The 144,179-nt window shown below is 39.4% G+C and overlaps 2 protein-coding genes, 1 long non-coding RNA gene and 1 pseudogene across 5 annotated transcripts; 1 reads left to right on the top strand and 3 right to left on the bottom strand.

Moving 5' to 3' along the window:
• Positions 1–50,226: 50,226 nt before the first annotated feature.
• Positions 50,227–62,265, bottom strand: LOC114270487 (plastid developmental protein DAG). The gene is made up of 4 exons (XM_028212022.2): positions 61,212–62,265; positions 57,879–57,976; positions 57,725–57,790; positions 50,227–50,639 (listed from the first exon to the last, which is right to left on the bottom strand). Exons 1-4 carry the CDS (start codon positions 61,472–61,474, stop codon positions 50,497–50,499), a joined length of 570 nt encoding a protein of 189 aa, XP_028067823.2. The 5' UTR covers positions 61,475–62,265; the 3' UTR covers positions 50,227–50,496.
• On the bottom strand, positions 53,148–53,737 carry LOC145790367 (nucleoid-associated protein At2g24020, chloroplastic pseudogene; annotated as a pseudogene). The gene has a single exon (XR_014329048.1). The product of XR_014329048.1 is annotated as a nucleoid-associated protein At2g24020, chloroplastic pseudogene (transcript).
• Positions 62,266–74,627: 12,362 nt separating the features above from the next.
• On the top strand, positions 74,628–75,694 carry LOC114270488 (uncharacterized). The gene is made up of 2 exons (XR_014329864.1): positions 74,628–74,765; positions 75,460–75,694. It is a non-coding gene; the product is annotated as an uncharacterized LOC114270488 (long non-coding RNA).
• A 581-nt stretch (positions 75,695–76,275) lies between these two features.
• Positions 76,276–88,749, bottom strand: LOC114270486 (FACT complex subunit SSRP1). 2 transcript variants are annotated; one of them, XM_028212021.2, is made up of 16 exons: positions 88,520–88,749; positions 86,547–86,732; positions 85,125–85,230; positions 83,759–83,895; positions 83,551–83,634; positions 83,368–83,462; positions 83,169–83,277; positions 82,874–82,960; positions 82,680–82,772; positions 82,254–82,451; positions 81,979–82,124; positions 81,752–81,899; positions 80,404–80,502; positions 80,150–80,332; positions 76,701–76,779; positions 76,276–76,620 (listed from the first exon to the last, which is right to left on the bottom strand). In XM_028212021.2, exons 1-16 carry the CDS (start codon positions 88,571–88,573, stop codon positions 76,493–76,495), a joined length of 1,932 nt encoding a protein of 643 aa, XP_028067822.2. In that variant the 5' UTR covers positions 88,574–88,749; the 3' UTR covers positions 76,276–76,492. The 2 variants fall into 2 exon arrangements, with proteins under 2 accessions (XP_028067822.2, XP_082725508.1); XM_082869382.1 differs by having other exon boundaries at positions 86,547–87,061; positions 88,520–88,609.
• Positions 88,750–144,179: the final 55,430 nt, after the last annotated feature.

Below are 144,179 nucleotides of genomic sequence, written 5' to 3'. Positions count from 1 at the left end.
TTTGGGTGGTCGGCCGACCACTAAAAGTAGCAGGCCGACCACCTTTTCTGGTCAGCAGCTTTCCTTCTGTTTTGTCAGACTGAATGGATGCCAGCTGTGCCAGCTGGAGGGCACAGACTGTATCCTCCATACACGTGTATGGAGGGATTGCATCCAAGTTTTAGCTTCTTGAGGAAGCTTTAATTTTGTTCCTCTACAAGAGAGGCTCTCCCCCTCCATGGCAGAGGTTCTGAATTTTGCCTAAGGCACAAGTGTATATCTCCCTCTATATCTCTATATTTGGTGCCTAAAGTGTGTGTTGTTCTTCACCTTTACACCACAACTCTTAACCATAGACCCCACCATTGAACTGAGGTTCTTGGAGGACCTTTTTGGAGGTTGAAAAGTTGGTTTTTGGCTGAGAAACTTGCTGGTATTGCAGTGCTTCAAGGGTAACCTCTTTTCTCCATTTTAAGCTTTGTTTTGGTCACTCTCTTAGCCATACTTGCATGCTTATTTGAGCTTTGTTTTCAACTAAAAAAAGCTTCATTTTTTAGCACTTAACATGTTTGTTTAAGGCCTCTTGGGTGCTGAGGGTCTCCTACCCTCTTGCATGCCTTATTTGGCCTTGTTTTGTACCATGCCTTAGGGCCTTTGAGCTGATCCTTGCTTGGCCTTTTAGCCACTGAAATCCAATGGATTTTCAGTGGTTGGCATGTGATTTTGAGGTCCTAAATCAGAGAGGGGTGACCCTCTCTCTTTTTGTCTTGTTTAGGGCCTACCTAGACTCTGTCCATGGTTGATTTGGTCACCCTTGGCATGCTTCTCATATGTGTAGTGTATTTTCATTTATGGCTCATCAAGGTAGCATGTCAATCTAGCATGTTTTAGCTCCATTTTAGTGGGTTTTTAGTCATCATTTGACATATCATGGCTCTGCTTTTGGCTGGTTTGGTAACCTCTCACATGCTCCATATGCTTGTAGTGTAAATCTTGTTTACTAGCTTGGTTCACATGATCTTTTGGCTCTTTATTCTAGCACATTTTGGCTTTGCTCCAACATGGTATTGTTCATATTTTGGGCTGCCTTAGCTCTATTTTAAGGCCTCTTGGTTGAATGATGCTTGCCATGCATGCATGTTGTGTAATAGCCTTGACTAGCTTTGAGTTTTGAGGTCTCTTGCATACTTAACTCGAGATATTTGCATGTTTTGGCATCATTGGGAATGTTATTTCAGAGCATGTAGGGCTGCTATCCTTCCATATTTTTCCACTCTTTAAGTGCTCTTTAGAGTTATGCTTTTATGCCCTATTTGTGAGCCATTGCATGAGCCCCATTTTTGTGCCTTTCAAAGCCATCATCCCAACTCATTTTGCTACTATTTTGGCTTGCATATGGTCTGTTTGGGGTTGGTTTGGTCATTTGAGCATCGCCTTGCATGTCTCTAGTGTAATATGCTTCACTAGCTTTCGATACTTGAGCCTTTCAACATGCATTGCGTGAGTTGTTTGCATGATTCGAAGTCATTTTGTATGCCATTTCAGTGTTAGAACACATGCCATTGTACTCCATGTTTCATCTTTTCAATGCTCTTGGAGAGTTGTATTTTGTGCCTTAGGCTTGGGCCATTGCATTATACATGTTTGTGTGTGTTTTGGTGCCTTGATTTCATCATCAATGGCCGCTGATTTGAACATGGCTGAGGCCTATTCATTTTGGTTTAAGTCCATTGCGCATTGAGTATGTCATGTAGTTCGTAGCATTGAGCATGCCATGTTGTTACATAATTGATCATTGCACTTGTGCATGCCATTTTCATTGCATTATGTATGTTGGTTACCATGTGCATTGTGTATGTTAGTGTCATGAGCATTGTGTATGCCCTATAGTTCATAGCATCGTGTATGCTAGTTTACATGCTTGCATGGTCATCCCTGGCATGCTTGCATGTTCAAGTTGTGTTGCATTAAGTTGCATGATTGAGTCGCATTGTGCATGCCATGTTTGTTGCATTGCGTTTGGAATAGGCATTAGTCCAAACACGGGAAACGAGGGACGTTTCATACTCGAAGTGATGAAACATGCCTCGATTCCCGGTCACCGACACTCTTGACTATACATGATGGAGTTTCGGGCTTTACGTGTTCGTGCGTGCATTCATATCACATTGAGTCGTGCAATTTGGCTCCTCAGCCATCATGCATCGAGATGCGTGATTGGTGGCCCAAGGGTCGAGAACTATACTCCCTTGAGCTTATGTAATGATAGGGAGGATGGTTGTGCATACATGTTTTGCAAATACTTTGCCACACCTCTTTCTTGCTCTCTGTTGCAGCAAACCAAAAACCAGCAATAAAAACTGGTCGGCCGACCAGATAAAGTGGCAGGCTGACCACTTTTTCTGGTTTTCACCACAAAAAGTGGTCGGCAGGTGGTCTCCAAAGACAACAACTGGTCGGCAGCATTCCCACAGGTTCCCTTGGTGGAGTTTCAGCCTCCTGGAGCTTTGTGCAGTGTTCTGAGATCAATTGCAAACAGAGGCAAGTCGGGGCGTCGCGATGGATTTTCGAGCAAGGCAATTCGGGCATGCATGCATCCTTCATCATCCAAGGCAGAGCTGAGGCAGCCCATTTCACATAGTTTGCATGCTTATTCAATTGCTAACTTAGTTAATTTGTTAATTAGTTAGAGTTGTGTAATAATTAGCTGTAGCTTGTTATTCATTCTGTTGTGTAATAACTAGTTTAATTAGATTAGCTTAGATTAGCTAGTTAGTTCTGTATTATTCATTCGGACCCTCCGTCGAGAGGGCACAACTGTTGTAAATAAGTGTGCGTGTGTGTGATGCGTGTCTTCCAACCCCTATTTCTTTCTCCCTTTTATTTACCAGCTTACGATGGTTAGTTTTAGGGCATGTTTCAATTAGCATCCTTATGCTCTCATGTTTGCATCCATTCATTTTTCTTGCATGCACCGGGCTCAGCGCATCATACTAACTTCATTGTATTTCAATTCCTGTTTGAATACATATATCAAATTGCATTTCACATGACATTTTAGAATAGCCGAGCCTATCTTAGTTGCATTTTGTATGTGTTGCATTAGGCATTCTTGACATAGCTAGGATCATGCATTGATTTCTAACATAGCTTTTGTTTTGGCTCGGAGTACTCAATAAGTGTTTATGCTTTAGCATCCTTGCATGTGTGTGAGTGACTGCCATGATAGCATGCTTGCTATGAGGCTAACTGCTTATGTGGTATAACTGCTTAAATTTCTGTGGGTGAAGGTTGGGTTACTTGAATTGGAACAATTCATTGATTGCGAGTTTTAAGCCCACTTGAGAGTGGCAAATCACCGTGTTTTCTAAAGCCCGCTTGAGGGTGGCAAAATCAGCATTTTAGCCTACTTGCGAGTAGCAAACCGCTTTTAAAAACAAACATGAGATGTTTTGTTCCAACTTAGGCGATCCAGTCTATACTTGTATGCTGTGCGCATCACATAGTAATTCTAGGTTAATAATCGGAATAAGAGCATATGTGTTTTCAAAAACAAGATATCATGTTAGTAAAGGCCGATCTTTGATCGGGCGAGCGGGGGTGCTCATTGCATTACCTTCCCCTCTCGTACCCAAGTTCCCGAATCGAGGCAACTTTGGTGATGACGGACACGTGGCCTTAGGCACGAGTCAGGGTTTCCTAAATCCCCCCAAAATAAAATATTTAGGTGGCGACTCTGTATCTGGCGAAGCAGTCCATGTTTGGCACTTCTTTCTAAAAATCAGTTTTTCAAAATAATTTGCCGGATTTGGACTCTTTGGTGATTTATCAATCTCGCATTGTACTTTGCAAGATCAGATTAAGAACCGTGACATTGAGTCCGAACTGTAGTGAGCCCAATGAACAAAACGGGATTTTCCTGGGATGTTCAGGCGCGTCTACAGTTTCTAGCGACTCCGCTGGGGATTTAGAGAACTTGACTCAAACTCATGATGTGTTGTTTTGATTACACTTATGTGTTTCTTTGCATTGCATGTGCATTGGTGTGCCTAGGACACCTTGTTTGCCATCTACTATTCCTGAACGGTCTGCCGGAGGCTCGCTTTGAGAAGCATGCCATAAGGCTGACCGGTTACGGGCTCTACCACGATGGGAACACAAACCCCGATTTTTACCGGGGCACCCTTTTTGACTATTCGACCTAGTGCATATTCAGAATCCATAGTGACCATCCCAAACTAGGACAGGTTACTTACCCGATTATAGGTTATTTGAAACCGCTGTGTGCGTAGTGAAACCCTAGCTCTTGACAAAATAGGACAGGGAAACCCTACCCCTCCATAGGGGTGTTTTGGCTCTCATTTGCTTGTTATGTGCTTTTTAGAGTGCGTCTCTACAGGAATGCATGTATCAGTCTACAAATCTGGGTATCAGGCCTGCGAGCATCAGTGTTTTAAGAATCAGTTATATCTGCGGGTATCAGATTCAGATTTGGGGCAGTGATTCGGAAATAGTGATCAGTGGTTGAGAACGGTTCATTCAGCATATGTTTGCCAGTTGTGTGTTGTTTTTACTTTAGTTATTATGCTGTTCGTTTTTTTGTTCGTTATTTCCTTATTATGCTTTATTTATATTTTTGCTAGGTAGTTTAGCACAATTGCTTCCGACCAAGCAGATATTCCCCAAGCACTCTGGACTAAAGGTCGTAGACTCCATCGATCTAAGGATCTAATAGACGGACAACCAGTGTTCCATTCTTTACCCCCGGTTACTAGACGAAGGTCAGCAAGGCGCAGTGTATCGATACCGCGGTTGCCAGATCAGTGGTCCTTGAGTAGTCAGGTTGAGATTTTCGAGTCTACTACAGAGACAGATATACCGGTGGTTCAGTTAGATCAGGGCAGTATGGCAGGAATTAAAGAGATGATGCGTCAGCTCCAGGAAAGTATGAAAACCATGCAGCAGGACGCTGCTTGTCAAGCAGAATTTGCCAGACAACAGGCCGAAGTCATGGCCCAATAGGCAGAGTTAATTACCAAGCTACAGCAGCAAGCCGGAGCATCTGCTTCACACCAGGTTCCTCCCCCACCAAGAGTTCCCATACCTGGAAGCTAACAGGGCCGGCTCTGCCCCCGATCCTACCCCAACCACTCAAAGCACAGACCAACCTGCCGGATTCTCCCTTTGAGTTCGAGGTGGACCCCACGGCACTAAAAGTGAACAAGCTTGAAAAGCTGTTCAAGAAATCTCAGGGTGTGAAGTCCATTCCGGACATTGAGGATGGGTACACCGACTCGGCCGTGACTCTGCCGGAATGGTTTAAAATTCTGCACATAGACCATTTCGATGGGTCTGGGGATCCCATGGTGCACCTACGGCTATTTTCAGATATCTTAAGGCCGATGGGCCTCTCTAGATTACAGAAGTTTTCCCTATTTGGCCGGACCCTATCAGGTGTAGCGGCTATTTGGTATGCAAAACTGGAAGACTCCGTTAAGAGGAACTGGGAAGAGATGGATAAGGCCTTCGTGGCTCAATACTCTTACAATACACAGATCGAGATCACAACTCGTGATCTCGAGACGACTAGACAGGAGCCGAATGAGAGCTTTTCCGACTTCGTAACCCGCTGGAGGGCTAAAGCCTCAATGATGACCATTAGGCTGACTGACAAAGATCAAATATGGATGGTTGTAAGCAACCTCCAGCCCAAGCTCATGCAGAAGATGATCGTCCTCCCTCTCCCCACTTTTTCAGATCTACATGAGATTGGGGTGCAGATCGAGGATGCCTTAAAGCAGGGTCTGATTGACAATGATAGAGAGCAGCCCAGGAGGACTTTCAACCGCAGTACGAATGCAAGCACAAGCAGTGCTGCAGCTGCCAGAGCTTCAGATGTGAGCATGGTCACCGCCACTGCCGCAAGAACCCCTGTGGCTACGCCATTCACTGGCGCATCTGGAAGTAACTCACAAACAACCAAGTACCTACCTCGAGGCCAAAGAACCTTCACTCCACTATACATGCCTCTGTCCAAAGCTCTAAGGGTTTTAATCAAGAAAGGGCACTTGAAGCCCCTAGAGCCGCGGCCATTGCCAGAAACCCTTCCCCCCTCCCATAACCCAGCTAAATACTGCGCCTTTCACCAACAGCATGGTCACGACACCGACCATTGCTTTAGATTGCGTCATGAGATTCAAGATCTCGTTGATAACAGGGTGATTATGCCTCCGGAGAAACCCAATGTCACAACCAACCCTCTCCCACCACATAACCAAGCTCCACCTCCCAAACGCATCAACTCAATCCAAACTGGGGTTGTGTCATACGATCCTAGCATAAATATCACCCCTTCTCACCTACCCAAGCCGAAGGTGTTTATTCCTGACAGCACTGACTTGTGCATGTTGGACATCTCCCAAACCCAACCTGAACCAATGGTGGTGATTATCAAAGATAGGACAGGGATGATTTCGGAGGAAAGTGGGACTGTGGATTCAGGGTCTGAGGAGTTTGGGAGCTTTGTTGAGGAGGCATACAATCCGAGTGGCTACATTACGTCAGCGGGCCAGGTTAGACAGAATGTGGAATTGCCAGTGGGGGCAGAGATTTGTGTAGTACGGGAGGATGGACTTGATCAGAGGCTAGATGACTTAGCGGATCTGGAATAGGACATTGCTAACCTTCAATTTTTCATTGAACAAGATCCAGGAGACATGACAGTCAACTGGTTTGATTTTGATGGGTCAGCAGAGGCTACAGGGTGGCTTGATGACCAACCAGATATTGGTGGAAAATCTCAACCAGAACAGGGTCCGTCAGGGACAGGGACATCAACTGTGGCCGGAAGGGCCGGGAATCAGAATACATCACCGGAGAGCGTCGGTGCCAAGAATTTCGCTCGGGATCTGGGCATTTTGAATACAAAAGATGTTGAACAGCAGGCTGCACTAAAGCAGTTTGAACGAGAGGGGATCGAGATTCTAAGAGAGCCAGAAAGGCCAAAGCCCCTGTGGGGACTGAACGTGTTGTGTGCACAAGGACAGAGCATGCTACAAGCACATGGACGAAAGGTGTTGTAGGTACAAGGATAGTTGTAACGGAGCCGGACAAGTGTCTGTCGGCTGCCGATGGCATGTGGTGGGAAGACGATGACCTATGTCTTGCCCACACTGATGAGGATTAGAGCAATCAACTGGATGATACCTGGTATATTGGTGAAGTTGACCATATGACTAGGAGTGGACGGTATTTCAAGCCCCCGCACCTAGATCAACCAGAGGCTTCCAGGAAGGACAAGGAGTCGGAGAAGCAAAAAGAGAAGCTACTTGAAGAAGAGGCCGTGCTGAAGCAGTTGAAAAAGATACAAGCAGACATCTCCATCTGGGGACTGCTTATAGCTTCACGTGTTCATAGACAAGCTGTCCTATCGGCAATGGACAAGGCCAAACTCTCAATAGACACCATGCCTGAACAGCTGGTGGGATTGGTTTTTCCGAGAGGGGCTTCCCCGATGTTGACCTTTTCTGACAAGGAACTGCCACCTGAGGGCGCGAATCATAACAAACTGCTCTACATCTCTGTGGAGTGTAGAAACAAATGGATACCGGTGGTTCTTGTCGACAGGGGATCTGCTATTAACGTGTGCCCGTCAAGGACGGCATACGCAATCGGGTTGAAGCCTGCGGACTTTGTGCCAACAGCCCAGGTGATAAGGGCATATGATAACATAAGAATAGAGGTGATGGGGACTGTGAAAATTCAGACTCAGGTTGGTCCAGGACAACACGAGATTGACTTTCATGTCTTGGACATTCCCGCAACCTTCAATCTACTCCTGGGGCGGCCGTGGCTACACTAGGTGAAGGCAGCCTCTTCCACCCTGCATCAGATGTTGAAATACCCTCACGAGAATGAGGTGGCTATAGTTTTTGGAATTCGTCAATCCATCCGCCGCCAGAAGTGTCTACATCGATTTTGGAAATCGAGCATGGCACGGAGGATGTGTTCCTGTCGGGTTTTACCATAGCCGAGGCCCGGGTCATACAGAACATCTTAGCTGTTGATGAAGGGTTGTATGTTAGCGCTCAGTCAGTATACCTCATGAACAAACTCCAGCATATCCCTGGGATGGGACTAGGAAGAAGTGGCCAGAAGAGCATTGCAGTATCGGCTGAAGTGCCGCACAACTCACATACCTTTGGCTTAGGTTATCTACCTACCAAAGAGGACTGGGTAAGGAAAGGCAAGGAGATGGCCGGGAGAGCCAGAGCAAAGTAGGCGGGGAAGCCTTATGAGTTAATGCACCGACCCATCCAGGGTACCCTAAACAGACGCTTTGTTCGGGAATGAGAGGATTTTCCATTCTGTGGCTTCCTAGAGCCATGGTTGAATGCAGAAAAGCATCGCTTGCCAGGGTTTGAGTTCTTCTTTGACCTGCAGTTATCCGGGGATGATGTTGCCGAGGACCAGACAGACCCACCAGCTGAAGTTGAGTAGTGTGGGAAAGTGGATTCTGAGAACACCGAGATTGAAATGGGGGTAGCACTGGCTTGTCTACTTTCAGATCCTCCGATCGTACAAAAGTGCTTGGGGGATAACTTCTTGGTGTCCATGATCGGGAATGAAACGGCTACGAGCCCACCTTCAAACATTTTGGATGCATCCATCGCACCCTCCCTCATCTGGTAGTACGATGAGGGATTTTTATCAAGCAGCACCAGGTCAGGTAGTGAGCCGAAATCTGATTCCACTGAGTCTGTGGAGTCGGAATCAGGTTCCAGCTCGTCTGAGTCTGAGTCTGGTATTCTTGGAGATGACAACCCGAATGCCACAATCCTGTCTAGGTCGTCTTTTTCTTTCTCTTTTGAGTCTGTTGTAACAGAGGAATCAGACGATTTGGAAGTGATTAATGAGAATAGAATGGCTGTCGTTTCTGAGTACTTTTCTGTGCCTTTGATTTATTGTATTGATCAGAACTTTCAAAATTTTGATGAAAACGGCGTGGAAAAAATTCCTCCAGTTTTGCAACGTTTAATTGATCAAGAGCAGGAGAGATTTGTTGAACCCCTGGTTGTTGAAATCACTACAGTTAATAGTGGTACTGAGAAGAACCCGCAGCTAGTCCAGATCGGGTCCACGTTGTCTTCGGAGGAGCGCGAGCGCTTAGTCGCTTTATTAAAAGATTTCAAAGATGTTTTCGCATGGTCCTACAAAGACATGCCTAGAATCGATCCTAAGATTGTACAGCACCGGATCCCTCTTGACCCAGAGGCCCGACCCATTAAGCAGAAACTTAGAAGGATCCGCCCGGACTGGGCTCTCAAGATTAAAGAAGAGTTCACCAAGCAAATTGACGCAGGGTTCCTGCTGTTATTTGAGTATTCGACCTGGCTGGCCAGCATAGTTCCAATGCCGAAGAAGGATGGCAAGATTCGGGTATGTGTGGATTTCAGGGATTTGAACAAAGCCAGTCCGAAGGACGACTTTCCTTTGTCGTATATCGATGAGTTAGTGGACTTCACTGCTGGGCATGCACTGCTCTCATTCATGGATGGATTCTCAGGCTACAATCAAATTCTGATGGCACCCAAAGACCGGGAGAAGACGGCTTTCACCACCCCGTGGGGGACATATTGTTACAGGGTGATGCCATTTGGGTTAAAGAATGCTTGGGCTACTTATCAACGGGCTGCAACCACGATATTGCACGACATGATCCACAAAGAGGTTGAGGTGTACGTGGATGACATGATTGTCAAATCCAAGGAAATAGGGGGGCCACTACACTGCCTTGCAAAAGTTCTTCCAAAGGATCAGAGAATTTCGATTGCGGTTGAATCCTTAGAAATGTACGTTCGGTGTTACAGCAGGGAAAATGCTAGGGTTATTGATCACACAGAGAGGTATCGAGGTCGACCCTTCCAAAATCAAGGCCATCTTAGAAATGCCACTGCCAAGGACTGAAAAGGAGGTGTGAGGCTTTCTAGGTAAAGTGTAATTCATAAGACGGTTCATCGCAAAATTAACCTTGACTTGTGAACCACTTTTTAGTCTCCTGAAGAAAGGAACGAAGTTCCAATGGGACGGCCGATGCCAAGCTGCTTTTGAACAGATCAAGTAATACTTACAGAACCCACCTGTGTTGTCACCACCTAAGCCGGGGAAACCGTTGATTTTGTACCTTTCAATGACTGAAACTACAATGGGCTGCATGCTCGCACAGGAGTCCGAGGACAAAGTGGAAAAAGCTATCTACTACCTGAGTAAGAAGATGTTGGATTACGAGACCCGCTACACTCCACTCGAGAAGGCTTGTTTGGCCTTGGTATGGGCTACCAGGAAGCTGCGGCACTACCTATTAGCTCACTCTGTAATGTTGGTTTCAAGATTAGATATCTCTTCGAGAAACCAGCACTTATGGGTAGACTAGCCTGTTGGTTGCTTCTGCTTTCCGAATTCGATTTGAAGTATGTAACTCACAAGTCAGTAAAGAGGAGAGTGGTAGCGGAGTTCCTAGCCGATCACCCAGTTGAGGGGGATGAAGCAGTTGAGTACTTATTCCCAGACGAGGCTATTTTGCATATCGAAGACAAAACTTGGACGATGTACTTTAACGAAGCGTCAAACCAATACGGGTATGGGATAGGGGTGTTGCTGATAGCACCCGACAATTCTCGTATCCCTCTAGCATTTAAACTCCGGTCCAAAGTCTCGAACAACGAAGTAGAGTATGAAGCATGCATTGCTGGTTTAGAAGCCGCTTTAGAACTAGGGGCAAAACGGTTAGACGTCATCGGGGACTCGAACCTTGTTGTATCTCAAGCTAAAGGAGATTGGAAAGTCAAAGAAGAAAAGATGAGAATATATCACCAGACCTTGGATTTGTTGATTCCTCGGTTTGAGAAGCTGAACTTCGCTCATCTGTTAAGAGAGAACAACAGGTTTGTAGATTCACTAGCAACTCTATCTTCCATGATAGACATCCCTTTTGGAGTCCGGATGCGTCCGATCATCATTGACCAGAAATTTGTGCCGGCTTACGAGCTGATTGCTACCATAAATGAGGTTCAAGATGCGAACCCCTGGTATTACGATGTCTGGAACTTCTTGGAGAAAAAGGCATACCCACCAGGGGAAAATGCCAAGGATAAAAGGGCAATTCGAAGAATGGCTGCTCAGTTCATCATCTGCGGGGGAAAACTGTACAAGAGAGGTCATCTGGGGATGCATAAGCTGTGTGTTGAGACTGAAGAGTCAAAGCGCCTAATGGAGGCCATCCATGGAAGAGAGTGCGGAGCGCACATGAACGGGGTGATGCTAGCCCGGAAGATCCTTAGGCAAGGTTACTACTGGTCCACCATGGAGGAGGATTGTATCGGCTTTGTTCGGCGATGCCACAAATATCAGATCCATACAAACCGCATGAACATTCCGCCGTCAAAGCTGTACAATATGACTTTGCCATGGCCATTTTCAGTTTGGGAAATCGATGTGATCGGGGCTGTCACTCTGAAAGGGTCTAATGGGCATGAGTTCATTCTGGCCGCGATAGACTATTTCACAAAGTGGGTTGAGGCCCAATCTTATGCGGTGTCAAAGGCTTCACATGTTGCGAAGTTCATCAGGAACAACATCATCTGCCGCTACGGGGTCCCGAACGAGATTATTTAAGATAACGGTTCCCACTTCAAGAAGGAAGTGATTGACTTGTTGGAAAAATACAACGTGGCTTTTCATAAGTCATCCACATATCGGCCGTAGACCAACGGAGCAGTTGAGGCCGCCAACAAGAACATCAAACACATTTTGCAGAAGATGGTGGAAACCTACCGGGACTGGCCAGATGAGTTTCCATTTGCTCTGTAGGGCTACCGGACTTCAATTAAAACTTCTACTGGGGCGACTCCGTATTCATTGGTTTATGGGATGGAGGCCGTTCTACCTATCAAAATTGAGGTTCCGTCATTACGAGTACTGGCTGAGTGCTAGATAGCTGAGGCAGATTGGCAGCAGAGCAAGTTTGAAGAACTCATGCTCTTTGACGAGCGAAGGCTAAAAGCACTATACCATGTTCAAGGTTATCAACGAAGAATTGCCAGGGCTTTCAACAAGAAAGTTAAGTCCAAAAATTTGAAGGAAGGAGATTTGGTGCTCATAGACAACCGAGCTCCCATCCATGACCCTAGGGGCAAGTTCAGACCCAATTGGACTGGTCCCTACATCATTAAGTCTATTTGGTCAGGTAGAACTGTCGTTCTGATGGACCTGGATGGCCTAGAGTTCTCACAACCGATCAAAATGGACAAACTGAAGAAATATTATCCCTGATAGGCTCGCTAGGCTGAAAACCCGAAAGGGCGACCTAGGCAAAAGTTAGAGCATAGAAAATTTGAAATTATAAAAACTGAGCTCGCAAGGTTGAAAACCCGCGAAGGGCGGCCTTGGCAAAAGTTAGAGCATAAAAGGTGAGGGTTAATACACGAGTGAACCTGAGCCGAACTACGTAAGGCTTGATTCTCATGTTTAGGATACGTAGGCAACATCGCCCTGAAGTCCAGCCATAAACACTTCCCCCATCAACTTTGTCCATGTGATCATGTTTGGTCATCTTTGTCTACTCCATGTTCAGGCTCGGTTGTAATCTCCGGTGCAGTGCTATTCAGACTAGGGGCAACTTTCCAGTTGCTGGGATCCGGGATTGTGCGTCTCAGTGACAGATCTCAGGCGTGTCCAGTTCTGATCCATATCGAAAATGGTTTTGAAAAGTTTTAATTAAAGTTGATTTTGCTCAAATTAATCTTTTACAACTTAGACCATTTTTGGACCAAACAGGAAATTTTCAGTACCCACAACTTTTAATTTTATTGATTTCAATACAGAGTTCTCCTGCTCTTGTATACAAATTGAAGTTGCTTTTTATTATGCTCATAAAGAAAGCTTGAAAGTTCTGATTAAAGCAAATAAATCAGGGACATAGTCAAGTGTTCCCGCGTCCCCTCCCAGAGCTGGTCAAAGCCTCTGATGCCAAGCTGGGCCAATTCTGTGCCTCTTCATTGAGCCAATCTATGCACTCATCAGAAAGGATGTAACCGAAAGTGGGAGTGGGGGCCAGAAGCTCTCTCGTCCTCCACGCCGTGGCATACTGAGCTAGCTGTGCGCCTCGGACCAGAAATGCAGCTGGGTACTCTATCCCCTTTGCCGGGCAAATCTAATCATGGCCGAATTGGCACTAGAACCAGAAAGGAAAGTAGAACACGCAGTCTGTCAGGCCAATCAACTGAATCCCTTTCTGCCGGGATATGCTGTAGCTCATTGCCGGTAGATTGAGCCAAGGACAATGCCAAGCAATATGGTTTGCGGACAAACTGCACATCCAGTCGAACCACCATCCCTCATCAAGGGCATCGACTAGATGTCACCGGAAAAAGTAGCCGCGAGTTGAATATGCTGGGCAAGAGTCCACAACCTGCAACTTGTCCATCAACCACACCTGGGGAGGGATGGAAAATGAGAGAATAAAGAATAGAGAGGTGTACATTGAGAGAAAAGTGAGAAAAGGGTTTTGTGAGAAAAATCGAGCCTGAGGGCCGAGTGATGTGAGTAATATATGTGAGGAAGGGTGGGAACATTACCTACAGCAGTAGTGGACTCCCTGCAAATCTGGTCGTTTTCCGGCGATGGAAAGCATCCAAGCCCATCAATGTCTCGGCCAATGTCATGGCAATGCAGCTCTTGCCCTCTTCCAAGCCTTGGGCAACTTCGATCAAACGAACGCTAGGCCCACTGAAGCCTGGGGCAAGCAAAAAGTGAGATAACATGCACAAGCAAAGGGCATGTCACCGAAAACCTTGCCAATGGTGATCACCGCGGTCACCGGCATTGGAAAAACGAATCAAGCTGAGGACGTCCAATTCTCCATCGCGGATCAAAGACCAAACGTTGTGCATAGTGAGCCCACACATTCGTCCTAAGGCTTGGGCGTGGCCGAAGTGAAGCTGGGGCAAGATTTCTTCATTGCGCTCGGATTCCATCAAAGCTTGGAAGTCTTCAAAGGTAGGACACATCTCTTGCCCGCCAAAACTAAAGACATGTGTTACCGGGTTTCAAAACCTTACCACGGCATGGAGAAACGGAAGGTGCAACGGAGTGCGACTCAGCGTGAATAGTGCATTTATGTCGAAGCCTCGGAAGTTTAACTTGTTCGAGCCGTCTAAGGTAGCAATCCAAGTTGTGAGATTTTGGATGAGAAATGCCTCCATTTTGATGTAAAACTAAGATGGAATGAGAGAACCATGAAGCTGGAACTTTTATGGAGGATAAGGCACTGTTTGGAGGACAAGTGTCAAAAATCTGGAGGTCACCATGCCAACTGGTCGGCCGACCACTTTTTCTAGTCGGCCAGCCACTTTTGGTGGTCAGCCATGGAGAAAAACTGGTTTTTGGCCTTTTTCTAGTCTCTAGAAGAGAGCTCCTAGCCTTTCTATGTGTTGGGGGTGTTGAAGGTCCGAGTTTATCTCTGTTTCGAATGCGTTCCATCGCCCCGTTTGTCCGAAATGCATTTGCTTATCGAGTTGCTAAGTTTTGCTTATCGAGTTGTTAAGTTTTGATTATCGAGTTGTTAAGTTTTGCTTATCAAGTTGTTAAGTTTTATCGAGTTGTTGAGTTTTGTTCATTGAATTGTTGCTCTTTGTTTATCAACATTGTCGAAATTTGCTTATCGAGTTGTAAACTTGTTGAGGTTTTGTTGTTTCTTAGACACCAAACTGGGAGAGGGTCGACCCTCTTCTGTCTCTATGTTGGTTGCTGGAAGATAAAGTAGACACCAGTCTGGGGTAGAGTCGACACCTGCTGTGTTTTTTCCTCTTTAGTGTCGACACCACTGTTGCAGGGGTCGACACCGGCGACTTTTTCCCAGATTTTTCTACCGGTTTGGGTCTACTTTTTGGGGATATTTTGACTAGATAATTTGGGTTGACTTCGAGGCTTATTTCTATTTTGACCTAGTACTATAAATAGATTCCCACTTAACCCTTTTCTTTATTTCTTCTTCTCTTTTCTCCCTCTAAACCGTATTACTCTCTCTCCCTCTCCAAAATCACTTTTTGCTCAAAGATCTCTAGATCTACTCACCTAGAGTGATCTTTTCACAATGGTCCTTTGAGATGGATTGTAGATCTCGTCGAGGGCTTCCTTTTGGTCCAAGTGGTTCGTGGTTTCGGCGCCGGTGATTTTTTGGTGGTTTTCTCTCCTAAGCTTGAGGTAGGGATTTCTTTGATCTTTTTCAATACTACTTTTATAGATAGACATGTGGTAGTTTTATTGCATAAAAACCATATTCACTATGGGTTTTTCTTGAAAGACATGAAAGGGGATCTAGGGTTTGATACTCATGATTGGTATTGTTAAGCTGTTTGTTGTTGAGTTATTTTGGAAATGATTTACTATGTTTATGAAGAAATTGGGGAAAGCCCTAGTTTGTTATTATTGATATAATGGATTTAAAAAGGGGAGGGAGTTGAATAATCTTTATATCTTGCTAATATGGGTTGGTTAATTGTGTTCATATCAAAAGAAAACAAAAGAGAAATAACCACGGTGTTGGTATTATTTCAGACTAATCACGTGATGTTGAGTTGAGTTATGGTTTTGGTACTACGGAATTGATTTTGTAAAATAAAGGTGATGGAGTTGGTTTTGGTTTTGTAAAATGACGAGAATGAATTTTTAGAAAATGGTTGAGGTTGTGTGGTTTAGAAAATAACGAAAAGTGGTCTTTTGAAGGAAAATGAAATCATCACCCTTTGTAAATCGATAATGAACTTGAGGTTGGATTTTGGAATTCCTTCGCATATTATTTTTTTACTATTGGGCTGAAAGTCTAGTGAGAATTGGGTTTGTTTTCCTTTCGTGTGAAATGTAGATATGGATGGATATGAATTTAAATGGTGGGGTTGGATATTTGAAATCTCTCACTTATGAAAGTATGGATAGTTTATCTATTTGGAAATTATATATCTATGTTTAGAAATATATATTTTGGGCTATCGGTGGAGAATAGTCATGATTGTTGTAGAAACTGCATGATGATTAAGTGAATTGAAACTAATCATTTGGAATATGTCATTGAATATGATAGTGGGAAGAACACATTGAATATGTGCCTTTATTGATCATAGTACAAGATAAAGAGTTTAATACATTGTATATGTATATTGTTTGGGAGGAGATAGGGGATGTACTCCATACGTATATGATTATATGCTTTAATACATTGTATATGTATATTGTTTGGTTCATTTCCGATGTACCCAAAAAATATATATATATATATATATATTGTTTGGGAGGAGATAGGGGATGTACTCCATATGTGCATATTTGCCTTAATACATTGTATATATATTGTTTGGGAGGAGATAGGGGATGTACTACATACGTGTGATTATATGCTTTAATACATTATATATGTATCTTTGTTTGGGAGGAGATAGGGGATGCACTCCATTGTTTGGGAGAAGATAGGGGATGCACTCCATAGATAATTAAGTTGGCCGGAATGTCCAGGGTGTAAGTCCCGAAACCTTATAAATTGAAGTGCATGAATGAAGTTGATAATTGAAGTATTAATTACATAAGTTGTAGTCTCATTTTGAATTGTGGATGACAGAAGTGTTAATAAGTTGAGTTGCAGTCTCATTTAAATCGTTTGGTTAGATAATGAACCATATTTAGGAATTGGATTGGATATGTAAAGGGAAGTGGATTGAAACATGGATAAAATTGTTGATGGGCTAAGGGAAGGGTGTGAGTTGGTTTACAAGTGTTAACCTTTTGTCGAATGTTAATGTTTTAGTTATTTCTCATAACGAGTAACACGAAGAAAGAAAAGTAAATTGCTATTGTCGTTGAATGAAAAGAATGTTTTTGAGAAAAGTTCATATATAAGTATATTTCTGTATAAACCGTCACATTATGTATATGATATGATTTGATGCATTCATGATCATAGCTATCTGTATGTTGCTATTGTTTAGGATCATGTTGAGATCCCTACTGGACTTTATGTTTATCCCACGTTGCTAATCCTTTTTCAGGTGAATGTAGAAATGTGTTTCAAGATTGAGGATCTTCTTTATGTGTTGGCCACGGGCCTTTTATTTGTAGGTGGAATGCCATTGATGTAAAAAGGTTAAACCCTTTCTTTTAGTGTTAAAGATGTAAGCCTGGGGGCAGTTTATTTAGTTATGTACATGTTGCATTTTCGGATGAGAGAATCTTTATTTATTCTTACAATTGATGTAAAGAGTTTCGGCACATTATCTTTGTAATTGAATAAACTAAATGAATTTGGTAATGAATTCCGAGTAATAAAAATGTGGGGCGTGACAATATTGATCATAGGGCTTCCCACTAAAAATCCCCTTTGCTTATATAACTAGGAGCATAAGATTCACTTTATATAAGTGAAACAATTCACTTTTTCTTTCTTTTTCCGATGTGAGATTGTAAAATAAAAGGCAAATGGAAACTAGCCAACGGGAATTAAAGAGGCATAATTTAGGTTGGTGAATTTATCATACTCGATCATTTTGTAAACTCATATTCATATTAAAAAAAACAAAAATCAAATTCATTCCAAAGTCATGTTCATATGATTTCAATATATTTATCTTTAATAAAAATATGTGATCTATTTATAAAATTATATATATTGTTTATTTTAAAAAATTAAATATAATAAAATTACGTGATTATAAATGATAGTCTCGCTCAAAGTAAATCAAACTTTAATAAAAATCGAAAATAAATCAAAGTCAATCAACTGACCTCTTCTCCTCTCCGATATGTGCTTTGTTACATTGCCATCCACGTAGTCATAATCGTGGAATTAACTTCCATCATTGCATCATTGTATTTGGAGCAAAATATTGTTTTAAAAATATAATTAATTGTAGTCATGTAAGTAAGATGGACCCAATGGGAGGAGATAGGTGACGGCTTCCAAATTTCGAAACTCTTTTATTATAATAATAATAACATTAATTATTAAAAAAAAACCTTTAAATTATATAAGTTGGCCTCCTATTAGAGAGACATATTTTCACCATACAATTTGGTGAACCATCAACCTAAACTATCCCAAGCTAAACAATTTACTTTTTCTTTCTTTTCTTGATGTGGGTATATCAAATAAAATTTAACCAATGGAGATTTTCTTAATTGTTGAAAATCAAGAAAATTAGTATGAGATATTAAAACTCTCATAAGGCTCTTCACTAAATGGGATGAGAGTATAAGATTCTCTTTATATGAGTAAATAACTCTTTTTTTTTCCCTTCTTTTCTCAATGTAGGATTATCAAATAAAAGTAATTATTTAAAATTAAAAAAATTAGAATGAAAATTTGGAACTCTTAAAAAACTTTTCACTAAAAAAATCTCTTTCCCTTATATATATAGATATAGATATAGATATATAATATGATATGATATAGATATAGATATAGATATGACATAACCTTAAGTTTCCTACATAGGAAAGGCTTACACGTTAGAGAATTTCTCTAAGGTACTCTTGTTGCTATCAACCTCATTTAGCAATTTAAAGTTGGCCCCTTTGACTTTAAAAATAAATAAAATAACAAACAAATTTAGTCTAAAAAAGCTAAGTTGTTCGGCATGATGACTTTTACTTTTGCAATGACATTTTTAGGCGAATATTTGGCAATCTCATTATTTTTGGACCCATGGTCTTGCAGCCTAGTAGCATTGAAGTAGCAGTTAGTTCATGTTTGTTTGGCTTTTTAATGAGGGAAATTGAATTAATAATTTGTAAGATTCACTTAAAAAATATTTAGTTGGGAACATAGGGGAGGAGATTAACTATCTTATTGGACTAGTAATCTCCTCCATTAATAGGACTAACAGAGCCGTTGGGTTGAAATTAAAAATTGAGGGAATTAATGATTGAAAGACCATTATAGCACTTGTCCTAAATCAAATAAAAGGGTATTAGAATGGTATTATTAGAATTTCATATCGTTGTCTCTTTCAAAAGTTGCATTAGTTAGTTTATTAAATAAGATGGATTAAAATATTTTTGATATTATTTTTTTTTCTAAACAATTTACTCGTGAAAGAAGTATTTTAAAATATATATATATAATAGATACTAAAAATATATGATATATTTTTTTATATTCAGTGAATTTTTAAATGATTTTTACTCAAAATTTATATTTTTTAAGTGTCTCTAAATTAAGTGGATTTAAAAAGTACAAAAAATAATAATAATATTAAAAAAATATATTTTTTTTAATACTATCTATAATATTATTAATCTGGTAGCATACAAACAAACACTTTTTATCCTACATCTCCAACATAATATCACCACATCAATAATCCTCTCACTCAATTTTAACGTATTCTTAATTCCCTCCCTCCTATGGAGCGAAACAAACATAGTCTTAGGTGCTTGTAATGAAGAGTTAGCGCGATTCAACTCTCTTGAGGAGTTAATATAATAACTAATGACTTTAGTAGTTCCAGAAGCCAACCAATTTTTTTGTGTGTTACTTTTGGAAAATTTTCACAAATAGTGCATATGATTTTACCCGAGTTTTAATTTAATTTTTATTATTTTAATTGTGATGCATTTGATATTAATTTTTAGGTCGAATTAGACTAACAGTCCCTATAGTTGGAACTCATGTTACTTTGGTTCCTGACTTTTCAGTTGTGACACATTTGACCATTTTGAATCTTGTTCCAAATAAGGACAATTGAAGATATCATTGCTCAATTTCAAGGGTAAAGTCATCAATTTGATAAAATATAAACTAATTTGACAAAAATAAATGTCAAAAAAATATTTTTGAATTTTAAAAAATTATTTCTATCCACCAAAGATAAAATTATGTAAAATTGATAAATCTTTTACACATTTATTTATTTTTTTTATCAAATTAATTTTTATTATGTGTTTGAATAATGATCATGTAATGGGTGGATGTTTTTATTTTCATTAAATTAATTTCTATTTTTTCAAAAGTCAAATATGGCGACAATTTTGATATCATTATTAAACTAATCCATTAAATTAAAAAAATTGAAACTAAAAGCATTTCAAATATTAAATATATCAATTACATATTAAAAGTCTAACAACCACCCATTACGAAACGGCATTTCTCACTCCAAGAGCAACCTATTGTCACAAAGTCATATCTTTTGGACTGAAAAATATCGGCGCAACATATCAAAGATTGGTTACTATCATGTTCAAAGATCAAATTGGTAGGACCATAGAAGTCTATATCGATGATATGGTGGTGAAGTCTAAAGAAAAGAATGCACACTTAGCTGATCTTGCCATAACTTTTGATATTTTCCAAAAATATAAAATGAAGCTCAACGCCTCAAAATGTGCATTTGGCATTAGATCAGGCAAATTCCTTGGCTATATTGTCAATCGTCATGAGATCGAAGCTAATCCAAAACAAATCAAGTCCATTATGGAACTCGGCTCACCAAGTTCGGCCAAAGAAGTTCAAAAGTTAATGGGAATGGCTGCAACCTTTAATAGATTTATCAGCTAGTCCTCAGATCAATGTAGGTCATTCTTTTAAACGCTTCGGCAAGGCAAGCTCTTCAAATGAACTCCAAAATGACAAACCGCTCTAGAAGGGTTGAAAGCCTATCACAGCTTCGTTCCACTTTTAGCTTCCCCCTCTCTAGGCGACATGCTTATCTTATATTTTGTGGTGTCCGATCGGGCAGTGAGCGACATCTTGCTTAAGGACAAACTCAGCAAGGAGAAGCCCATTTTCTATGTTAGTAAGGCAATGTTGGATGCCGAATCCTGATATTTACCCCTGGAGAAGTTAATTCTAGGTCTTGTCGTGACTACCAAAAAATTGATGCATTACTTCCAAGCCTATACCATTAAGGTTTTGATGGATCACCCCCTTTGTTTAGTCCTTCGCAAAGCAGAATCATTGGGATGAGTTTCGAAATGGGTGTTGGAACTCGGATAATACAACCTCCAGTTTTCACCAAGGACGACTATTAAAGGGCATGCCCTAGCTGACTTTGTCGCCGAATTTACTATACCTCCACAAGTCGAGTTAGATATTCAGGACCAATAGGCTCCTCAGTCACAGCAGGAATGGAGAATGTATGTCGGGAATATCTGGTAGTAATATTATGATGGGTCATCCAACTAGCACGGCAGTAGGGCAAGGGTAGTTATCATGACCCCCAAAGGAGCAATGGTGGAACGGTCGATCAAACTCAGCTTCAACACCTCAAATAACGAGGCCAAATACGAAGCTCTATTGGTCGGCCTTAGGAACTCACTTCAAATGGGAGCAAAACGGCTGCTCATCTTTTCTGACTCAAAATTAGTCATAAACAGTTTAAGGGTGAGTACGCAGCTAAAAATGACCGCATGGCAGCCTATGTGAGGATAGCCAATTCCCTGGTCATGAAATTTGATAGCCACGAACTGTATCAGATTACTCGTGATCAAAATACACACACTGATGCTCTCGCCTACTTAGCTTCGGCTGTGAACTCAGAAGTTAAGGGCACCATCGAAATGGGTTTCATTCTGGAGCCAAGTATTAGTGTCTCTCAATATCCTATTGTAAACACCATCCAAAGGAGGCTGAGTTGGAAGGACCCCATTGTTGCATTCCTTGCTTCGAAACAACTACTAGAGGACAAGAAGGAAGCTCACAAGTTGCAGAATAAGGCTTTAAGATATTATTTAGACCCACAAGGAAAGCTGTATAAAAAATCTCTTTATCAACCTTACTTCGAATGTGTCCATCCAGACATGATTGAGGATTTTTTGGCTGAGATTCAAGAAGGCAGTTGCGGCGCTCACTTAAGAGGAAGATCATTGGCTTATCGAGCCGTTACATAAGGGTATTGGTGGCCGACTATGCATACTGACACTAAGGACTATGTTACGAAATACGAACAGTGACAAAAATTTTATGCACTAATACATCTGCCTGCCAAAGAGCTGAACTTTGTGACCAGTCCTTGGCATTCATTCAATGGGGCTTGGACATAGTTGGACCATTGCCAAAAGCTCCAAGTAATAAGCCATTCCTTATTGTTGCTACTGATTATTTCACAAAGTGCGTTGAAGAAGAACCATTGGCATAAATATGGGATACAGATATCAAGCGCTTTGCTTGGAAGAATATCATCACTCGATTTGGCATACCTAGGGCACTTATTTCCAATAATGACACTCAATTTGATTGCGATGTCTATAGGGAATTGTGCGACATGTATGGCATTCAGCCCTATTTTTCTTCATCAGCTTACTCGTCGAGTAACAGACAGGCGAAAGCTTCCAACAAAGTAGTCCTGGACGACATCAAAAAACATTTGGAAAGAGCCAAGGGCAGGTGGGTTGAGGAATTGCCAAGCGTACTGTAGGCCCATCGCACTACGCCAAGACGTTCTACAGGGGAGACATCATTTGCCTGGTGTTTTGGCAATGAAGCTGTCATCCCCCTAGAGATTGGCCTACAGACCTTTCAATCGAGGGCTTTTGACACAGGTCAAAATGATATAATGTTAGACTTAGATATGGATTTACTTGAAGAACGTGGAGATCGGGCCCTTGTGACCTTGGCACATTATCAACAGCTATTTGCCAAGTCATATAATCAATGAGTGCATCTGTGCCGATATACTCTTGGAGAATTGGTCCTCAAAAAAGTACTACCTGCTGCTAAGAATCTTGTGGATGGTAAACTCAACCCAAATTGGGATGATCGTTACCAGATCGATTTCATCGACGGGACAGGGGCATATCGACTCTCAGACATGAACGGCAAAAAGTTACTTTAGCCCTGGAATTCTACTCATCTTTTAAAATTTTATCATTAGTATTTATAGTTAATTTCTTTAGCCCTCATAGTAATGTTTGTCATGTTTGTATGTACATTGCTACCTTGTATACGTACAGTCCATCAATGATAAAGATGTTATTTTACTTATTTAACCATAATTGCCTTTTATTCAGCTTTTGAATTCGCAAGGAGCTCTTCGTACTTGGCATTTTCGACACAAAGAGCCATTAAGCCTCCGAATTCGGGGAGCCCTTCGTACTCATCACGAAGTGCCATTAAGCGTCCAAATCTGGAGCGCCCTTCGTGGTTGTCATGAAACGCCATTATAAAAGCCTCCAAATTCGAAGCGCCCTTCGTACTCTACACGAAGCGCCATTAAGCCTCTGAATTCGGAGTGCTCTTCATGCTCGGCACAAAGCACCATCATAAAATGCTTCGAATTCAGAGTGCCCTTTGTGCTTGGCATAAAGCGCTATCATAAAAGCCTCTGAATTCGAAGCGCCCTTCGTGCTTGGCACGAAGCGCCATCCTAAAAACCTCCGAATTCGGAATGCCCTTCGTGCTTGGCACAAAGCGCCATCATAAAAGCCTTTGAATTCATAACGCTCTTTGTACTCAGTATGAAGCGCATTAAGCCTTCGAATTCGGGGCGCCCTTCGTGCTTGGCACGAAGCGCCGTCAGAAAGGCCTCCAAATTCGGAGCACCCTTCATACTCGACACGAAGCACCATTAAGCCTTCGAATTTAGAGTGCCCTTTGTGTTTGGAACGAAGCGCCATCATAAAAGCCTCCGAATTCATAACACCTTTTGTGCTCGGCATGAAGCACCATTAAGCCTCCAAATTTAGAGTGCTCTTCGTGCTCGACACGAAGCGTTATCATGAAAGCCTTCGAATTCGGAGCGCCCTTTATGCTTGGCACGAAGCGCCATTAAGCCTCTAAATTCAGAGCATCATGTAAAGCATCATTTTCTAGCAAGAATTGGAGACATAACTAGCCTGGTAAAGGCAAACAAATGAAATTAAAATTTTTATAAATAAAACATCATGACAAATTCGTGTTACATTACAGGAACATTTTATCCTAAGGCCAATTGGCATCCTAGTTACATGGATAAAACCCAAAAATTAAACTATTTATTATGCCGGTTAGCTCTGCTCAAGGTTCGCGATCTCTTCATCCTTGTCAATTTTTTTGGCGTCATAGGCTTCAAACGGCATTGCAAAACTCTAATATATCAACGAAGAAGAATCCACACCCGCTGCTTGAAGAGCCTTTGTCCATCCATGTTTGAACCCCCAATTTTCACATCGACAGACGTCATCGGCCAATTGCTTGCTTGTTTTCTCACCGCCAACCTTCCTCCCCTAAAAAAAGCCCTTTTTGTAGGCTCAGCTCTATATCGCTTCCCTGACATAGATACTAGTAGTATCTCAATCGGCTATTGCCCTGTTTATAAGGCGTTGAGCCACTTTGTCTCTTGACATTGAATTTGCTGCCCTCGCTGCCTTGAGCTCTACCACCTTGGCCTTCCGAGCCTCGTTTTTGGCCCGTTCTTGAGCTTCTTCTAGTCGGCACTCTAAATTTCAAATCCTATCTTTATGGTAAATTTCCTTCTGAGCGGCGCAGAGGCGCATATCGACTTCATATGCGCTGTACAGTCCTTTGATAGTCCTATGGACTCCTTCCCTGAAGACCTCATGGTCGTCTTTGTTAGTCATCGATTTATGCACTTCGGGAGGGAAGATCTGTCGTGTAAATTTAACCACCACATTTGGATCTTGGACGATTAAGTCGGCTTCGGTCATGGGTTTGTTTCTAATAAAAATGAAGAAGCTCAACAGACGTGGTGGTCTACTCTACTCATTTCTCGCTGAGGCCTAGGCACCAGTCATTCTACTATCTACTTTCCTTTGGATCCCACTTCTAGGAGATCTACGTCGTTCATCCCTTCTAGGAAATTTTCTTGGTCGCCTAGGCGATCAACACCTGTTTTGCCACTCTAGTTCAATGGTGTTATTGTGCATAGAATCACTTGGCCCTTGATGGCTCATTTCTGTATTCAACTCCTCCAATATCTTTCCCTCCCCTTTGTTGTTGAAAAACAATCTACTTGACATACACGCACTTTTGAGTTTTGCCGGAGGTGAGTCTCTCTGCTACATCCTACGCTTCACCAACGACGGAATTTGAGGTGAATCCTCCTACAGCACGCACACTAATTGGAGTTTCCCCGTTGGCAACACAACCGTCTTTTCGCAGTAACAATCCTCCCACAGCAAGTATACTAATTATAGGAGGATACGCTTTCAATTAACAACTTTAAATTACCCACGAAGGCGCCACTTTCCATACCACCTAACGATTCCACATGTCAGCTATTCCATTAATAGTCAACGAACGTGTTGTCGATCGTATCCCACTTAATCGGCCAGTGCTTTCCTTCGCTTCCAACCAAGGCAGGGGCAGATATATGAATCTATTCGGCGTACACATTACCCTGCTTGTAACTCAGTAGGACGCATTGTGCTAATCTTAACTACATTCATTCCTAACTAGGGCAAAGACAAATATATGAATCCGTTCGACACGAGATATACCCCGCTTGAGGAACGGAAGTACGTTTAATCGGTTTACTGTTTGTCTTCGCCCCAAGTCGGGATAAAGGAAGATATATGAATCCGTTCGGCATGAGATATAACCCGCTTGAGGAACGAAAGTAGGTTTAATCGACTTACTATTTTCCTTCGCTCCCAGCCGGGGTAGGGACAAATATATGAATCTATTCGACATACACATTGTCCCGCCTGTAAATCGGTAGGACACATTGTGCCGACCTCAACTGTATTTGTTCCCAACCGGGGCAGGGGCAGATATATGAATCTATTCAGCACGAGACATACCCTGCCTAAGAAATGGAACTACGTTTGGCTGTACGACGGTGGCGCACATATTTGTCTGATATGTCCAAATGCATTAATATATATATGTTTAATTGGCTTACAGTTGTATTAACAACGGTGATGCACATATTCGGCTGATTAAAAGTACATGAATATATATTGTGCCGATTAACCCAGCATCAATTTAGAAAAGATTTTAAAGTACAATTACACAGAAAACAATTTTGATACACCAGAGAATATTTTCATTTATAAACTGACTTGTTACATGAGTTGATCACTTTACATTTGAAAACATCCCTAACACATCTATTATAAACAAAAACAAAACAAAACCAAAAATGAAGCATTACACAAAAAGAGTTTAAACTAATCTATTCGGCCTCTGAGCTCTTAGGGTCCGACTCCAACAGCTCAACATCCTTTACTTCAAAAGGAATCGACACGTCGAGCAAAACTTGAGCGACAGCAAAGGCCTTGTGTCAGCTATGTTTGAAGCCTTTATTTCTGAAGGCCAAAACTTGGTTGGCATATTTTTTAGATGCAATCATTTTTCCTTGCTTAAAGGCCTTCTCGTTGCCAATTGAGCTTCTGATAACAGTTTTCCCAACTCTTCTTTGGCTATTTTCAGGGTCTCCTCAGAAAACTTTGCCTTCTTTTTGGAAGATCGGCGAAGCAAATCGGCATGTGTAGACACCCCATTTTTTACCATCCTTAAGACTTGGACGTCATCGTTTGAACACTCGATGATTACCCTTGTTTGTGTTCGTCTTGAGTTCTCGGAGGTTTCGGCTACGCGCCTTACCTCAAGACCTCTTGACTTGTTTGTTTTGTGTTTGGTTTTGCATCAAACACTTGTTATTTTGCTTCTGAGGGTGGGAAATAGCTTGTAGGCCATCCCCACACCTCACCGGCCATGGCTTGAGGCCACCGGCCTTGTTTCCTTGCCACCGGCCATTGGTGATGGCCGATTGGCACTATTGATGGTCGGTCGGCATTGTGTTTGGTCGACCAACCACTGATTTTGGTCAATCGGCCACTTTTTCTGGCCGAGACCTTTTCTTGAGGGGGTTTGAACCTTTTGAACCCTTGGTTTTAGCTTCTTGAGAAAGCTTGAACCTTTTGACCCTTTTGTCTAGCTTCTCCAAGAAGCTTGAACCCTTTGTTTAGCTTCTCCAAGAAGCTTGGCCCTTTTGCCTAGCTTCTCCAAAAAGCTTGGCCTTCTTGGCCCTTTTGTTCCAAGTTTCTAAGAGAAGCTTGGACCCTTCTTCCTCTATAAAAGAAGAGCTCCTCTTCCATTGCAAGGGTTTCAAGAAATTTGTCTAAGGCAAAAACCATACACTTCCCTCCATATCTCTACATTCCAAGCTCCAAAGTCCATAGTTCTTAGCCCCTTTGCACCACAACTCCTAAGCACACACCTCCACCACTTATCTAAGGTTCTTGGAGGGTCTTGTGGGGACTCAAGACTTGGTTTTGACTCAGAAAAACCTGCTGGAGTGCTTATTTTGAAGAAGGTCTTCAAGCGTGAGTTTCTCCCTCTTTTATTCCCCATTTTTGCACAAGTTTTTAGCCTATCTTGCACACTGTTTTGAGCTTAGTGTATAACTGATAAAAGCTCTATTTTTGCATGATTTTGAAGTTTTTTTAAGACCACTTTTGTGTTTGGGGTTGTTTACCCCCTCTTAGGCCTTGTTTGGCCCCCATTTTGTGCTATTTTGGTGAGCTCCGAGACCACTTTGTTTGGGCCTCCTCACCACTGAAATCTTGAGGGATTTTAGTGGTGAGGATGGTGGTTTAAGGTCCTAAGAAGGAGACCCCTCTCCTTGTTGCCTTCAATATTGGCCATTTTTGCCTCATGTGTGAGCATCATTCTTAAGTTCATGTTGACCATGTCTTAGTAGGTATTTGGTAGTATTTTGCCATGTTTTACCTCTATTTTAAGTTGGTTTAGACACACCATGCTTGCTTTCCATACTTGTCATGTAATGCCATTAAATTGCCTTAACATGTATCTGGTATTTAGACCACTATGCTTACTTGTTTTGGCTTTACTTGTTTTGGCTTGGCTTTGTGAAGCTTTTATGCATGTTTTGGTGTGCTTGAGGACTGTTTTTGGTTGTTTGGGTCATCCATGCTTTGCTTTGTATAGCTACCATGTAATCTCCCTTGTAGGCCTTGAGTGTTTGACTCTCTAGCATGCTCTATTTGCATTATTTTAGTGGTTTAGAACCACTTGCCATGTCATTTAAGTCCTTATGGCATGCTTGTATGCTTGCATTTGATGCTCCTTTAATACTTTAAGAGGTTGGTGTCTTATGCTCCATGTTTGCCCCTTTTGCATGCCTTTAGAATTATGCCATTTAGATGCCATCTAGGTGTGTCTTTGACCTTGTTTTGGCATGATTTGGGGCTTTTTTGTTTCACTTTGGTCATTTGCTTCATGTGTCACATGACCATAGTTTAAGTCCTTGGGCTTGGTTTCGTGCCTTACATGCTTGTTAGCTTAGGTTGTGTGCCTAGTATACATTGCTTGCGCCCATGCTCATGTTGCATACTTAGCTCACATGTTTAGGTTACATTTGGCATGCATGCCTTGCCTTTTGATTAACCATGATTGAGGTTGGGCCCCTTGTTTGTTTGTATGCATTTCATTCTAATATTGAATTGCATGCTTTGGCTTCTTGGGCCATCACGCATTGAAATGCGCGATTGGTGGTCCGAGGGTCGAGGACCATCCTCTTTTGAGTCACGAACATGATAAGGAGGGTGCTGGTGCAAACATTGCTTTGAAAATACTTTGCCATGCCTTGTCTGTCCTCTGCTGGTGTCAAAATAGGTTTCTGCAAGAATCTTTGGCCGGCCGACCATCTATACTGCCGACCGACCAAATATTTGTGGCCGAGAGCTCCATAATTGGTCGATGACCAACTCCCTCTGGCCGGTTGTGATTCCCCTTGGTCGGTGGTGTTCCACAGTGTCCATGGAGTGTACCTTGGGACTTGTGCAATTTTCAGAGGAGCAGAGCAGGGAAAACAGAGGCAGCTTGTGCATGGCGACGGATTTCTAAGCAAACCTGAGCACGCATGCATCGGACCCTCTTCCCAAGGCTGTTTATTGCTTTCTACTAGTTAGGTGGTCTATAATAATTAATTAGTTTGTAGGTTAATTAATTTGTATATTCTTTTGGTTCCTCCGAGCGAGGGCGAATTTGTAATAAGTGTGGGTGCATGTGTGCATGTCTTCCAACCCCCACTTCTTTCTCCCTTTTACTTACCTGCTTTCAATGGTTAGTATTAGGGAATGTTTCAATTAGCATACTTATGCTCGCATGTTTGCATCATTCATTTGTCTTGCATGCACCGGGCTCGGCGCATCATACTAACTGCATTATACTTCAATTCCAAATTGAATACATGTTATCTGTGCATCTCATATGCCATCTTAGAATAGTCGAGCCTATATCTTAGTTGCATTTTGCACGTGTTGCATTAGCCATCTTAACATGAACTAGGATCATGCATTGATTACTAACTAGTTTCTATTTTGGCTTGGAGTACTCAGTAAGTGTTTATGCTTTAGCATCCTTGCATGCGTGAGAGTGACTGCCATGATAGCATGCTTACCATCTTAACATGAACTAGGATCATGCATTGATTACTAACTAGTTTCTATTTTGGCTTGGAGTATTCAGTAAGTGTTTATGCTTTAGCATCCTTGCATGCGTGAGAGTGACTGCCATAATAGCATGTTTACCATGAGGCTATATGCTTATGTGTTATAACTGCCTGAATGCTTGTGGGTGAAGGTTGGGTTGCTTGAATTGGAATAATTCGTCGAAACCCGTGTTCTAGCCTACTTGCAAGTAGCAAATTTCAATCCATTTTCAAAACAAACGAATATGCGATGTTTTGTTCCAATTTAGGGAATTCAATCTATACTTGTATGCTGTGCCCATCACATAGTAATTCTAGGCTAATAAACCGGAATAAGAGCACATAATGTTTTCAAAAATTGATATCATGGTTAGTAGAGGCCGATCTTTGATCAGGCGAACGGGGGTGCTCATAGATGACCTTCCCCCATCGTACCCAAGTTCCCGAGCCGAGGCAACTTTGGTGATGACAGACACGTGGCCTTAGGCAAACGAGTCAGGGTTTCCTAAATTCCCCCATAAAAAAATATTTAGGTGGCAACTCTGTATCTGGCAAAGCAGTCTATGTTTGGCACTTCTTTACAAAAAATATGTTTTCAAAAACGATTTGCCAGATTTGGATTCTTTGGTTCAGATTTAGAACCATGACAATTTGAGTCCTGAACTATAGTGAGCCCAAATGAACAGAACGGGATTCCCCTCCCGGGACGTTCGGGGATGTCTACAGCATGCTTCACTTTCTCTTCCTTGGTTGAAGCTTTCTACTACTTTTTTGTAGCCATTTGATGAGCAGCCTCTACTTTTAGGGTCGACACTACCAGCTCAGCTACTGTCGATTCCGCCCTATGTCTCTCATCCGCCACTTTTGTCTGAAGATGATTGCTTAACTCCACTACATCATCAAGACAATGACTAATGTTGGCAATTCATTTGGTAGCCTACAAAACAAGATTTTGTAAGATGCCAGATATTTAGGATGATAGGTAACTAGGGAAAATAATGAAACTTACCAAAATAGCCAATTACGTGATCATCGCAACAGACAAAGCATCAGGTTTAGCGCAAAACATCACCTTGTCCAACGATAGCGTAATAGAGGTCGCCATGTCGAGAGCAACCCCAGGCTTCTTTACGGCTGAAGCGCTTGTCGAAATTGGAGCACCTTTGATTTTGGGCAATATCTAGAACGGCATCACCAAATCAAGGCCAGATGCAACTCCAACTCTTTTTTCAACAGGTTGCTCCGTCAACTGCAAAGATTCGGTAGGACGTTTAAAGCCAGCCGCGTCGGCGGCTTCTACCAGCACCGACAAGACCTCAGTCGATGCCAACTGTGGTGGTTATCTTGATATTTCGATTACGGCTTATTCAATGGCCCCTTCCATCTGAATAGCCAGTGCATCGACTGCTCAGCTAGTGCCAGTGGATGCTTTTTTTGACATCACTCTTTTAGCGTTCCTTTTTCCTGCAAATTGGGAAAGGGAAAAGAATTCACCCGCTCTCTTCTGATCTGGAACTAGATAAATCTCCCAAATAAATGAAGATATCTTCCTCTTTAGGACCCTCGAGATCTATTGGGATAGGGAAAGTCGCAAGCTTTGGTACGCTAATTCTTTTCCTAGAACCGATTTGGTCAAAAGCTGTCTCAAGCTCCTTTGTCTAAATCTTGCTCTTCTGCTTGACGAGCATCCTGGTTGGCGGCAGCGTTCAACTCTGCTTGTTCAGCTTGCTTAGTTAAACTAGCAACTTACTTGGCATCCTCTCCTACTTGTTCGACATCCTGACCATTCCCATTGCCTTGGCTAATGATTCCCCAACCCCAATGTCTCCCAAGTTAACAAAACTGGGGAATACAAGAGCCAAGAGTTGTTTCTCACCTCTAGGAATTGGGATGTAGTCGGCTGCTAAGAAAGATGAATAGAACAGATCGTATCTTAGAAGGATGTGGGCGGGGCGTCCCTGTCCTTGAAGATTTAGGCGCCCAACGTAATCAAGAACGCCCTTAACTTGAGCAAGAATGACTTTGTCTCTTAAAGTAAGGAACTTCTTAAGATCGTTCCTACAAGAGAACCATGGTTAGCCTATGGATGAGCCGATTACTAAAAACTAAAAAAATAATATAAAATCTAACAAAAGAGCTACTCTATAGCGATTCCGATTTTGACCCGATCCTTGTTGTAATTTGGATACGGGTTTTTTGATTTCGTACCATTGAATATGTCTTGCTTAACTTCTTTTCCCTTAAACTTGGCTTTGGGATTATTATGGTTGTGTTTGGAACAGGTTGGTTGCCTAGTTTCAAAACTTTTGTTGCCCAAATTTTTGGTTTTTCGCTCAAGCGGCACTTCTTGCTTTTGAGCAGACTTTTCAAACTTTAAGTACTTTTGTAGGTCTGCCAAAATATTGGGAGAGTGTACTCTACGCTAGAGCGGTGTTTCTTACACTCGAGTAGGTGTGCGCTCGAGCGGCCATTCATGCGCTCGAACGATGTTCCTCTGTCTGTAAAACTACTAAATGTGTGTATTCTGCGCTCGAGCAGAACAACTTATTGTGTCTGATGCTCGAGCGTCAACTCTTGCGCTCGAGCAGATTGTGCGTATATCAGTCTGTAATAGCCTTATTTTACATCACTTTTTCATCCCTCTTTCACTAAAACTCTCTAAAACCCTAGATCTTGAGTTTCTCTCTCTGAAACTCATCTTCTCTCCACTATTTCACCTAGATCCATTGGGTTCTTTACCCTAGTGCCTTTGAGAAAAAAGTAGAGTGTCTCAAGAGCTCCGTTTTGATCTGAGTAGAAGTTGGTTCCGGCGTCTTTAAAGTTCCTCCATTGTTGTTTTGGTCTTCTAAGCTTGAAGTAGAGATTTTCTACACTTTCATAGGATTTTTAACTTAGTTATGAGTTGTTGTGTAAAAATGGTGGAATTTGGGGTTACTATGAACAAGCCTAGGGTTTGAGTATTAAATCAAAAGAGGGATTTCTAAGGGAATGAGTTATACTTGGTTATGGGGTTAAATATGATGATGTATTGTGGCAAAGTAGTTGATTTTGGCCTTTGGGTTGATATTTGGGGAAATGAGGGTTTGCCCCAAAATGATTCGAATATTTATTTTGTATAAATAAATGAAGCTGATGTTGTAAATATGAAGTTGGACGAATATTGAAATAAATGGTGGAGTTGGATATGTATTATCACTCACTTATGAAAATTTGAATAAATTATATGTCTTGAGATTGAATATCTGTTTAGAAATATCTGTATTAGGTTATCGGTGGAAGATAGCTACGATTATTGTAGAAATTGCATGAGGATTAGGTGAATTGAAACTAATCTCTTGTTGATTGTCATTGAATATAACTATGTCTTAAATACATTGTATATGTATGATTATTTGGGAGGAGAAATATAATATACTCCATTGTTTGGGAGGAGATAGGGGATGGACTCCAATGAAATTAAGTTGGCCTATGTGTCCATGGTGAAAGTCCCAAAAACGCGCGTATACATGGGTGCCGATCCCGCGGATGAAATTTTCGTAAAATGGCAAATTGAAGTGTTTGTATGATGGTTATGTTATTTTGAGAACCACTGAGTTGTAGTCTCAGATGGGTTGTCTAAAAGATAATGAAATTGGCTCATGAATTGAGATGAAATGAATTAACTTGAATTGACGAGAAAGAAAAAGGATTGAGATATGAACGTTGGCACTTTATGACTATGCAGAATATGAATGTTTTATTACTGACATTGTAAATGCACATTATGCTTATATCTTCGTTAAATCTCATACATTGTGTTAGATTGTTCCTACTGGGCTTCGGCTCATCCTATTTCGAAAAAATCATTTATGGTGTTGACGATATGCCTCCGCCAAGGCAATAACTTAGGAGGAACCAGAGCTAAAGACTTCTCTTTTTGTATTGTGCTAATTGTTTTAATTTCAAGCCAAGGGATTTATATATTTGTACTGGATTTGTATCCATTTTGTTGTAACCAAGCCATGACTTGGAAAGATGTAAGGCTATAGGGCATTTACTTATGCTAAACTCTTTTATATTATTAACTTTATGAAATGAAAGGACATTATATTTTGATTCATGCTGTTATTCATATATGTTCTTGGTTGGATTTATGGTTTTATTTCGGGGCGTGACAACTTGGTATCAGAGCATATCGGGTTTGAATACTTTGGGTATGTGGGAAGTGGTTATTACCAAAATGGGTTTGTCTCACTTAGCTAAGACGTTAGTATGTATTGTATGCTTATGTGATAACATGCTTATATGATTATATGGATATGGGATTTAGTTCCTAAGATATTGATTGGGTCTACGGGTTTTTAGAAGTCCTGTTAGAAATGCACTTGATCACTGCTGTTTCTAATTGGAACTCTAGTAACGCCGCAGGACGGTCATTATCTATGAAGGAAATTCGTATGTGTTTACGTGGTTACGTGCTTATGTGGAGTGAATTACCGTTGTCCATCGCATTAGGACACGAGTGAGTTAGTTTTGGCACATTTGTAAACATGCTAATTCACCTTGTTACCTTCATTAGGATGCCAAGACATGGACGTGGTGGTGGTAGGCGTGGTAGGCCTAGAAGGCATGAGATGCCTCTACCGGATGATATTCTGGAACAGGAAGAAAGGGTTGGTCAAGGCAATGTGGCCAAACCAGTGGGTCAGCAGGCCATGGTTGCCTTAGCCCGTGAAATGGCCGAAGCCTTGCGAGAATCCATAGACATTCTCAGAGCTAATAATCAAGTCCAGGCTCAAGTAGTTGAGGCAGGGCCATCATTTCTGAAGCAAGAGTTTTTTTGGTCGAATTCGGATAAATTTTTAGGTGATCCCAGGGAGCCACTTAAGGTAGATGAGTGGGTAAAGCAAATAGTGAAGAGTTTCTAGATGCTTGGCATCGAGGACGACCAGTTGAGGGTGACCTTGGCATCTTTCCAGCTAAAAGGGAATGCGGGTCAGTGGTGGAAGTATGAGCGTGGGCGTATTGGGGTGACTTGGGAGGCATTCGTTAACGCCTTTCAGAACAAGTTTTTGCCTCTCATAGTTAGGAAAAAGTTGAGAGACCAGTTTTCCAAGCTGGTGCAATTGAACACACCAGTAGCTAAGTTTAAGGCCACATTCACTAGCCTCTCTAGGTTTTCTCTTGAGCTTGTGGCAACTGAGGAACGCCGTTGTCTGGAGTATGAGAAGTGCTTAAGGACCAGACTCATGTTTCAAGTGGCCTGGTCCATGATTAGAGATTATGGGCGCCTTATGGAGGCGGCAGCCCATCTTGAGACCATTATGCAGGCAGAGGAAGAGAGGATAAGGGGCTCTAGGAGGAGCCAGGATAATTAGGGGGACAGCAAGAGGCAGAGGGGTTCTAACCCCCAGTTGTCCCAGAGAGCTCAATCGAGATCCACTTTTCTAGTACCGAGTTCGGGTTCTAGGAGAGGTAGTCAAGGAGATTTTACTTGTTTCAACTGTGGTCAGTTGGGCCACAAGTCTCCAGCTTGCCCACAGAGAAGAGGAGGGCAACGGTCTGTTTTGTCTTCGACTCGTTCACAGGGCCAGAGTCAAGGGAGAGGGCAGCCGCTCACTTGTTATCAGTGTGGGCAGACAGGGCATATGAAGAGATTTTACCCACATTTGGGTGGCACATTTGGTGTGTCTGGTTCGAGACAAACACAAAGCCACCAGCCTGCACAATCAGCACAGGCCTCGAGAGCCAATTAAGAAGCCTCTTCGACTCAGTCAGTGCATCAGGCTTATGCTTCGAGGGGTGAGTAGGTTGAGCAAAGACCTACGGGGCGTGTGTATGCTGTTACAGCACCAGATCTTGTACCTTCCCCTTTTGTAGTGAAAGATACCTTCTTGTTTTGAAATTCAGTTGCTAATATATTGATTGATACGGGTGTATCCCATTCTTTTATCTCGTCTGCATTTGCATCGGTTTTGGGATTAAAGTTGGCTCAATTAGAATCTCCTATTTGTGTAGAGTCACCTTTTGGTGGTGAGGTTGTTTTAAAACAGAGGTGTCAGGGTTATGACATAGAGATTGCCGGTCGCCGACTTCCTTTTGCATTTGTGTTGATTGACATGTCTAGCTTCGATATTATTTTGGGTATGGACTAGTTGTCGTCATACCGGACTGTTATAGATTGCTACCGTCAGAGGGTCACTGTATATACGTTAAGCAGTGATTGCTTTTATTTCTTAGGGGACCGAGTGGATAGAGTCTTATCACCAGTATATGATCCGCGTGGACAGAGTGAACTTAGTTGCCTCATTGCTAGCTTCTTGAGTAGTGAGTGTGATGAAGTCCAAGTTGAGTTACCAAGGGTGGTTTGTGATTGATGTCTTTCCAGAGGATCTTACTAGTTTGCCACCTCATCGAGAGATCAAGTTCTCTATCGATTTAGTGCTCGGTACGGCGTCGATTTCTATGGCACCGTATCGATTTACTCCTGCTGAATTGAGTGAGTTAAAGATTCAACTCCAGGAATTGTTAGATAAGGGTTTCATTCTCCCTAATACTTCACCTTGGGGAGCACTGGGTCTATTTGCTAAAAAGAAAAATGGAGCATTGCGACTCTGTATAGATTACCGAAAATTGAACCAGGTAACTGTCAAGAACAAGTGACCAATGCCTCGTATAGATGATATGTTTGATCAGTTGAAGGGGTCTTATTGCTTCTCTAAGATAGATCTAAGATCGGGTTATCATCAGTTGAAGGCAAGGGGGGAAGATATTTCAAAGACAGCATTCCGTATGCGGTATGGCCATTACGAGTTTCTAGTGATACCTTTTGGGCTAACCAATGCTTCGGCTATGTTTATGGATTTGATGAACCGGATCTTCCGTGAATTCTTAGACTATTTTGTGGTCGTCTTTATGGACGACATCCTGATTTACTCACCCTTTGAGGAGGAGTACGAGGAACACTTGCGAGTGGTGCTTGAGTTGCTTAGAGCTTATAAACTGTATGCTAAGTTTGGGAAGTGTGAGTTCTGACTGAGGGAAGTTAAGTTAGGCCATGTGGTATCCGGGGAAGGGGTGGCCATAGATTCATCCAAAATAGAGGCAGTGCAAGATTGGGCACAACCTAAGAATGCTTTTGAAATTCGTAGTTTCTTGGGGTTGACTAGGTATTACCGTTGGTTTGTGAAGGATTTCTCTAGATTAGCCTCACCAGTGACTAGACTGACAAAGAAGGGAATCAAGTTTGTGTGGAGTGAGTCTTGTGAGAAGTCATTCCAAGAGCTTAAGGTTAAACTCACTACTGCTCCAGTATTGATTATTCCAGAGAGGGGATAAGGCTATTCGGTATATTGTGATGCCTCACGGGAAAGTCTGGGTTGTGTTTTGATGCAAGAGGGAAAAGTAGTAGCCTGTGGCTCACGGCAGTTGAAAACACACGAGAGGCACTACCCTACTCATGACCTAGTGTTAGTGGCGGTAATCTTTGCCTTGGAGATTTGGAGACACTACCTGTATGGAGAGAAGTTTAAAGTGTTTTCTGACCATAAAAGTCTGAAGTATCTCTAACACAGAAAGATTTGAATTTGAGGTAGAAGAGGTGGATGGAGTTCATAGAGGATTATGATTTTGAGTTGCATTACCATCCGGGGAAGGCCAACGTTGTGACCTACGCTTTGAGTAGGAAATCAATTAGCATTGTAGCTTGTATCACCATCCGAGAATGGGAGATGTTGGGTACTCTTGGGAAGTTTGACTTGCATCTGGGCGAGTCTATTGAGTCTGCAGCCTCATTTTCAATAGTTGCACAACCATACTTATGAACCAAATGTTAGAAGCGCAGAGGGGTGACCTTGAGGTAGAATCCCTCCGAGAGAAGATTTCCAATGGGAAGGTAGAAAGAGGCTTGACTATGTATCCCTACTAGAGTATGAGATACCGTGACCATCTCTTCGTACCGAAGTCTTACCGAGAGGAAGTACACCGAAAGTTTCACCATTCATGCCTTGCGGTGCATTTAAGAGACACAAAGATGTATCACGGCCTTAGTCGCCAGTTTTGGTGGACGGGTATGAAGAAGGATGTGGCTTTGTTTGTATCGAAGTGCCTTACTTGTCAGTAAGTGAAGGCTGAGCATTAGAGGCCAGCGGGTTTGTTGCAACCTTTGCCTATAGTTGAGTGGCAGTAGGAGCATGTCACGATGAATTTTGTTGTGTGCCTTCCGAGAACTCAACGGGGTAGTGATGCCATTTGGGTGGTAGTCAACTGGCTGACTAAGTCGGCGCATTTTATTCCTATGCGCGTAAGTGACTTGGTAGATTATCTTACCGACTTTTATATCAGGGACATAGTGAGATTGCACAGGATCCGTGTGATGATTGTTTCAAATAGAGATCTGTGTTTTACAGCTCGGTTGTAACAAAGCTTGCAGAGTGCCATAGGCACTAGACTAACTTTTAGCACAACGTATCACCCTCAGATTAATGGGCAGTCTGAATGTACTATCCAGATCGTTGAGGATATGCTTCAAGGTTGTGTCCTTGACTTCAAGGGTTCATGGGAGAGACACTTACCCTTAGTGGAGTTTGCCTATAATAATAGCTTCCAATCGAGTATTGGCATGGCACCGTTCGAGGCCTTGTATGAACGACCGTATAGATCCCCTGTGTGTTGAGCCGAGGTGGGTGATGCACCTTTGTTGGGTCCAGAGTTGGTCTGGGAAAGGACAAGGAAAGTTACACTTATCTGTAAGAGGTTGGTTACGGCTCAGATTCGTCAAAAAAGTTATATCGGCCGTAGGAGAAGACCTTTGTCTTTTGAGGTGGGAGACCATGTGTTCTTGAAGATATCACCTAGGAGGGGTTTCATGAGGTTTGGAAAGAGTGAGAAGTTGTCCCCTCAATTCATTGGGCCTTTTGAGATCCTTGAGTGGATTGGAGAGGTAGCTTACCATTTGGCCTTGCCGCCACAGCTTTTCGGGGTTCATGATGTGTTTCATATTAGCATGATTCGGAAGTATGAGTCGGATCCATCGCATGTGTTGAATTGGACCGACTTAGAGGTAGATGAGGATGCCTCGTATGAGGAGAGACCGGTGAGAGTCTTGGATACTCAAGAACGAGTCTTGCGAGGCAAGATGATTCCCTTGGTGAAAGTGTTGTAGAAACACCACGGAGTTAAGGAAACAACGTGGGAGCATGAATTGGAAGTCCAAGAGAAATATCCGGACTTATTTGTTGGTGTTTGAATATATATTGAGATTTTAATTATGCCAATGAAATGTAAAAGCATTGTATATGTTTTAGAACACGAGAACATTGTATATGTTATGGGGGTGTTTTGGAAACATGGATTCAATATAAGCGTTGCATATGTTTTGAGAATATGGAATATCGTGTATGCTGTATCACTTTTGGAAGCATTGTATATGTTGTGTAAATTTTGAAAACTTGGATTTTAATGTAAACATTGTAAATGTTTTGGAAAAATGCGAAGGTTACTTCAATATTTGGACTTGTGTATCAAGTTGATGAAAATGGATAACCGGGGGATGGTCATGGTATTGGAATTAGTTATCTATCATTATTGTGTTTGGTTTAAACATAACTATAAAACCTGATTTGAAATTTCGGGAATGAAATTCTTTAAAGGGGGGAGGCTGTAACGATTCCGGTTTTGACCCAATCCTTGTTGTAATCTAGATACGGGTTTCTTGATTTCGTACTATTGAATATGTCTTGCTTAACTTCTTTTCCCTTAAACTTGGCTTTGGGATTATTATGTTTGTGTTTGGAACAAGTTGGTTGCCTAGTTTCCGAACTCTTATTGCCTAGATTTTTGGTTTTCAGCTCGAACGACACTTTTTACGCTCGAGCGAGCTTTGCAAACTCTCAGTACTTTTGCAGGTCTGCAAAAATACTGGGAGAGTGTACTCTACGCTCGAGCAGGTGTTCGCTCAAGCGGCCATTCTTGTGCTCAAGCGATATTCTTCTATCTGCAAAACTACTGAATGTGTGTATTCTACACTCGAACGGACATTTCTTGCGCTCAAGCGGAACAATTTATTGTGTCTGACGCTCGAGTGTCAACTCTTGCGCTAGAGTGAATTGTGCATATATCAGTCCGTAACAACTTCATTTTACATCACTTTTTTACCCCTTTCTCTCACTAAAACTCTCAAAAACCCTAGATCTTGAGTTTCTCCCTCTAAAACTCAACTTCTCTCCACTATTTCACCTAGATCCATTGGGTTCTTTACCCTAGTGCCTTTGAGAAAAATGTAGAACGTCTTAAGAGCTCCATTTTGATCCGAGTAGAAGTTGGTTTCGGCGTCTTTGAAGTTCCTCCATTGTTGCTTTGGTCTTCTAAGCTTGAGATAAGGATTTTCTACACTTTCATATGATTTTTAACTTAGTTATGAGTTGTTGTATAAAAATGGTGGAATTTAGGGTTACTATGAACAAGCCTAGGGTTTGGGTATTAAATCAAAAGAGAGGTTTCTAAGGAAATGAGTTATACTTGGTTATGGGGTTAAATATGATGATGTATTGTGGCAAAGTAGTTGATTTTGGCCTTTGGGTTGATATTTGGAAAATGAGGGTTTGCCCCAAAATAATTCAAATATTTATTTTTTATAAATAAATGAAATTGATGTTGTAAATATGAAGTTGGACGAATATTGAAATAAATGGTGGAGTTAGATATGTATTATCACTCACTTATGAAATTTTGAATAAATTATCTGTCTTGAGATTAAATATCTATTTAGAAATATCTGTATTGGGCTATCGATGGAGGATAGCTATGATTGTTATAGAAATTGCATGAAAATTAGGTGAATTAAAATATCTGTATTGAGCTTTCGATGGAGGATAGCTATGATTGTTATAGAAATTGCATGAAAATTAGGTGAATTAAAACTAATCTCTTGTTGATTGTCAATGAATATGACTATGTCTTAAATACATTATATATGTATGATTATTTGGGAGGAGGTAGGAGATGGACTCCAATGAAATTAAGTTAGCCTATATGTCCATGGTAAAAGTCCCGAAAATACACATATACATGGGTGCCGATCCCGTGAACGAAATTTTCAGAAAATAGCAAATTGAAGTGTTTGTATGATGGTTATGTTATTTTGGGAACCACTGAGCTGTAGTCTCAGATGGGTTGTCTAAAAGATAATGAAATTGGCTCATGAATTAAGATGAAATGAATTAACTTGAATTGACGAGAAAGAAAAAGGATTGAGATATGAACGTTGGCATTTTATGACTATACAGAATATGAATATTTTATTACTGACATTGTAAATGCACATTATGCTTATATCTTCGTTAAATCTCATATATTGTGTTAGATTGTTCCTACTGAGCTTTGGCTCACCCTAGTTGGGGAAAACCATTTTCAGGTGTTGACAATATGCCTCCGCCAAGGCAATAGCTTGGGACGAATCGGAGCTTAAGGCTTCTCTTTTTGTATTGTGCTAATTGTTTTAATTTCAAGCCAATGGCTTTATATATCTATACTGGATTTGTATCCATTTTGTTGTAACCAAGCCATGACTTGGAAAGATGTAAGGCTATAGGGCATTTACTCATGCTAAACTCTTTTATATTATTAAATCTATAAAATGAAAGGACAATATATTTTGATTCATGCTGTTATTCATATGTGTTCTTGGTTGGATTTATGGTTTTATTTCGGGGCGTGACATACTCAACCACCTAGTTCGCCCTTCTGCCTAGGCACAAGGTTCAAGTGATTTTCTCTTTTACCAAATTCCCAGTTGCCTCGAACAACAACCATCACGCCGTCCATCCTTTTGCTAAACCTAGCAAGCATGGTTACTAGGTGGTGGTCGGTGTCCTTGGCTCTTAAGAAAAAACGTCATTGCCGACCAGACGATTTGGCAAAGGCGTAGCAATGTCAAATTCCAGAAATTCCTAAGTTAAGATGAAGTCTACGGTTTAACTCTACTATGCCCATTATTATTCAATAAAAATTTACGTTGGGTTGTGAAGGAATAAGGCCCCAATAACAGAGAACAGTCCTGAGTAAAGGGTGGAGGAGTAAGCGAACTCCACCCTCAGAAATTGCCAGATTATGGTATTGACGTCAGCCCTCTCTATACCAACCTTTGCGTCCCCAACGAGGGTCAATTGAACATTGTTAGGGATGAAGAAGTGATGACAAAAGGCGATGACTCTATCCTCGAATATGAGGCTTTCAAGTAATTAGCCATAAGAGCAAAGTAAAACACACACACACACACACACACAAAAACAAAAACAAAAACAAAACAAAATGGAGAATTAACAGAAGAATGACGAACCAAAATTTTGAGAAAAAAAACAAAATAAAGAGTTAGGCTAAGAGGACTTACAGGTTGAAGCAAAGAACTCGCGAACAATAGAGAGAGTAGAGAGAGCAGAACAGTCACACATGAGAAGTTGAAGATAGAAGGTTGTGAGGATGAAAGCATAAAATCCTTTTAGAAACAGAAAGGCGAAAGGTTTTCAAATCACATTAAATGAATGGAAATCAGAGGCGGAAAACTGCAATCATTTTACATAGCGTCCCATCTGACGTGTCAGCAATGGAATGGGTGTCCATCACGCGCTCAAATTTCTAGGTGCAAAGTACAATTAATTTTGAAGTTTATGAATATGGCCTAGAAGGAGCCGAGCACGCAACCCACTCAAAATGTGAGTTAACCGGATGCTTGGGGCCAATTGTGAGAACCAATACCTGAAACGGTAAACAAAGCATCCAAACCCATCTAAGATGGACCGAATAAAGCCAAAGCCCACCGGACTACGTCATTGCTGAATAGACGTGAAAAAATCATGGAGCGCCAAATTACGAGTACTTGTGCCAAACAATAGAACCGAGTGTGTCGAGCCAATCGACATGACCCCATTAGATGGGACCAGACTGTCCCTTTTAAGGAAGTATAGTTGAGGGATGGGCCCTATGAAGGGCTAAGCTGCATAGAGTAAATATCGAGGAGAGTGACTCTATAAAAGGAGGAGAGAGGTTGGAGAAACAGGTATGTGCTAAGAACCTTAAACCTCAAGAAACCAAAAAAACACCAATCTTTCTACAGAGACTAACTTGTCCATCGGAGTGCTAATTCCGGCACCACCGTCCGAAGTTTTATTTCCATTTCAGGTGACAGTTAGGAAGATCCTATAAGGGCTTGTTTTTGGATCGAAGGAGTATTCCATAATCATTTCCTCGCAATCATAACAAATCATTTCTCTTTCCTTCTTTTTTTTTTAAATTTTGTGGCAACTACCCCTCCATGGCCAACCATCCTAACCAACAAACATCCCTTCTTCCTCCATCCAAACCACTACCACCATCTGACAAAACCCCTATTACCAACTAATCACCGCCACCTTATCTCCTTTCCTTGTCTCAACTTCCCTAACTCCACTACCACTGCAACATTGAACCAGTGCCATCTTTGATATGTCTCATTTTTTATCTACAATAGTGATGGTGTTTTGGGTTTCTTGTTCTGTCATCAAGCCTTATTGATTATGTCATGGGAAGTTGCAGTGGACTTATTGTTAGGGTGTTCAATCTACCTAGAATAGACGTAGAGAGGCTGATTGGGATGGATTTCAGAAGAAGTGGCATGGGATTGGTGTGGCGTGTGTAGGTCGTTTGGTGGTTGTATGATGAAAGGATGTGGCATGGTAGTGAAAGGAAGGTTGAGAGTGATTTTGTAGTGATGAGTATAAGGGGAAGAGAGTAAAAGAGGTGGCTTGGTAGCAACAAAAAAAGGTAAAAATTGAGGTGCTTTGGTCATAGAAAGGTTGGTAGAAGGACGTAGTGGTAAGGGATAGTAGGGAGTGGTGGAGTAGGCATCGGCCCGTTTGTCCGTCCTGTCTAGTCTTATTTTTTTAGGATTTGAGAAGGTTATTTTAGTCTATAAGACTGGGTTGAACTAACATTTTTAGCCTGAAATATTAATGGACTGGGTTTGGGATTTATACCTTTAACTCAACCCGGCTCGACCCAACCTGCTATTAAATTAGTTAATTAATTAATTAATTCTAATACATTAAAATATATTAAAAAAAAAAATTTGTTGGGATTTAGACTTTATTTTTATTGATTTATTGAAACTTAAATTTGTGGTGAAGTGTGATTGAATTTATTTAAGAAATTTTTTAATTTATCCACAAATTTTTTTAATTTATAATGATATCAATATATTTATTTAAGAAATATAATGTATGATTGAATTTAATTATAAATTATAATGATATCAATATATTTATATGAGAAAAATAATATGTGATTGAATTTAATTATGGAATATTTTAATTATTTTTTTTTTATTTTTTTTTTGAAATATAACTCGATGAGTGGGTTTTCGATTTATAATTATTTTTTGAGCCAAGCTTGGGTAGATGTAGAGGCCCAATGTTAGGGTTGGCTCAGATTTGAATAGACACAAAACCACTTATTAAGTAGTGTTGGCCCGGCCCGACGTATGCCTAACCCCTGAGTGGTTGTGGGTTGTTTGGTGGATTGGATATGAGCTAAATCAACCTAATAATCGACTCTCAGTGTGAGTGAATTCAGTGTCATGGATTAGTGTAAAATTTCTGTTTTGCTAAACATAGTTAGGTGCAATGCACTTAAGATAGCCCACCCTCTATATCTTCATATTTTAAGATTTTTAACCTTCATTTCATCCTTTAAAACCATCTTCATTTAGAAGGATGATAGATTGATGGCTGAATTACACTAGCAGTCTCTATCATTTGGGACTTGTGTTATTTTAGTCCCTGACTTTTCAGTTGTGACATATTTGACCCTGAATTTTGAATCTTGTTCCAATTAAGAACAATTGAATATATCATTGCTTAATTTCAAGAGCAAAATTGTCAATTTGATAAAATATAAACTAATTTGATAAAAATAAATGTCAAAAAAATATTTTTGAATTTTTAAAAATTATTTCTACCCATCAAAGATAAAATTGTGAATAATTGATAAATCTTTTAGACATTTATTCATTTATTCATTTATTTATTTATTTATTTATTTACCAAATTAATTTTTATTATGTATTTGCATGATGATCATGTAATAGGTGGTTGTTTTTATTTTCATTAAATTACTTTCTATTTTTCCAAAAGTCAAATATAGCGACAACTTTGATATCATTATTAAACCAATCCATTAAATTAAAAAAACCAAAACTAAAAACATTTCATATATTAAATATATCGATTACATATTAAAATCTTAACAACCACCTATTATATAATCATCATCCAAACACATAATAAAAATTAATTTGGTAAAAAAATAAGTAAATATATGTCTAAAAAATTTATTAATTTTACATAATTTTATCTTTGGTGGATAGAAACAATTTTTAAAAATTTAAAAATCTTTTTTTGATATTTATTTTGTCAAATATTTTATCAAATTGATGTTTTTGCCCTTGAAGTTAAGTAATAGTATCTTCAATTATCCTTATTTGGAACAAGATTCAAAATTCAGGGTCGAATGTATCCCAATTGAAAAGTCAAAGACCAAAGTGACACGAATCTCAAATTATAGGGACTGTTAGTATAATTCACCCTAAATTGATCTTCTATATTTAGAGGGAGCATGAAAAATGAATTAAGAACTCTATAACATTATTATTTTTTTAAATACCAACTTTGTTCCCAAGATTCTTTCCTTTCAAATTTATATGCCAAACACATCCTTTTGTGTTTTTTATAATATATTATAAAACACAGTAACTTTTAATATATATACATTTTATTTTTATAAATTTAATATTATTAAAAGATTAAAATCATTCTTTTAAAATGAGTCTAATTCTAAATATATTTAACAAAAAATATATAATTTATTAAGAAATAAAAAATTACAAAATTTATTAAATCCAAATTTATCACCACCATTTATGCTTCACACTCTTTGCTGGGGTTTGCTGGGATTTTTTAAAAAAATAAATAAATAAATAAATTGATGTAGGGAAACTGAGTTGGATAATTTTAAAGAGAATTATTTAGAGGAAAAAAAAAACTTAGGATTGGAATTTGAATGAATAATAAAAAAAAAAACTCTATATTCACTTTTTTAATAAAAATAAAAATATACTTTCGGCTCCGTTTGGCAAGAGCTAAACGGGACTTTTTTGGCTATTTTAGTCACAAAAGACAAAATAGGTTATTTTAGCCACAAAAAACAAAATATCACATCCAACCCATAATCATTACATTCTTCTTTCACAAAAAAAGTTAAAAAAGCCAAAAAGTCAAAAAGCCAAAAAGCCCTTTCCAAACCAAACTTTTTAGCCCAAGCTAAAATAACCAAAAAAATTAAAAAGCCAAAAAGTCAACCCAATTCCCAAACGGAGGCTTCATCATCCCAATTAGAGTAATGGGTTGGAAATCCACTAAGGACTTTTTGTCCAAAACAGAGATCCTCGTTATTGTTAGTAAAAATTTGGTTAATGCCTAATCGATAGGATTAATCAACAGAGAAAAACATTCTCACAAAACAAAAATAGATTAGGCTTGTGGTTGAGTTTTATGATATAAACAGATTAAGAATTTCTTTGAAGGTAATTAAATAAAGAAAAATATGAAAGAAACATAACGAAATTTGTATTAATCAAGAAAAATGTCTATTGCTACAAGTTACATGAATTTAAATAAGAACAAAGAATTGACTACTCTAACTAGAAGCTACGCCTAATATCACGATGTGTAAGTTGCGTTGGATGTTCTTTTCTTTGTATCTCTCTTGACCTATTTATAGAGTCAGCCACATAAGAGATAGAAGTAATCTAAGTCACGATTTACTTATCAAGTTCGTGATTTTCTCAGCATCATTCATATTCCAAGTTTGACCACCCACTTGATTCCTTCAAATTCTTCACAAAACTAACAACCATAATAATAATAATAATGATGATAATGATAGGACCTCGTTTGGGAACATGTTTTTTTAGTAATTTTTTGACTTTTTGGTTAAAATGTGATATAAAAAAAAATAATATGTTTGGGATGAATTTTTAGCTTTTTACGAAAGGATGTGCTTTAATAGAGAGAAAAGGGAATCTTTGACTTTTTGGTATGAGTTGTTGGCTTTTTGATTTTTTTAATGATTTTTTGACTTTTTGACTAAAAAAGCCACTTGCCAAAGTTTGGAAACAGCCTTTTTTATTAACTTTTTGACTATTTTGCTAAAATATGATGTAAAAAAAACTAATATGTTTGAGATAACTTTTTGATTTTTTACGAAAAGATGTGCAAAAAGTAAAGAGAAAATGAAATCTTTAACTTTTTTGTATAAATTGTTGACTTTTTGGCTAAAAAAGCCACTTGCCAAACGAGACCTAATAATAATAGTAAAAATGTGGCCAAGTTCATTATTTAAAGATGGTTTATGGTCTGAATTAACAAATTATAATTGACAAGTTACAATCAATTAAATTAGATTTGGCCATAATTGACAGAAAAATTAAATTACGGTGTCAACAGTTATCAATTGTTTTTTATTGATCAAAATGAAAAATTCATATTAAATGTGTTACAATTGAAACGGTAGAAACCAAATCGAAATTTAAGCAAAAATTATACACTATTGATCAAATTTACCCTTGGTTTTTTGGCTTTTAATGAAAAATGACCAATGTGCCCTTTATACTAACGTATTATAATGCAGCATCTTTTGTTTTTCAAATGGCTTGTTGATTTTTGATGAGATTTTGAACTCAGATTTTTATTTTTTAGTTTTTTTGACCTGAAAATACTCAAAAATCAGACTTTAAGCTGGTTGCCAAAAGAGGGGTTGTAGTTAAATACCTCTTTAGATCAATCATCGAGTATGGTCTTTGATTTCATGGATAGGAAGTTAAATTCCTCCTTTGAACAATCTTAGCCTTGGCTACTAAGGCCAACAACTGCTAAAAACAAAAAACAAAAAAAAGTAAGTATACATATAATCAAGTACAACTTTAACTCACAAGAGCAAATTTACACATCCTCAAAAAAGTAAAGAAAAGTTCTATCAACGTCATGGAATATCACTTTCAACCAAAACTGATGGAGAGAACAAGTCAAACTTTTAAAACAACTTTTTTTTGGGATCACTTTTTGGTTTCCACAATACCAAAGTGTGAAGTTTGGAAATGAGATGAATCTGAGACCTTAGATGTACACAGTTTGAAGCATCAATTGATCAAGCATTGTGGAGCAACAACTTAGCTTTTGAAGAAATAGCAACCACTAGAATTTTAAAAGGGTCGGGTGTTTTTCAAGTTTATATCTAATCTTGAGGGAATTTAAGAAACTCATTTTCATGATCTAAATTATTTATTTTGTAAAATTTTTTACATATAATTAGGTTGATCTGATAATCGTATTCTTTTCAATTTATCATATTTGTCTCCAAAAAATAGACATTCTATTTTTAAAAATATACTTGTCATCTATTTTTTTTAGAGATATGCAATAAAATGAAAAACTAATATAATTTTTTTATGCAGAATATACAACGAAATAAACGGGTCATATTATTGAAACAGGATCTTTTGTAGCCCCATGAACTCCTCAAGTTTATATTTCGGCAGTGGCTTGAATCCAGTCCACCATTTAGATTGGAGAGTCTAGTTCGGCCCATTGGGCCCACATTTATACCCATTTTCAATAATCTAAACCGTTCACTTTTTAAGATTTTTTTTAGTACATTATCCCTGTAAAAAATCACATCGATCAGATAACGGATACTATGTATTTGGATCATTTTTTTATGAATCGTTAATTTTTTGACTGTCCATTTTTTTCCTGACAAAAGTGATTTGAATACATAGTATCTGTTATCCAATCGATGTGATTTTTTACAGAGATAATGTACTCAAGAAACTCTAAAATGTGAACGGTTTAGATTATCAAAAAGGGGTCCAAAATTAGGCCGAATAGGCCGAACTGGACCAGACTATCCCAGAACTGAACTCGAGACAGTCCAGGCCCTATATTTAAACTTAAGATAAGTCCAACCCTTTGAGATAAACCTTGTAATAACTTCCATCACCACCTTAATATGTTTATTTGGACAAACATACTCTTAAAATTAGATTAACAATTTAACAAAATAAGTAATTGTACATTTGGCTAAAACATGTTTGGACTAATTGATTAAATTATAAAATTGATACGATTTTATCAATCTCATAATCCAAAGCCAATCTAAATATGAAATAAAATGTACAATCCAATAGGTTTGATACAATATTTTAAAACCTGAACCGGTGAGCGAATCAAAAAAAGAACCAGATAGACAGATCACTAGTTTAACCATTGAGTCAAACCAGATCGAACAGTAACATCATAATTACGTCACAAATAATTTTAAAAATATATAAAATTTTAAATTTATATTTATATATTTAATTTATTTTAAATATCTATGCATTTGAAAATGAAAAAAAAAAAAAAATCAGAAACTATATAAATATTAAACTAGCTTGGTGGTTGTGCCGTACTTACATACCAATAAAATAATGGCTTTGGTTTGACTCCAGCACAAGCATTTTAATGCTTCATTTTACATTTTGAAGCAAAGATGCTTCATGCATGGACCCGGCAGGTCTGCTCAAACTGGTACCGGGTTAGCCTATTCGACCGCGATTTAGAATGATTTTCGAACATAAGCCGGTGCTTAAAAAAGACCGGATTAAGGGGTGAATTGAACCAGAACCTAGACAGGCCGACGATTAAACACAAAATAAATTAAACTAAAATATCATTGAGAGAAAAAAAAATCAATCGCATAAAGATCCCACAATTTGATGTCAAAATTTTGGGGGTAGAAAGAGAGGGAAAAAAAAAAAAAAAACCAATCACCTTCAATAGCAATTGTGTTCTCAAATATTATATACTATAAGCAGTTATTTAAGTCATAGCTATTTCGAAAGTTCATAGATCTGTAATTGAGCCAACGCATGATCTGGCTAGAAATGTAAACAATTTTATTACTTTTTCGGAGTTCTCAAAAAACAAAAACAAAAACAAAAACAAAAAAACAAAAAGAAATTCTCACAATGATTTGTCAAATGATTTTATGCATTAAGATCTGAGATCAAGCATGGGTAGGCTTCAGCTTCAACAAGAAAAGTACATGACATTTGTGTAACTCAAGGCATGAATCAATCTATCAAAACACATAAGAAATTAATAGTAGTCACACATAGAATGCTAATCTCAGACTTATATATATAGTTAAAATAAAGGGAAAAAACTGTTGTTTAAATCAGGGTTTTGACTATACTGTTTTAAATTCATTCCCAGAGTCGTAACATCATAGGCTCATCTTGAAATTGAAAAACAAAAAGCAGCTCGGTTACCAAACATGGTCAGTGCAACCTCATTAACATTTTTAAGTTACTAAATACTTGGCCCTGGCTGTGACTGTGTCATGTTCTCCATGCACTAATGATAAATTATATACCAGAAAAGTATGCAGAAAACTGCATCAATGTACCACATTCCTTTTTAAGTGTGACCCACATCACACTAACTTCAAATTTACAATGTACACCTCACTGTTAGGGTACGAATTCAGGGTACATTCCATTTTTCAACAATAAAAATTCTTAATGGGATCAGCATCCCAATGCCACACTCCAGCAGCAACTGGATCTTGCAGTTTCAATATTTCCCATAAGCTATTTCCCATATAAGTTCAGAAATCACACCAACACGCTCTTTTTCTAGTCACATTAACTCCAATGGAGAATTATCCACATAGAATTTTCACTCAGAAAATCCATCCAGAATGATGATGCAGTGATGTTTTTTAATTTATGAGCCACAATATTGTGTATTGTAGTTTGAAATGAAAGGATCACAGAACAACAGATCATTTTGTACGAGTCTTCTATACAAAAATCTTGTTTGTAAAGCATTAACCTACAATTATATTGAATACAGTAAATACCTTAATGGATCCAACCAAATATACCCACAATAACATCATATCCCATGTTCAACTGGAGTGGTTGTCGTATGCAGAAAGGAAAGAGAAAAGAGAAGAAGAGAGAAGATATTTACTTTTTTTCCCTTTCTTTTTTTCTTCTCGCTTTCCTTGATCGAGTTCTGTTCTGACATTTACAATCATTTTTATCTCGTAACCAGTCTGCATGGTACCTCTCATCATATGAAACTACCTCACCTTCAAGAAATGGTTCTCCTGAGAAATATAAAGCCGTTTTCGTGTAAGTAGTGAAATGAAAAACTTAATCAACAGTTCAAAGTCATGACAAAATCCAAATGCTTGTGAGAGTACAGTGCAGTCACACTCAGTCCATATGTCACAAACTCAACCTATTTATGTGTAATGTAGTGACAAGCACAAGAGACCTTGGCTTCTGATGGAGGCTCAAATTCCTATCATCATCATATCATAGCAATGCCAAAAATTTGGAAGAAAACAAGATGGATGATCAAGTTCACTGAATGCTTGATCTCAATAAACAAATTAGCTGGATAAAAGTTAGCAACTTGGCATATAAAGACAGAAGTGACCGTGTTACACATGTTCTTTCAGGTTTAGATGCATCCTTTGTTTTCTCCAAGAGATAGAAACAGCCTCTCCACATGCAGGGGTAAGGCTATGTACAACTAATCCTTCTCAAACTCTGCAGTAGTGGGAAGCTTGTGGCTGCCCTTTATAATGTTTTTGATTTTTATTTGAGGAATATACTGAAGATAATACCAATGTCTGTGCCAAAGCCATGCAAAAAACTATGGATTTGAAATAGCAATAGTATAAACAAAAAACGAGAGAACACAGTTAGGAACCAAGAAGCATGGACACGGACATGAGTATGGACGCAGCACACAGCAATTTTGAAAAAATTAGGATACGGACACGGCATGGATACGGCAAAAAAATGCTACCTAAGTCCCAAATTGTGTCCGGCACGGAAAAAGCAAGAACTTAAAAAACAAAGTATTTTGGTGCAAAAATTTTCATTTATGAGAAAACATTTGAAATTTTTGGCACGAAAATGCATATTTTTAAGTTTTCGTTTTTCATGTCAGGCAAACAATTTGGGACAGAGGGATCGTAATGGCCTTGTTTGGTTTGTATTTGAGAAACATGTTTTGAGATAAAAAGTACGAAAATTTGTTTGGTTTGGTTTTTTTTCAAAAGATGTTTTGAAAAATTATTTTGAGAGAGAGTTTTGAAAAAAGTGATTGATTTGATGTGTATGAGAGAGAGATTTGTTTGGAAAACTTGTAAACCAAACAAGTTTTGGAAAAAAAATTTGGAAAAATTTGTTTGGTTTGATTACTTTTGAAAACTTATTTGTAGAGAATTTTTCCCAAAATTTTTTGAGAAACACAAACCAAACAAGACAGTATATTTTTATTTGCTATGCATATGAATATAAGTTTAGGGTACAAAACTATAAGAAGTATCAATGTATGTGTGAGGGGGTTTTTATATTTTTTCATGTTCCTCCCTCTTGGTTTTCATGTACGTTACTTTGCTTCACATAGGTGCCTTGAGGTGTGCCTAAACACAGGATACATGTTCCTGATGTGTCAGTGTCCCGTACATGTCTAACACGGACACGGCACACATTCTGAAATGGGTGCTTCAGAGGCTAGGAATCAAGAAGTTCATTCCCATTAGAAAGTACAGTTTCCCCTACCTCTGTTCATGGAAAGAAAGAGGCTTGATAGAGAGCTAAAACATATAAGGGGGTTGAGACCTAGAATAACAAGTTTCAAGAGATTTTAGTAGGAGCGCGGGAGCTTCAATTGGGCTCATTTTTCATTTTGTCCAGTGAAATAATTGATGGCAATTGCCTTGTGAGGCGTAGGCCACAAAGCTATGTGTCTGTTCCACCATTTTTTTTCTCTCTGTCAGTGAATTTATTATATACAAATGAACAAATGTACAAGAATTACAGAGCAAACAGAGACACTTTATAACATGTATGTAGGCATAACCGCACAAGCCCACACACTCCACAAGCAAATACTAAGTTACCAACCTGAGAATTTCAACAAAATAAGTCTAGTTTTGAAGTAGCAAAGGAGGCATTTCTTAATATAATTATACTCTGTTCCTATGTTTTATTTATTTCATTTTATTCCTTTTTTGTTGATAAAGTTCATTTAGTGTTCGTGAAGTTCTTCGAAATATTGCCATTGCCGGAGAAGTATATGTAGTCAAATGGTTGCCACTGCTACCGTCAGAATATTTCCGCCAAAGGGTTTTCAAGGTTTTGAGAGTAGGTAGGTTTTGAATGTGAGATTTGGGGAAGATGGATGGGTGGTGATGGAGGTAAGTACTCTCATAAATCCTAATTCGTGATGTAGTGTGTGTAAGTTTAATTGTGAGATGGGGTGTCCCAAAATTAATGATGTCCTTTTTAGTGATTTTATTTGAGGTTATGATTGTAATAAAAAATGTAAGTGTGGTAGGTAGAGTTGAGTGTGTTAGGTGAGAGTTGAGTGTGGTAGGTAGATGTAAGTGTGTTAGGTGAGAGTTGAGTGTGATTGGTAAATATGTTTTTCTCTTCTATATATAGGAGAGTCATTGTATACAAACAGATATCAATCAATAATACATCAATTTTAACATGGTATCAGAGCAAGGTTAAGCACTTAGTATTTTTCGCTTCACCGGCGGGCGGCAACCTCACCTTGGCCGCCCGCCGGACCTCAACCTAGTCCGTTAAAATTATCTACACATACCCTGACTCCGTTAATGGGTCAGCGTCACTTCAATCCCTCACCAAGTCCCTGCGGCATTCCCAGGCTCTGGGCAAGATTACTCATCCTTTCTTTCATGGCCTCAACACTCTTCTGGTGCGCATCCTTGTATGCTTCAGTGACCAAAAGGGAGAGTTTTTCAGCTCCCAACTCCATTGCAGCCTCAGTTATCTCAGTGCGCACAGGCTGCTGGTTACCAGAAAGTGTTACCTTTATTAGCTCACCTTCACAATAGCCATCAAACTCTGCTGCAGCAAGTTCTTTCTGCACACGTACTGCCTCAACTTGGACTACCATCTGGGCTTTTTTTTTTACAGTCTCATATAAATTGTGCATGTTACCGAATATTCCAGTCTTTGAGGGCGCGTCATCACCATTGTCATTATTTTCCTTTTTGCCTCCAAATAAACCATGTATACGAAGAGATCTTCGGGTCTTGCCAATCGTACTACCAGGCCATGATGCAATAGGAGGACCAACTGAATTGGAATATGGATTCAATTTACAGAATGAAAACGAAGAGGAAGGTTGAGGTAAGTCCTGAGGAATTCGATCCCATCATTTGTGAGGTACCAGTAATAGTGCATCCAAGCGAAGGTCTCGCGCACGTACTCCTTCGACTTGAAGCTCTGCATCAGCTTAATCACCTGCCGGATTCGAACCAGCGACCTAAGGATATGCTGTTTACAACTACAGTCCACCCACAAAACATTATCATCGCAATTCCCTAACCCACATGGGCTTGTTCCCATCTTTTCATACAACCCATCATTCATCCCACTAGAATATATACAATATATATATATATTTTTTTTTATATATAAATAAAAATAAAAAAAAAATAAAAAAAAAAAAACAAAAAAAAAAAAAAACCTCACACCGATCCTTCTCAAATCACCCTTCCAAAAATATTGTCTTTTATCTATTTTTATTTTATTTTATTTTTATTCTACAACACAACAACACCAAAATCACACCACAAACATTCCACACACTTGTCATTTCTTCATGCCGGGGATCAACCCCGATCACAATTTTACATTAAAAAAAAAAAAAAAAAAAAAAAAACAACAACAACAACAACAACAAACCAAAACACAACACCAAAAGATTTGTTTTCTTTTCTGCAGACGGCCACCCACCGACCTCACTTCTTCGCCTATTCCGCCGGTCTCTTCTTCTTGCCTCCGTCCTAGACGGCCCTTGCCGGTGTTGCCTCCGTGTTTTCCACTCCACTGGGCACGATCACTACTCCCTGCTCCTCCACTGCAGCATATGGCGGACCTCCAAATCGGAACATAACGGTGGCCTTCCGCTTCAGCTCCTTATTTTCCGCCTTTAGCACACTTATCTCTGCTCGCGCATCCTTATACATGCGTTGGAGCAGAGCTAGCTGGGCGTTTAACTGCTGCACCTCATTTGTCCTACTCTGCAGCCGGTGCGACAGGTTTGTGACCGCCGTCATGGTCTCCACACATGACTTCAAAGTATACTGATTGGCCTCAATATCAGTTTGCACCGCCATTTTTTGCTCCACAGACCGCATCGGAAAGTTCAACGGAGCAAAACCAGAGGTGTTTGGTTGAGGTTCACTGGCCACCGCACCAGTTATTTCTCTTGTGGACTCGTTCAGGTCTGGAAAGAGAGTGAGCAGACCACGGGACGAAGAGGCCATATTCTGGGTAGCTGAACGGGAAGACGAGGCCATGTTATGGGTTGCTGAGTGTTTCAGAGAAGGGTTGGTTACAGAATGGCAACAGAGTGTTCCAGAATCTCTTTCTCAGAAACGGAAGAGTTTTTTCAAAGGATTTTCGGCGGTTTCAGACTGGTTTGCACAGCCTCCGCCTCAACCTTGATTAAATAGCCAAGGCAGACATGCGCCTCTCGGCGCTCGCCGACAACATGGGCGCTCCTTTTGATAGGCACGCCTTTTGATGGCACGTCTTTTTATAGATTGGGCACGCCTTTTGATGGCACGCCTTTTGACAGATTGGGCACACCTTTTGAGGGTGCGACTTTTTAAGGGTCCGACAAGACTCTGTAAACTGTCCCGACATTGATTCCAGTTAGCTCCTTCAAGGGTCCGACAAGACTCTGTAAACTGTCCCGACATTGATTCCGGTTAGTTTCTACAAGGGTCCAGCAAGACTCCGTAAACTGTCACAACAACTGTCACAACACCTTTTGAGGGTGCGACTTTTTTAGGGGTCCGACAAGACTCTGTAAACTGTCCCGACATTGATTCCGGTTAGTTTCTACAAGGGTCCAGCAAGACTCCGTAAACTGTCACAACAACTGTCACAACACCTTTTGAGGGTGCGACTTTTTTAGGGGTCAGACAAGACTCTGTAAACTGTCCCGACATTGATTCCGGTTAGCTCCTTCATGGGTCCGACAAGACTCTGTAAACTGTCCCGACATTGATTCCGGTTAGTTTCTACAAGAGTCCAGCAAGACTCCGTAAACTGTCACAACATAGTCTGCTACAACGGTCCGACATGACCCCATAAACTGTCGTCTACATCGGTCTGCCATAACCATACAGTCTTCTACAACGGTCTGACACGACCATACAGTGTCTCCTATCCTGTTTTATTTTATTTATCAGTTTACTTTCCTGTTTTGTTACTCTCTCCAAACTCAAGTTGGTTAGTATCTATCCTCCTTGAGTTTGAGGGGGGCTGTAAGTGTGGTAGGTAGAGTTGAGTGTGTTAGGTGAGAGTTGAGTGTGGTAGGTAGATGTAAGTGTGTTAGGTGAGAGTTGAGTGTGGTTGGTAAATATATTTTTCTCTTCTATATATAGGAGAGTCATTGTATACAAACAGATATCAATCAATAATACATCAATTTTAACAAAAAAAAAGATAGAAATTGAGGGGTCCAAAATAATTTATGGGTTGCTAATAGCAGCACTTGTTATTAATGGACTTAATGATACACTTTAGTTTACATATCGCAAATAAGGTTATGTATTTTTTTTCCTTCTCCCGAATGACAAGCATGCGAAATTGCAAGGGTTTTTTTGGTGAGAATCCTCTCCTATTGGCCTTTTTTTTGTGTAAAGGACATGGAATAAGTTAATGCAGTCAAAATCCCTCAGAATTAAAAAAGTAAGATGAAAAGACAGGAATGCCCTTGCATATATATGGGCAATAGTAAGCAGTTGAGTCGTTTGTCTCTCTTGTTCTTTTTCTTCGTTTGAAAACTGTCAAAGTTTAAAATCCCTTGATTTGAAAACCCTCCTTCAAAACCTGTCAATTGAAGCAAAAATTGAAGCATAATAAGAGATTTTCAAGTGCCATTGTCGAATGTTTTGAAATTATTGAACGATTTCATCATCTTCTACTAGTCGTTATTTCCGAATCAACCACCACAAGTCAGAGAAACTCTATTTCATCACAACTCTCTCTTTCTCCACCAACTCTACCATCGATGGTTGTTCATCGCCTCCACCATCTCCATCATTGGCTGGCATCGCTCATCCTCACCATTGGCCAAGGACTACTATTTTTACCGTCAACCATCACCATCTCAGATTTGATGCCATTGAACTCATGTTTGAGATCAATAACTTCAAATCTGAGATAAAATGACCTCATATATGTCAAAAAAATTATAAATTGAGATATTACAATGAAAAATCAAGAGTTTTTTTGTTTATTTGTTCATAAATCTAAACTAAAATTCGACTATAATTCATTTATCTAGTATGTACTCTGTTTTCGTAACAGTAAAATTTTATTCTGGTTAATGAAAATAAAGTTTGATTGCTGATTTGCTTAACGATAGTAAAATTTTACTTTGAATCATAGTAAAATTTACTCTAATTTAGAATTAAATTTTACTCTGAATGACGCTACGATTTCGCCTTACTTTGATAATGGCAATAAAATTTTACTGTCTACGTCAATTTCGACAGTATTTTGTTCTATTTTTTTAATAAATTTCATAGTAACCTAGATCTTGTTTGATAAATCTTGATGAGATGATACCAAAAATACTAATTTTATTAAAAAATGACATCTAGATTAAAAATTATATCATTTTAAACTTTAAAAATAAAAAGGGCACATATGTTGGTACAGGTTGGATATGTTTTACAGTAGAACTCATACTAAACCTGTATTGTTTCTGACAATAACATTTTATTGTCTTTCATAGTAAAATTTTACTCAAAACCTTCACTTCTATTGAACAAGCTCCATTACAAATTCTTTTACATGAAACTAATCAAGAACATTAAAAAAATATATTAAAGTGTCAAATTGAATTACAAAGCAACTCAGTGAATTGGATAGACAACCATTCAACAACAAAGTAAAAATGGACTATTATTGCAAAAGTACTACATTGTGCTTTATTGCCTAATAATGCATGCTTAAAAGTAACACTTAATTTAACTAACTGAGCTATCTCAAAAGAGAAAATTGGAACACATGCATCACATTAAGTAGTTCAAGAAAAAGTAATATTCTCATATGTGTGACGCCATGACATGAAGTCATGAATCGATCATTCAAGATGAAAACAAAGCAGAAACAATACCTCCATAGTCATTTTCACTGTGACATAAATAAGAATCTGGTAGAACCCATCTCACATTGGGCAAAGCTGCAAACAAAAACAGGTGTATTGCTCAACGAAGATATGCTAAAAGCAAAATAAGTATTTAAATGAAATGGGACTAATGGAAGATTACATTTGATTTTGTGAGTCAAATTTTCCGGGATTTTGCAACCAAATGCGTAGTAATACTTAGTAGAGACTGAGTATATTGACTTCTTTGCTTCCTCTTCACTGCACAGGTGGGGAAAAAAAAAACAAAACTCCGCATATAAGGAAATCATAAATTTGTTACATTTGCCAAAATATGAATTACTTATGAGTCTTCATGACAGTTTTAGATTGAAATGCCCAATCTTGATTTACATGTTACAAAATTGAGGTTAGGTTGGTAATTTCCATGAGATAAAACATGGGAGTCAAAGTAATGTAAGGGTAACTAGGCTAAGTTAGGTAGCTGAAGAGTTGCAGTTTGAAGATTGACACATTCTATACAATCTTTGAACCATTACTAGCACATTTATATTTGCATGAGCACTTGCATTAGTTTTAGGACACGTGTTTTCAAAATTGCACAAAATTGACCTAGTTTCACCCTAGTTCATTCCTGTATTTTTCTTAATCTTGAAAATCAGTTTTTGATACAAGAAAAATAACCAAAGTTGGTGGAGCCAGCCCAAGCTGACTGTCTGAGATTAACCGGAGATAGGGTTGTAAATCTTTTACTCTCAAGTCCTGTAAACTTGTAGATAGTAGGATTTATTTTGGCCAATTGTATTTTTTCCCTGATGAAAGTTAACTTTGATCTTTTCCCCGTTAAATCGCTTTGTCCATTATCATGATGTGATTTATGTGCAGGTGCTACTGATATTAAATACTTATTTCAATCTAAATTAAGCTGAATTAAGCAAGAAGCTGATTTGATTTATTACTGATCATCAAATTAATTTTTAACTAGCAAAAAATTTCACAAGGTTTGGCTATTCCGCCCTAGGCATAAACATGTTTCTCTCAATCTCACTATTGTTTTTTGGGATACTAGAAAACTTGAAAGCTGTACTAACTAATCCTTGTCAATTATACACCTGAGTTGAGCTGACATACCCTAAGAAGCAGAGACACTTCTCAGGACACACATGTCTATTGCTTAAACACACGTGTCCACCGATTAGACACATATGAAACAAATTATAAGTTTAAACTAAATAACTTATAATACAATAATAAAATAAAAAAACCTTATGTTAATTTATAAAATAAGTGTTATATAACATTTTTTTATTATCTTTAAATGATATATTCATATATATAATATATAATAAATATATAAAATTATATATTTCGTGCGTATTCCCCATATGTAGTGTCTTACATTTTTTGAAAATTGACGTGTCAGCGTGTCCATGTAGTATCCGTGTCGTGTCACGTGTTCATGTCCGTACTTCTTAAGAAATATCTATTTGTGGAAACCAAAACATATAAAATATAAAGCATTGGCCAAGTTTTGCAAGTTGCCTGGTTTGCTTTCTTTGAAACCCAAAAAAATAAATAAATCAGAAAAAGTCAGGAAAATAGGTTAATTTTGCTTGTATCCCCAAATTGTTGCCATTATTTATTTATTTATTTATTTCATACCTAAACTTTGATCTATTTAATCTCAAAAGCTTTTGATTTTAGTTCATATGATTCAATTAGTAAAAAAGTAAATTTACAATTTGGACAACATGCATCAGCTAAAAACACTATTTTTTTTTGTTGTTTTTTTTTTTTTTTTGGCTAAATAAATCAACAATCAAAAGTTTATTCCGGAAGAGCTATAAAAAACTAAAAAAGCCAAAGCATTTCTCAAACACTGTCATTTTTAAAATTCTATGAGAATAAAAATAAATACACTAAAAAAGCCAATGCCAAAAGTCCCCTAAATTATACAACCAAATACCTATTTTCATACTCATACTATATTAGACGGCTTCACACTACAACCAAACACCTATCTTCTTCTCCACCCTACATTTCAAAATTGTGAACAACATTTAGATTTTTTTGGTTTAAGTTGTTAAAATTTTGAAATAAATTTTTTCCTACTTTAATGATTATTGGTTTGGAAAACCGTCTCTAATTAGGCAGAAGTAGCTTTGTGACATTTTAGCTAAAATATAAGATAAAAATTTCAATATGTTTGGGAAGGAATTTTTTACTTTTTACGAGAAAATGTGTAAAACAAATATGGTGAATGGGAAGCAATCAACTTTTTTGTATGAGCTAATTTTTTTTTTTTTTAATGACACCCACAGGATAGCAGCAGGACAGAATTCCATTAGCAATAATATTATAAAAAAATAAATAAATAACAGAAAATAAATAAATTTAATAGTAAACAATAGTAAATTGTGATAATTTTTAGCAAATAATAGTGAAATTAACCCCTGGAAAATCTGTGGATTGCCCGTTTGTTTGGATGGAAAATATTTTCTCTATTTGGTGGTGGTGGTGGTGGAACGAAGGTAAAGATGGAGGTGGAGATGGTGGCATGGTGGTGGGGTGATAGAGGCGGTGATTGCGATGGTGATGGTGGAGTGGTGGTGGAGACGAGAGTGGTGGTGTGGCGACATGTGATAAAAGAGTTTTTACCCAAATAGGTTTGTTTTTCATTTATCACGAAAAATTTTCCATTGCCTATCATTTCTATTGTTGTACCATTTCGCCCAAACAAACGGAGCGATAGAGATAAGCTTCAGAGAATAAATGGCTCTGTTTGGCAAGAGGCTTTTTAATTTTTCTAACTAAAATTTATAAAAAAAGATAAAATAGGCTAAAATAGTCAGGAAGATAACATGTCATATCAAATTCATAATCATTCTACCTTTTTCCTCACAAACTTCAGATCCAATTTAAAATAAAAATCCAATCATCTTTCCAAATATAAAAATTTTAATCTACTAAAATAACCAAAAACTAAAATAGTTAAACTTCTCAAACGAGGCCAATGACAGAGCACAGCAACGAGTGAACTAGCTCGACAAAGACTCAGTTTAAGAACATTGTCTCCAACTTTTCACTACTTTTTTTTTCCATCTAATTTGATTCCAAATTTAAGTAAAAAAACTTGATATCAACTACTCCAATCCATCATTAAATTTTCATCAATTTTCTTTAAAAATTCTCAACTTATCCCAAATCTCATCAAATTTCATGAAAAAAAAAAAAAAAAAAAATCCCATCTTCAATACTTTATCTTTTTAAATCTTCATCAAATTCAAATTTAAAAGGATTTGATAAAAAATAAAAAATGGAACTCCCTTGATTTAATTAGACATCTAATCTCATGAAAGAATTGGAGAAAGATTTTGGAGCACTAAAATTAAAAATAAAAAAATAATAATAAAAATAAAAAAAGATCTAAAGAAGTATTTGAATTTTGAGGTGGTATAGAATATAATAGTAAGTGGTAATGGATGTATGTATGTACCTTCCCAAGGCGATGGCTAGGGTTTTGATATAGTCATTAAGGATTTGGGTTCGTAGTGGGTATCCTTTGGGAGGTTCCACAACCACCAGCCAGTGTTCGTAGTCGCAGCCTTCTACCAGCGTCGCCACCCTGCTCAGCGGCGGCGGCGGCGGCGGAGAAGGAGGATTGGTGGCGGAGGAGGAACAAATGGTAGAGTTGTGGAGATACTGGTACTGGTACTGAGAAATTGAGCCAAAAATGCTTCTCCGAATCATCATTATCATTTGCTTGATTTCATCTATGGAAATGGATTGCTCTCTGCTTCAAGACTTACGACTGCTCTCCTGCTTTGGATGCAACTACGGCTCCCAAAACCACGCCTGCCTAAAACCTGAGCTTCAATTTTTTGTGCTTTTTCTTGCAAAGCTTGTTAAAATCCAGATTTTTAACTCATATTATTGTTGGGAGGCACAATCAAATCGTAAAATGAAATTCAAAAAATCGTTAAAGTTTTAGGATAAATTACAAATGAAAAATATTGGGAGCAGACTCACTGTCATATGATATTTTAATCTTTATTTTATTTTTTTTATTTTTTATTTTTTGTCACATTATTATAACTTAATTAAAATTTTAAAATTAGATATGTATCATTATTCATTACAAATACACTTTTGAAATTTATTTAAAATATAAATTATTCATTGTAGTTTGTAAAATTATTAATATCTTCTTGTTAAAAAAAATTTATTTAGCAGAATTAATTAAAAAAAATAAAATTTTTAACTGTTCAACTATATAATAATAAAATTATCTAAATTATTAATTAAAATAAAATTTTAACATTATTAAAAACTGTTAATTAACTTAATAATTTATTAAGAAAATAATATATTTATTATGAAATTTAAAATTCTTAATGTAATTTTTAAAATTACAAAAAATAATTTATAATTTAAGTAAATCTCAAAAGATGTGTTTATAATTTACCTAAAATTTTATTTATGGTCAAGGCTTCTCTCCCGTCCGTGTACTGGTTGGGCTTTGCAGACTCACTATGGCGTTCCCATCAATAATTCGAGATATCCATGTAAATATTAATTGGATATTACTTTGCTTGATTTGGGCGTTCAGAAAACACTTTTTAAAAAATATTATTTTCTTATTTTTGTATTTTTTTTTTTTTTTGAATTTTTTACTTATTTTAAATCATTTTTAAAAATTTTAGATACACATAACATAAATAAATAAATTTAAAAAGTATAATATTTGTGAATTTTTTAAAAAAAATATTCACTAAATATCAAAAATATAAAAAAATTACAAAAAATCAGTACATATTTCATATTTGTGTATATTTATTAATTTTTTAAAATATTTTTTTCACAAATAGTTTATTATTTAGATACATTTAAGTAAGGTGTATCTAAAAAAGTAAAAAAATTGTTTAAAATTTTAACAATATTTACTAAAAATAAAAAAATACGAAAAATAAAAAACGCAATTTCCAAAAAAGTGAATTTAGAAAATTGAAACCAAACACACTGATAGTAAGGGTAATTCATATATAAATTGGGCCGAGCTGGGCAATGGGCTGTTCTTTGGGCCGTAATGAAGAGGCTAGGGAGATGGGCCACGGTCAAGTGTTATCTCGGTCCAAAGTAAGGCTCTTGCCGCCAGACTAAGTAAAAAGGCTTGGTAATTAGTCTGGTCCTGAAAAGAGCAACGGATAGTTCGGTCACCACGATTAGAAGAAGTTAGTTCGGTCACGCCATTCGGAGCTGAGATACAGCGACTTCGCACGGTAAGCCTAGCTTTGGTCAGCCCGGTCCAAGCTTGCTACGGTTAGCTCAGTCTCAATAGGTAAAACCAGGGTACAAGCTGTGAAGAGAGAGCCGAGCTAACTAGAGGTCGGTCGTTTTGGCCCGTTTAGCATGGCTTTGTTATCCCGGTCGTTTTGCCATACTACCTGTTTGAAACCATCTTACTTGGTTTAAGCAGTGAGGGGGGTGTTGAAGGATAAGCATTATCTTTCAGGAGTATGAATCCTAAGAGGACTCTACATGGAAGAGTAAAAGTCCTACTAGGATTATGCCACACGAAACCTACAAAAGCTCACAAACATCACCTATGGAGAGGTAACACACAACTTTGACTCCCGAATTCACATAGCTTTTTCTCTATTTGTCTATTTTGCTGACTTAGGCATCGGAGAGGTATCTGGCACACACCCGCCGGCTAGCTCACGTTTGTGTTTTCAGAGAGTAAAGCGATGACGTACGGAGGAGCGCAGACTTGATCAACAGGATTATACGGGAAGAATATTTCGTGCCCATACAATTGGCGCCGTCTGTGGGAACATCAGACTAGAACAAACCTCTTGAACAAGCTTTTCCTCTTTAGAAGCAATGGCGCACAACGAAGATTTGCCGCAGTCCGCCATCGACGGACAAATACCAGAGGGGGGTGCAAGGCTCGAAGGCCTACCTTCTATCCCTCCCATGGCGGACTTGGAGCCTCAGCGACAAAATCCCAGGAGAGATGCAAGGGGAAGGAGGCGGACTAATAGCCCCCGTCACTCTCGTTCACGAAGTCCTAACAGACAAAGGCGGAGGATTGATCCTCAAGTTTTGGAGGACCGCGTGAAGGAGCAAGATGAATTAATAAGGAAGATGGCGGCGGACATGGAGGCCATGAAGCGCCAGATCAAGGGAAAAGGGGTGGCGATAGGAGAGGGGCGCAAAGGCAATGCCCCTCCTCGCCACTCAGAAGATCATAGTAGGCATACCGCGACATCGCAAGCAGAAAGTAGAAGCCTCAGGACGAGGACACTCAAGCAAGGACTTCCAGAACTCGTTATTCCAGGTCCGAGAGAACGAGATCATTAAGGTTTTACACAGAGGGAAGTACCTATCGGCCCTCACACACGCACCATACATCATCCAGGCAAACGGAGTTGCCTAGATCATCCGACTTACGGACTGTGCTTGAAGAAAGGGCGCGACAAAAGGAGGATGCTAGGGCACGCGACCCGCACAGAGTTTCAGCCCTTCGGCGGTTGGCTCCTCGGACGCATGGAAGCGTCGAGGTTGGAATGCCAGTACCACACCTTGCCTACGAACCAACAGATAAAGCGTTGGCAAGACTACATAGCTCGCCGTTCGTTCCGGCGATTGAGAACGCATCATTACCCTTATGTTTCATCCAGCCTAAATTTACCATGCACGAAAGGAAGACAGACCCTTACATGCACCTAAGCCACTTCCGCCAGGTTATGGCAGTATATCGACGAAACGAGGCTTTGATGTGCATCCTCTTCCCATCAAGCCTTGGTGACCTAGGCTTGACTTGGTTCGAAAAACTTCCAGAAGGCAGCATGGCCTCCTGGGCGCAATTGGCGGAGGCGTTCGTAACAAGGTTCAGAACGAACACCAAAACCCCGATGGAAATTGATCAACTGCTCTCCATCGATATGGGCGAAAAAGAGTCATTAAAATCCTACAACAGCCGCTACTGGGAGACCTTCAACCAGATTGGGGACTGCCCCACCAATCTCACCATCGCATAGTACAAAAGAGGCATTCCAGTCGGGAACAGACTAAGGGACTCAATCACTATGACACCGCCTCTCACGATGAAGGTCTTAATGGAGAGAGTACACCTGCACATTCGGGTTGAAGAATATGGCGCCCGTGCTAAAGCAAAGTCTAGCATGATGGCAGTACTAGATAAAAAGACCGCGGCAAAGGTCAACACGGTAGAACGTCTGAACAAAAACAGACGAGACAGGCGGGACAACGGAGAAGACCAGGATAAAAGATGGCTAAGAGTCCGCACTGCCATTACCACGGTATTCAAAAAGCCAATCTACCGGATTCTAAGCGAGATACGTGATGAACCTTTCATCAGATGGCCTGCCAAGCTAGGAGAGGCTCAGAAGGACTACGACGAAAGATCACGTTGCACCTTCCATAAAGAAAAGGGGCACCGCACTGAAAATTGCGCACCATTAAGAGAACATCTAGAGGAGTTGGTGGCGGCCGGTCATCTAGACAAATACATTGAAGGAGGGGCGCAGCCAATCCCCCAAAATGACAACCACTCGAACGGAATGCCAATCGACGCCCCACCTCAAGGTGTGATAAACGTAATACATGGGATATGCGAACCTAAGCGCGTATGTGAGCTCAGGGGCATGATCAAAAAGGCTGAGCACTTAAGGGAGGTTCTAAGTGCACAACCCACAATCAAGAAAGGAAGAACAGAGGCCACGAACGTCATGTCTTTTTCAGACAAGGACTTGGAAAGAATATATTGCCCTCACAACGATGCACTGGTCGTCACCCTCCGCGTCAAGGATTACGACGTCAAGCGAATTCTGATAGACCAAGGTAGCTCGTGTGAGATAATGTACTACGACACCTTCAAACAACTGAAATTGGAGGACAAAGCACCGGATGTATCCCCCTTGATCGGATTCAACTCAATGCCAGAAGGGCCAGTCGGCAAAATTATCCTGCCAGTCAGGGCAGAAAATGTGACAAAACAAGTGGAATTTTGGGTGTTGAAGGTCCCATCTACTTACAACATAATCTTGGGAAGAACATGGCTCCATGCCATGAAATCAGTAGCATCATCCTACCATCAAGCAATGCGGTTCCCCAACGGAGCCGGAGTAATTAAAGAGGTCTTTGGAGACCAGATTATGTCCAAGCAATGCTTTGTCACGGCTAATGGCAGCCGCACCGCCAAGGGATATGTTCATTCGGTGGAAGAACCTGAGAGCAATGAACTGTTCGCAGATGTCGGCAAAGCAGCTGATCAAAAACCGGTGGAAGACTTGGTAGAGATAAGAATAGATGAAAAGAACCCGGATAAGTTCTTTTTGCTCGGATCGTCGTTGTCCAGCACTGAGAGATTAGAGGTCTTGGAATTCTTGACCTCTAACATCGAAGTGTTTGCCTGGACACCCTACGACATGCCAGGCATTGATCCAAACTTCATCTGTCACCAACTCAATGTCCACCCATCCGCCAGACCAATCATTCAGCGTACTCGCAGATCGGCACTCTACCACGCCGAGATAGTGACGGAAGAAGTGGGAAACCTGCTAGAGGCAGGAGCTATCAGAGAGGTGCACTACCCCAGATGGATTTCCAACACAGTCGTGGTGCCAAAAAAGAATGGCAAATGGCGTGTCTGCGTCGACTATAAGACAGTCAACAAAGCATGCCCAAAGGACAGCTTCCCCCTACCATGGATAGATCAATTGGTAGACCTAACGGCGGAGCACAACCGACTTAGCTTTCTGGATGCATATAGAGGCTACCATCAGATTGCCATGTACGAACCAGACTAGGAGGTCACGTCTTTTACCACTCCAAGAGGACTGCATTGCTATAAGGTCATGCCCTTTGGCCTAAAGAACACAGGGGCAACATTCCAGAGAATGGTCACCAAGATGTTTGAGCCGTTGTTAGGTAGAATAATGGAAGCTTACATCGACGATATGGTGGTCAAAAGCAAGGATGAGAATGACCATCTAAGAGACCTAGGTGAGATGTTCCAGATTCTGAAGAGGCACAAGTTGCGCCTTAATACATCTAAGTGCGCGTTCGGTGTAGGATCTGGCAAATTCCTGGGCTTCTTGGTGACCAACCGGGGTATAGAAGCAGACCCCTCCCAGATCAAAGCTATTCAGGATCTAGAGAGACCCAACTCAGTAAAACAAGTACAGCATCTCACCGGCATGGCAGCTGCACTCAACCGATTCGTTAGCCGGTCGTCAGACAGACTACGACCATTTTTTCAAGCATTGAAAGCTAAGTTTCAGTGGGACGAAGCATGCGACCGCGCTCTGGAAAACTTGAAAGAATACATGTCTTCTCCACTACTACTTGTCACCCCAATACCTGGAGAAGAACTCTTCCTATACCTGGCGGTCTCTCAGCACGCAATTAGCGCAGTATTGGTCCGTGCAGAAGAAATCCAACATCTGCCCATTTATTATGTCAGCAAAACATTGCTGGGCGCCGAAACGAGGTACTTGCCACTGGAAAAACTGGCCTTGGCCTTAATGATTGCCTCAAGAAAGTTGTCGCACTACTTCCACGCCCACACCATAGTCGTCCTCACAGCTTTCCCATTAAAAGCTTTGTTTGAGAGGGCAAACTTTTCTGGGCGAATCTTGAAGTGGGCAGTAGAGTTGGGACAATTCGACATCAAGTTCCAACCCAGAACCGCGATAAAGGCCCAAGCTTTGGTAGACTTTGTCGCAGAATTCACCCCAGGAAGTCATCATATCTACCCAGTCGACCTGACTGATACAACCGAACCAAGGATAGAAGTTGACGCCGGAATAGCGCAATCCCTGGTGCAGGATATTCAGTCAGATCCTAAGGCAGACCAAAGTAAAGAAAGCAAGGCAGAAGCGAACCATGCTACACCAAGCCAAGACTCACCAACAAATAAAGACTTGGTTCAATCAGATAGCGAGGGGCAGACAGCAAGTATGGACCTTAAAGAAAACACCAGCGATATTCTTGACCCCACGGCGTCGTCTGATCCCTCCACTTGCTGGAAATTGTTCGTCGGAGAGATGTGGAAGCTCTTTGTGGATGGAGCATCCAATCGGCATGGTGCAGGACTTGGCATAGTCCTGATCTCACCAGACGGCCTGGTTGTGGAGCAAGCAGTCAACCTTGGATTCCCAGCATCAAACAACGAAGCGGAGTATGAAGCGCTTCTTGCAAGTCTCAAATTAGCATCCTACATGAAGGCCACCGAGCTAATGGTGTACAGCGACTCACAGCTGGTGGTAAACCAAATTTCAGGCGACTATGAAGCAAATGATGACAGGATGGCCAAGTACCAAGAATTGGTCAGAACTGAGATCAAGAAATTTGAAGTAGTAAAGATAGAACAGATTGACAAGAAGGAAAACAGTAGAGCAGACGAACTAGCAGGCTTTGCGTCAATGGCAGATACATCCATCCCTCATCTACTACTAATTGACTACCTACCAAGACCAAGCATTGAGGACCCCGAAAAAGAAGAGGTGTGTTGCGCCGAATTAGGCCCCTCATAGATGGATCCCATCATACTGTTCTTAAAAGACGGCGTCTTACCGGAAGAAAAGAAAGAAGCCAACAAAATTAGAGCAAAGTCGCAGCGATTTTGGCTCTCCCCATCTATGGCATTGTACAAAAAGTCATTCTCAGGACCTTATCTAAAGTGTGCCCACCCCAGCAAAGTAGAAACATTCTTGTTCGAAATACACGAAGGGGTGTGCAGAAGCCACCAAGGAGGAAGATCGTTAGCCTACAGAGCCATTTCACAAGGATACTGGTGACCATACATGCAGGCAGACTCGAAGAAGTATGTGAAGAAGTGCGAGAATTGTCAGAAGTTCGCACACCAAATACATCAGCCAGCCAGAGAGCTCTTATCGCTAACCAGCCCATGGCCCTTCGCAATGTGGGGCTTGGACATAGTAGGACCATTTCCAACAGCACCCGGAAACAGGAAATTCTTTCTCGCAGCAAACTCGCCAACCTCAAAGTTCCTGGACTTTACTGTCCACTTCTGTCAAGTATCAAGCTTCATGCTTTCCAAGATGCTCGAGATCACACCTCCTAGCCGAGGTTCTTGTTCCATTAATTTGTAAACTCCAAGAGCTTTGCAACTGTTCCACTCATATTCTTCGGTGGATTCCCGACTTCTAGTCATCTATTTGACTCCAGCGATCTTCATATCGGCGTTCATTTCTCTTGGTAGGTTCATAAACTCTTTTATTAAGCTCAATCTTTCATAACTCTTCTGAATCCGTTTACTTGCCTTCTGTTGTCTTCTATTTTCGTCTGTTTTCAAGTTTTGAATTGTTTGAACGCCTGGCACTGTTCTTGCCATATCTGCTTTTTGTTGCTAGCATCGTGTCTGGGTCATTACTTTCTTGTTATACTTACTTAGTGCCTGTGCACTTGGCTTTATTCTTGAACTTTGTCGTCTTCTTGACTCTAATTTTTCTCTTTTTTCATTCAATCCTTTGTCTTTTTCTCTTTCTAGCTCTTTTGCTTAAATCCGTCATTGTTCCAAGCTTTCAAGCTCTGCAACTGTTTTCGTTCCTCTCCTTCGGTGAAGCTTACGTCATTCTGTCATTTTCGCATCCGTCGTCGGACTTCAGCAATTCTCATTTCGGCTTCCCTCTTTCTAGTAAGCCACTGTTCCTCTTGATTTTATTTCTTGTTGCTTTCCAAAAAGCTCTGCTTCATTGTTAATCACCATTGTTGTTTTACCCGTTGTTTCCAAATCATCTTCTTGAATACACACTATTCACGCATCTGTTGATTTCTGCCACTGTTCTTGGCTTGACACACATGTGCAATCTTTTTGTCTTGATTTCCTGATAGTTTCATCACCATTCTTGATTACGAATTACATTCTTGTTTCTGTTTTCTGTGTCTTTTTCCAGATTCTTACTTTCAATCCTTGCCTTAAAACTCCAAGGTGCCAATCGCCGAAAAGAGCTTTGATCAAACTCTTTGGGAGATCGATGCTGAGCTCGAGGCCGAGAAGGCTGCTGAGAAGTCTTCCCAACTGTCTTCTATATCCTGCCATTGATGCCGAGTAGTTTTGTTTCCTTCTTTTACTCCTTGTACCTTGTACCTTGTACTTTGTCCTTCTCTGTATGCTTTTAATCCGGCCGACGTGCCATTTTTGTAGTCTGAATAATTTATTTTTCAATATTCAGGCCAAAGTGCCTTCTTTCTTCTTTAAATGCATTTCTCTAATTTCTTCTTTGAATGAATGTCTTCTTTTTTCTACTCTTGTATGATTCTACACTTAGAATAATTTGCATGTCTTTAAAGTACACCTTGACTGTGTAATCTCTTCGAGTAAAATACCTCTGTCACAACTTCTAATCTTGCTCATCTCAGCCTTGTCCTAACACTTGAAAATATTGTAACAAATATTTTCACAAGTGTTGCTTAGGACTTGTTACTTTCTCAATGTCTTCTATCAAGATTTCAGTTTTCCATATTTCAAGTTTTGACAACCTGGTAGTCTCGGCAAGTACACAGATATTGCTTGAGCTTGACTTTAACTTGTAAATTTTTCTCAAAAATTTCAACAAGTGTTTTAACCATCATCCTTTATCATAACCTCGGCTTAACTTCAGCTTGTAAATTTTTCTCAAAATTTCAACAAGTGTTAAACCATCTTCCTTTCGATACGACCTCGGTTTAGCTATAACTTGTAAATTCACATAGAATTTCAACAAGTGTTTAAACCAATCTTCTTCCGATACGACCTCGGTTTAACTTCAATTTGTAATTTCACACAGAATTTCAACAAGTGTTAAATATCACATCGGTTTAACTTCAACTTGTAAATTCACACAGAATTTCAACAAGTGTTAAACATCATCTCGGTTTAACTTCAACTTGTAAATTCACACAGAATTTCAACAAGTGTTAAACATCTTCTCAGTTTAACTTTAACTTGTAAATTCACACAGAATTTCAACAAGTGTTAAATATGACCTCGGTTTAACTTCAACTTGTAAATTCATACAAAATTTCAACAAGTGTTAAATATCATCTCGGTTTAACTAACTTGTAAATTTCTACAAATTTCAACAAGTGGTAAACATCATATCAGTTTAACCAACTTGTAAATTGCTACAAATTTCAACAAGTGTTAAATATCATCTCGATTTAACCAACTTGTAAATTGCTATAAATTTCAACAAGTGGTAAACATCATATCGGTTTAACCACCTTGTAAATTGCTACAAATTTCAACAAGTGTTAAATATCTTCTCGGTTTAACCAACTTGTAAATTGTTACAAATTTCAACAAGTGGTAAACATCATATCGGTTTGACCAACTTGTAAATTGCTATAAATTTCAACAAGTGGTAAACATCATATCGGTTTAACCAACTTATAAATTGCTACAAATTTCAACAAGTGGTAAACGTATTCTTCTTCTCTCTGCCCCTTGCATGGCTTCCACATACTCCTTTGCGAACCTTATAAAAGGTCTTCAACCTGGCTAACTGCAGTCCAACCTTGTGTGTTTTCTATTTTTATCTTCTAGGATCTGAGATCTGCTCACTGAGCTCTTCTCTTCTCGGACTTAAGTGCCGAGATCTTGTCTGCTAGAATCTTGGATCTGCTCACTCAGGTTGAGCTCTTCTCTTCTCGGACTTACTCATCTAGGACGAGATCATGTCTTCTAGGATCCGGGATCCGGGATCTGCTCACTTAGGATGAGTTCTTCTATACTTGAATGTTATCTCCTTGGGAGCGCTCATGCCCCCTATCTTTGCATCCCTTCTGGAAGGGTCTTCGTTTATCCACAGGTATCTATCCTTCCATACCTGGAGGTCATCTTCATTGTAGTATCCGCTTCGATCTGTTGTCTTTGGTGCGTCACCTTTCTGGCCGGCGTCTTTCACTCCGTGACTCTGGTCACAAGTTTTTGTGTTGCGGTCGTCCCCTTTAACGTCGAGGTTGATAGGTCTCTCGCTCCCAGCAGGAGCGTTGTTTCCAATCTGATCATTCTGTCCGTCATTGGCCATCTATTCTTCTTTCTTTCATTGGCCATTTATTCTTCTTTCTTTCATTGGCCATTTATTCTTCTTTCTTTCATTGGCTATTTATTCTTCTTTCTTTCATTGGCCATCTATTCTTCTTTCTTTCATTGGCCATCTATTCTTCTTTCTTTCCCACAGACGGCGCCAAATTGTGTGAGTGATTTTCTGACCACACTGCCCGCTTAGTAACCAGCTGGAGAGCACCGGCAGAATAGATAGCACCTGGCTGACCTGCAACAGAAAGAGAAGATTCCGGCGGTGGTTCGTCCACCCGGAGGCACTCCGACGATCAAGTCAGTATATCTCTCAAAGATAAATCAAGTGTTAAACTCACAAGCTTGAGTATTAAAAGCATACCTTAGACCCATGGGGGTGCCTCTCTTTTATAGCCAACATAAACCTAGTCCCAATAGAAGCCTAACTTCTATGGACTCAGGATTACTGCTAATCTTGGACTCCCAGTAAGATTAGAATAAACTTTCTAAGAGTCTTACCTTAATACAAACTGAAGTCTTTTCTCATTCTAGGATTCTTGCCCCTTATCTGCTTATCTCGGATTCCGATATCTTCGGAGGTAACCTTGGCCTATTCGAGATGACCTCGGCATAACAAACAGAACACGTGGCACCTCGGTTGACACGTCGGCGTCACCTTGGCCACGTGTTGGTGCTCAGAAAATATATCCTCACAATTGGGTTTATGACATTTTCCACCGAGATGTAGGCTGTAGTGGCTACAATGAGGTACTCCTAATAGTACTTGGTGTGAGAATAAAGGAGTATCTTATTGTAAATTTGCCTCCCCTGTTGGTAATTTTGTTGTTGGCCTTGTTTCTAAGTAAGACTTTATGTATTTTTGTAATGTTGTGAAATGACAGATATGTGTTAGAATAAAATATTTGGAAATCTCTCTTCACTTTTATATAAATTATTAGTGGTTAGGCATGTGTGTTGTATGTAACACGTGATTTTTTTTTATCAACTTTTAGTACTGCAATTATCTGTGTCTCGTAAATTGGTATGTGATATGTATATGAAGTATAGAGACTTGTATGGATAAATTGATCTATACCTAAAATATAATTAAGAAATGAATGCATACTCGGTTGAAGAATTTAAATAATAAATGATAAATTTTATAAATATAAACATTAATTTATAGCTAGATTGTTGAGATCACAATCTTATCTTAAACAATAAACAATAAACAATAAACAAGTCCTTTAAATATATAGTGTTATACAAATTTTTTTCATCAACTTCCTATTTTAGCCATAATCATTTAGCCAAATAAACAATAAACAATAGGCTATTTTAGCCAAATAGGTCAAAATGTCACATCCAACTCATAATTATTTCATTTTTTTTCTCATGAAAGTCAAAAACGTCAAAAAGCCTATCTCAAATGAGGTTTTTTAGCCCCAGGCTAAAATAGTCAAAAGGCCAACTCATATCCCAAACGAGCTAGCTCTCCATCTGTTTCTATTTCTCTCTAACATTCACACAAGCACAAACCCTAGGCCAACATTTAAAACCACCACCACCCTGTTTGTTTCCCCACCGTGAGGTCGGCGGCAAACTGACCAAGGCAGAGAGCAAACACGAAGAAGGTGGCTAACACAAAACGAAACAGGAGCAACATTGGAGCAATAGTGGGGTTCAGTGGAGAGATGAAGGAAGTTCAGCAGCAGTGCGTGGAGCCACCTACACTCTACTATGGCTAATCCTCTCAATTTTAGACCTCTTGCACCAGGTAAACTCTCTCTCTCTCTCTCGATACTTGTAAAAATTACTTTGGGTTGTTATTAGCATGACCCTTTGAAAATTCATGGTTTTGATGCACAATTTAAAATGGGGTTTGATCTACAGAAGGAATCAAACCAAAGGAAGCTAGCTCATGGGGCTATAAGAGCACAAACAGCAGCTACCACGACTCTGGCAGTCAACCAGGCTGCACCTAAAGGGAAGAAAACCCTTAGAAAGGGCAGTGTTGTGATCACAGGAGCCTCCTTCGGATTAGGCTTAGCCACAACCAAGTGTCACGTCCCGCCAAATTACCAAGCCAGAATTACCTATCACAAGGAAGTCTCAAGGAAGAGAGGCTAAGGGAATATTCTGTAAGCTCCTGGAAGACTTAAGAAAATATGAAGACCATGCAGGATGCTGGAAGCTTCTAGAACTCCCTAGAGTATTATAGATAATTGTACATAGGATTAGAAGCTTGTACATACTTCTAGAATAGGTTCTTTGAGAGGATGAGGGAAGGGTCTAGAATCCCCTCCATCTATGTAGATCTAGAATAGTCTATTAGATGTAGGAGGAGAAAGTGTCTAGAACACTCTCCATCATAGTAGGTTCAGAACATTCTTTGTAAGCCTATAAAAGGGGGAGGGCCTCATTTGCCCAAACCACCCAAGTAGACCCAAGTAACCAAGAGTTGTAAGCTTTCTCAAAGTATATACAAGGCATTCTCTCAAACTCTCGTGTTCTTCTAACTTCTCTTTTCTACAGGAGTGTGAGTTAGGCTGACTTAGCATTATCAAGTGAGACTTGAGATTGTCTAAGTGCCGCACGGATAGCTTGGAAACAACCAAGTCCGTGACACAAGGCTCTAGCTGAAACAGACATATGGCATGTAATCATGGGCTGCAGGGACTTCCTAAAGGTTGAAAGAGCTGCCAAAGCGGTTGGCATTGCCAAAGAGAACTACACAGTCATGTTTTTAGACCGTGCCTCACTTGACAGTGTCAGCCAATTTGTTAACAACTTCAAGCGATCAGGTCGGCCACTTGATGTCCTTGTTTGCAATGCTGCTGTTTATTTGCCAACTGCTAAGGAGCCAACTTTTACTGCTGAAGGGTTTGAACTCAGTGTTGGGACTAACCATCTTGGACACTTCCTCCTTTTGCGGTTGATGCTCGATGACTTGAAGCAGTTATCCATCGAAGCGTCTCATCATTGTTGGCTCAATTACAAGTACGTAACACATGTCACAGTCTTATTTTGGCACAAATTCATTCTTTTTATTTTTACACATGATACTTGTCATTATTCTGCTCAAAGACCAGTTAAGGAACCTGTGAATACTTTGAGCTTGTTTGGAATGCAGCTAAAAAAAAAAAAAAAATTGGCTAAAGAAATAAAAAACCAAAAAATTAGAAAACCTATTTGTCATCAGCTGAGAAGGAAAAAAAATGTAATTTTTTCACTCGCAAAAGAGTACTTTTTTAGCAATTTTTCATACGCATTAGCTTTTTTAGCTTTTAAAAAAGGCCAAAAAGCTAAATTCTTTTAGCTCATGTTTTGGCAGGTCATCCCTACAGCTTCTGTTTTTGGTTCATCATGGCCCAATTGACAACAAATATTTGCCCACACAAAGTTCTCATTTTATTGGCAACTAATACTTGACAAAATACGTATACATAGAAATATGTATACATGTGTATGTATATAATGTTCTTGGAGAACCCAAAAAAATAAAATAAATAATAATAATAATAAATAAAAAGAACTAAGCATTTATTTTGGTTCTACGATTATCATTTTGTCTAATTTTTAATGATTTTATGATTATCATTAGATTTTGGCGAATTGTTGTCACATTTATCATTCTTTGTTCAATTTACATAATTACTAAGCTATTGTGGTGGTTTGCATTCTTCACTCACAGGCTAATATGATCTATTGATTATATGATCTGTCTACCTGCTCATGGAGCTGTTATTGCAGAACCTAATAGCCCACTATTTAGGTATGTTGGTGCACGTTGGCTAAGCTAAGCTGCCACACCGTCATATTGTATGACTAGATTACCAAAAGCATATTTGCTATTGTAGTTTATATCTCTGTTTTAAGTGGCTCACTTTAATTGTACTATTCCAAGATTCATGTGAGTTGTTTCCATATGGAATCTTGTACTTAAAATTTATTAAGCAAGAATAATTTAAATAGATTTAAAAAATTAATTATTTAAAAAATTAATTATTTAAAAATTAAGAGAATAGTGCTTTTGATTTTTCTTTTTAATTATCAAATTTGAACTTGCAAAAAACAAAAAGAAAAAAAAAAAATACACTAAACAAGCCCTTTAAGCAATTGATTCATACATTCAAGCGACATTGCAGCTTAATTGATGTGAGATTAGACAAGCAAAGCAACAAATCCCGAAGGCTTCATTTGGCATGAGCATAGAAGTCAACCAAAAAAACAAACACCCATGTTGCTTAAAAACTTTAAATTAATTTGGTAACCTCATTTCCTGCCAAAGAGAAAAATCTACATCCCTTCCCAATGATGTTGAGAGTGAGCAATTCCGGTGAAGAAGATAATGTGAATTTCTTCAATCGGTAACTACATAATTTTCTTCAGAATGTTTTTGAAAAAAAGAGTCAAGAAAAATATCAAATCTCACCTTTGCTGAATTTTGAGAATATTAGTACACTTTGTTTTTTGTTTTTTGTTTTTTGGATGTGTACGAATCAATTGCTTTGTGTAAATAGTCACCACATTTCCCTATACGACTTGCCAATTACTAAACAAACAGGTTCTCTCTTACATATCCAAATGTGCCAAAAACTTGTATGCCATTCTATGAGCATTTTACCATAAGAGAATTCTACTACGGAAAATTGGTATAGAAACATCATTAAGGACCTATAAACACCGCCACTTCCAACTTAATTGTGAAAAAAAACAAACAAAAACTATGCACTGTCAGATTCATTTCCAGAATCTATGTTCATCGGCTGAGGGTTCTTGTACCCACTGATTTCATCCTTGTAGCGTTTTTTGTCAGCCTGGGCCTTCGCTTCATATGGTTCTTTCTCCGCAGCTGCAAAAACCATTTTCGGTAAAATTCATAAAGCAGTTATCATTATGAATGTGCGGTGACATTGTGTCAAAAAGGCAAACCTGTCATCTTTTTCCATTTATCTCCAAGAACTCTTCCCACATCAGTGAATGCAATTCCAGGGTTAATTTTCTTAATATTCTGCAATCAAAATAACAGCATGAGCAACCAATCCAACACTGCATTGTTAGAATCGTCGGACAACACCGGATATAAGATCTTTTATTGGTGGTGTTCTCAAGAAAGAGTTTTGGTTTACAGTATACATGAAAGCAGATCCTTCTGGCACGAGGAAAAAAAACTGGAATCACTCAATTTGGGATCCACTGTGGTGTACTTTCTCTCACAGCTTGAAATGAATACCGTTCCAATAGGAGGAACAAAAACAGGAACATGGTAGCTACACGTTTTAAAATGTGGTACTAAATATGAAAACAATTATATTTTAATAGTAAGACATCCAAAAAAATATAATTATAAATTAACCACGTAAAAACACAACTCTAGAAACATTATGACCCCCATTTGTTTTACATTTGGTCCTGCAAAAACTCCGTTTTCTCTAGATTTCAGTTCATTATATTTGATTTTTTTTCCTCCTTTAGGAAACATTTAAGAAAATATGTAAGAAAATTTTGGGATTGCTAAATTTTCCTTGTTGAAATGAAAGTGTAACATGTTTTCGAAAATGCATCCAAAACGTAAACTCACACTATGTATTAGCATTTGAGTTAACACAATGTGAAACCCACCTTTACGAGTCCTACATGTTTATATGAGAGAGAGCAGTACAAAACAGTGTGGACGCCGTGCCTTCTTGGGTATAAGGCGTGTTTCCACACTATGTCGTACCAACTTGCTTTCAGAGTCGCCACTTAATTTTTAAGGGAAACCAACAAATCTTTAACAATGAAAACTAAACAAATGACCTGTCCGTCACAACCAAACAATCAAGGTTCGGGAACTTAGGTACGAGAGGGAAAGGTCATTAATTGATGCACCCCTCTTGCCTAATCAAGTGATTGATCTCTACTCATCTTTTATTTTTGAGATTTAATGATTAATTATTCCACAAAATTCAGTATTAGCCCTAACTCCTTTACGAAACCTAAAACTAGATGTTTTGAATAAATAAACTTTACTTAATTTGGATTAAATAAATATAGCCATATATTTTCCAACAAAAAGAGAGTTTTTAACACTCATGGCTACAAACACAACCCAAACTAAGCAATATTCATGAAAAAGCATTCAAAACATTCAACTGATCATGAAAAGCACATAGACTTGATTTATTGCAAAAACAATGCAACAAACAAGTAACATGCTATGAAAGAATGAGTAACTTACCTGGATTCCACCACAAAGCGTCCAACCATGCCAAATATGATTAAACAAAATACAAAAACCTACACACGCAACTAAACACACAATGCAAACCTAAACATGATGAATATACAATGATGAAACCACGCTATATGTACAATAATATCAAGATTAAACTAACCTAAATATGCAACAAACATGCGTCTGACTAGAACATGCAAAACAAAGCAAAAACATGCAAATCTAACAACCTACATGATGATTCATGATTACTAACACCCTAACCAACCATTATCAAACAATGAAAACATGCTTAAATCATATTTAAAAAATAAAGAAATCAGATCACTTACTTGCTGGTTTGAATATCAAACCAAAGAGCAACAGACAAGGCGAGAAAATAAGAGATTTCCTTGCTTGCAAGCTTCCCTCAGGCCTGCCTTTGATTTGATTCACTTTCTTCAAACCCTAGATCTACTTTTAGTTGTGGAGCTATTGTATTAAAGTTGTATTTCGGATTTGAGGGTTGGGGTAGAGAGAAAGGACTCCAAAGTCACTTAAAACACTTCAATTTTGCTTAAAAGCTCCGTCCCTCAAAGAGGAGGAAGAGGAAGAGAGGGGTCCTATTTATAGGCAAGGAGGAGCCTTGGCGATTATTCTAGGGTTAGCTAGGGTTGTCCCATCGCTAACTTCTTGCGCCTCCCGAGCAAAATGCACCAACAGTCCACATTCAAAACCAACTTTGGGTGTTGCATGGACATGCGGGCGCACGACCTAGGTGCGGGCGCACGTGCCTCTTGGGTATGTGTGCCATTCATGCATGCACCAGTACGTGATTTTATGCTCTTGGACCCTCCTATTGCCTAAGTAAGTCCATTTTAACTCTCAATTGACGTTTTTACATGGAATTGATCAATGGTTTTGGAAATGTACATCAATTCAGACTTAGCCGAACTTTTCCCTTCTAAGTAGGACCAAAAGTTAGGTTTTGGACAAAAATGGGTTCAAGAGTAAAATGGTCACTTTTACAAAAACACGGTTTTTGGCTAAAACGAGATAATACAGCAGTTCGTAACAACTTCAAGCATCTCTAGGAATGAAGTTTTTACCATTTCATCATCGGGAAGCTTACAAGTGTCTGAAATCTTAGGGTCAATTAAAAATGGGATGTCTACACACGGTAGTGTACTTGGTACACAAACCACAACCTCCTCATATAGAGGTTCAAATACTAGAAAAACAACTAACACTTGAAGTTGTAATCCTCTGAGGTCATGGCGTATGGTGGATCGTAACTCTAATCTACTAACAATCAATTTAGGTCCTACATCATTTGTACAAAACCCAAGGGATATGTATAGACTCCATGAACTTTAGTAAGCATCTAAATATAATAAACTCTGGAAATTATAATTGCCTTAACCTTCCATGTGAAGGAAGTGGAATAGTAATTAAATAGGATTATTTACACGAAGACCCCTTAAACTATTGAGAATTGTCACTTTGACTCCCTAAATTACTAAAACGTACAAATAGACTCCCTAAACTATTGAAAAGTATCACTTTGCCCCCTAAACTATAAAAATATCCAAATACTATAAAAACGTACCAATTGGACCCCCTAATGAAAGGGGTCAAAGGGAAACACATCAATAGTTTAGGAGGTTCATTTGTTTTGGGGGCAAAACAATGTCCATTTGTATGCTTTTATAGTTCAAAGGGTCGAAGTGATACTTTTCAATAGTTTAAAAGGTCTCCATGTAAATAACCCAATTAGATATATGTGAATTTCAAAAATAAAAAGACATGTTTGGAAGGAATGTAGGCCACTTATTGAAGGACATAAAAATCTGAAATTTAGGAAATGGAGACAAAATGTGCATTACAATCGGCAATTTGTCACACAAAAGTCAAAGAGATAATTCTACTTAGTACCCCAAATGATTGACACACAAAGGCTAAAGAGATAAATACATTACAACACAAACCAAATATGAATTTTGCTTCTGAAGCATGTAAAAGGTAACTAAGCTACATCAACATAATTGCAACTCTATATACATGACAAGCGCACACAACTACCAGCCTAGTTATGTATTAGTTTCTAACAAATAACGCCTAAAGCAAAGTTAAATATTAAAAGGAATTAAAGAAACAAACATAAAACTGAGCAAAATATACTGACCTCCCTTTCGCTCTGTGAGAAAAACATAAAACCAGATAGGGCCCTCTTTGGTGCATTCGGATCCTTCTTCTTTTTCTGTTTCCTCTTCTTCGAACCATCTTCATCACCATCTTTAGACTTACCCCTACTGGAGGCTGCCTTCGATGTAGATGGTTCTTTCTTGGATTCCTTTTTGGCAGGTTTCTGAATTCACCATTCATTAGATGTAAGACTAGTTTTACAGTGGAACAAGAAGAATGATTGTAATGGTTTACCTCTTTCTCGCCTCCACTGTCACTAGCATCAGATTCCTCTTCACCAGAATCATCGGTAGGTGAGCCTCCATCGTCCCTGTCAGCAACAAAATCTTCATCCTGCAAAAAACCACCATGTTTGACAATGAAGGAAGACACCAATAAAGAGAGACAGAAACACGGGTATGTCTCAAGCACAAGCATGAAAAGAAACATAATGAGGGAAAATTAGGGAAAACCAGCTAATATGATCATCACCAGAAAACAAAAAAACAAATACTAATAAGAGCAACAAAAACTTTACTATAACCCTTCTACAATTTGGTCTCCGTAATTCGAATTGCCACAAATTTATCCTTAATTTTCATATTGTGTCAAGTTGGTCCAATTGATAACGTTCATCAATATTTCGATAGAAGGTCATGTGCACCCCATGCAATCATCTTATAGGGGGAGAAAAAGAAAAACAATACGTCCTTTGTGAAAACCAAGCCCCCTCTCTTCACCCCAACACCCACAAACAACGCCTTTGATGCCAAACATGCCAGGTTGTACTGCACAAGAGCATAGCCATCTCCGCCATGCACATGCAGCTTCTTTACGTCTTCATCTTTGAGTGGACAAACTACCCCCAATCTCTCTCTCCCCGCTAGCAAGTGCCATGACAACGACGCCATCTTGAAGGTTGACTGCTCTGCCACCCTTTTCTCTACAATGTCACCATCAACACCAACTGGACTCTCATGATGCAGACCAAAGTCGGTGGTCCAACCCCACCCCACCCCCAAGTTCGAACCCATGCCTTCACCTCCTCTTCACCCCCACCAACCCCCTTACCCTGTCACAATCCAACCCGCTCTCCCCACCACCAACACCCTTCCCCACGGTGCCCCACCCATCACAGTCCCTCCCACCACTGTCCAACCCATCACTCACAGCCCCCTTTCATCTTTTACATATATGTATTGTTATATATATACACATGATCATGTATATACATATAGAGTTAAATAAAATTAGATCAACTTAACTAATACCAAAGTAAGGACAAAAATATCAATTAACTCTATAATAATGTCATGTGCCTCACACGACTTTTCGTCCAATTTCCAAATGGTCATTTTTAATTGAACCAAATTGACAAGATGCGAAAAATTAAAGGACAAATTTGTCAAAATTGGAACATGGGCCACATTGATACAAGGTGCCAACTACAAGACTACTATTATTTTCCCTAATAAGAAATAAAAATAAAAAATCCCGTTGATACATCAGAGTAAAAATTCAAACTTCCAGCTCTCTGATTTTTAGCAATTTGATAACAGACGTAAGCGTCTAATGAATGAAGCTAAATGAATTTGGATCTTACCTCCTCATCACTCTCATCTTCACCAGCTGCATTCTTAATCCGCTCAAGATGTGGGTCAACAGCATCATCATCATCACTTTGCAGAACAGCTGCAACACCATCTGCAGTTCGGATGTCTCCCAAGTTCATGATTTTCAAACCTTTCCCACTGCATCAACAAACGGTAGAGTTAGAATTTAAGTAACTTCCAACAATCCATACACAGTACATGAGAAGCTCATAGTAACCTGATGAAGTCAAAAAGATTGTGATATTCATTCCTCTGGATGTTCCGGAAAAGATGTTCTTGCTCAGTCTTCAATCTGATAAGAAGATCAAAGTAATGCATATTTGAGCCTCCAGCAGCATGCCTTTCAAACTCCACATAGTCAATCTGAAATAAGATATGCAAGTGCAACCTGTCAAATGAACCCTAAACCGGCCATGATTTAATATAATATGTCTATCACCTACAATACAAGTAAACCACATGTTTAAAGCATTTGTATGGCCAAAAAGTTACCTCTTCATGAAGAATAAGAGTTGGAGGCTTAGGTAAAAAGAAAAAACCCTTTTCAAGTGGATACAAGACACCATCTTCAGCTTTCAATGAAGACTTAACAGCATAACCATCCTGACAGCTACGGAACTTTCCTGGTCTAGTGACTTTTGCACCGGACAAGCCACGCATTATCAATATGAATACTTCATGAATCAGGCCCTGATATATCAGAGATAGAAAAATTAAACCAAAGCACACAGATTTAGTTTTAAAATTTTAAATAATAAAAAACAAAAAAAACTAACAAATATATTATCATCACAATAAATAAAAAATTGTATATTCTATTTAAAAAAAACTAGAATGACAACAGGTTCTATTTTTGAACATGTATGAATTGGTGCCTTAGGAATGACATCAAATGATGAAACAGCATCTCTACTATACCTTATACGATGATTCTAACTTGTCCTTGTATTTGGTATTAAAAAGATCTTCATTCATTGATAGGGTGCTTTCAACCACATAGTCTGTTTCAAACTGTGTAAAGATGGCAGGGATACAATACAAATCATCACGTGGACACATGATTCTCTAAGAAAGATAAAATGGTGATCTTAATGAAACTTAACCAACAATACCTGCAAAACAATATGTGGGTACAAAGTTTGACCTTTACGGATAGGTGGATCGAGAGTAACAACAACAAAGGTATGCGGTTGGTTAGACTGCACAAACACATGACAATATGTGAGTTAAGTTAAACATTGTTGCATCTTCCAAAAAATACAAGTGGCCAATCAATTTCAATAATACAACTGATCAACACATTTGACTATATGCATATTAATAATTCTTCCATTAAGCAAATAAAACGAACTAATGTACAACCAAAAAAAAGCCTTCTGAACTTGAGGGAAAAAAAGAAGAGAGAACCTTGGGCAATAGAAAAAGGCGAACAACACTGCTGTACTGAATTTTAAAATCATTAGCTTGCCCCTGAAGCCGCAAAAATGAAAGATGAAGTTCAACATTGTATCGGCCCCTACAAAGAAAATACTTCAGTCAAAATTTTCTAAGCAGCATAAAAGACCATGGAACTACAAAAGATACCACACAAAAGTACAGTACTCACCTTGGAGTAAGAATCGCAATTCCTTCAAATGTAACAACAGATTCTTCACCGCCTGCACCAACATCCGCCATTGACATGATTTTGTCACGGAAGACCTAATGTAAAGGAATATTAGAAGTACGCAATTGTTAGTTTTCTACCCATGCAATTCAACCAAAACCCGGGGGAAAAAAAAAACCTTACCTGAGCAGGAGGACGATTTTCATCACCAACAAACTGAGTGTTGGAATTAGGTATGTGAAAACTTATCTCCATCAATGAATCTTTCTGCAATTATAACACCAAAGGATCAGAATAATGAAATTGCTCCAATAAATTCAATCTAAAAAGCATAAGATGTAGAGAGACGGCATAAGTCATTCAGGAAATTTAATTAGAAACTGAAATCAACCTCATTAGCACCAGTTGTGTCATCCACATGGAACTCTAAAATGACATCATTTTTTCCTTGCAGTTGTGTTTGGGAGACATCAGCTAAAGACACCTCAAATGCTTGCCTTGAACCAACTAGAAAAGTCAGCATATTCCCTACAAATAAAAAATGAAAATAAAAAAAAAAGCTAGGGAGTTGTTCAAAACATCAAGATGGCAGCAAAGTAGTCAAAAAGCCTCAACGCAGGCAAACTCCTAATAATGACTTGAATGAGAAAAAGCTTATATAAAATAATTCATCAAGCTGAGACCAAGGGTGGAAAAGAGAGGAAAACCAAAGCAAACTAGTCTCCATTCTGCTTTATTGAGGGCTATTATACGGATACTCAACTAAATTAAGTAAATTTGTATAATTTTTACTACCGCATCCCATGTCAGGTTAGGTATTTCTGTCCCCCTAACATTTCTTTTAGGCTATGTTTATCATAAGGGCAAATGGGAATCTCATTAATGATATTACTAGTAATAAAATTAATGCGTCCATGCTATTTAAAAGTTTGGTTTAAGAATCCTCAATGGGAAAATAATAATTAAAAATATTGTGGGCCCAGTTATTATTATTATTATTTTTTACTCTTAAATAGTTAAAATCCCTCTAGGAATGTGATTCTTGTTGAAATAGATAATAAGGAATCACTTTCCCATGCCAATCCATTCCAAACACTGGAATCATGGGACCCAAAATCACATTCCCATTCCCCCTCAAGAATACTATCACTCAAACATAGCCTTACGGTGATCATGCGACTGCACAAGTCTGCAGATAAACCATAAAGCACATGCTAAAAGTATAAAAGAAACCATATTCACATCACTACGTACGTATGCAGCCATGGAGCAGTTTACTGACTAAGAAATAGAAAGCCATATTTATCTTTTTTAATATACAAAAAACAAAAGCAAACATAAGATGATAATTGTATTTTAACAATGAAAGAGACTATAATTTGCAAACGTGATGAGGGAAGTTACTAAGGTTTTGTTTGGAGGATGGAACCAGCTAGCGAAAATGAAAAAGGTATAGAAAAAAGGAAATAACCACTTCTGAAAATAGATATATATTTGTTTTCAGGTCTTCACAAGTTTTGTCATATGACTTTGTAAAGAAATAAACCTTTCTTTTCTTTCCTTCACATTTTCTTTTCCTCGCAATTTTCCAATACACCAAACAACTTAAAATGAAATGCCTCACAATTTCTTCCTTCTTAGTTTAAGAGTTCCAAACAAAACCTAAACAAATTTACTTTCAATAAATTGTCTCCAAGGCCAAAAATAATAAAACAGAAATGACCCAACAACACTACATTCCAACATAATCCACTCACCATTCAAATCAACTTCACCCCAGTTTTTTCCACTAACAGAAAGCTGCTTCTCTTCAGGTGTTATTCCACAAGTGCTTTGTAAAAAACTGGTAAGAGTAGCCACATCCTGCAAGGTAGGTATGGATGTACAACATAAGACTTATAATCAAGTTTAAGAAAGGGAAAATGTAAATAGCCACATCCTGCAAGGCAGGTATGGAGGCACAGTATAAGTATAATTATAAAGTTTAATAAAGGGAAAATGTAAAACTATTACGAGAACCAATGATGTGAAGGTTACAATTTTCCAAAATTTTACATAGGATATATGACAATAGAACTCCTTTGACTGAAATTAAAAAAAATGTAAACCATGAAACAAACAAACTTCTAGGTTAAAGGGAGTATATTACTGGAATCACAATAAGAGGCAGTTTACGAATTGCAATGGAGATACGATAATACAAGCCATGATAGCCATGCTTTAACTTTCAATATTCCCTTCTCAATTCTACTAAAACTAATATAACCACCCATCAAATATAGAAAAGAATTTATACAGATGTGTAATGAAGCAATGAAAAGGGAAAATCCTATCAAAATGGTTATGATATGGAAGTAAAGGAAAGGACCCAGACAACAGAACCCTGTTTAAACAGAGGTAGTCATGCATTCCACATAAAAAGAAAATCCAGCTAAGTGCACTGCATAAAAATCACATTTTTTGACAATAAAAAATGCAAGTGTAGAATAATCAGATGAAACGAGAAATTAAGAACAAGACCAAACAACAACAGCTTTAAAAGAGCAATTGAAATATACTTTAAGGTTCAGTTTTGTAAAATTCAATCACCAAGAAGTTTACAACAATAGCATTACATATATTGTTCATAAACTAATAGGGATGCCATATAAGCGAGGAGTTCAATAATAGTACTAGTTCTAAACCCAAACACCCCCCCCCCCCAACCCAGGGCAAAAACTCACCCCTTTCTGCCCCAACCCAACCACACACCAAAAAAAAAAAAAAAGGAAAAAATAATAATTAAAAACACAGTCATCATCATGTATGAGAAGCTTGACAATCATAGCAACTCCACAGAATCTAAATCCAGGGACATAACCAAACAAGAACAAATTTATATGTTACATACATATATACAATAAGCATAAGACAACTTCCATAATTGGCTTGTCCTTTTGGATAATGATGAACGTTGAAAATATTACGTTATCCAACCAGGAGTGCTCAAGTTTGTCACAAATAAAATTAAAATATCTAATGTACATCCGAAAAATAGTAATATTCCTTCTGCATGACACTTGAATTTTCACAAAATATGAAAATCAACGGTCTTAATTAAGGAACTACGATATACATCAAATACAGAAAAGAAAACAATCTAAGGGGGGGAGAGAGAGAGAGAGAGAGAGAGAACTTACCTGGTCACGGAAACCAGTGAATTTGTAGTACGGACCATCCTTACTTCTAACACCAAGTTGATTAGACCGGGGTACCTTCATCCAGGAAAGTCCCACAATATCATCCTTATCAACTTCCACAGCTTTCCCACCCCCTGATTTTTTCCACAATATACCCCCCGAGTGAATCCTAATTTGCCCTTGATTCTGCATTTCCCAACATATGCAAGTTAAGGACGCAATTTCCACAGCCTTGAAAATCCAGTCAAATTTACATGTTTATGCATGCGTTAGAAAACCATTTTTTTTCTCTCTCTAGATTCTCAATAATGAGCAGAGAATTGGGGAAACTCCAATCTGAAATCCTAAATTTCTGTTTTTACATGAGATTGGTTAAAATCATGGATATATAAAATTAAGGAAGCTACAATAGTCTGGAATTTGAAGTATTGGAAATCTGGGTGCAGCTCAAAATCCTCACATCTCCCAAGGTTGCATGATTGTAATAACGTGATATATTGCAAGAAGCTTGAGTACTGAAACAACAACAACAAAGAACATATATACATATATTCGAAGGTGTGCACACCCATGGGTGAGCTTGAAATTGACAGTTATAGAAGAGCCCATGGTGTGCTTAAAATCGAGTAACTTACAAATGAGAAAAGCTGAGATAAAATAAAAGTGTTCATACCAAGTGGCCTGCTTATATAATAGTATAGATTGCGTTTGCAATTTTACATCTAATTTTTTGGTAATTTGATGAATGGAGAAGATGGTTTGAATTTAATAACTCCTAGCCGTTTCTTTTAGAAGCAACTAATACTACGGAAATTTTGTGGGGGGAAATAAGAAACATAACAAAGTTTCAAAACCTTCTGAGTTGTGTGCTTTATATACACTACTAGCAATGGGAGCAAACACAATATCTTTGCAATTTTACATTTAAATTTCTTGGCAGCTTGATAAATGAAGAAAACAGTTAAAACACTTGATGGATGTGGCATGCAGATGGGGAGAGCAGTTTTGGAAAAATAAAAAAATATGAATACGCTTTATAATAATAGAATAGATTATATAAAGCACACATCTCTAAGATGGATTGAAGGTTTGTACTTTGAATATATATATTTTTTTCTTTCCCAATAATGCCCATAAAATCACTACTAAGAGCATCTCCAACCCATCACAACTTTTTTCATCTAGTTTGATTCCAAATTTGAGTAAAAAGCTTGATTTGATATGAAATGCATCAATCCTTTCATCAAAATCATTTTAAAAAGTTCTCTTTCCATCAAATTTGATGAAAGAAAAAATCAATGTCAAATTCAAATTTGATAAAAGATTTGATGAGTGCCCAATTTGAATAAAAAAATTAAAAACAAAAAAACGACTCCCTTGATTTGGTTAAAGAATTAGAAATGATTTTTTAGCACATTTTCATTTGATGAAAGAAAATGTAGAGAATTGGAGATGCTCTACCACGCGGCCACTTATAGTAACTGCTAAACAATAAACAGTTTTTAAATTTAATCTATCTTTCTCATTTCAAATTGCATACAAGTTTAGATGTAAAAATGCTTAATATAATCGTATAGATAGTGTAGATAAATAGCATGTAAACCCTCCCATAGTTCGTTGAAGAGAGAGAAAATCAAAATGAGTAAAAAAATACATTCCACTAAATTCAAAGAATGGATCATGATCAAAACCCTTGAAAAGCAGAAAACCAAACAGGGATTTTTGGATACACAAAAAAGAAAAAAAAAAGAAGGAAATTAGAGTTGCAGGTCACATCTCATATAAGGGTCTGAAAGAAATTTGGGTTAGGGTTAGGATTTCGAAAACCTAGAAGAAGCACTCGAAAGTGTGAAAAATTGATATATCGAAAAAAAAAAAGAAAAAAAAAGAAGAAGAAGCAGAAGAAAACTGAACTTTGAATTCGTTGGAAAAGCTAGAGAGAGGGGAAGGAGGGAAGGAGAGAGAAAACTCACAGTGCCACCGCGGCCACCTAGAGAGATGTTGTTGAATAGGTGACCATCGGCCATGGTTCCGAGCTCAGAGAGAGAGAGAGAGAGAGAGCGCGCACACAAACACTACAGATTTTCTGCAGATATATAGGGGCTGTTTGGGGTGCGCAAAGCACCTCTTTTCTTCTTCTTTTTTGGTCTTCTATTTCATTTTATTTTATTTTTCAGAAAATTTTGTTTACACACTGATCTTTACGTCAACATTAAATATTGGGCAAATGACAAATATATTTTTGAAATCTATTTAAAATACGGATTATTTTTTGTGATTTAAAAAATTATAAATATTTTTTTGTCAAATTTTTTTATTTAACAAAGTTAATTGAAAATATAAAATTTCTAATTGTTCACTTATATAATAATAAAATTATCTGAATTATTAATTTAAATAAAATTTTAACATTATTAAAATACCGTTAATTAACTTAATGATTTGTTAATAAAATGACCTATTTGCTATGAAATTAGAAATCTTATGAGGCATAATGTCATTTTTAGAACTATAAGGGGTAATTTATAATTTATATAAATCTCAAGAAATGTGTTTGTAATTTACTCTTAAATTTATATTTCAATAATATCCTTAAACAAAAAGACTATTAAAGATAATATGGGGTGTATAAAAATACAAAACACTTTTTACATACCATCATCACCAATCGACATATAGTGGGTGTTTAGGAAGTTACTATTTTAGTAGGTTATTTTAATTTTTGGTTATTTTATTAGGTTAAAATTTTTGTGTTTGGGTAGATAATTGAATTTTTTTGTAATTTGATGTGATATTTATGAGAGAAAAAAGTGAAATGATTATGGGTATGATGTGATACTTTGGGGTTGTTTGGGATAAACTAAATAAGTGTAATTTTTGAATTTTCAAACTAAAAAGTAGAGGAAAAAAATGATTGTTTGGGATAACTTTTTGACTTTTTACAAAAAATTGGGTATTAAAATATTATATAAAATAGCAAAATTACCATATTATCTCTAAATATATAAATGCCTACTAACAGTGATGGTATCGTCATGCATATGGTAGGCAGCAATAGAACCAGATTGCCTATGGTGTTGTTCGAATTAGACGGTGATGTTCGGCCTGTGGGGGCCCACCACAGGTCCCGTTTTGATAATCGGAACCGTTGAATATGTAGAACTCGTTGAGTACTATATGCTTGCAAAAACTCACTTTGATTGGATATCGATAGCTATCTGATCGGATTAGTTTTTTTGTCAATCGTTACTTTGTGCACCGTCCATTCTTTTATACAAAATTGATTTGATCATATAGTTATTGATATCCGATCAATATGATTTTTTACAAGTATATAGTACTCGACGAGTTCTACACATTAACGGTTCAGATTATCAAAATGGGACCTGTAATGGGCCCCCACGGGCCAAACAACATTGTCCTGTGTATTATGAGAATGCATTCGGTTGTCTAATATGTACCAGCAGCACTGCAGACAACACATCACTTCAATACACTTTTTGACTTGTTCTTTTTTTTTTGTAAATTTATTTTTTTATATTTTTTTTGTGAATAGTGATAATTTTTGGACTTTTTTAGTAACTTTTTGATTTTTTATCTTTTTTTATGGATGCCAAACTAGCCTTTTGTCTTATTAGCTATTTTAGTCTATTTTGTCTTTTTGTACATTCTAACCCAAAAAGTCAAAACATAGCCTTTGCCAAACACTCCCATAAACATTTGAAATAAATCAATTTTGAAAATTTAGGATTTAAGAATATTAAAATCAATTGATTTTCAAAATTTACACACCATGGATGACACTAAGATTGTTGATTTTGAATAATGCAACAATGAAAAGGTTAATTTAATACTTGGCTTTTTTATTTTTATTTTTTATTTATCCTGTTCGTATAATCATTGGTAAGATGACTTTTTGTTCGTCACATGTTCGAATAATCAAGTTGAACTTTTACACAATGTTTGATTATTTTTATTCAAACAAAACAATTTTGCTCAAATTATTATGGTTGACCAAATTATAAATGTTCATACCTAAAAATTTGAACATTTTAATTCCTTAAGAATTTCATTTCTGAAATTTAATTCAATTCAATAGTTTAATTTGTTTTTGGTATATTTTTTGTTTTTTTTTTAAATAAAAAATAGATGCATTCAACATTTACAAAACAAAAACAAACAAATAACATATAAAATTTAATATATGTTCAACATAATTCTAAACGGGTTAAAGTTGTTTAGCATATAAAGTATGAACATATTTATTTTGTTCAATATAAATATTTTGAACATATTCAATTTGTTCAATTTTATTTTTTTGTACGATGATGTTATGTTCAGACAATTAGAATTTAGCCAAACTCAAAATATAAATTTCGATGGAAGTTGAATCGGTAATCAAATCAAAAGAAGATAGGAAAAATATATCAATGTGAGAGCCAAAGATGTGAACCAAATGTGAGAATGACAATTTTTCAACATCGACAATGCACCGACGAAACAACAGCAAGATGACGGCAAAGATGGAAATCCAAAGCGATGATAATGCACGGGCAAGCCAAATGCAAAACGACGGTGAAGATAGAGATCTAAAATGATGAGAATGCACCGGCCGAACGAAACCCTTCGCCAACGATGGACATCTATGATGTTTTAAAGATGGAGATCTATAGTGCTCTGAAAATGAAGATATTTGGGTGTGGGTTGTGGTTTGTATTCAAACAGACAGGTAGTATGTTACCTTAGTGCTGGTAATGAAAAATTAAGGTGTGGACTAAGATACTTCAAACCCTAAAAATTATTATATATGTACTAAGCAACAGTGTATACTGAATGAGTTAGTATTGTTTAAATAAAATTACCCTTTTCTTAAAAGTCTTTTTTTCAAAATTATATTAAAATATTTTACATTTATGGTCGATCTTATGTAAACGAATCTAAAAGTAAATATATATATATATATATATATTCTAAAATTATAAAAAAAAAAAAAAATCCCAAAATAAGCAAAATGATTCACTATTTTTTTTAATTTTTTTTTAAATTTTTTTAGACTTTTTTATTTGTTTTTTTAAATTTTCATGTTTGTCTTATCGAATTTAATTAAAAAAACCTAACCCTTTTTGAAAAATATTTATAAAAGCAATCACTAAAAACAAAATATAAGTAAAAAAAAAGTCACCAAATAAACCCTAAACATCCATAAAAAGGTGGTTGTTTTGGAAGATTGGTGGGTAAGATAGGATTTGATATTCATTCCATGTAATAGTTTAATATTTGATTCAAAAAAAGTAAGCCAAGACTAAAAGTTGAACCGAACTATCAATCTTTTATTTATGGAATTATTGTGTCCCATTGGATGGGATACAATGGTGGGGTCATTCTATTTACACACGATTACTTGTCTTAGTACACATTATTTACTCAATTCATATCCTATCCAAATTAAAACTTTTAATTTTGTCTCAATACATATTAATAATTTTCAGATAATACTAAACTACCCTCATCTTCTCCAACAAACCCTAACCTTAACCATCGCCGTCAACCACTGCCTCTCACCGGCACCATTCCCTTCTAAGTCTCTCTCAACCTTCCATGGCGGCCGCCCTTCCCCAGCCTCTCTCCCCCTCCCGCCACTGCTTCCTTTTCTCTAACCTCCTTTCCTTTCATCATAACTTCTTTTTGTCAGTCCCTCATTGTTGTCTCTTTCTACTGTCGCCGTTGCAGCTGTAGCTCCCTTTTACCTGCGATTTCTCTATCTCTCTCAATCACAATGACCATCAGCCTTCGCCACCATCATTGCGGGCAATCCCTCCAGTCTTTTATTCCTGACGACAACGCTGCAGCTAGGGCTGTGCACAATACTGCCAAAACCACACCGAATCGCTCATTTCTTCAACTCTAGCGGGTGGGTTGGACGAGTAAAAGTTCCAGGAGTGGCAGGTCGGCGCGAGTGGCGGTTTGCAAATGCCAACCCGCCTAATAAACCGACCCAACCTCGCCTAATTGGTCAGATTTTCCAAATGTATATATATTTACACACACACAATAATTTCTCAATTAAACCTAATTGAACCCAAATATCTCATCTCATTCATCATTGCCATTTGCCACTGCTCTCTATTCTTGTTTCTCTTCCTTACCTTGTCGATCGGCGTTGCCATAGCCTCCTTGCTGTCATTGCCGTTCAAGATCGTGAATCGAGAAAGTTTCTACGATAGCAGTGCGTCGGAGCCTATCTAAGCCGTCATCATAAGGTTCTAGTCTTACTAGTACTATTTAGGGTTTCTGCAATTTGGCTTTTGGAATCAATCTGCTATGCAATTGGCTCAAATTGTTTGATTTCATGTTTAACACCTATTTATTCAAGGTCTTTTCTATAGACAGCTTCTGGATTTTAACATTTTATTATATTTTTGTCTCTCTGCTCTCTCTCTCTCTGCTCACTCTCTCTCTATATATATAACTACTCACTATATCATACAAATTCATTTTCATTCTTATAATTAAATCAATTGAATGAAAAACCATTGCCTTGTTAATTGTTAGAGTCTAACAATAACTGAGAATGAATGAATCAAATTATTTGTCAAACCATAGCCTTGTTAATTATTCATTCTCTCTCTCTCTCTCTCTCTCTATATATATATATATATATATATAAGTGCTCACTGTATCATACAAATTCATTTTCATTCCTATAATTAAATCAATTATTTGTTCATTTTCATCCATTATCCATTATACCAATTTATGTTACTCTCATATTAGTTATTGTTAGACAAATAATTAAATCAATTGCTTAAAGAGCAAAAACACAATCCACTCCAAGTCCATAATATTTTAAAAACACAATCCATAATATTGCTAAAAATTAATTTGAAATAATACATGCTTTCTTAGTTTTAAATATTTTTACTTATTATCATTGTAAATTTTTTATTTTGTAATAGATAACGGACGAGGGAAATACAAATGATGGTTTCTTTGATGGTGGAAACCCTCATACACCAATCCAAGTCCCAACTATAGAATCCACTATTGTTGCTAGTTCTACCACTACCACAATGCCTGCTAAAAATTCTGGTAAAACTCGTCCATGCCCTAATATTAATTTAGATAAAAAGAAATCTAAGGTTTGGGAACACTTCACCTTGATGATTGTGAGCCTGATAAACTTAGGGTTGCTTGTAATTATTGTGGTGAGGATTATGGTGCTCGTGGAAAACAAGATAAGACTAGTAATGCATGGAACTACCTTAAGCATCAATGTATAAAGTCTCCTATTAGGGAAGTGGACAAAAAATCAAAAAACTCTCTTCTGTTAAAAAAGAAGGAGAGGAGAAGGAACATGATGGTCGAATGATTGGATCTCTCAAAGCAATAGGATATGATGAAAAACTTTGTAGAGAAGCACTGACAAAGATGATTATAATTGATGAATTACCTTTTAGGCATGTAGCGAATGAAGGGTTTAGAAATTTTTGTCTAGAAATTTTAGGCATGTAAAAGTTTGCCATGCCTTGATGTTCCAACAAGGTGGAATTCCACCTATTTAATGTTTGAGGTAGTCAAGAAATTCCAAAAAGTTTTTGAGTGTTTAAAAGAGGATGACCCACGATTCAAGTTATTTTTCATGGAGAATAGTGATGAAAATGAAAATGCAAATGAGTATCATGGTGGAAGAGGCAAAGGGAAAGGAAAAAGATTCATTCTATATAAAGAAGAGGATTGGAAGCTAGCTAGAGTCTTTGTGAAATTTTTAAGACTTTTTTTATAATGTGACTTTGCAACTTTCAGGGTCTTTGTATGTAACATCTAATGTTTTTTTTTTTTTTTTCATTAACTTGTATCGGTGCAATCTAAATTAGTTCAATTGAGTAAAAATGGAGATGCAGTGTTGAGTAACATGGCCAATAACCGTTCGTGCCCTCATCACTGAACAAGCATCTACTTCAAACATCGAGTCTTAGACCAAGCTACCTCCCACCAGTCAGCCACGTGAGACCATCGTTGCCCTCCCATCCACAAGGCTACCTCATCTTGGCCCAACAAAAGGCCTTGTACCTCGACTACTTAGGGAGAGACCGAGACATCTGAGGCCGAGGTGCCAGCAACCCAGCCCTCTTAAGGGGCCCGTCGCTCTAGTCAAGCTGACTCTTCTTGTCCCCCGATGTGGGCACCAACCGTGTCCTTCAAAGGCCATGTTGTGACTACAACCAACTCAGTGGCTACTGAAAAAGACCACCAGCTGGTCTTCAACTTGTCCAAAAGCCTGTGCCTTCCAGACGATATAGAAAAGCATAAACACCTGACCGAGCTGAAGGCGATTCGATTCGCCACCAAGTCCTTTGTCTTGGTAAAGTTTGAAGTGCCCATTCAAATTTTGTTTTTACCAGTCTTTTGGTACGGTTTAGTTGACCACTTCATATGCCTCGTAGGCCGTATAGAAAAGCCACGTTGCTCACCAACAGGTTATTGAGTTATGAAAAATGGCCAAGGCGGCCATTGCTGATGTGGACTCCAAAGATGCCAAGCTAAAGGCCTTAAAGACAACTTTGGCCAAGCTGAGTGTCGAGAAAGAAAAGACAAGCAGAAAGCCCTGGCTGAGAAAAAAGACCGCTACTTGCGCAAACTTGCAAAGATTGAAAAGAAAAAGGATGCCAATATCAAAGAGTTGCAGAAAAAGATGGAGGATGCTGAGGATCGGGGTTATAAGGAACGCAAGGACACCTATGTCCAGTAATGTGAGACGGCCTTTTTTAAGTGCAGCTAGAAAACGGCGGCGGAAAAGCTCGGCCAGACGCATGACTCTGTAGTTTTCCTTAATCCCCCTCCCTATTACATACCAAGCTATATGATGGATTACGCGAATGTCATTCAATAAAAATTCTTAGAAGTGGAAGAGGGGAGCTCAATGCTGAACAATATTCCAGATCTTTCTATTCGATCGGAGGTGCCTGACCAGATCGAACCAAGTCTGGTTGTCGAAGAAGGCATGACCGACCTAACCATAGAGGATGGTATCAGAGCCGACCTAGTAGGCGTGAAGTCAGTACTAGTGCTGATGCCGAACTGGATGATCTATTTGCCTTACCGGGATGAAACTATGCATTTTCTTACTTTTTTCTTTTGCAATGTAACCGGATTATATGCTCCTCCTCTTGTAATCACTCCGTTTAGCATTGAAATTTTTTTGAACTTTTTGCACGTTCATCGTGTTTTTCTTCAAATGTTTCACACCATTCTTAATGTATGTTCTATCAGGCTAACTAGCTCGGCCTAACTTGACCCTGCAAACCTCATTTGGCCGAGATGATTATCTCGGATAAAGAGTTCAAAAAGTTGTTGTTCAAACATGCCAACCTCATTTGGCTGAGATAAACATCTCGGTCAAAGAGTGTAAAAATGTATTGGTCAAACCTACCAACTTTCTTTAGCCTAGATATTCATCTTGGCTAAAGAGTGCAAAAAGTGTGTTGGTCAAACCTGCTAACCTTTTTTAGCCTAAATAATCATCTTGGCTAAAGAGTCCAAAAATGTACTGGTCAAACCTGCCAACCTTCTTTATCCTAAATACTCATCTCGGCTAAAGAGTGCAAAAAATGTATTGGTCAAACCTGCCAACCTTCTTTAGCCTAGATAATTATCTCGACTAAACAGTGCAAAAATGTATTGGTAAACCTACCAACCTTCTTTAGCCTAGATACTCATCTTGGCTAGAGAGTGCAAAAAATGTGTTGGTCAAACCTGTCAACCTTCTTTAGCCTAGATACTCATCTCGGTTAAAGAGTGTAAAAAAGGTATTGGTCAAACCTGTCAACCTTCTTTAGCCTAGATACTCATTTTGGCTAGAGAGTCCAAAAATGTGTTGGTCAAACCTGCCAACCAACTTTGCCCCCAGTCATGCGAAGATGTTTACAAGCAGAATAAATACAAGTACTAAAAAAAAAAAAAATTGTACCGAAAAAAATGTATACTTATTTTATTGAATGTCAAAGAAAATTACAAGTGCAAAAAAGCTAAAAATAGAATATGTTGGGATTGGCCGTGTTCCATGGCCTTGGGATAGCTCGGTGTAGACACTCCATTTTTGACCGCCCTTAAGACTTGGGCACATTATTCCGAACACCCGATGATGGAAACTACACTGTGTAATCTTTTGAATTCTCAACGAAGAAATTTGGATTCAAGCTCTAATCCCAAACCTTGCACCCCATTTTGGCCAAACTATTTTAGACCTTAAAACCCTCGTTTCCCAAATATTTTTTTTTCCAATTGCTTCTACGATGTTCCGAGGCTCGTATTTCGTTTAAAATATTGCACTTTTCGGTAAACCAAGTAAGGACGAAGTGGACATACATGGAAGGGAGGTGAACTCTTTGAAAAAGCTTTAAAAACATCATATTTATAGGTTTGTATTTGAAGGAAATAGGAGGGGACGGAAGAAAACTAATTTAGGAAGAAGTTAAGCATCAAACCGTTAAGAAAGAATGAGCATCCTTCACTAAATTATGCATATCTCTTTGAACACTTAGAATTTAGATATGAGGCCACCATCATTGGAAAGTAGACTTTTGGGGATTCAATTTAGACACAAGAATCACCTAAAATCGAGTCCGGATAAGGGAAATATGCCCATTTCAAGTCAGGCCCTGAAATGTAGATTTTTAGACCTAGTCGGGTCCATTTAGGCCCAGTTGAGCCTCAACAAAAACTTTTCCAGACTTGCTTTTTAGGCCTTGCCGTGGGCTTTGGGGCCTAGACGGGTCTCAGTGGCGAGAAACAAGACAGTTGGCGAGAATTCACCAACTGTTATCTTTTGAAGATATTTTTGACCATATTGGCTCAAATTCTATAAATAGGACCTCTTCCTTCAGAATTCAAGGTTAGCAAAATTTCCAAAAGCTTTAAAGAGCTAAATAGACCTCTTTCTAACTTCCTTCCTCCTTTGACCCTCAAACCTTCTTTAGCTATACATACACAATACATACACCATTAGAACTTGTTCTTGAAGCTTTTGTTGAAGTTTCAAACCATATTTCATAAAACTTGAGGGTGTTGGAATCAAGTTTGTTTAACTACAAGAATCCTCTCTTTCAAGAGGCATAACTTTTGCATCTTCTTCCTTGTTTCCCTTTTAATGTTTTCCTCTCTTTTACATGCTTTGTACATTGTTTTGGGACTGTTTTGTGGGCTAAAATTTGTGATTTAAGAGCTATTAAAGGCGGAGGGGTTAACCACCCTTCCTTGAACCTTATTCTAAGCTTATGTCCTTGTGTTTCCCACTTATTTCTCTTATATTAGCCACTGTTTTGGGGCTTTTTTTGGACTGTTTTTGGATTATTTTCAGAGGCTAAAATATGGTTTAGAAGTCCTAAAAGTGGAGGGGTTAGCCACCCCTCCTTAGGTTTGCTTACTAGCTTTGTATCTCTTTGTTTTTGCCTATCTTTTTGTGCTCTTTTAACATGGTTTTAGCTACTATTTTTTACACTTTAGGGCTGTTTTAGGGTTGTTTTAATTTATTTAAATAGTTTATGCTTTGACTATTATGATTGTTGCGTTGTAAGTTCTCATAGCTTTGGTTGTTTAGGCCTTAGACACTGAGTCATTTGAGTTGATAGCTCTTTCTTACTTAATTCCATGTAAAGAGTCTCACTTGTGTAGTAAATCAACCTTGCATAATCATTTCTGCAACCCTCCTTCTTTCTTGGTTTTTTTTTTCTTTTTGAGAGTTGTTTCAACCGAATATTATTTAAACATGAGAAAGATACATACAATGCTAAATGGTTTAATCTCTTCGAAGGTTCATTATCTGGGCATTACGTCTCTCTAATGTCGAAAACAACTTCTCGTTTGACACTTCTCTCCTTTTAGTGGACGTAACTCTCATTATTGAACAAATTGATTAAGTAATGGAAAGGTAAATCAAAAAGGATTAATAAAATTGGCTTAAAATGAACCAACCAACGTAAAGAAAATAAGTTGTATTGCTTGGGTTCGGCTGGTCATTATGCTGAGTCTATTGTGTCAAGAGTTGTCACATGTTAATTCAAGGTGTTTTGAAGACCCTTGAAGTATCTTTACTCCCCTCTTTTAAGCTCACTCCATGACAAAGAGAAGGGGTGGTTATTTTTCATTGCATTCATTGAATTTTGTCCAAATCGTCGCCGAAATCATTAAGCAAGCAAATTGCTCATTGATGGTTTTGGAAACGACTCCATCCTTTTCTTGAGGCTTTTTACGACAGAGAAGTGTGAGAGGGACAAATAGAGCTCAAAAAATTTTGTCTGCACCGTTTTTACCTCAGAACACAAAAACAGAATTTTGTATAAAATTAAGGCACGACCGGCCTTATTTGGGCCCGACCGAGCTTCATTGGGGGCCGGCCAGCTATCAATGTTTGGTAAGGCAGTGTGTTTTGTAGAAGCAGAGGACAGTGACTGAAGGTGAAACAAGACAGATTCCAAGGAAGGCAGACAAAGTTACTTCTGAAATCGCTACGAGCATGCCGTCCTTGTACTTCCATTGTAAATTGTAAATTAGTGATCTCAATATTGTTGTAATTATTATCATCGTAATTAATATTGTTGTAGTAATGATTTGTTTGATGGTTAGCTTATTTTGTTGTAATAAATTAGCTAGTTAGTTACTTATTCATTCATTCGGTTTTGTAATAATTAGTTTAATCAGACTCTCAGACATTGATTTGCACCCTTTTGCACGAGGGCGAATATTTAATAATGCGTTTATCTTTTAACCCCACGTCTTTCTCCCTTTTACATCTTTGCTTATGATGTTTAGTATAGAACATCATTTTTCAAATTAGCATTTTATAATTAGCATCCATCGTCTCGCACGCATTAGGGTTCGGCTCATCATACTAACCTAATGTCAAAATTCGAATTCATTGCTTGAATACGTGCTTTATCGCATATCTTGAATGGAATCATATGTCACGCTCATAGCCGAACCTATTAAAATTACATAATGTGTGCGTTGCATTTAGTCATATTGCACTAATTAGGAGCATACATATTTTTCTAATTATTTTGCTTTGTTTTGGCTCGGAGTACTAGGTGAGCAACTTTGAGTTTTAGTATCTTGCATCGAATGTTTGTGTTGCCATGCCAAGCATACTTCCATGAGGCTAATTGCTTAAATGATATAACTGTTTGAATGCCTGTGGATGAAGGCTAATTGCTTAAAATTGGGACAAATTAATTAATGTGCATACAAACTCACCTTTTCAAAGTGACAAGTATCAAAAAAACAATTTTTCAAGCAATCATGAAATCAAAATGGCCCAATTTTTGCAAATTAGTCTATAATTATGTGTGTCACATAGTAATGTTAGTCTAATAAAACCGGAATAAGAGCATATAATATAAATAAAAAACACATCATGATTAGTAGAAGTTGATGTTTGATCGGACGAGTGGGGTGCTTAATTCATGACCTTCCCCTCATGTACCTAAGTTCTCGAGCCGAGACACTTTGGTGATGACAGATAAGTGGCTTTTGGCACGAGTCTCGGGTTTCCTAAATTTTTCAAAAATATTTAGGTGGTGACTCTGAAGTCTGGCAAAACAGTCCATTTTTGGCATTTGATTCAAACATCAATTTTTCAAAAGAATTTCTGGATTTGGACTATTTTTGTGTTTTCACTGTTTCACATTGCACTTGTAAAATCAGATTCAGAACCACGGGAGTCCGAACTGTAGGGCTAGTCGTATCCTAAAGGAGCGCGAAAAGCAAGCCACAGTTTCTGGTGACTCTGCTGGGGATTTAGAGAACGTGACTTGAAATTCATGATGTGAAATTTTATCTACCTATATATGTTTTTTGCTTTGCATTTGTATTTGTTACTTTAAGTCACTGTGTTTTCTATATGCTATTCTTGGACGGTTTGCCGGAGGCTTGACCAAAAGCTTGCCAAAAGGCTGATTGATCATGGACTCTGCCATGTTGGAAACACAACTCTTAGATCTGAATTACCGCTTTATCGTTTGATCCTCCTTTCACTTCTTAATGTCAGGTGTGAGAGGTATATTAGGTAGTCTTGCTGAGTACCTCTTTTGACCAATCGGCCTAACTACTTACAGTCAGCCTTAGTGACTTTTCAAACATAGGATAGGATGCCCTCCTATTTACTAGGCTATTGTGATACCGTTTGTTTGAATAGTTTAGGACAGGGAAGCCCTAACCTCTTATAGGGGTGTTTTGAGTGCTTTTGTGCAAAATGTGAAATGTTTGAAAGTCTTTGATGCAATCCTAGGAGAGTCTTAATCTTGAGTAGGTTCCTTTCAAACCTTGAGGGTCAAATCAGAATCAAAATTTGGGTCAAAATCTAGGGGTTTGTGTTTGATATAGTGGAAAAATATCGAAACTCGAACTAGAGCCAAGGCCAAAATTTCTATCTTACTTTATTGTGACTAGCATGCCCGGTATCTTGATTTGATGAGGCATTTGTTTTTAATGCTAGGTTTGTCTAAGCCAAAGAAGGAGTTATACCCAACTCAGCAAAGGCCAAGCCCAATCCGACCTAGAAAGCCTTAACCCATCACAATCGATCCAAACCCAGAAAAAAAAAAAAAACCTACTCAACAAAGGTCCAGTCCATATAATCCCCAAAGGCCAGCTCAGAAAAGATCCATCTAATACCAAAAAACCCATTCTAAAAAAACCCAATCCAGTCAAACCTGTTTAGACTAATCTAGTTCAGATACATTAAGTATAAACCAGGTCAAAATCTTTGTTAGTCAGCTCTTAGGTTAACCATCTATTTTCCTGATTGCCAACATTAGCAGACTCGTGATGGCTCAGAGTCCAGAAGAAGTTATGGCCATGATAAATGCCCTAAACTAAGGAATTGCCATGCAGGATAAAACCAATGCTGAAATGCAATGCCCATTTGGGGCATCTATTACACATTCAATCCCGGGCCCCTAGCCGAACTTTGACCCACTTCCACCAGCTGAAGATTTGCAAGGCCCAGATCCTCGAGAAGGGCTGGCTCAGGCTCGGGTTTTCAAGCCCTTGGTGCTGCCTAATGAGGGCCTTTTTTCCCTTGATATTCATGAGCTTGACCCGACTTTGTTAAAATTTGCTAACCTTGAGAAGCAATTCAAAAGGGCACAAGGACTTAACTCCATTCCCGACATTGAGGATGGGTACATCGACGCTGTCGTACGGCTCCCAGACAGGTTCAAAATGCCATCCATTGACCGTTTCGACGGGTCTGAAGATCCAATGGTACATATTTGACTTTTCTTGGACGTCCTGAAACTAATGGGTCTATCTAAGCCTCGAAAACTCTCTCTGTATGGAAGAACCCTGTCGGGTATAACAGCTACTTAGTACACCAAGTTGGAGGATAAAGTGCAGCAAAATTGGGAAGATTTGGCTGAGGCATTTGTCAATCAGCATTCTTACAATACCCAAATTGAAATGACCACCCAAGAGCTTAAAGCAACCCATCAAAATCCTAAAGAACCCTTTGTGAAATTTGTTGCAAGGTGGAGAGCAAAGGCAACACAAATGACAAATTGACCTTCTGAGAGGGACCAAGTGCGGATATTGATGCAAAACCTTGAGCCAAATATGTTAGAAAAGTTAATAGTCGTTCCACTATTCACTTTCAAAAATTTGCATGAATTAGGGATTCAGATTGAAAATGCATTCAATAAAGGGATTATTCCCAGAACAAGCAAATCAACAATGAGGGTGTTTCCAAGAATATCAATGCTAGCAGTAGCACTATTTCTAAACCCACTGAAATCAATACTGTTGCCAACCCACAAACTGCCGACCCTTTTGCCAATACCAACCTACAAATAGCCGGCCCAACCCAAGCTCAAGGCAGAACTTTCACCTCCCTCCATATGAGCCTAACTAGTGCACTAACAGTCCTGATGGAAAGAGGGTATCTCAAACCCCTTTATCCCCAATCTCTTCCTGACCTACTCCCTGATAGACATAACCCCACCAAATACTGTGCGTACCCTCAGTAGCGCGGTCATGGCACTGATCATTGCTACTACCTTCGTCATGAGATTCAGAATCTCATCGATAACCATATAATAGCTCCACCTCAAGAACCCAATGTTACCACCAACTCACTTTCCATCCATGACCAAGTACCTCATCATCACCGTAACCTCATCTATACACTACCACCTACCTTCAACCCCAGCATATACATCACCCCAACCCATTTACCCAAGCCTGAGGTGTTCATTCTAGAAAGCACTGATTTGTGCATGATGGATACACCCACTCCGATTCGGACACATCAAGAGTGCCAAATGGTCGAACCCACTACAGCTGAGATGTTGAGAATGATTGAAGACCTTCAAGGAACAGTGGCAGATTTGACATTTGGGGTTTCAACCACATCAAAGGATTCTCCTATCAAAAGCTAAAGGTGGAATGGGCCAATCAAAAGCTAATAGGCCTTGCTTAGATATAGCTATCCGACTCTTTGACATAGTTGAGACAAGTGGCAAGAACAAGGCCAAGGCAAGTATTGATCCATATGCAAATCTTCGGTGGGCTATTGAGACTTTAAAGGTCAAAGGGTTGAACAAGCAGCAAGTGCTCGCAGTTGTTGTAAAAATTGTGGATGACTCGTTTATCGCTCAGGTTGATAGCATTTTGAATCAAGGGCAAACAATGAAAATGGATGTTTTACCAGAAACACCCATCCTAAGTCCAATCCCAAGCTCATAAATATCCAGCCAACACCCGCCAACCCATTTGCCAATGTTTCTAAACCTGGTGTTTCCTCCTCTCAAAAAATGAGCTTTCACCCATCTCCATATGCGCCCAACTCTTGCCTTGAAGGTACTGATGGAGAAAGGGTATCTCAAACTACTCAATCCTCGACCTCTCCTTAACCCTTCCCACCAAGACATGACCCTACCCAATATTGCGCATTCTATCAACAGTACAGTCATCATACTAATCGTTGTTTTTGCCTTCGCCATAAAATTCAAGACTTGATTGACAATAAGGTCATCACCCCACTAAAACCCAAAGATGTCAATAAACCTCTCTCTAACTGTAATAGATTGCTACCCCATAACATAAATCCCATCCATGGCTTGATAACAACCAACCTTGACCCCAACTAGTACAGTCAAGGAGATGTGCGGGGATAATTGGGGTAATTGTGAGGCTCAATCTGTGAGACTCAGTACGGAAGCCTGAAATCAATCCTACTAGGTGTGGATGTTAATGCTGACTTAAAGGCAGGTTTGGACCCTCCCGTGGGCTACTTGAAGTTGTTTTTGAATTCTGCAGATGGACTTGGAGAGTGAAAACCCCTTTTGTTTCAAGGGTACTAATCTTGTTTTGAGTTATTTTCTTATAAATAGTTGAGTTGTGTATTGAGTTGTGAGTTTATTTTCTTTGTCTTTTCTTGCGTTGTTACGTCAGTTGAGTCTTTTCCTTTGAGTCGCTCTTGTGTACCCTTAGGTCTTCGTTGTTTTTAATAAGAAGGCATAAGTTAAGTTTTTAATCATTTTGTTGTGCTTACAATAATGCATGTGTGACCTTGTTAAGTAATAAAAATAGAAAAAGCTTTGAAATTATTTTTTGAATGAGATACTGTTAATAAGCTCGAGTGTCGAGAAGGATCCCCTGAATGGTTTGAGTGAATTCTGACTTATCGGTGTAAAGTCGTTCACGATTTCAAAATTTTAAATTGTTTCTTTTACAAACTTGCGAAGATAAATTCAGAATTGTGTGGGGTATTCTACACTATCCTGGGGTTTTTCTTCACCTTGGTGATCATTTTGGCAAAGCGCAAGACAATTTTCAGACCTCACAATCATAGAATTTCTTCCCCTGGTGTTTTTATTACTTCAAAAGGAAATGGAGAAAAGATATCAAAAGAAAAAAAAAAAGAAAGGAAAAAAGAAAAAAATAAAAGAAAAAAGAAAAAAGAAAAAAAGAAAAGAAAAAGAAAGAAAAGAAAAAAGGTCAACCATCAAGCAAGGGGTATCCATTGGAATGAAATCCAATCAACTGTGAGGAAGGAAACTTTTATCTAAATCCGGGAAAGCTAATGCGAGGAAGTACCACATTGCAAAAAGAACCAACTCTTAAAATGGAGCAAAAAAAAAGAAAAAAGAAAAGAAGGCATGCATAAAAGAATGGAGAGCCAAGCTCAAATAAAGGTGAAGCCAATTCTAGTGTTAGGGCAAGGATGGCTATTGATCAAATTCACCACAAATGTTGTAACGCTATCCATGAGAGGCTCGCTAGGCCAAAAACCTAAAAGGGCGACCTAGGCAAAAGTTAGAGCATGAAAAATGAGAAATCAAATAAATATAGCTAGCAAGGTTGAAAACCCCGAAGGGGCGATTTTGGCAAAAGTTAGAGCGCAAAAGAAGAATGTCAACACTTGAGTGAACCTCAACCATGAACTACGTTGACCTGATTCCCATTTTTAAGATATGTAGGCAACTTCATCCTGAAGTGCAATCTCAACCACATCCATCTCGACCTGATCACTTGCCCAATGCATGTCATCAATTTCGCATCAATCCATGAGTTACACCGACTACTACACATACTTGCGTTGGGTAAGAAAGAACTAGCTTGAATCAACAAGTGGAGCAATTTTCAATACTTAAACTTATCAGTAAAACCTCTAACTTGAAAAAAAAAGGGGAATCAAAATTGATTTCTAAAGAGAACATAAGTAAAACTAGGGGCCCTATAAATGATCAGTCACCTTGAGTCTTTTTCTGCTTTTGGGTCAGTTGTGTCATGCCTAGTGTTTGTTTTAGTCTGCGTTATTCATCAAGTCGTCATAGCGTGTTTGTCGCTCAAAAGTGCTATTCATCGAGTCGTTATAGCGTGTCTGTCGCTCAAAAGTGCTCTTCATCGAGTCACCATAGTGTGTTTGTCGCTCAAAGTTCAACAAAGTGGCATCGCCAAAATTCCATACACGAGTGTTCACTCTGAACTAAAAACAAGCCCATGTGGGGAATTCATAAACGAGCTGAGAGTGCCCATACAAGGGCATTGCGCATTCATGATCATTGCAAAGTATATGTGAGGAATCTGTCACTACTTTGGGGGAAAATGGAGTAGATTCTCAACATGCTGGGACAGAAGAGAAGCATCAGTTTGATTAGTTGGCAACTGTTCCAAGGTCTGATGATCCCCCTTACATGTGCCTGCATAATGTTGAAAAAAGTGGCCAGTGACTAGACACTAGGGGCACTTTTCAGTACGTTTGATCGGGTCATCCATCGAACAAGGGGCATGAACCTAACCTTTCTCTCAATCCGCTCAGAGCCATTTATCAGGCACTTTCCCCTGGAATTAGGTGAGCTCACCCCCATGAAGATTCTGATATGATTCAACTCTCGAAAGTTGTCTCCGACCATTTCAAAACTCTCTTGGGATTTCCATTTTCCCCTCTGATTAATACATGTGCTTTGGATTATGCATACATGCTCATACATTCTAGGTGAGTTGAATTGCATGATTGGTTGCTCTTGTTTCGTTGAGTTACTTTCCGCAGTGTTTTTTAATTACATTTCAATAAATTGTGGCAAGTTGATTTCAAATAAATTGTGGCAAGTTACCCTGCACTCATTTCATAAGGTGCATGACACATTACTTTGAGTACTACTCATTTCTCTCCACATACCATGTATCTTTCAATTTGTATCGCATTGTTTTGTGCACCTTTAGTTTGCACTGTTTTGTGCATTCACCTTGAGTTCGAACTGTTTTGTACACCTTGCATCGCACTATTTTGTGCATTCATATATCTTCACTTTGTATCGCACTGTTTTGTGCACCTTATCTCGCACTATTCTATGCACCTTGTGTTGCACTATTTTGTGCATCTTGCATCGCACTATTTTGTGCATTCGTACATCTGTCCCTTGCATCGTACTATTTTATGCACCTTAAGTTCGCACTGTTATATGCACCTTGCATCGCACTATTTTGTGCACTTTGTATCGCACTATTTTGCGCATTCACCTTGAGTTCGCACTGTTTTGTGCACCTTGTATCACACTATTTTGTGCACTTTGCATTGCACTATTTTGTGCATTCACCTTGTATTGCACTATTTTGTGCACCCAAAGTATTGTTTTGTGCATTCTACCTTGTATCGCACTGTTTTGTGCACCTTGTATCGCACTGTCTTGTACACCCACCGCACTGTCTCGTGCATTCGTTTACATCGCACTATTTTGTGCACCTCACCCGCACTGTCTTGTGCACTCACTGGGTGTAGGAGACCTTAAATCCTCTAAAGGCGTAATTCCTTTGGTGTTTGTCCTGCCCGAACGATTTTAAGTGGTATGGTATAGCCACCTGACTGTGTTTGTTGTGAGTTCCTAGGAGATCAATTGAGATCGTGGAAACTAGAGTTCGAATGGCAACACTTAGAACACAAAGGTTTGGAATTTTTGAGACTAAAGTTTGGTTTAAATACCCAGGGGTGTATCCTCAGCTTGAAATTTGTATAGCAGCCCCATAGGTTGAGGTAGCTTGTATGTGCCTCAATTCTGGATACTGAGCCAACCTAATTTGTCACCCTATTGGAGAATAGGGAAAGTTGCAAACATAGCGAGGGAGAAAAGTAGATGAAGAAGAAGTGGAAGATCCCCAACAGCATGAGGTGAGTCCTCGCAAATTACCCCTATAAGGCACTTCAATTTCCTAGCTGCTACATCATATTCATCATCTAGTGTCATCTATTACATTGCATATTACCTCTATCGCATTGCATATAGTCTATCACATGCATCTACTCCACTTTCCATTACATCTATTACAATATACCATTTTATCACCTGCATCCTTTCTATGTTAAGCTTAGTTTGGCATATGCTCATACCTTTCTCTCGTTGAAACATGGTTCTGTTATGTGTAAGTACCCATGCTGTGCTGGGGCCAGTATTGAGGGTGTCGGCACCTTTTCTGTGTTAGACGTGGTTTGTTTGTGTCCATGCCTTTTCTAGGTAAGACGTAGTTGTAGACACCCCATTTTTGACTGCCCTTATGACTTGAGCGCTTTATTCTGAACACTCGATGATGAAAATACATTGTGCAATCTTTTGAATTTTAAGCGAAGAAATTGGATTCAAGATCTAATCCCAAACCTTATATCCCATTTTGGCCAAACTATTTTAGACCTTAAACCATCTTTTCAAAATATTTTTCCAAATGCTTCTACGATATTCCGAGGCTTGCATTTTGTTTAAAACATTGCACTTTTCGGTAAACCGAGTAAGGACAAATGGGAAATAAATGGAAGGGAGGTGAACTCTTTGAAAAATCTTTCAAAACATTTTATTTATAGGTTTGGAGTTGAAGGAAATACGAGGGGAGAGAAGAAAAATAGCTTAGGAAGAAGTTGAGCATCAAACCGTTGAGTAAGAATGAGCAATCTTCACTAAATTAGGCATATCTCTCTGACCATTTAGAATTTAGATGTGAGGCCACCATCATTGGAAAGTAGACTTTTGTGACTTCAATTTAGACTCAATAATCACCGAAAATCAAGTCCGGATGAAGGAGATATGCCCGTTTGAAATCGAACTTAAAATGTAGATTTTTAGACCCAGCCGGGTCCAGTTTGAACTGGCCGTGTCTTATTTAGGCCCGGCCGGGCCTCAATGAAAACTTTTCCAGACTTGTTTTTTAGGCCCGACTGGGTCTTAATGGTGCCAAACAAACAGCTAGCGAGAATTGAACAAATATTTTTGTTTGAAGATATTTTTGACCATTTTGACTCAAATTCTATAAATAGGACCTTTTCTTTCAGAATTCAAGGTGAACAGAATTTCCAAAAGCTTTGAAGAGCTAAATAGACCTCCTTCCACCTTTCTTCTTCCTTTGACCCTCAAACCTTCTTTAGCTATACATACACAATACATACACCATTAAAGCTTGTTCTTGAAGCTTTTGTTAAAGTTTCAAACCATATTTCATAAAACTTGAGGGTGTTGGAATCAAGTTTATTTAACTACAAGCATCCTCTCTTTCAAGAGGTATAACTTTTGCATCTTCTTCCTTATTTCTTTTTCTCCTTTTCTTTCTTTTACATGCTTTGTACACTGTTTTGGGATTGTTTTGTGGGCTGAAATTTGTAATTTAAGAGCTATTAAAGGCGAAGGGGTTAACCACCCTTCCTTGAACCTTATTCCAAGCTTATATCCTTATGTTTCCCACTTATTTCTCTGATTTTAGCCATTGTTTTGGGACTTTTTTTGGGCTATTTGTGGACTATTTTTAGAGGCTAAAATATGGTTTAGAAGTCCCAAAAGTGGAGGGGTTAGCCACCCCTCTTTAGGTTTGCTTACTAGCTTTGTATCTTTTTGTTTTTGCCTATCTTTTGTGCTCTTTTAACATGATTTTATCTACCATTTTTTACACTTTAGGGGCTGTTTTAGGGTTATTTTAATTTATTTAAATAGTTTATGCTTTGAATATTATGATTGTTGTGTTGTAAGTCCTCATGGCTTTTGTTGTTTAGGCCTTAGACACCGAGTCATTTGAGTTGATAGCTCTTTCTTACTTAATTCCATGTAAAGAGTCTCACTTGTGTAGTAAATAAACCTTGCATAATCATTTCTGTAACTTTCCTTCTTTTTTGGTTTTTCTTTTTTTTTTGAGAGTTGATTCAACTGAATGTTGCTTAAACATGAGAAAGATATATACAATGCTAAATGGTTTAATCTCTTCGGAGGTTCATTATTAGGGCATTACGTCTCTCTAATGTCAAAAATAACTTCTCGTTTGACGCTTCTCTCTTTTTAGTGGACGTAACTCTCATTATTGGACAAATTGATTAAGTAATGGAAAGGTAAATAAAAAAGGATTAATAAAATTGGCTTAAAAGCAAGTCAACCGACATAAGGAAGATGAATAAAATTGGTTGGATTCGGCTGGATTCACATGTCAATTCATGATGTTGTGATGGATCTTGGAGCGTGTCTACCTCCCTCTTTGAGCTTTCTCCATGATAGGAGGGGGTGGTTATTGTTTCATTGCATTCATTAATTTTTATCCAAAATCATGCCCTAACTCATCAAGCAATCAATTTGCTTATTGTTGGTTTTGGAAATGACTTCATTCTTCTCTTGAGGCTTACCATGAAAGAGAAAAGTAGAAGGGACAAACAGAGTTCTGAATAACTTTGTGTCACGACCCAAACCCGCCCCTATGGGTTTAGCATCGTAACCAACCAGTAATCCATGATTACCAAAGGCTTGCTTAACGGTAATGACAATAGTGCAGAGTAAGGGGCTGGCGGAAGCCAAACAGTAAATAAAAGATGTCCAACGAGCTGTGAAAATCTAAATATAAAAAGACTTTTATGGACAAAACCACTTTCAACCATATACATATACACATATCAAATACACATAGCATACAGGTTAGGGACCTAATCCCTTTACCATATGAACATGCATGTGTGAATCCCATGAAGACAACTTCAAAATTTCCTTGATATGATCATGCATGTATGAATGAACCCTCAAATCAACACTTTAAGCTAATTCTTGACTCTAATCTCCAATTTTTCCATGAACCATGCATGTAACAACTTAAATTCACAATTAAGAGAATGAATTTCCTACCTTAAGTCTTGAATTCCAAGTGTAGAAGCCTAATCTCTCAAGTCCTCTTCAATTTCTTCTAAGTTCAAACAAGACTCTTGTTGGATTCAATTCCTCTTCCAATTCTCTCTCACTCTCACGGTTTGGTCTAGAGGATGGAAAAGATTATGTATCAAATGTGTGAAAAGAATTGGTCTTGAATCAACCCACTTAGTGGTAATTGTGTAAATAGCTTCTATTCAATTAATCTAGCATTATTTATTCTAATTTAATCATTCCAAATTGAATTTTAATTAAACCTACCATAAAATTCTATAAATCCTAATTAGCATATAACATTAATCAATTTCTGGATCGGTCGCCAATAATGCTTTCAATTTGCAATTCAAAATTAAAATATGAACAGATCATTTAGTAACAAACAGATAGAAATGCATTCTAAACAACACACTCACACAAACAATTTAGGATTTCATCTTAATCAATTACTTATCATGCTTAAACAGAAATTAACGCTAATTAGAGGTGAGAGTTGTCACACTTTGTCTGCATTGTTTTCACTTTAGAGCACAAAAACAGGATTTTGCATAAAATTAAGGCACTGCCGGCCTTATTTGGGCCCTGTCGGGCTTCATTGGGGGTCGGCTGGCCATCAATGTTTTGTAAAGCAGTGTATTTTACAAAAACAGAGGGCAGTGACTGAAGGTGAAACAGGACAGATTCCAAGGAAGGCAGACAGAGTTACTTCTAAAACCGCTACAAGCATGCCATCTTTGTGCTTCCATTGTAAATTGTAAATTAATGATTTCAATATTGTTGTAATTATCATCATCGTAATTAATATTGTTGTAGCGATGATTCGTTAGATAGCTTATTTTGTTGTAATAAATTAGCTAGTCAGTTAATTATAGCTTAGCTAGTTAGTTATTTATTCATTCGGTTTTGTAATAATTAGTTTAATTCAGACTCTCGGACACTCATTCGCACCATTTTGCACAAGGGCTAACATGTAATAAGTATTATGTCTTCCAAACCCACGTATTTCTTCCTTTTACTTATTTGCTTACGATGGTTAGTATAGAACATCATTTTTCAAATTAGCATCTTTATGCTTTGCATCCATTGTCTTGCATGCATCCAAGGTTCGGCTCATCATACTAACCAAATGTTTAAATTCATCGCTTGAATATGTGATTCACCACATGTCTTGAATGGAATCATATGTCATGTTCATAGCCGAGCCTATTAAAATTACATAACGGGTGTATTGCATTTAGTCATATTGCATTAGTTAGGAGCATACATATTTTCTAATTATTTTGCTTTGTTTTGGCTCGGAGTACTAGGTGAGCAATTTTCAGTTTTAGCATCTTGCATCGAATGTTTGTGTTTCCGTATGAAGTATATTTCCATTAGGCTAATTGCTTAAATGATATGCTTGTTTGAATGCCTGTGGATGAAGGCTAATTGCCAAAATTGGAACAAATTGATTAATGTACAAACTCACCTTTTCAAGTAACAAGTATCAAAAACAATTTTCAAAATGAACATAAAATCAAATGTTCCCGTGGAGAAGTGGTTTGGAAATACTCTTCTGGTCTTGGGGGACGCTTGTAATCCTCAGGTAGCCACCTGAAAAGGAATAATACTCCAGTCGGGGGTGCCAGAATTAGCACTCCGACGGGCAAGTCAGTCTCTACTCTTTGAATTACTTGTGTTTTAAGTTAATTGTAATGGTTCTCACGTACCTCTTTTTGGCTGATGTTTTTCTATTTATATCTTTTCTTTCTTGGGCCTTGGGATTTGGTCCATTTTCAATTCGCCATTCGGTATGTTTTGTAGCAAACCGCTTTTCACTCGGCCCCTTACTTAACCGGTTATTTGGCTGAGTAGGATTGGATTTGAGCACGCGAGACGATGCCGAGTGCTATATATTTCGACTCTCCAAGTTCGACTATCCAAAATCTCTACGACTCCCAATACTCGGCCCCTACAATTGCCCCCCGAGCACTCCACTAACGATAGTTGGTTGGAGTGTTTGGCTTCGAACTCGAAAAGTCAGAGCCGAAATTCAGTGGCTGACCTCATCCCAACGCAAATGTCTGAACACATGCTTCTCAGTTATCATTTCAACTTCTCGCTCCTTCGTACACTTCTATTTATTGTGATTTAAAATTTCAACGTCTTTTTAAATACATACACATTTTTAGACGCTCGTCGCTGGACTGCTTTCCAAATTACCTCTGCAACTTCCTTTTCTTCACTATCTTCTTCGCCTCTTGTAAGTTCTCTCCCTCTCTGCTTTGAATCTTTTTTCTTGCTTTGTTTTTGGCTTAGCATATTCCTATAGGCTGAGGGAAATGGCAAAACATTTAAAAGATCTCCTCTCTTCGGATCGAATTTCTGGCTTCCGACGCCATTTCTCCATTCCTGATGACGTCCGTCTGTCACTTGTGACAGACGGCACCCTCTTTATGGAGAGGGCTGATGACACCACGATCGTCTTCCTTCTCCTATCAATAGCAGAGGGTGGAGTCCGTTTCCCCCTTCAGCCATTCCTTAGGGCTGTGCTCTGCCATTGGGGCTTGATCCCTTTCCAACCCAATGTCAACTTCTTTAGAATCGTAATGGGGATTATCGCACTAAACCGTCACCTTAGGCTTAACCTTGGCATTCCCGCTATTCGGCATTGTTACGCCTTGGCCAAGTCTTCTGGTCGGCACGGGCGTTATTTCCTTAGGGCCAGGGACACCGACCATCAACTAGTGACTATGCTTTCCAGTTCTGGGAAGCGAGTCGATGATGTTATGGTCGTCGTCCAAGGAAACTGGGAATTCAGCAAAGGCGAGGATCGCCTCAATCCTATTTCTAGACGGAGAGGCAAACCAGGTGGCCGTATAGCTTCTTTTATTTATTTTTTTGTTATATTTATAAAGCTTCATTTTCGAGACCTCATGGTTTTGCTTGTGTAGGAAACGATTTGAAGAAAGTCCTGACCTCAATCGACGACGCTGTTCTTTCGAAAATCAAGGTTACGCTCAAATATTTCGGATGGTCAAGTATTCAGAAACAGGGGAGGGCAGCCCAAGTTCTGCTCTGCTACGAGCTGACTTATACGACCTTTTCGGTGGCACAAAATAACCCAATTCCGAAGAGTGAGGAGTTTCTTACTGCTTTTATCTTGACTGATTTGAAAAATTTGAGGCAAGTCGGTTTAGAGGGGTCAGATTCAGAGCGACTGGAAGTAGCTGAGGTCGCCGAGTCAGATCAGTCCAAAGCCGAAGTCGACGAGGCTTTGAAGTTAGCATTTGAAGAAGCCGGCCTCAATTCAGTCGACCCTCCGTCCACTTCGGGCCGAGAGGACCTTCTACTTGACGACATTTTTCATGGTCTAGAGGACCTTCCCAGCGCGTACCTCGAAGATATGGCTGGGTTAAGCCTCACTCAACTTGCCAAGAAGGCAAACGCAAAAAGGATGGCCACTTGGCAAAGAGCAGAGGCCATTTGAGTTGTCAAATCTCAGCCCTCCCTGTCTGTTGGCGAATCTCAGCCCTCCTTGCCTATTGGCGAATCTTAGCCCTCCTTGCCTGTTATTGAGAAGGGAACGGCAAAAAAATGAAGTGCCGAGGCCAAGTTGGTTGTGCAGGCCGGTGAAGAGGCTGAGCAAAGGGTAGAGAAGCGCCCTGTTGAGGTCGAGGCCGGCTCAGAGGAAGACCGCGCCGACAAACGACCTTGTTTGGAGGAATCGGATGTGATTGCACCTTTTGTTATTCAACCAAAGATAAAAAACACGTCAATCCCCTCCGATGCTTTGGTAATTAAAGATCCAGCGGTCGTACTCAGCATGGCTACGTCCGTTTCACTGCTTGCTGACAAGGCGGCTTTTCGGGTGAAGCCGGATCTGGTTGCAATAGCGTTGGCTGCGCAATCAACTCTTTTGGTATATATCTTGACTTTGTCTTTTCACTTTACGCAAATACTGTTTTGGTCTTAACTTCCTGTTTTGCAGACCGTCGGAAGGATAGCCGAGATGGGCCGTCGCCATCATGATGCCGTCGAACAGCTTGGCCGTTTACAAACGGAAGTTGAGGGCCAAAGGAGTAGGGTCGAGTTCGAGGTTTTAAGGGCGAAGATGGAAGATGCGTGGGCTGAGGCCGAGATGGAGAGAGCCAGTAACGCTGATCAACTGAGGTCGGCCGCCGAGAAGAGGGCGGACGCGAGCGACGACGCGCTTAAATTGGCCCAGGAGGCGATCTCCAAATTGGAGGTTGAGGTGGAAGAAATAAAGAAGGCGAAGGAAGCAGCTGACCTAGAGGCTTCCATAGGTATTCGAGGCCAGAAAAAGTGCTGCTTTCGCCGAATACGTAGACGAAGTCCCCAAATTTAAAAATCGGGGATTCAAACACGACTGGCTCAAAGCCCTTGCTGCTGCTGATGTGACATTGGCTATGCCAATTCCATACGAGCAAGTGGATGTTGAGCCGCTGGAGTCTGGCTCCGAGGACTAATTTGGGCGACAGTTGTTTTTGTTTTAGGATTTCGAATGTATTTTCACAGCTTTCCGTTTAGTAATTTTCATGTATTGCTACAGTCATATTTTTTTTACTAGGCATTTTCATATGAACTTGTAGCTTTTTGGTTAGTAATTTTCGTATGTAAAATGGCTACAATTGGTGCCCAATTTACTAATGAAAATTTCCTTTTTTGCCTTGCTATTCCTTTTTTGCCTTGATATTATTTGTGCTAAATTTTGTTATTGATGAATGCTATTGCTTTCAATTGTGAAATGACAGCCTTTTGCTTTCAATACCAAGTATCATAATTCGATCGACATTGGGTTTAGATATTTGGCCGATCAGATTAATAAATCTACCCTTGTCTCAGCCAGTGCATGAGCTTCATAAGTCGATTAGGACTAGTTCGTGGAGTGGCTGAGGCATAAAATGATCGGCGTTGGGTTTAGATATTTTGCTGATCAGATTAATAAATCTGCCATTGCCCCAGCCAGTGCATGAGCTTCATAAGCCGATTAGGACTAGTCCGTGGAGTGGCTGAGGCATAAAACGATTGGCATTGGGTTTAAATATTTTGTCGATCAGATTAATAAATCGGCCCTTGCCCCAGCCAGTGCATGAGCTTCATAAGCCGATTAGGACTAGTTCGTGGAGTGGCTGAGGCATAAAACGTTCGGCATTGGGTTTAAATATTTTGCCGATCAGATTAATAAATCTGCCATTGCCCCAGCCAGTGCATGAGCTTCATAAGCCGATTAGGACTAGTTCGTGGAGTGGCTGAGGCATAAAACGATCGGCATTAGGTTTAGATATTTTGCCGATCAGATTAATAAATCTGCCCTTGCCCAGCCAGTGCATGAGCTTCATAAACCGATTAGGACTAGTTTGTGGAGTAGCTGAGGCATAAAATGATCGGCATTGAGTTTAGATATTTTGCCGACCAGATTAATAAATCTGCCCTTGCCCCAGCCAGTGCATGAGCTTCATAAGCCGATTAGGACTAGTTTATGGAGTGGCTGAGGCATAAAACGATTGGCATTGGGTTTAGATATTTTGCCAATCAGATTAAAAAATCTGCCCTTGCCCTAGCCAGTAGATGAGCTTCATAAGCCGAATAGAACTAGTTCGTGGAATGATCCGATCGGTGTCCAGCTTTTGGCGTTTGGCATTAAAGATGTCGCCTCGGCGGCGCTGCATATATTAAGAATAAATGGGGTGAGCTTGCGCTAGTGATTCCATTTAATCTTATTCATACTCGATTTAAACTAGCTTAGGGTAAGTGCGAATGTCAAACAGACTGTTCTTCAACAGCAGAGGAGAGGAACGAACATTAGCGGAGCCAGACACTGCAATATTCACAGTGGCGAGCCTACACGCACGGGAGGAAGGACGTCCAAGGAACGGGAAAAATGTCAGCCCCCAAGTCGTCGAAACAGATCACCCCAAAAAGAAAAACAGCAACGGGGAAGCTCCCCGCGACCGCGACCGAGAAACGAGCTAGACGCGGCGCCACGCCCGTTGAGTTTTGTGGTTTTCGTGGGGAATAAGCCGATGACGGAGGCGGATTCCATTGTTAAGGATCCGGGCGTGGCAGTCGAGTTTGCTTGACAGATCTTTCCGCCAGAAGTCCAGCAATCGATGGTTCGACGACAAGATTTCAATGTATTTCGAGAAGGTATCCATGGGGTGGTGAAGGGGCTGTACACCACTTATGAAGTCGGCATGCGCCTGCATGCCGCGCGACAAGAAATAGAGAAGAAGGAGGAAAGAATCCACAGTTTGGAGGCTCGCGCGGAGAAGGCCGAGCGTGAGCTCAAGGAGCTTAGGAAGGCTCAAACCAGCGAGCCGGGTGCGGTGGGTCAATCCAACCCGATCGTGGAGTTGAGTCATGCCATCACCGATCGAGATACGACAAGCATGTTCGCCGTAGAGAATGCGAGGAACATGGGTTACAAACAAGGCTTCCATGCGGACCGGAAGGTTAGGATCGACAAAACCAAAGAGAAACTTGCGGAGGAGGTCTACCGATGCGAGAACTGTAGATTTAGGCACGGTTGGATCGAGGCACTTCAGGCCGCGGAAACTCTTCGAGCAAAGAGTGTTAATTTGGCGTTGCCGCTGTACCAGCATGATCATTTTCCCTTTTCTACTTTTGAAGTCGAAAAGAGTGACGATGAGGGAGACGCCAGATAAAAACACTCATTGTGATGCTCAAAATGCAAATTGCATTAAAAATTGTGTAATCATTGGCTGTTTAAATAAAATGTTTTGTTTTCAATGTTCGTGTTTCTTTATACTTTTTGTTCGGCACAGATATGTTTGCATGTTTTGTGTTTTGTTGTATAAATGTTTGAATAAATGTGTTTTAGTTGATTGTATAGACATTGACCGTCGGGAGTTCATTTCAAATGTATATATGCCTTAATGTGCAAACAGTTTTTGCCGGCTCGTTATAACAGCATTCTTCATTAAATATTTATTCAGCATACGTGTTACGCATAGCCCCGGCCATAATCCGGAAGCTTTTTCGGCCAAAAGGCGTCATGTGCCAATGAGGCTCCGAATCCGGAGCCCTTTTCGGCCCAAAGGCATCATGCGCCGAGGGGCGCTCTGAATCTGGAGACGCTAATCGTGATATCTACGAAGGGCACTCCGAATCTGGAGGCTTTATCAGCCCAGAGACGTCATGCGCTGATGGGGCTCCGAATCTGGAGACTTTATTTAGCCAATCATGATATCCACGAAGGGGCTCCGAATCCGGAGGCTTTATCGGCCCAATGACGTCATGCGCCAATGGGGCTCCGAATCCGGAGACTATTTAGCCAATCGTGATATCCACGAAGGGCGCTCTGAATCGGAAGGCTTTATCGGCCCAAAGACGTCATGCGCTGATGGGGCTCCGAATCCGGAGACTTTATTTGGCCAATTGTGATATCCACGGAAGGCGCTCCGAATCTGGAGGCTTTATCGGCCCAATGACGTCATGCGCCGATGGGCTCCGAATCCGGAGACTTTATTTGGCCAATCGTGATATCCACGAAGGGCGCTCTGAATCCGGAGACTTTATTTGGCCAATCGTGATATCCACGAAGGGCGCTCCGAATCTGGAGGTTTTATCGGCCCAATGATGTCATGCACCGATGGGGCTCCGAATCCGAAAACTTTGGCCAATCATGATATCCACGAAGGGCGCTCTGAATCCAGAGACTTTATCGGCCCAAAGACGTCATGCGCTGATGGGGCTTCGAATTCGGAAACTTTATTTGGCCAATCGTGATATCCACAAAGGGCGCTCTGAATCCGAAGGCTTTATCAGCCCAAAGATGTCATGTGCCGATAGAGCTTCGAATCCGGAGATTATTTGGCCAATCGTGATATTCACGAAGGTCACTCCGAATCCGGAGGCTTTATCGGCCCAAAGATGTCATGCGCCGATGGGGCTCCGAATCCAGAGACTTTATTTGGCCAATCGTGATATCCAAGAAAGGCGCTCCGAATCCAGAGGCTTTAATCGGAACACTTTTGAACTGGATTTGGCAGTGAGTAAACAAGGATCTTTGCATTACAAAAGTGGTGCATGTACACGTTAAACCATTCAGAACTAGTATCATTCCCCACAAGTCGGGTTTAATGATAGAATTTTCGTAAGTGCGTTGAATTCCAAGGTTGTGGGAGGCTTCTTCCAGACATGTCTTTAAGCCGATACGCCCCTACCCCTGCGATCGAATCGACCTGATACGGGCCGTCTCAATTGGGGCCCAATTTTCCATCAGCCGGTTTCCTAGCCGCCGGAAGTACTTTCTTCAGGACCAACTCTCCTGGTGTGTAGCGGCGTAGCTGAACACGTTGATTGTACGACTTGGCTAGCTGTTGCTGGTATCGTGCCATGGAGGTAAGGGCGCGGTCTCTTCGTTCTTTGATCAGAATCAAATCCAAAGCCAGTATCATGTCGTTTCGGCCCATTTCAAAAACTTGCGATTTCAAGGTCGGGTGGCCGATCTCCAGGGATATGATTGCCTGGGTTCCAAAATATAAAGCAAACGGTGTTTCTCCAATGGATCGCCTCGGCGTAGTTCGATGTGCCCACAATACACTTGGTAATTCTTTGACCCATTTGCCCTTGGCTTTCTCCAGCCTCTTCTTGATGCCGTCCAAGATGGATTTGTTAGAGGCTTCTGCTTGACCATTGCTCTGGGGGTAAGCCGGCGTGGAAAAGTAGGGCCGGATACCATACTTGCTGCACAGCTCCCGGTAGACGCCATAGTTAAACTGGGTGCCGTTGTCTGAGATAAGAGCTCTTGGAATGCCGAATCGTGTTATGATATTTCTCCACACAAAGCGCTTGACATCAGCATCTCGAATGTACGTTAATGCCTTCGCTTCGACCCATTTTGTAAAGTAGTCTGTGACGAAGATCAAGTACCACTTGTTGCCCGGGGCCCTCGGCAATGGTCCTACGATATCAAGCCCCCACTGGGCAAACGGCCAAGGACTGGTGATAGAGCTTAACTCTTCAGCAGGAAGATGGGTTAACGGGGAAAACTTATGGCACTGTTCACATTTTTTCACATAGCATTCGGCATCAGATCTCATTGTCAGCCAATAATACCGCTGTGTTATAGCTCGATGGGCCAAAGAGTGCCCGCCTGAATGTGTGCCGCAACTGCCTTCATGTATTTCGGCCAGAAGCTCTTCGACTTTGTCCGGATGCACACATTCTAGGTATGGGCTAGAAAAAGACTTTTTGTAAAGCTTTCCTTGCGGATCCAAGTAGTAATGCAGGGCTTTGTTTCGTAGCTTGTGCACTTCTTTCTTGTCCTCTGGGAGCTATTCGGAAGACAGGAATGCGGCGATGGGATCCATCCAACTCGGTCCCGATTCTATGATATTGACCTGGACTTCCTCCGAAGGACCAATGCTTGGCTCTGGGATAAAACCCACCTCGATGGTCTGTTTGATCTTTGAGTTAATGGCGGAGGCTAGGCAGGCCAGGGCGTCTGCATGCATGTTCTGATCACGTGTTATCTGATTCAATTCATGATGGTCAAATTTTGCTAGCAAGGAGTTAGCCATTTTCATGTAAGCCGTCATACGGTCATTTCTTGCCACGTACTCCCTCTTTAGCTGATTGATCACCAGTTTTGAATCGCAAAGTACAAGCAAACGCCGAGCACCCAGAAGATGTGCATTCCGCAAATCGGCTAGAAGGGCTTCGTATTTGGCTTCGTTATTTGACGCTTCGAAGCCGAGTTTGACAGCCTGCTCAATTATTGCGCCATCAAGAGCCACGATTACTACTCCGACTCCACTGCCCCGCTGATTGGATGACCCATCACAGTACAATTGCCAAATGTCCCCAACATTGATTCTCCAGTTCGGCTTAGGTCGAATTTCATCAGACTTGAAATCGGCAAGACCCTCGGTAAATTCAGCTACAAAGTCGGCAAGCACCTGCCCCTTGATTGAGGTTCTAGGTAGAAACTGAATGTCGTACTAGCCGAGTTCAAGAGCCCACTTTGAAACGCGTCCTGATGCTTCCGCATTGCGTAGTACTGATCGGAGGGGGTAATCTATTAGCATCCTGATGCTGTGCCCCTGGAAGTAATGCATTAGTTTTCTTGCCGTCATGACTAAGGCTAAGATGAGTTTCTCCAGCGGCAGGTAGTGTGTTTCGGCGTCGACCATTGCCTTGCTCACATAATACACTGGCCGCTGCTCCCCCAGCTCTTTCATAATCAGTACGGCACTTACGGCCCGGTCAGAAATTGCCAGATACAAGATGAGCGGGTCGCCTGCCGAGGGTGTTGTCAAGAGGGAAACTGATCAAAGGTAGGTTTTGAGACCGTTGAAAGCAGCTTTGCACTCGGCAGACCATTCGAAAGACTTTCCCTGCCGTAGTGTATGGAAGAAGTGCCTGCAACGATCTGTAGACCGACTAATGAACCTGTTGAGTGCGGTGGCCATCCCCATCAACTTTTGAACCTCTTTTACCGAACGAGGGGAGCCGAGTTCCAAGATTGCTGTGATTTGCCTCGGGTTGGCCTCGATTCCTCGGTGGTTGACAATGTAACCCAAGAACTTGCCAGAGCCGATCCCAAATGCACATTTGGAAGCGTTCAACTTCATTTTGTATTTGCGTAGAATGCCGAATGTCTCCTCCAGATCGGTTATATGATTCTGCTCTTCCTTGGATTTGACCACCACGTCGTTAATGTATACTTCCATAGTGTGGCCGAGTTGCTCTTTGAACATGGTGGTGACTAGTCTCTGGTAAGTTGCCCCTCCATTCTTCAGCCCAAAAGGCATAACCTTGTAGCAATAGGTTCCTCTTGGGGTGAGGAATGCAGTCTTGTCTTGGTCCTCCGGATGCAAAGCAATTTGATGGTAGCCTCTGTAGGCATCTAGGAAGCTCATGCGCTGATGACGTGCTGTAGCATCTACCAGTTGGTCTATCCTTGGGAGAGAAAAACAATCTTTGGGGTAGGCTTTGTTCAGGTCTGTGAAATCAACGCAGACTTGCCAGGTCCCATTCTTCTTCTTCACAACCATAGTATTAGAGAGCCATGTAGGATAGGTCACTTCCCTGATTGCCTCGGCATCAAACAATCGGTCAACCTCTTCAACAACTGCGGCAGTGTGTTCTACGGCTGATCGCCGATTTTTTTGAATGATCGGCTTGCATTTGGGGTCAACATTTAAAATGGTGTTGCGAAACAGACAGATCTACACCTGGCATCTCATATGGAGTCCGTGCAAATACATCAAGGTTGCCGAGCATGAAGGAAATTAGCTGCTCGATCGGCTTGATTTAGGGAGGCGCCGACCATGAAGAACCTGTCTGGGTTGCCGTTGATTTCAACTTGATTTAGGTCTTCCGTGGCCTTTTAATTGGGAGCCGCCCAACGTCGTCGGGGCTCTCGCGATCTATTACCTCAATAGAGTTCACTTGCAACTCCTTTGGCGTCTTCTGAGCAAGGAGATAACAAGCTTGTGCCAATTTCTGAGAGCCTCGGATTTGCTCAATGCCGTGTTCTGTGGGGAAGCATAGTAGCTGATGATAGGTGCTTGGCACGGCCTGCATAACGTGCAACCAGGATCGCCCCATGATGAGATTATACGGCAATGGCAACCTAACGACCAAGAATTCCACATCCATTGTTCGGGAGCCCGCTCGGATTGATAGTGTGATTTTCTCCAATGGGTATTCTGGATTGGCGTTGAAGCCGAATAATGGATAAGGAGCTAGAGAGAGATCCGATTCTGAGAAGCCGAGTTTGGTGAATGTCTTGTAATACATAACCTCTGATGTGCTCCCGAATCAATGAGTATGCGCTCAACGGTGAATCGGTTTACGCGTAACTCAATTACCAAGGGATCAGTGTGAGGAAGTGTCACTCCGGCCAGATCTGAATCATCAAAGAAATGCTTGCAGCTTCATGGGGCCGTTTAGCCAGAATGAGTTGATTTTGAGGGTCGGGATTCGACTGAATCGTATGCACTGCGGATGAAATTGGTAGGCTGTATATCATGTAGATCACGCCGAGTGGAGGGGAATCCTATCTCAAGGTTATTGCTTTGGTTGAGTTGCCCTTTCGGATGTACTGTTGTAGCCGACCATCATGTACCAATTCCTCCAGGTGATCCTTCAATGCATAACAACTCTTAGTTTCATGGCCATGATCCCTGTGATACTCGCACCACTTATCCCGTCTTCAAGTGTCGGAAGGTCCCACCATCTTTGACGGTCACTTGAAGAACAGAAGATGTTGGATTTTGGACATGACCGTGCTGACCGGTTCTGACAACTCAGTATATTTCTTTTCGACACGTCTTGTGCGCCTGCGGTCGATTTGCAATTGTTCATTTGCTCAGTGGGAGCATTGGTCACTTGATCGGCAAGAATCTCGTCTCTTATCTCGTTTCGCCCGATGCAGTGGTTCTGGGCTCTGAGGTGCTACAGAATTTAACGGCTGAGCAGTTTCAGCATGAGCCATCTTGTTGGTCATATTTCCGACTTTAACCCTCAAGGCATCATTTTTCACTTTACAGCATTCTTCAACTTTCTTCATCAACGACCAAACTATTTTGGGGGGCCGTCTGGTCAAAGAGCAGTGGAGGGCATTATCGGGATGCAGCCCTATCTTGAAGGCGGTGATGGCCATGGTGTCATTGCAAGCATCATTTACCAGATTGAAATATTCCCAATACCGCGTCAAGTAAGCACGAAGGGTTTTCCCTGGTTGAATCTGCATTGCCTAGAGGGAGTCGGCTTGCTTTGGCTGGACCTCATTAGTGATAAACCTTGCCCTGAAGGATTTTTGGAGTTGGTGGAAGCTTTTAATCAAAGCCGGCTCCAGTTTATAAAACCACCTGACAACTAGTGGCCCCAAACTGCTCGGAAATATTCTGCACATCAAAGCCTCGTCATCTGCATGCAGCATCATGGCTTGCTTGTAATGGCAGATGTGATCGGTGGGGTCTGATTTACTGTCGTACAAGGTGAATGACGATGCTTTGAATTTCTTGGGTAGCACTGCTTTTGCAATCCGTCGTACAAAGGGGTCGTGCTGATCTTCATCTGAACTGTTTCTTCTTCACTTATGCCTTATACGGGGACTTTCTTCTGAAAAATTGGTAATTTCAGGTCGTCCCTTCTTCCTGGGCTCCGGGGATAATGAGTCGGAGTCGCTATTAGTGTCGTCTTGTTGGGCTCGAGGTCGTCGACCACCTGCCTTCGTAGGTCGTTCCGGATTTAGGCGTACAGCTTGTTTGGACTTCGCCACTTCCAAGGCCAAATTTTGACGGAGACGTTCATTCTCAACGATCATGTTCTTCAACCTTTGTTCGTTTTGTTTTGCTTGTTCCATGATCGCCTGCATTGTCTCATGCTCCGAAGTCGAGGGTGAGGCGATGTTCAAGGCACGTCTTGCGACGATAGTCTCTGGTCTAAGCATGTTTGTTGGAGTAAGGTCATCTCTTTGTGTGGTTTCGTCAGTGACTATCGGAGGGTCTTCTGTTATGCCCACCATGGATGTATTTGAGTATTCCCACAGACGGCGCCAATTGTGGAGAAGTGGTTTGGAAATACTCTTCTGGTCCTGGGGGACGCTTGTAATCCTCAGGTAGCCACCTGAAAAAGAATTAACACTCCGGTCGGGGGTGCCAGAATTAACACTCCGACGGGTAAGTCAGTCTCTACTCTTTGAATTACTTGTGTTTTAAGTTAAGTGTAATGGTTCTCACGTACCTCTTTCTGGCTGATATTCTTCTATTTATATCTTTTCTTTCTTGGGCCTCGGGATTTGGTCCATTTTCAATTCGTCATTCGACATGTTTTGTAGCAAACCGCTTTGCATTCGGCCCCTTGCTTAACCGGCTATTTGGCCGAGTAGGATTGGATTCGAGCGCGTGAGATGACGTCGAGTGCTATATATTTCGACTTTCCAAGTTCGACTATCCGGAATCTCTACGACTCCCTATACTCGGCCCCCACAGTTCCAATCTTTGCAAATTAGTCTATACTTATGTGCGTCACATAGTAATTTTAGTCTAATAACCGAAACAAGAGCATATAATGTAAATAAAAAACACATCATGATTAGTAGAGGCCAATCTTTGATCGGGTGAGTGAGGTACTCAATTCATGACCTTCCCCTCTCGTACCTAAGTTTCCGAGCTGAGACATTTTAGTGATGACGAATAAGTGGCCTTTGGCACGAGTTACGGGTTTCCTAAATTTTTCAAAAATATTTAATATTTAGGTGGCGACTCTGAAATTTGGCAAAGTAGTCCATTTTTGGCATTTGATTTAAACATTGATTTTCTAAAAGAAGTGCCGGATTTGGACTCTTGTTGTGTTTTCCCTGTTTCACTTTGTACTTTGTGAAATCAAATTCAGAACCATGGGAGTCCGAACTGTAGGGCTAGTTGTATCCGAAAGGAGCACGAAAAGCAAGCCATTGTTTCTGGTGACTCTGTTGGAAATTTAGAGGACTTGACTTGAAACTAATGATGTGAAATTTTATCTATACTTATATGTTCTTTGCATTGCATTTGCATTGTTACTTTAAGTCACTATGTTTTCCATCTGCTATTCCTGGACAGTTAGTTGGAGGCTTGCCTAAAAGCTTGCCAGAAGGCTGACTAGTCATGGGCTCTGCCATGTTGGAAACACAACCTTTGGATCTGGATTACCGCTGTACCGCTTGATCCTTCTTTCACTTCTTGGTGTTAAGTGTGAGAGATATATTAGGTAGTCTTGATGAGGTATCCCTTTTGACCAATCGGCCTAAACTGCATATAGTTAGCCTTAGTGACTTTTCAAACATAGGACATGATGCCCTTCTATTTACTAGGCTATTGTGATACCGCTTGTTTGAATAGTAAAGCTGTAGATCACTCCAAAAGCTAGGACAGGAAAATCCTAACCTCTTATCGATTCAGTCCGTCTGATCCCCAAAGGCCAACTCAAAAAAGATCCATCCAATGCCAAAAGACCTATTCTAAAAATGCCCAATCCAGTCAAACCCGTCTAGACTAATCCATCTCGGATACATCAAGTATAAACCAGGTCAAAATCCTTGTTGGTCAGCTTTCAGCTTACACCCATCTATTTCCCTGATTACCAACTCAGCAGACCCGTGATGGCTCAGAGTCCAGAAGAAGTTGTGGCCATGATAACAACCTTAAACTAGGGAATTTCCATGCAGGATGAGACCATTGCTAAAATGCAAAGCCCATCTGAGGCATCTACCATACATCTAGTCCTGGGCACCCAGCCGAACTTTGACCCACCTCCACTAGCTGAAGATTTGCAAGGTCCAGATCCTCGAGAAGAGTTGGCTCAGGCTCGAGTTTTCAGACCCTTGGTGCAGCCTAATGAGGGTCTTTTTTCCCTTGATATTAATGATCTTGACCCGACCTTGTTAAAAATTGCTAACCTTGATAAGCAATTCAAAAAGGCACAGGGAATTAGCTCCATACCCAACATTGAGGATGGGTACACCAAGGCTGCCGTAAGGCTCCCAGACAGATTCAAAATGCCACACATTGATCGTTTCGACGGGTCTGGAGATCCTATGATACATATCTGGCTTTTCTTGGACATCCTGAAATCGATAGGTTTGACTAAGCCTCGGAAACTCTTTCTGTATGGAAGAACCTTGTCGGGTATAACAGCTATTTGGTACGCCAAGTTGGAGGATAAAGTGAAACAGAACTGGGAAGATTTGGCTGAGGCCTTTGTCAATCAGTATTCTTACAATACCCAAATTGAAATGACCACCCAAGAGCTTGAAGCAACCAATCAGAATCCTAAAGAACTTTTTGTGGAATTTGTTGCAAGGTGGAGAGCAAAGGCAACACAAATGACAGATCGATCCTCCGAGAAGGACCAAGTGTAGCTAGTGGTGCAGAACCTTGAGCCTGATATGCTACAAAAGTTAATAATCGCTCCATTGTTCACTTTCAAAAACTTGCATGAATTAGGGATTTAGATTGAGAATGCATTTAACAAAGGGATTATTCCCAGAACAAGCGAACCAACAAGGAGGGTGTTTTCTAGGAGTACAAATGATAGTAGTAGCCCTATTTCCAAACCCACTGAATCAATACTGAAAAATCTAGAAATCCTCTAGATATTGATTTGTGATTATGTAACAATTTTAAGCAGTATATAACAATCCCAATCAAACAATCAAGACAAATCAACACAACGATTTTAACGTGAAAAAACTACAATTGGACACCTCCAACTGTGATTAAAAAACCACGGGCAACAGCCATAAAACAATCCACTAAGAAGATTTAAAGGAATTACACAGGTATAATCTCAATTACCTAGCGAATCCACACCTAATTGAACCAACCTCTATGTGCCTCTTCCAACCACGTCTTCACCTCGGAATTGTCTTTACGATGAGCCACTTCAGAATCCACCGAAGCTTCAGGCTCGAATTCTTCAGAATCCACCGAAGAACAACTCTCTCTCTCTTGTGTATAGCAAACAAAATCTTTGATGTACTCTCTTTAAACCACGAGTTGAATACTCAATAAAACATCAAAAAAAACTCACAAAGTATCCCCAGATATAAACCCTAGAACCCAAAAAGAAGATCTGGAGTAGTAATCCTAAAATCGGACCCAACACGCAAATTAATAGAATCTGTCCCGCGATCTCCGATCGAGCGCCCAACAGCCCGCTCGAGCGGCTTCAGCAAAATATGCGCGTGATATAACAGAGGTCCGCTCGAGCGCTAGAGAACCCGCTCGAGCGCCAAATCACACATCTCAGTACTTTTACAAGCAACCAAAACTGCTAGAACCAGGGATTCTCCGCTCGAGCGGGGTAAAGTCCGCTCGAGCGGACAGGCAATTTGGAATGCATTTTTGCATTTTGCTTCGGGGGCGCTGCCCCGGACCCGCCAAGGGGCGCTGCCCCTTAGACCCCCGCGAGCTGACCGGGCAGCTCGATCCCCATCATAATCAGCAAAGTGGTAATCTTGAAAGCATTAGCATCACAAACTTCTCTGAAAGGCTTGATTCGGGTTGGATTCGCATCTAACAACTCATAGCCTCACTGAAATAAAAATGCGAATAAAATTACAACTCAAAGGAGTTTTGTCAGACGGGATTGCCAAGAAATAAAACCCAACAATCTCCCCCTTTGGCAATGCCGTGACAAAACACACCTAACAAATAAAATCCTAAACACCCCAACCCATTACAGCCAACAAAAACCAACTTCTTTCTCAAGGTCATGATCTGCAAAACAGTTATTAGTGCCACAATCTCCAAAACAACTATTAGTCCTACAAGAGTATATAAAAAAACAATAGACATATGACACGATTTTCTTGAAACATGAGATGGAAAAAATGAATAGATGAAAACTAAGACTCATGAAAAACAACTCTCAAACAACAAAAGTAAGATCATAAACCACACAAGTAATGATATGACGATGTAAATACCAGGAACATACAAGGAGGAAATAATTTGCAAACAGTGCATAGAAACATGCAAAACAACTATCGCCAATTTCCCTTACCAAACAAATCAAAGTTTTCATGTGTTCATGCTAACAAACTCTTGCAATGATAAACCAAACTCCCTTACCAACCCAAATCAAGATGAACCAAACTCCCCCTCACTAAAAGCAACCACAAACACTGAAAACAGTAAACAAGAAGAAAACGACAAAAAATAATATGGTGGAGCAAGCAAGGAATTTCAGATTTGTACTTTAAAACACACAAGATTATCCAAGAAGCATAATTACTAGTAAACACAATGTGCACAGTCTATAGAAAATTCCTCATGAAAGAATGTGATGCATTATGTGAAAACCATAGATCCCATGAGAAAAGTGTGTGTGTGAAACTTGGAGTTCGACAAACACTAGATTCAATCCTAGTAGTGATATGAAAGCTGGACCTTCGACAAGAGAATCTTAAGCACGACAAAGGAAAGTCAAACTACTAGGAATCAAGGGGTATTTGGTGAGTAAAGGCGGAGGCTCCCCCTCAATCAATGAATCTTTTCCTTTTTTTTCTTTCTTTCTTTTGCACATTTTTTTCTTTCTTTTGCGTATTTTGTCTTCTTCTCTTTCTTTTTCTTTTTCTTTTTCTTTTTCTTTTGCACAATCATTGGTGGCTGACACGCTCAAGAGCATGGAAACCGAACCAGAGAAGCATGGATATAATAAGGATGGCCTGGTTGGTGACTCTAAGGTAGCCTTTTCCTCATGGCTAGACTGCAAAGAATTAAGGGGAAAGCCATGGAGATGCAAAAGGATGGTAGGTGGTTAAGAGACTCAACATCACCCAAGATATGCTAGTATAGGTCAATTCCTCTAGAAAAGCAAAAGATACAATGCCAGAAGTCCATAAAAAAAAAAAAATCACTAAGGCGGAAGACTCCAAAATTTGCTAATCCAAGAGTGTGTACAGAATGAGACATACTAATTAAAAAACACACACTCCAAAATGAGGAATGACCACAAAAAGCACACATATATTAACATGTAATGGATATTCTCATCAAATCCAATATGCACCAAGGACCACTCAAAAATTTCAAGCTTGCAAAACCATACTAAGAAAATCTTTTTGGGATTTTTTTCTTTTTTTTTTCAAAAATAAAGAAAGACAAAAAAAATGAACAAGCGCACATTTTTTTTTTCATTAAAAACAATAGACAAAAACCCAAAAGCTAAAACAAATAAACAAATTAACACAAGTCAAGTTTTCTCACCCAAATTGCTTTAGTACGAACAAAGTTGTGAGAATTGCAGTTCTTGGGTGGTGTCTTGACGTTGTGGTTCCTTTCCCCTGCAATAGGAACCCGTCTCGACATGGTTTCCAACTTCCTATTCCTAGGTCTAGGCAAATACACTTTCCCATACAACTTATAACAATAAGGGCGAATATGACCATGCACACCACAATGATGACAAATAAAAACAAGGTGTACCTTCTTTTCTTTTACCTTACCAACTCTAGAAAGTTTAAGAAGTCCATCGTTATGTTGAATTTTTTGTTCTCCCTTTCCTTGAGTTCTTGTATCATGAGATGTTGAAGCACTCTGTTTTTGCTCTTTCTTACCACCAAAGCCAATGCCACTCTTGTCAGAACAGATTTGTTGAGACCCAATGATATTGTCCAAAGTCTTTGATCCTTTATTCCAAAGACCAATAGTGACCATGGCACACTTGAGCTCTTCCTCTTTCTTGATCATTAGTTCTTCCAAAGCAACTTGTGACATCTCGAGAGATTCAATCTTTTCTTCATACATGGCATGGGTTTGCAGTAGCTCATTCCTCTTTGTCTCACAAGTCAACAGTTTTACACAAAGAACTTGTCGATCATCAGCTACCTTGATGGCATTAATCCTGGCCTCGAAAATCTCCTCATTCAGTTTGACATTCTCACTTTCACATGCTTTGAGTTTCTTTGTGAGTTTATCATTCAATTTGAATAAGTTAAGAGACTCCTTATACAACTTTTCATACTCTTGCTCAAGCTCTTCATGATCACTCTCTGAGGATTCATCATCAGTGATATTCTCAACTGACCTCTTCGGAGAATCTGTTTGTCCTTCAGCTTCGGAAGCTGCCATGAAAGCAAGGAATTGTTTATATCTCTCTTCACCTTGGTCTTCGTTGTCACTTTCATCTTCATCAGATTCTGATTCATCATCCCAAGTGATAGCGAGGGCTTTCTTTTTTCTCAAACGAGTGGGGCATTCTGAAGCAAAGTGGCCAAATCCTTGGCATTCATAGCATTGGACTCTTTCAGAGTTCTCTTGTATCTTTCCTTTCTCCTTCTTGGCAATAGAATTAATTTTGAGTTTATTTTTGCCTTTAGATTTATGAGTATGAGTAGATTCCAAAAGATTAGGATTCTTTTTCAAAAAAGATTTTTTAAATTGTTTAACAAAAGCAGCTGTAATCTTAGAATCTATCTCACAATCCTCATCAGAATCCTCTCCAACTCTATGAGCACTACTAAAAGCAATATCTTTTTGTTTCTTTTTGAAATTCCTATGTACCTCATAAGTTTGGAGATTTCTAACCAACTGATCTAGCTTGAGGTTGTCAACATCTTGAGCCTCCTCAATAGCCGTAACTTTTGGTTGGAACCGATCGGGCAAGGATCTCAAAATTTTTCCCACAACTTTGGGTTCTGGAATTTTTTCACCTAAATTGAAGCTGGAATTTACAATGTCACTCAACTTCGCATAAAATTCATCAAAGGTCTCATTATCTTTCATTGAAAGGTTTTCGAAACTAGACGTGAGCCTTTGAAGTTTTGAGCGTTTAACAGAAGGAGTGCCCTCATGAATAGTTTGTAAGATATCCCAAGCCTCTATTGCGACTTCAAAATTACAAATACGACTAAATTCTTCAGGTGTGACAGCGCAAAAGAGAGAATTGATGGCTTTACTATTCCAGCTACTATTTTGGTAATCAATTGTGTCCCACTTATCAATTGGTTTGGGGATTGTAACTCCATCAACGATAATTGTTGGTTCGGTCCACCCATTCATGACAGATTGCCAAACTTTTTCATCTATAGATTTCAAAAACGATCTCATCCGAGCTTTTCAAAAAGAATAATTGGATCCGTCAAGTAGGGGTGGTCGAACCATAGAATTTTCCTCACGAATTGAATCCATTATCACAAATCAAACAAGATCTCGTTCTAAAATAATATATTTTTTTAAAAAAATAGAACGACCTGCTCTGATACCAATTGAAAAATCTAGAAATCCCCTAGATATTGATTTGTGATTATGTAACAATTTTAAGCAGTATATAACAATCCCAATCAAACAATCAAGACAAATCAACACAACGATTTTAACGTGGAAAAACCACAATTGGACACCTCCAACTGTGATTAAAAAACCATGGGCAACAGCCACAAAATAATCCACTAAGAAGATTTAAAGGAATTACACAGGTATACTCTCAATTACCTAGCGAATCCACGCCTAATTGAACCAACCTCTATGTGCCTCTTCCAACCCCGTCTTCACCTCGGAATTGTCTTTACAATGAGCCACTCCAGAATCCACCGAAGCTTCAGGCTCGAATTCTTCAGAATCCACCGAAGAACAACTCTCTCTCTCTTGTGTATAGCAAACAAAATCTTTGATGTACTCTCTTTAAACCATGAGTTGAATACTCAATAAAACATCAAAGAAAACTCACAAAGTATCCCCAGATATAAACCCTAGAACCCAAAAAGAAGATCTGGAGTAGTAATCCTAAAATATGACCCAACACGCGAATTTATAGAATCTGTTCCGTGATCTCCGCTCGAGCGCCCAACAGCCTGCTCGAGCGGCTTCAGCAAAATATGCACGTGATATAACAGAGGTCCGCTCGAGCGCTAGAGAACCCGCTTGAGCGCGAAATCACACATCTCAGTACTTTTACAGGTGACCAAAACTGCTGGAACCAGGGATTCTCCGCTCGAGCGGGGTAAAGTCCGCTCGAGCGGACAGACAACTTGGAATGTATTTTTGCATTTTGCTTTAGGGGCACTGCCCCTCGACCCCGTCGTGGCGTTACCCCGGACCCGTCAAGGGGCGCTGCCCCTTGGACCCCCGCGAGCTGACCGGGCAGCTCGATCCCCGTCATAATCAGCGAAGCGGTAATCTTGAAAGTATTAGCATCACAAACTTCTCTGAAAGGCTTTATTCGGGTTGGATTCGCATCTAACAACTCATAGCCTCATTGAAATAAAAATGCGAATAAAATTACAACTCAAAGGAGTTTTGTCAAACGGGATTGCTAAGAAATAAAACCTAACAAATACCGTCGCCACCAACCCACAAACTGCAAACCCATTTGCAAATACCAATCCACAAACAGCCAACCCAACCCGAGCTCAAGGCCGAACTTTCACCCCTCTCCATATGAGCCTAACTAGCGCACTAAAAGTCCTGGTGGAAAGGGGGTATCTCAAACCCCTTTATCCCCAATCTCTTCCTGACCTACTCCCTACTAGACATAACCCCACTAAATACTGCACGTACCATCAGCAGCGTAGTCATGACACTGATCGTTACTATTGCCTTAGTCATAAGGTTCAGAATCTCATCGACAACCAAACAATAGCTCCACCTCAAAAACCCAATGTTACCACCAACCCATTTCCCATCCGTGACCAAGTACCTTATCCTCACCTTAACCTCATCCATAAACTTCCACTTACCTTCAACCCCAGCATATACATCACCCCAACCCATCTGCCTAAGCCAAAGGTGTTCATTGTTGATTGTTGAAAGTACTAATTTGTGCATGATGGATGCACCAGATCCATTTCGGGTACGCCAAGAGTGCCAAATGGCTGAACCCACTACTGGTGAGATGTTGAGAATGATTGAAGACCTTCAAGGAACAGTGGTAGATTTAACCTTTGGAGTTTCAACCGTGTTAAAGGATTCTCTAATCTTGGGACAAGCTAAAAGTGGAATGGGCCAATCAAAAGCAAACAAGCCTTGCCCAGATATAGCCATCCGACTTTGTGACAAAGTTGAAGCAAGTAGCAAAAATGAGTCTAGAGTGATTATTGACCCTTGTGCATATCTCCGACAGGTTGTCAAAGTTTTGAAGACCAAATGCCTAAACTAATGGTAAGTCCTTACAATTGTTGAAAGGGTTGTAAATGAAACATTCGCTACTCAACACACCAATGCTCAAGTGGGGGTTACTCACAAGTTGGAAAACAAAAGAAAACCGAACAAAAAGCAGAGATGCTTTACCAGAAGCACCTGTAGACTTGACTTTCTTCGCACGTCCCCCTTTCAGAGAGGTGTGAATTGGTCTCCTACTGTTTGGACTCCCTTCACGGTTCTGAATCTAATCTCACAAAGTGCAATGTGAGACTGATAAACACCAAAGAGTCCAAATCCGGCAAACCGTTTTGGAAAATCAGATTTTGAATCAAACAATGCCAAAACTGGACTGCTTTGCCAGATTACAGAGTTGCCACCTAAATATTTTATTTTTGGGAAATTTAGGAAACCCTAACTCGTGCCAAAGGCCACGTGTCCGTCATCACTAAAGTTGCCTCGGCTCGGAAACTTGGGTACGAGAGGGGAAGGTCCTGAAATAAGCACCCCCGCTCGCCCGATCAAAAGATCGGCCTCTACTAAGTATGATATGTTGCTTTATAAACCTCATGTGTTATTATTCTGATTAATTAGCTAACATTACTATGTGACGCACACAAGCAAGTATAGACTAAAATTGCGAGAATTGGAACGAATTCGACTCATGTTTGTTTTTGAAAATGGTTTAAAAGTGCCACTCGCAAGTGGGCTAAAGCGCGGATTTGCCACCCTCAAGTGGGCTTTAAACCATGATTTTTCCACTTCGCAAAGTGGGCTTAAAACAGTCATTTGATGAATTGTCCCAATTCAGGCAACCAAGCCTTCACCCACAGGCATTCATGTAGTTAATCATTTAAGTACATAGCCTCATGGAAAGCATGCTATCATGGAAACACTCACACTCATGCAAGTATGCTAAAGCGTAAACACTTATAGTGTATTCTGACCTAAAACAAAAGCTAGTTAGAAATATGCATGATTCCTGACTATGTAAAATACCTAATGCAACACATGCAATATGCAATTAAATAGGCTCGGCTATCTAAGATGGCATATGAATGCAACAATTTGATACACGCATTCAAATAGGTATTGAAATACAATGCAGTTTGAATGATGTGCCGAGCCTCGGTGCATGCAAGATAAATGAATGATGCAAACATGCAAGCATAAGGTATGCTAATTGAAACGTGCCTTAAACTAACCATCGAAAGCGGTTAAGTAAAAGGGAGAAAGAAGTGGGGTTAGAAGACATGCATGCACGCTAATTACAATATTATGCCCTCGCGAAAGAGGGTCCGAATGAATAAGTTAAACTACACTAAGCTAAGCTAATTATTACAAACCAATTAATTAACTATTCTAGCTAATTAATTATCACAACACAATTGAATAACTAGCTAACTACTCTAAGCTAGCTAACAAAGCAATAAAGTGGCCTTGCGGGCGAAGGAGACATGCATGCTCGGTTGGCTTCTTCTCGAAAATCCATCACCTTGCCACCAGTTGCCTCTGTTTGCACTTGCTATGATCTCTGAACACTGTACAAACTTCCAGATTGCCTCTGCTTCAACACATGAACACATTGGACAATCTTTGAATTGGTGGCCGGTCGGCTAGTGCATGTGGCCGGTCGGCCACCCATTTTTCCAGGCTTCTGTTTTTGCTGCAACAGAGAACAACAGAGGCAAAACAATGCATTTTTCAAGAAATGTGTGTACTGCCACCCTCCTTATCATTTCTCAAGCTCAAGGGAGTGTGGCACTTGGCTCTCAAGCCATCAACCAAGCATTTTCATGCATGATGGCTGAAGAACCAAGCTTGTACAAGCTTAATGAATACACAAATAAGACTCTAAGGGCCATCACCCTATCATGCATGATCAAGGGTGACGGCGACCAAGAAACGTGACACGTTTCATCACTTTGAGTATGAAACGTCCCACATTTCTTGCGTTTGGATTAACGTCCGATCCAAAAACATGCAATGCAATACTACATGTTTATCTTGCTCAAGTTTTACTTGGTTCATTTTGTTTACACATTTTAAATTATCGATTAATCTTTTAACTGATTAAGTCCAATGTGATTGTCCTCTAATTGGAAAGATGGCCTAAGCCACAAGTACCTTGAGCATGAAAGAGGCCTCATGCTGTTGGTTAGTAGAAACCCTTAAGAGAGGATTAAAACCATTAGGCATGAGAGCTTCAATTCCACACTCAAGCCAACAAGGGGCTCAAGGCCACTTTCAAAACAAATTAAAAAGTGAAGAATGATAGGAGGTTGCAAATTTTTCAGTGTTGAAATGGCATGAAAAATAGTGCTACAACATGCAAGCAACACATGCACAACATGTTAAAAGCCAAAAACATCAAAGCTAGTGAAGAGCACTACACTAGAGGCATGCAATATCAAGCTCAATTGACCAAACCAGCTCTGGACAGAGCTAAAACTTGTCAAAACAGTGGCTAAATCATGCTGGAATTGAAGCATAAAAAGCTATAAAAACATGCTCATGTGTTGGCTCGCAAGCTAGGCTCAAAACACAACTCTCAAAATCAATGAAAGAGTGATATAAGTGAGAGTGTGACAAAGATATATGCACTGAAATTACATGTGAAATGATGCTACAACATGCAAACATCTCATGCAAGACATGTTAGAGGCCTTAAAACACTAAGCTAGTGAAGGCACTTGCACTATAGCTATGCAATATATGGATCATATGACCATGACCACTCAGAAAAAGAGTTAAAGCATGTCAAAACATTAGCAAAAATGTGCTAGAGTCAAGCTAACACATGCTAGAATGATAGGCTAACTCATTAGGCATGATAGGCTAGTAAGCAAAATTACACTACGAGTGCAAAAAGCAAGCAACAAGTGACTTAACCAGCCAAAAATATAGTTGAAACATGTTAAAATAGAGCCTAAAACATGCTTGAATTAAGCTACAAAAAAGTAGAAATACATGCTCACAAGTTACGCCATCTACACTTGCAAACAAGACACAACAAGGGGGGGCCACCCCTTTTATTTTGGACCTCAAAACCAAGTTTTTGCCACTGAAATTCCCCTTGAATTCAGTGGTTAAAAGACCAAAAAAGAGTTGTTTTGAAAGCTTTAAAAGATGGCACAACACTTAGCAAACAAACTACAAAAAATGGTAGACCACCCCTAACTCCAAAAAGGCCTTAAATCACCATTTTTAAACCTTAAAAACAGAGGTTTTTGTAGTTGAAAACTAGGCCAAAAATAGCATGCAAAGGTGGCCACACAAGTGTGCAAAAATAAGCTTAAGGAAGGTAAGTCTTATAACTTTGAAGCACAGCACTTAAACAGCCACTATCTGAGCCAAAACCAACCTTTAACAACCTAAAATAGGTTCCAAGGGACCTCAGTCCAAAGATATACAACTTTGATGAAGGATGTCTAGGCAAAGGAGAAGTGTATCTCTACTTCTATGCACACTCTCTTCTTGTATGCACATAAGGGCAAGAGAGAGAGCACTCTAGAGAGAGAGGATTTTTAGAGAGAGAGGCTCCCAAAATTTGCTAACCCCCTAAAATGAGAGATATCCCTTTATATATAGAAATACAAGAGCTTTGGTCAAAAATATCAATTCAGAAATATCTGGAGCAGTATGGGAGACAGCTGGAGTCAAAGATCTGGAAAATTTGAGCTTTTTTCACAAGTGGCCAATGGCCAAAAATCTGCTTCTAAGCCTGACTTCAAACGGGCATATCTCCTTCATCTGGAATCCTTTTCAAGTCATTCTTGAGCCTAAATTGAAGCCCCAGAAGTCTTATTTCCAATGGTGGCAGACTCACATCAAAATTCTAAGTGTACTAAGAGATATTCCTCTTTTAGTGAAAACTGCTCAGTTTCAGCTCAACCGGATTGATGCCTAACTTCAACCAGCCATATCTCCCTTATCCGGACTCGGCTTGAGGTGATTCTTGAGTGTAAAATGAAGCCCTGGAAGTCTTGTTCCCAATGGTGGTGGTGTCATGGCTGAAATCCCAGTGTGCAAATGGATAGGCCTGATTTAGCGAGGGCTACTCGACTCTCTCTTAACCATTTATGTCCATCTTCTTCCCCAACTTGGTTTCTTCCCTCTCCTCTTCTTTTCTTCAACTCCAAACCCCTAAAAAAGATGTTTTAAATATTTTTTTCAAAGAGTTCACCTCTCTTCCATTCATTTCTACTTTTTCCTTGCTCGATTTATCGAAAAGCACAATATTTAACGAAATGCGAGCCTCGAAACATCGTAGGAACTTCTTTAAAAAATGTTTTGAAAGAGAGGGTTTTAAGGTTTAAAATATTTTGGTCAAAATAGTTTTAGTCCAAAAAAATGAGGTGTAAGGTTGGGATTTGACTCTCTCTCCTTGCCGAAGAAATCGAACTTTTGCACTGCACAACTTTCACCAAGTAAACAATCAGGGGCGCCCAAGTCTTAAGGGCGGTCAAAAATGGGGTGTCTACACACCTATCCTGATTCTAGTCCCAAGCCCATAAATACCTAGCCAACACCCGCCAACCCATTTGCCAATGTTTCTAAACCTGATGCTTCGTCTTCCAAAAATGAACCTTCACCCATCTCTATATGAGCTAAACCCTCGCCTTGAAGGTACTGATGAAGAAAAGGAATCTCAAACCGCTCAATCCTCGACCTCTTCCTAACCCTCTCCCATATAGACATGACCCTACCAAATATTGCACATTCCATCAGCAATATGGTCGCCATACTGATCATTGATTTCGCATTCGCCATGAAATTCAAGACTTGATTGACAATAAGGTCATCACTCCACCTGAAATCCCAAAATTGTCAATAAACCTCTCCCTGACCGTAATAGATTGCCACTCCATAACATAAATCCTATCCATGGTTTGCCAACAACCAACCTTTGACCCTTGCCAGCACGGTCAATGAGATATGTAAAGACAACCGGGGTAACTGTGAAGTTCAATCTATGAGAAATCAATCCTGCTGGGTGTGGATGTTGGTATTGCTAAATTGAAGGCAGGTTTAAACCCTCTCGTGGGCTACTTGAAGTTGTTTTTGAATTTTGCAAATGGATTTGGAGAAAACCTCTTTTGTCTCTAGAGTACTGATTTTGTTTTGAGTTGTGTCTAGTACATAGTTGAGTTGTGTATGGAGTTGTGAGTTTTATTTTCTTTGTCTTTTTTTGTGTTGTTGCGTTAGTTGAGTCTTTTCCTTTGAGTCACTTTCGTGTACCCTTAGGTCTTCGTCTTTATAAGAAAGCGACAGTCAAGTTTTTAATCATTTTGTCTTGCCTGCAGTAATGCATGTGTGACCCTTTTAAAAATAATAATAAAAATAGAAAAAAACTTTAAATTTTTGTTTTTGAATGAGATTCCGTTAATAAGCTTGAGTGTTGAGAAGGATTGCTTGAATGGTTTGAGTGAATTTTGACTTATCGGCGCAAAGTCCTTCATGATCTCAAAAGTTTAAGCTGCTTCTTCAACTGTTTCTTCTACAATGTGTGTGGTATTTTGCATTGTCCTGGGGATGCTCTTTACCTTTAGGCGATCATTTTGGCAAGCACAAGACGGCTTTCAGACCTCACAATTATAGAATTTCTTCCCCTGGTGTTTTCATTATTTCAGAAAGAAATGGATAAGCAAAGCCAAAAAAAGAAGAAAAAGAAAAAGAAAAATGAAAAAAAAAGAAAGAAGAAAAGAAAGGAAAAGGGAAAGAAAGCAGAAAGAAAAGAAAAAGAAAAAACGAAAAGAGAAAAGTAGTCAACCATCAAGTCAGGGGCATTCATTGGAATGAAGTCCAATCAACTGTGATGAAGGGAACTTTTGTTTGAATCTGGGGAAGCTAATGTGAGGAAGTACCACATTTCAAGAAGAACTAACTCTGAAAATGAAGCAAAAGAAAGGAAGAAGGCACACATAAGAGAATAGAGAACCAATCTCAAATAAAGGTGAAGCCAATTCCCGTGTTAAGGCAAGGATGACTATTGATCAAATTCATTGCAAATGTTGTAACGCTATCCTCGAGAGGCTCGCTAGGCCGAAAACCCGAAAGGGCGACCTAGGCAAAAGTTACAGTATGAAAAATAAGAAATCAAACAAATAAAGCTTGCAAGGTTGAAAACCCCGAAGGGGAGACTTTTGCAAAAGTTAGAGCGCAAAAGGAAAATGTCAACATCCGAGTGAACCTCAGCCATGAACTACGCTGACCTGATTCCCATTCTTGGGATATGTAGGCAACTTTATCCTAAAGTTCGGTCTCAACCATATCCATCTTGTTTGTCTCAACCCAATCATCTTGCCCGATTTACGTCATCAGCTTTACATCAATCCATGAGCTATACTGACTACTACACATACTTACGCTGGGTAAGAAAGAACTAGCTTGAATCAACAAGTGGAGCAATTTTCAATACTTGAATTTATTAGTAGAATCTTTAACTTGAAAAAAAAGGAATCAAAATTGATTTCTAAAGGGAACATAAGTAATACTAGGGGCACTATGAATGATCAGTCACCTTGAGTCTTTTTATGCTTTTAGGTCAGTTGTAAAGTCAGTTGTGTCGTGCCTAGTGTTTGTTTCAATCTGTGCTATTCATCGAGTCGTCAGAGCGTGTCTGTCACTCAAAAGTGCTCTTCATCGAGTCACCACAGTGTGTTTGTCACTCAAAGTTCAACAGAGTGGCATTGCCAAAATTCCATACACAAGTGTTCACTCCAAACTCGAAAACAAGTCCATGTATGGAATTCATAAACAAACTGAGAGTGCCCATACAAAGGGCATCACATTCATGATCATTACAAAGTATATATGAGGAATCCGTCATTACTTTGAGGGGAAAATGGAGTAGATTCATAACATATTAGGACAGAAGAAAAGCATAAGCCAGATTAGTTGGCAGCCGTTCCAAGATGTCATGATCCCCATCACATGTTCCTGCATAATGTTAAAAAGGTAGCCAGTGACTAGACACTCGAGGCACTTTTTAGTATATTTGACCGGGCCATCCATCGAACAAGGGGCATAAACTCGACCGGTGGCCAATGACTGGACACTAGGGGTAATTTTCAGTGCAGCTGATCGGGTCATCAATTAAACAATGGGCATGAACCCAACCTTCCCAACCTTTCCCTTTGTTTGCCAAAGCCACTTGTTGGGCGCTTTCCCTTGGATTAGGGTAGCTCACTCCCATGATGATTCTGATATGATTCAGCTTTCGAAAGTTGTCTTCGACCATTTTAAAACTCTCTTGGGATTGCCATTTTCCCTTTGATTAATACATGTGCTTTGGTTTATGCATATATGCTCATACATTCTGGGTAATTTGAATTGCATGATTGGTTGCTCCTGTTTCGTCGAGTTATCTTCCGCAGTGTTTTTTAATTACATTACAATAAGTTGTGGCGAGTTGATTTCAAATAAATTGTGGCAAGTTGCCTTGCACTCATTTCATAAGGTACATGACGCCTTACTATGGGTACTGCACATTTCCCTTTACATACCATGCATCTTTCAGTTTGTATCGCACTGTTTTGTGCACCTTACATCGCATTATTTTGTGCATTCATACATTTGTCACTTTGCATCGCACTGTTTTGTGCACCCACATCGCACTATTTTGTGCACTTTACATCGCACTGTTTTATGCACCTTTAGTTCACACTGTCTTGTGCACTTTGCATTGCACTGTTTTGTGCACCTTCAGTTCGTACTGTTTTGTGCATTCATATATCTTCACCTTGTGCACTTTGCATTGCACTGTTTTGTGCACCTTGCATCACACTATTTTATGCACCTTGCATCACACTATTTTATGCACCTTGCATCACACTGTTTTGTGCATTCATACATCTTCACTTTGAGTTCGCACTATTTTGTGCACCCTGTCTCACACTATTTTGTGCATTTACTTCGTATCGCACTATTTTGTGCATTCACTTTGTATCGCACTGTTTTGTGTGCCTTGAGTTCACACTGTTTTGTGCACTTTCATAGCAATGTTTCATCCATTTTGCATCGCACTGTTTTGTGTATTCACTTTCTATCGCACTGTTTTGTGCACTTTGAGTTCTCACTGTTTTGTATACCTTACATTGCACTGTTTTGTGCATTCACTTTGAATCCCATTGTTTTGTGCACCTCAGCAGCATTGTTTGTGCACCTCACTCATACTGTTTTGTGCACTCACTGGGTCTAGAAGACCTTAAATCCTTTAGAGGTGCAATTCCTTTGGTGTTTGTCGTGCTTGAACGGCTTGAAGTGGTTTGGTATAGCCACCTGACTGTGTTTGTAGTGAGTTCCTAGGAGACCAACTGAGACGGTGGAAACTAGAGTTCTAATGGCAATGCCTAAAATGTAAAGATTTAGAATTTTCGAGACTAAAATCTGGTTTAAATACCCAGGGATGAATCCTCGGCTTGAAATCTGTATGGCAGCCCCATAGGTTGAGGTAGCTTGTATATGCTTCAGTTCTAGACAACGAACTAACCTAGTCTGTCACCCTGTTGGAGAATAAGGAAAGTTGCGAACATAGCCAGGAAAGAAAGTAGTACCAGTGGTTTGGAAGCGCAAGATGAGGTGAGTCATCACCAATTGCCCCTATAAGGTACTTTCACTTCCCAGCTACATTACATTTATTATCTAGTACTTCTATCGCATTGCATATAGCAGTTATTGCATGCATTTACTGCATTATCCGCTTTATCGCCTGCAACCTTTCCATGTTAAGCTTAGTTTGGCATGTGCTCATATATTTCCCTTGTTGAAACATGGTTCTGTCATGTCTAAGTACTCATGCTGCGCTGAGGCCAATATTGAGGGTGTCGACACCTTTCTGTGTTAGACGTGGTTTGGTTTGTGTCCATGCCCTTTCTAGGTAAGATGTAGTTCGACCTGCGCCTTTTATTCACTGCATCTGTTGCATCCATTGCATTGTACTTTGTCTTGCTGCATTCGGCATTTATGATCATTATCTTTCCCTAGCAAATCATTCCTCACTTATATCATACCACCCAATTACTTGTACTCTTTCTCTTTCTACGAAAAACATAGTTTTGCAGGTGTTTGCACTCCTTTCACGTTAAAACATGGTTCTGTTTTGTGTAAGCATCCATGTTGTGCTGAGGCTAGTATTGAGGATGTAGGCACTTAGCCTGTGTTAGGTGTCGTTTGGCTCGTGCCCACACTTTTTTTCTATATAAAATGTAGTTTGATTTTGCATCTTCATTCTTTTATGATATTTGTGTGGTAAGCACTGCTCGTGGCTTAGATTTCTTCTAGTATATATCATTTGCATTGTTTTGTTGCATTGTGTATCGTTTGCATTCTGTCCCTAAACTACGCTGGTTTGATTCCTTACAAAGGGATACGTAGACAACCCTCGAGTTCAACCAACTGCATTTGCATTTTGTTTGTTTGTCCAAGTCTTACGACCTTGTCAAAATGGGTCATCTTCGAGCGTTGACATTCACTTACGTCACTTCATGACTTCGAACTCTGTCAAAGAGGGACAAATGTAGACACCCCATTTTTTACCACTCTTAAGACATGGGCGTTTTATTCTAAACACCCAATGATGAAAGTTATATTGTGCAATCTTTTGAATTCTCAGCGGAGAAATTGGATTCAAGCTCTAATCCCAAACCTTATATCCCATTTTGGCCAAACTATTTTAGACCATAAAACGTTCTTTTCAAAATATTTTTCCCAATACTTTTATGATATTTTGAGGCTGGCATTTCGTTTAAAATATTACACTTTTCGGTAAACCGAGTACGGACAAAATGGAAATAAATGGAAGGGAGGTGAACTCTTTGAAAAAACTTTCAAAACATTTTATTTATAGGTTTGGAGTTGAAGGAAATAGGAGGGGAGGGAAGAAAACTAGTTTAGGAAGAAGTTGTGCATCAAACCATTGAGAAAGAATGAGCAGCCTTCACTAAATTAGGCATATCTCTCTAATCACTAAGAATTTAGATATAGGCCACCACCATTGGAAAGTAGACTTCCAGTGCTTCAATTTAGACTCAAGAATTACCTAAAACTGAGTTTGGATGAAGGAGATATGCCCGTTTGAACTTGGGCCTGAAATATAGATTTTTAGACCTGGCCGGGTCCATTTAGAACTGGCTGTGTCTCATTTAGGCCCGGCCGGGCCTCAATGAAAACTTTTCTAAACTTACTTTTTAGGCCCGACTGTGTGTTTTTGGGGCCGGCCATGGGTTTTGGGGTCCGGCCGGGTCTCAATGGCACCAAACAGACAGCTGGCAGGAATTGAACAAATATCTTTGTTTGAAGATATTTTTGACCATTTTGGCTCAAATTCTATAAATAGAACATCTTCCTTCAGAATTCAAGGTGAGCAAAATTTCCAAAAGCTTTGAAGAGCTAAATAGACCTCATTCCATCTTCCTTCCTCCTTTGACCTTCAAACCTTCTTTAGCTATACATACACAATACATACACCATTAGAGCTTGTTCTTGAAGCTTTTGTTGAAGTTTCAAACCATATTTCATAAAACTTGAGGGTGTTGGAATCAAGTTTGTTTAACTACAATCATCCTCTCTTTCAAGAGGTATAACTTTTGCATCTTCTTCCTTATTTCTCTTTTACTCTGTTCCTCTCTTTGACATGCTTTGTACACTGTTTTGGGATTGTTTTGTAGGCTGAAATTTGTGATTTAAGAGCTACCAAAGGTGGAGGGGTTAATAACCCTTCCTTGAGCCTTATTCCAAGCTTATGTCCTTGTGTTTCCCACTTATTTCTCGGATATTAGCCACTATTTTGGGGCTTTTTTTGGACTATTTTCAGAGGCTAAAATATGGTTTAGAAGTCCCAAAAGTGGAGGGGTTAGCCACCCCTCCTTAGGTTTTCTTACTAGCTTTGTATCTTTTTGTTTTTGCCTATCTTTTTGTGCTCTTTTAACATGGTTTTTGCTATTATTTTTTACACTTTAGGGGTTGTTTTAGGGCTATTTTAATTTATTTAAATAGTTTATGCTTTGAATATTATGATTATTGTGTTGTAAGTCCTCATGGCTTTAGTTGTTTAGGCCTTAAACACCGAGTCATTTGAGTTAATAACTCTTTTTTACTTAATTCCATGTAAAGAGTCTCACTTGTATAGTAAATTAACCTTGCATAATCATTTCTGCAACCTTCATTCTTTCTTGGTTTTTCTTTTCTTTTTGAGAGTTGTTTCAACCGAATGTTATTTAAACATGAGAAAGATACATACACTGCTAAATAGTTTAATCTCTCCGGAGGGTTCATTATCAGGGTATTACATCTTTTTAATGTCGAAAACAACTTCTCTTTTGACACTTCTCTCCTTTTAGTGGACGTAACTCTCATTATTGGACAAATTGATTAAGTAATGGAAGGGT

The sequence above is a fragment of the Camellia sinensis genome, chromosome 5 (assembly GCF_055761805.1).
Source record: "Camellia sinensis isolate YWXY chromosome 5, ASM5576180v1, whole genome shotgun sequence".
In the NCBI taxonomy this organism is placed as follows: Eukaryota; Viridiplantae; Streptophyta; class Magnoliopsida; order Ericales; family Theaceae; genus Camellia; species Camellia sinensis.
This window is presented reverse-complemented; position numbering and strand designations above follow the sequence as displayed.

What these genes read in the sequence shown, in the direction of transcription:
- LOC114270487 (XM_028212022.2), bottom strand. Translation starts at nt 61,474, where the DNA reads ATGATAATGATGATTCGGAGAAGCATTTTTGGCTCAATTTCTCAGTAC. An exon ending in CTAGCCATCGCCTTGGGAAG is followed by an intron (nt 57,977 to 61,211) that starts GTACATACATAC and finishes CCACCTGTGCAG; the next exon opens with TGAAGAGGAAGCAAAGAAGT. An exon ending in TTTGACTCACAAAATCAAAT is followed by an intron (nt 57,791 to 57,878) that starts GTAATCTTCCAT and finishes TTTTGTTTGCAG; the next exon opens with CTTTGCCCAATGTGAGATGG.
- LOC114270486 (XM_028212021.2), bottom strand. Translation starts at nt 88,573, where the DNA reads ATGGCCGATGGTCACCTATTCAACAACATCTCTCTAGGTGGCCGCGGT. An exon ending in AAAATCGTCCTCCTGCTCAG is followed by an intron (nt 83,463 to 83,550) that starts GTAAGGTTTTTT and finishes CCTTTACATTAG; the next exon opens with GTCTTCCGTGACAAAATCAT. An exon ending in TCTCACAGAGCGAAAGGGAG is followed by an intron (nt 76,780 to 80,149) that starts GTCAGTATATTT and finishes TTTTGATTGCAG; the next exon opens with AATATTAAGAAAATTAACCC.